Below are 144,179 nucleotides of genomic sequence, written 5' to 3' on the forward strand. Positions count from 1 at the left end.
TTCTGTAGAAAATGCAACTGGACATTTGGAGCGCTAAGAGCGTAGTAGTGGAAAAAGGAATATATTCAAATATAAACTACACAGAAGCATTCTGTGAAACTTCTTTCTGATCTGAGCATTCAGCTAACAGAGTTAAACCATACTTTTGATTGAGCAGTTTTGAAACACTCTGTCTGTAGAAAATGCAACTGGACATTCGTAGCGCTAAGTGGGTAATAGTGGAAAAAAGAATATGTTCAAATATAAACTACACAGACGCATTGTATGAAACTTCTTTCTGTTCTGTGCATTCAACTAACAGAGTTGAACCTTACTTTTGATTGAGCCGTTCTGAAACACTCTTTCTGTAGAAACTGCAATTGGACATTCTGAGCGCTAAGAGGCCTATATTGGGAAAAAGAATGTCTACAAATAAAAACTACACAGAAGAATTGTGTGAAACTTCTTTCTGTTCTGTTTGTTCAACTAAAAGAGTTGAACCTTAGTTTTGATTGAGCCGTTCTGAAACACTCTTTCTGTAGAAAATGCAAGTGGAGATTCGGAGCGCTAAGAGGGTAATAGTGGAAAAAGGAATGTCTCCAAATATAAACTACACAGAATCATTCTGTGAAACTTCTTTCTGATCTGTGCATTCAGCTAACAGAGTTAAACCATACTTTTGATTGAGCAGTTTTGAAACACTCTGTCTGTAGAAAATGCTACTGGACATTCGTAGCGCTAAGTGGGTAATAGTGGAAAAAAGAATATGTTCAAATATAAGCTACACAGAAGCATTGTATGAAACTTCTTTCTGTTCTGTGCATTCAACTAACAGAGTTGAACCTTACTTTTGATTGAGCCTTTCTGAAACACTCTTTCTGTAGAAACTGCAATTGGACATTCTGAGCGCTAAGAGGCCTCTATTGGGAAAAATAATATCTTCAAATAAAAACAACACAGAAGCATTGTGTGAACCTTATTTCTGATATGTTCATTAAGCTAACAGAGTTAAACCATACTTTTGATTGCGCAGTTCTGAACACTCTTTCTGTAGAAAATGCAACTGGACATTCGGAGCGCTAAGAGGGTAATAGTGGAAAAAGGAATATATTCAAATATAAACTACACAGTAGCATTCTGTGAAAATTCTTTCTGTTCTGTGCATTCAACTAACAGAGTTGAACCCTACTTTTGATTGAGCCGTTCTGAAACACTCTTTCTGTAGAAACTGCAATTGGACATGCTAAGCGCTAAGAGGCCTACATTGGGAAAAAGAATATCTTCAAATAAAAACTACACAGATGCATTCTGTGAATCTTATTTCTGATCTGTAAATTCAGTTAACAGAGATAAAACATATTTTTGATTGAGCAGTTATGAAACACTCTTTTTGTAGAAAATGCAAGTGGAGATTCGGAGCGCTAAGAGGGTACTAGTGGAAAAAGGAATGTCTTCAAATATAAACTACACAGAATCATTCGGTGAAACTTCTTTCTGATCTGTGCATTCAGCTAACAGAGTTAAACCATACTTTTGATTGAGCAGATCTGAACACTCTTTCTGTAGAAAATGCAACTGGACATTTGGAGCGCTAAGAGCGTAGTAGTGGAAAAAGGAATATATTCAAATATAAACTACACAGAAGCATTCTGTGAAACTTCTTTCTGATCTGAGCATTCAGCTAACAGAATTAAACCATACTTTTGATTGAGCAGTTTTGAAACACTCTGTCTGTAGAAAATGCAACTGGACATTCGTAGCGCTAAGTGGGTAATAGTGGAAAAAAGAATATGTTCAAATATAAACTACACAGAAGCATTGTATGAAACTTCTTTCTGTTCTGTGCATTCAACTAACAGAGTTGAACCTTACTTTTGATTGAGCCGTTCTGAAACACTCTTTCTGTAGAAACTGCAATTGGACATGCTAAGCGCTAAGAGGCCTACATTGGGAAAAAGAATATCTTCAAATAAAAACTACACAGATGCATTCTGTGAATCTTATTTCTGATCTGTAAATTCAGTTAACACAGATAAAACATATTTTTGATTGAGCAGTTATGAAACACTCTTTTTGTAGAAAATGCAAGTGGAGATTCTGAGCGCTAAGTGGGTAATAGTGGAAAAAAGAATATGTTCAAATATAAACTATACAGAAGCATTGTATGAAACTTCTTTCTGTTCTGTGCATTCAACTAACAGAGTTGAACCTTACTTTTGATTGAGCCGTTCTGAAACACTCTTTCTGTAGAAACTGCAATTGGACATTCTGAGCGCAAAGAGGCCTATATTGGGAAAAAGAATGTCTACAAATAAAAACTACACAGAAGAATTGTGTGAAACTTCTTTCTGTTCTGTTTGTTCAACTAAAAGAGTTGAACCTTAGTTTTGATTGAGCCGTTCTGAAACACTCTTTCTGTAGAAAATGCAAGTGGAGATTCGGACGCTAAGAGGGTAATAGTGGAAAAAGGAATGTCTCCAAATATAACTACACAGAATCATTCTGTGAAACTTATTTCTGATCTGTGCATTCAGCTAACAGAGTTAAACCATACTTTTGATTCAGTAGATCTGAACACTCTTTCTGTAGAAAATGCAACTGGACATTTGGAGCGCAAAGAGAGTAGTAGTGGAAAAAGTAATATATTCAAATATAAACTACACAGAAGCATTCTGTGAAACTTCTTTCTGATCTGAGCATTCAGCTAACAGAGTTAAACCATGCTTTTGATTGAGCAGTTTTGAAACACTCTGTCTGTAGAAAATGCAACTGGACATTCGTAGCGCTAAGTGGGTAATAGTGGAAAAAAGAATATGTTCAAATATGAACTACACAGAAGCACTGTATGAAACTTCTTTCTGTTCTGTGCATTCAACTAACAGAGTTGAACCTTACTTTTGATTGAGCCGTTCTGAAACACTCTTTCTGTAGAAACTGCAATTGGACATTCTGAGCGCTAAGAGGCCTATATTGGGAAAAAGAATGTCTACAAATAAAAACTGCACAGAAGAATTGTGTGAAACTTCTTTCTGTTCTGTTTGTTCAACTAAAAGAGTTGAACCTTAGTTTTGATTGAGCCGTTCTGAAACACTCTTTCTGTAGAAAATGCCAGTGGAGATTCGGAGCGCTAAGAGGGTAATAGTGGAAAAAGGAATGTCTACAAATATAAACTACACAGAATCATTCTGTGAAACTTCTTTCCGATCTGTGCATTCAGGTAACAGAGTTAAACCATAATTTTGATTGAGAAGATCTGAACACTCTTTCTGTAGAAAATGCAACTGGACATTTGGAGCGCTAAGAGAGTAGTAGTGGAAAAAGGAATATATTCAAATATAAACTACACAGAAGCATTCTGTGAAACTTCTTTCTGATCTGAGCATTCAGCTAACAGAGTTAAACCATACTTTTGATTGAGCAGTTTTGAAACACTCTGTCTGTAGAAAATGCAACTGGACATTCGTAGCGCTAAGTGGGTAATAGTGGAAAAAAGAATATGTTCAAATATAAACTACACAGAAGCATTGTATGAAACTTCTTTCTGTTCTGTGCATTCAACTAACAGAGTTGAACCTTACTTTTGATTGAGCCGTTCTGAAACACTCTTTCTGTAGAAACTGCAATTGGACATGCTAAGCGCTAAGAGGCCTACAGTGGGAAAAAGAATATCTTCAAATAAAAACTACACAGATGCATTCTGTGAATCTTATTTCTGATCTGTAAATTCAGTTAACAGAGATAAAACATATTTTTGATTGAGCAGTTATGAAACACTCTTTTTGTAGAAAATGCAAGTGGAGATTCGGAGCGCTAAGAGGGTAATAGCGGAAAAAGGAATGTCTTCAAATATAAACTACACAGAATCATTCGGTGAAACTTCTTTCTGATCTGTGCATTCAGCTAACAGAGTTAAACCATACTTTTGATTGAGCAGATCTGAACACTCTTTCTGTAGAAAATGCAACTGGACATTTGGAGCGCTAAGAGCGTAGTAGTGGAAAAAGGAATATATTCAAATATAAACTACACAGAAGCATTCTGTGAAACTTCTTTCTGATCTGAGCATTCAGCTAACAGAGTTAAACCATACTTTTGATTGAGCAGTTTTGAAACACTCTGTCTGTAGAAAATGCAACTGGACATTCGTAGCGCTAAGTGGGTAATAGTGGAAAAAAGAATATGTTCAAATATAAACTACACAGACGCATTGTATGAAACTTCTTTCTGTTCTGTGCATTCAACTAACAGAGTTGAACCTTACTTTTGATTGAGCCGTTCTGAAACACTCTTTCTGTAGAAACTGCAATTGGACATTCTGAGTGCTAAGAGGCCTATATTGGGAAAAAGAATGTCTACAAATAAAAACTACACAGAAGAATTGTGTGAAACTTCTTTCTGTTCTGTTTGTTCAACTAAAAGAGTTGAACCTTAGTTTTGATTGAGCCGTTCTGAAACACTCTTTCTGTAGAAAATGCAAGTGGAGATTCGGAGCGCTAAGAGGGTAATAGTGGAAAAAGGAATGTCTCCAAATATAAACTACACAGAATCATTCTGTGAAACTTCTTTCTGATCTGTGCATTCAGCTAACAGAGTTAAACCATACTTTTGATTGAGCAGTTTTGAAACACTCTGTCTGTAGAAAATGCTACTGGACATTCGTAGCGCTAAGTGGGTAATAGTGGAAAAAAGAATATGTTCAAATATAAGCTACACAGAAGCATTGTATGAAACTTCTTTCTGTTCTGTGCATTCAACTAACAGAGTTGAACCTTACTTTTGATTGAGCCTTTCTGAAACACTCTTTCTGTAGAAACTGCAATTGGACATTCTGAGCGCTAAGAGGCCTCTATTGGGAAAAATAATATCTTCAAATAAAAACAACACAGAAGCATTGTGTGAACCTTATTTCTGATATGTTCATTAAGCTAACAGAGTTAAACCATACTTTTGATTGCGCAGTTCTGAACACTCTTTCTGTAGAAAATGCAACTGGACATTCGGAGCGCTAAGAGGGTAATAGTGGAAAAAGGAATATATTCAAATATAAACTACACAGTAGCATTCTGTGAAAATTCTTTCTGTTCTGTGCATTCAACTAACAGAGTTGAACCCTACTTTTGATTGAGCCGTTCTGAAACACTCTTTCTGTAGAAACTGCAATTGGACATGCTAAGCGCTAAGAGGCCTACATTGGGAAAAAGAATATCTTCAAATAAAAACTACACAGATGCATTCTGTGAATCTTATTTCTGATCTGTAAATTCAGTTAACAGAGATAAAACATATTTTTGATTGAGCAGTTATGAAACACTCTTTTTGTAGAAAATGCAAGTGGAGATTCGGAGCGCTAAGAGGGTACTAGTGGAAAAAGGAATGTCTTCAAATATAAACTACACAGAATCATTCGGTGAAACTTCTTTCTGATCTGTGCATTCAGCTAACAGAGTTAAACCATACTTTTGATTGAGCAGATCTGAACACTCTTTCTGTAGAAAATGCAACTGGACATTTGGAGCGCTAAGAGCGTAGTAGTGGAAAAAGGAATATATTCAAATATAAACTACACAGAAGCATTCTGTGAAACTTCTTTCTGATCTGAGCATTCAGCTAACAGAATTAAACCATACTTTTGATTGAGCAGTTTTGAAACACTCTGTCTGTAGAAAATGCAACTGGACATTCGTAGCGCTAAGTGGGTAATAGTGGAAAAAAGAATATGTTCAAATATAAACTACACAGAAGCATTGTATGAAACTTCTTTCTGTTCTGTGCATTCAACTAACAGAGTTGAACCTTACTTTTGATTGAGCCGTTCTGAAACACTCTTTCTGTAGAAACTGCAATTGGACATGCTAAGCGCTAAGAGGCCTACATTGGGAAAAAGAATATCTTCAAATAAAAACTACACAGATGCATTCTGTGAATCTTATTTCTGATCTGTAAATTCAGTTAACACAGATAAAACATATTTTTGATTGAGCAGTTATGAAACACTCTTTTTGTAGAAAATGCAAGTGGAGATTCTGAGCGCTAAGTGGGTAATAGTGGAAAAAAGAATATGTTCAAATATAAACTATACAGAAGCATTGTATGAAACTTCTTTCTGTTCTGTGCATTCAACTAACAGAGTTGAACCTTACTTTTGATTGAGCCGTTCTGAAACACTCTTTCTGTAGAAACTGCAATTGGACATTCTGAGCGCAAAGAGGCCTATATTGGGAAAAAGAATGTCTACAAATAAAAACTACACAGAAGAATTGTGTGAAACTTCTTTCTGTTCTGTTTGTTCAACTAAAAGAGTTGAACCTTAGTTTTGATTGAGCCGTTCTGAAACACTCTTTCTGTAGAAAATGCAAGTGGAGATTCGGACGCTAAGAGGGTAATAGTGGAAAAAGGAATGTCTCCAAATATAACTACACAGAATCATTCTGTGAAACTTATTTCTGATCTGTGCATTCAGCTAACAGAGTTAAACCATACTTTTGATTCAGTAGATCTGAACACTCTTTCTGTAGAAAATGCAACTGGACATTTGGAGCGCAAAGAGAGTAGTAGTGGAAAAAGTAATATATTCAAATATAAACTACACAGAAGCATTCTGTGAAACTTCTTTCTGATCTGAGCATTCAGCTAACAGAGTTAAACCATGCTTTTGATTGAGCAGTTTTGAAACACTCTGTCTGTAGAAAATGCAACTGGACATTCGTAGCGCTAAGTGGGTAATAGTGGAAAAAAGAATATGTTCAAATATGAACTACACAGAAGCACTGTATGAAACTTCTTTCTGTTCTGTGCATTCAACTAACAGAGTTGAACCTTACTTTTGATTGAGCCGTTCTGAAACACTCTTTCTGTAGAAACTGCAATTGGACATTCTGAGCGCTAAGAGGCCTATATTGGGAAAAAGAATGTCTACAAATAAAAACTGCACAGAAGAATTGTGTGAAACTTCTTTCTGTTCTGTTTGTTCAACTAAAAGAGTTGAACCTTAGTTTTGATTGAGCCGTTCTGAAACACTCTTTCTGTAGAAAATGCAAGTGGAGATTCGGAGCGCTAAGAGGGTAATAGTGGAAAAAGGAATGTCTACAAATATAAACTACACAGAATCATTCTGTGAAACTTCTTTCCGATCTGTGCATTCAGGTAACAGAGTTAAACCATAATTTTGATTGAGAAGATCTGAACACTCTTTCTGTAGAAAATGCAACTGGACATTTGGAGCGCTAAGAGAGTAGTAGTGGAAAAAGGAATATATTCAAATATAAACTACACAGAAGCATTCTGTGAAACTTCTTTCTGATCTGAGCATTCAGCTAACAGAGTTAAACCATACTTTTGATTGAGCAGTTTTGAAACACTCTGTCTGTAGAAAATGCAACTGGACATTCGTAGCGCTAAGTGGGTAATAGTGGAAAAAAGAATATGTTCAAATATAAACTACACAGAAGCATTGTATGAAACTTCTTTCTGTTCTGTGCATTCAACTAACAGAGTTGAACCTTACTTTTGATTGAGCCGTTCTGAAACACTCTTTCTGTAGAAACTGCAATTGGACATGCTAAGCGCTAAGAGGCCTACAGTGGGAAAAAGAATATCTTCAAATAAAAACTACACAGATGCATTCTGTGAATCTTATTTCTGATCTGTAAATTCAGTTAACAGAGATAAAACATATTTTTGATTGAGCAGTTATGAAACACTCTTTTTGTAGAAAATGCAAGTGGAGATTCGGAGCGCTAAGAGGGTAATAGCGGAAAAAGGAATGTCTTCAAATATAAACTACACAGAATCATTCGGTGAAACTTCTTTCTGATCTGTGCATTCAGCTAACAGAGTTAAACCATACTTTTGATTGAGCAGATCTGAACACTCTTTCTGTAGAAAATGCAACTGGACATTTGGAGCGCTAAGAGCGTAGTAGTGGAAAAAGGAATATATTCAAATATAAACTACACAGAAGCATTCTGTGAAACTTCTTTCTGATCTGAGCATTCAGCTAACAGAGTTAAACCATACTTTTGATTGAGCAGTTTTGAAACACTCTGTCTGTAGAAAATGCAACTGGACATTCGTAGCGCTAAGTGGGTAATAGTGGAAAAAAGAATATGTTCAAATATAAACTACACAGAAGCATTGTATGAAACTTCTTTCTGTTCTGTGCATTCAACTAACAGAGTTGAACCTTACTTTTGATTGAGCCGTTCTGAAACACTCTTTCTGTAGAAACTGCAATTGGACATTCTGAGCGCTAAGAGGCCTATATTGGGAAAAAGAATGTCTACAAATCAAAACTACACAGAAGAATTTTGTGAAACTTCTTTCTGTTCTGTTTGTTCAACTAAAAGAGTTGAACCTTAGTTTTGATTGAGCCGTTCTGAAACACTCTTTCTGTAGAAAATGCAAGTGGAGATTCGGAGCGCTAAGAGGGTAATAGTGGAAAAAGGAATGTCTCCAAATATAAACTACACAGAATCATTCTGTGAAACTTCTTTCTGATCTGTGCATTCAGCTAACAGAGTTAAACCATAATTTTGATTGAGCAGATCTGAACACTCTTTCTGTAGAAAATGCAACTGGACATTTGGAGCGCTAAGAGATTAGTAGTGGAAAAAGGAATATATTCAAATATAAACTACACAGAAGCATTCTGTGAAACTTCTTTCTGATCTGAGCATTCAGCTAACAGAGTTAAACCATACTTTTGATTGAGCAGTTTTGAAACACTCTGTCTGTAGAAAATGCAACTGGACATTCGTAGCGCTAAGTGGGTAATAGTGGAAAAAAGAATATGTTCAAATATAAGCTACACAGAAGCATTGTATGAAACTTCTTTCTGTTCTGTGCATTCAACTAACAGAGTTGAACCTTACTTTTGATTGAGCCTTTCTGAAACACTCTTTCTGTAGAAACTGCAATTGGACATTCTGAGCGCTAAGAGGCCTCTATTGGGAAAAATAATATCTTCAAATAAAAACTACACAGAAGCATTGTGTGAAACTTATTTCTGATATGTTCATTAAGCTAACAGAGTTAAACCATACTTTTGATTGCGCAGTTCTGAACACTCTTTCTGTAGAAAATGCAAGTGGACATTCGGAGCGCTAAGAGGGTAAAAGTGGAAAAAGGAATATATTCAAATATAAACTACACAGTAGCATTCTGTGAAAATTCTTTCTGTTCTGTGCATTCAACTAACAGAGTTGAACCCTACTTTTGATTGAGCCGTTCTGAAACACTCTTTCTGTAGAAACTGCAATTGCACATGCTAAGCGCTAAGAGGCCTACATTGGGAAAAATAATATCTTCAAATAAAAACTACACAGATGCCTTCTGTGAAACTTATTTCTGATCTGTAAATTCAGTTAACAGAGATAAAACATATTTTTGATTGAGCAGTTATGAAACACTCTTTTTGTAGAAAATGCAAGTGGAGATTCGGAGCGCTAAGAGGGTAATAGTGGAAAAAGGAATGTCTTCAAATATAAACTACACAGAATCATTCGGTGAAACTTCTTTCTGATCTGTGCATTCAGCTAACATAGTTAAACCATACTTTTGATTGAGCAGATCTGAACACTCTTTCTGTAGAAAATGCAACTGGACATTTGGAGCGCTAAGAGCGTAGTAGTGGAAAAAGGAATATATTCAAATATAAACTACACAGAAGCATTCTGTGAAACTTCTTTCTGATCTGAGCATTCAGCTAACAGAGTTAAACCATACTTTTGATTGAGCAGTTTTGAAACACTCTGTCTGTAGAAAATGCAACTGGACATTCGTAGCGCTAAGTGGGTAATAGTGGAAAAAAGAATATGTTCAAATATAAACTACACAGAAGCATTGTATGAAACTTCTTTCTGTTCTGTGCATTCAACTAACAGAGTTGAACCTTACTTTTGATTGAGCCGTTCTGAAACACTCTTTCTGTAGAAACTGCAATTGGACATTCTGAGCGCTAAGAGGCATATATTGGGAAAAAGAATGTCTACAAATAAAAACTACACAGAAGAATTGTGTGAAACTTCTTTCTGTTCTGTTTGTTCAACTAAAAGAGTTGAACCTTAGTTTTGATTGAGCCGTTCTGAAACACTCTTTCTGTAGAAAATGCAAGTGGAGATTCGGAGCGCAAAGAGGGTAATAGTGGAAAAATGAATGTCTCCAAATATAAACTACACAGAATCATTCGGTGAAACTTCTTTCTGATCTGTGCATTCAGCTAACAGAGTTAAAACATACTTTTGATTGAGCAGATCTGAACACTCTTTCTGTAGAAAATGCAACTGGACATTTGGAGCGCTAAGAGAGTAGTAGTGGAAAAAGGAATATATTCAAATATAAACTACACAGAAGCATTCTGTCAAACTTCTTTCTGATCTGAGCATTCAGCTAACAGAGTTAAACCATACTTTTGATTGAGCAGTTTTGAAACACTCTGTCTGTAGAAAATGCAACTGGACATTCGTAGCGCTAAGTGGGTAATAGTGGAAAAAAGAATATGTTCAAATATAAGCTACACAGAAGCATTGTATGAAACTTCTTTCTGTTCTGTGCATTCAACTAACAGAGTTGAACGTTACTTTTGATTGAGCCTTTCTGAAACACTCTTTCTGTAGAAACTGCAATTGGACATTCTGAGCGCTAAGAGGCCTCTATTGGGAAAAATAATATCTTCAAATAAAAACTACACAGAAGCATTGTGTGAAACTTATTTCTGATATGTTCATTAAGCTAACAGAGTTAAACCATACTTTTGATTGCGCAGTTCTGAACACTCTTTCTGTAGAAATTGCAAGTGGACATTCGGAGCGCTAAGAGGTTAATAGTGGAAAAAGGAATATATTCAAATATAAACTACACAGTAGCATTCTGTGAAACTTCTTTCTGATCTGAGCATTCAGCTAACAGAGTTAAACCATACTTTTGATTGAGCAGTTTTGAAACACTCTGTCTGTAGAAAATGCAACTGGACATTCGTAGCGCTAAGTGGGTAATAGTGGAAAAAAGAATATGTTCAAATATAAACTACACAGAAGCATTGTATGAAACTTCTTTCTGTTCTGTGCATTCAACTAACAGAGTTGAACCTTACTTTTGATTGAGCCGTTCTGAAACACTCTTTCTGTAGAAACTGCAATTGGACATGCTAAGCGCTAAGAGGCCTACAGTGGGAAAAAGAATATCTTCAAATAAAAACTACACAGATGCATTCTGTGAATCTTATTTCTGATCTGTAAATTCAGTTAACAGAGATAAAACATATTTTTGATTGAGCAGTTATGAAACACTCTTTTTGTAGAAAATGCAAGTGGAGATTCGGAGCGCTAAGAGGGTAATAGCGGAAAAAGGAATGTCTTCAAATATAAACTACACAGAATCATTCGGTGAAACTTCTTTCTGATCTGTGCATTCAGCTAACAGAGTTAAAACATACTTTTGATTGAGCAGATCTGAACACTCTTTCTGTAGAAAATGCAACTGGACATTTGGAGCGCTAAGAGCGTAGTAGTGGAAAAAGGAATATATTCAAATATAAACTACACAGAAGCATTCTGTGAAACTTCTTTCTGATCTGAGCATTCAGCTAACAGAGTTAAACCATACTTTTGATTGAGCAGTTTTGAAACACTCTGTCTGTAGAAAATGCAACTGGACATTCGTAGCGCTAAGTGGGTAATAGTGGAAAAAAGAATATGTTCAAATATAAACTACACAGAAGCATTGTATGAAACTTCTTTCTGTTCTGTGCATTCAACTAACAGAGTTGAACCTTACTTTTGATTGAGCCGTTCTGAAACACTCTTTCTGTAGAAACTGCAATTGGACATTCTGAGCGCTAAGAGGCCTATATTGGGAAAAAGAATGTCTACAAATCAAAACTACACAGAAGAATTTTGTGAAACTTCTTTCTGTTCTGTTTGTTCAACTAAAAGAGTTGAACCTTAGTTTTGATTGAGCCGTTCTGAAACACTCTTTCTGTAGAAAATGCAAGTGGAGATTCGGAGCGCTAAGAGGGTATTAGTGGAAAAAGGAATGTCTCCAAATATAAACTACACAGAATCATTCTGTGAAACTTCTTTCTGATCTGTGCATTCAGCTAACAGAGTTAAACCATAATTTTGATTGAGCAGATCTGAACACTCTTTCTGTAGAAAATGCAACTGGACATTTGGAGCGCTAAGAGATTAGTAGTGGAAAAAGGAATATATTCAAATATAAACTACACAGAAGCATTCTGTGAAACTTCTTTCTGATCTGAGCATTCAGCTAACAGAGTTAAACCATACTTTTGATTGAGCAGTTTTGAAACACTCTGTCTGTAGAAAATGCAACTGGACATTCGTAGCGCTAAGTGGGTAATAGTGGAAAAAAGAATATGTTCAAATATAAGCTACACAGAAGCATTGTATGAAACTTCTTTCTGTTCTGTGCATTCAACTAACAGAGTTGAACCTTACTTTTGATTGAGCCTTTCTGAAACACTCTTTCTGTAGAAACTGCAATTGGACATTCTGAGCGCTAAGAGGCCTCTATTGGGAAAAATAATATCTTCAAATAAAAACTACACAGAAGCATTGTGTGAAACTTATTTCTGATATGTTCATTAAGCTAACAGAGTTAAACCATACTTTTGATTGCGCAGTTCTGAACACTCTTTCTGTAGAAAATGCAAGTGGACATTCGGAGCGCTAAGAGGGTAAAAGTGGAAAAAGGAATATATTCAAATATAAACTACACAGTAGCATTCTGTGAAAATTCTTTCTGTTCTGTGCATTCAACTAACAGAGTTGAACCCTACTTTTGATTGAGCCGTTCTGAAACACTCTTTCTGTAGAAACTGCAATTGCACATGCTAAGCGCTAAGAGGCCTACATTGGGAAAAATAATATCTTCAAATAAAAACTACACAGATGCCTTCTGTGAAACTTATTTCTGATCTGTAAATTCAGTTAACAGAGATAAAACATATTTTTGATTGAGCAGTTATGAAACACTCTTTTTGTAGAAAATGCAAGTGGAGATTCGGAGCGCTAAGAGGGTAATAGTGGAAAAAGGAATGTCTTCAAATATAAACTACACAGAATCATTCGGTGAAACTTCTTTCTGATCTGTGCATTCAGCTAACATAGTTAAACCATACTTTTGATTGAGCAGATCTGAACACTCTTTCTGTAGAAAATGCAACTGGACATTTGGAGCGCTAAGAGCGTAGTAGTGGAAAAAGGAATATATTCAAATATAAACTACACAGAAGCATTCTGTGAAACTTCTTTCTGATCTGAGCATTCAGCTAACAGAGTTAAACCATACTTTTGATTGAGCAGTTTTGAAACACTCTGTCTGTAGAAAATGCAACTGGACATTCGTAGCGCTAAGTGGGTAATAGTGGAAAAAAGAATATGTTCAAATATAAACTACACAGAAGCATTGTATGAAACTTCTTTCTGTTCTGTGCATTCAACTAACAGAGTTGAACCTTACTTTTGATTGAGCCGTTCTGAAACACTCTTTCTGTAGAAACTGCAATTGGACATTCTGAGCGCTAAGAGGCATATATTGGGAAAAAGAATGTCTACAAATAAAAACTACACAGAAGAATTGTGTGAAACTTCTTTCTGTTCTGTTTGTTCAACTAAAAGAGTTGAACCTTAGTTTTGATTGAGCCGTTCTGAAACACTCTTTCTGTAGAAAATGCAAGTGGAGATTCGGAGCGCAAAGAGGGTAATAGTGGAAAAATGAATGTCTCCAAATATAAACTACACAGAATCATTCGGTGAAACTTCTTTCTGATCTGTGCATTCAGCTAACAGAGTTAAAACATACTTTTGATTGAGCAGATCTGAACACTCTTTCTGTAGAAAATGCAACTGGACATTTGGAGCGCTAAGAGAGTAGTAGTGGAAAAAGGAATATATTCAAATATAAACTACACAGAAGCATTCTGTCAAACTTCTTTCTGATCTGAGCATTCAGCTAACAGACTTAAACCATACTTTTGATTGAGCAGTTTTGAAACACTCTGTCTGTAGAAAATGCAACTGGACATTCGTAGCGCTAAGTGGGTAATAGTGGAAAAAAGAATATGTTCAAATATAAGCTACACAGAAGCATTGTATGAAACTTCTTTCTGTTCTGTGCATTCAACTAACAGAGTTGAACGTTACTTTTGATTGAGCCTTTCTGAAACACTCTTTCTGTAGAAACTGCAATTGGACATTCTGAGCGCTAAGAGGCCTCTATTGGGAAAAATAATATCTTCAAATAAAAACTACACAGAAGCATTGTGTGAAACTTATTTCTGATATGTTCATTAAGCTAACGGAGTTAAACCATACTTTTGATTGCGCAGTTCTGAACACTCTTTCTGTAGAAATTGCAAGTGGACATTCGGAGCGCTAAGAGGTTAATAGTGGAAAAAGGAATATATTCAAATATAAACTACACAGTAGCATTCTGTGAAAATACTTTCTGTTCTGTGCATTCACCTAACAGAGTTGAACCCTACTTTTGATTGAGCCGTTCTGAAACACTCTTTCTGTAGAAACTGCAATTGCACATGCTAAGCGCTAAGAGGCCTACATTGGGAAAAAGAATATCTTCAAATAAAAACTACACAGATGCATTCTGTGAAACTTATTTCTGATCTGTAAATTCAGTTAACAGAGATAAAACATATTTTTGATTGAGCAGTTATGAAACACTCTTTTTGTAGAAAATGCAAGTGGAGATTCGGAGCGCTAAGAGGGTAATAGTGGAAAAAGGAATGTCTTCAAATATAAACTACACAGAATCATTCGGTGAAACTTCTTTCTGATCTGTGCATTCAGCTAACAGAGTTAAACCATACTTTTGATTGAGCAGATCTGAACACTCTTTCTGTAGAAAATGCAACTGGACATTTGGAGCGCTAAGAGCGTAGTAGTGGAAAAAGGAATATATTCAAATATAAAGTACACAGAAGCATTCTGTGAAACTTCTTTCTGATCTGAGCATTCAGCTAACAGAGTTAAACCATACTTTTGATTGAGCAGTTTTGAAACACTCTGTCTGTAGAAAATGCAACTGGACATTCGTAGCGCTAAGTGGGTAATAGTGGAAAAAAGAATATGTTCAAATATAAACTACACAGACGCATTGTATGAAACTCCTTTCTGTTCTGTGCATTCAACTAACAGAGTTGAACCTTACTTTTCATTGAGCCGTTCTGAAACCCTCTTTCTGTAGAAACTGCAATTGGACATTCTGAGCGCTAAGAGGCCTATATTGGGAAAAAGAATGTCTACAAATAAAAACTACACAGAAGAATTGTGTGAAACTTCTTTCTGTTCTGTTTGTTCAACTATAAGAGTTGAACCTTAGTTTTGATTGAGCCGTTCTGAAACACTCTTTCTGTAGAAAATGCAAGTGGAGATTCGGAGCGCTAAGAGGGTAATAGTGGAAAAAGGAATGTCTCCAAATATAAACTACACAGAATCAATCTGTGAAACTTCTTTCTGATCTGTGCATTCAGCTAACAGAGTTAAAACATACTTTTGATTGAGCAGATCTGAACACTCTTTCTGTAGAAAATGCAACTGGACATTTGGTGCGCTAAGAGAGTAGTAGTGGAAAAAGGAATACATTCAAATATAAACTACACAGAAGCATTCTGTGAAACTTCTTTCTGATCTGAGCATTCAGCTAACAGAGTTAAACCATACTTTTGATTGAGCAGTTTTGAAACACTCTGTCTGTAGAAAATGCAACTGGTCATTCGTAGCGCTAAGTGGGTAACAGTGGAAAAAAGAATATGTTCAAATATAAGCTACACAGAAGCATTGTATGAAACTTCTTTCTGTTCTGTGCATTCAACTAACAGAGTTGAACCTTACTTTTGATTGAGCCTTTCTGAAACACTCTTTCTGTAGAAACTGCAATTGGACATTCTGAGCGCTAAGAGGCCTCTATTGGGAAAAATAATATCTTCAAATAAAAACTACACAGAAGCATGGTGTGAAACTTATTTCTGATATGTTCATTAAGCTAACAGAGTTAAACCATACTTTTGATTGCGCAGTTCTGAACACTCTTTCTGTAGAAAATGCAAGTGGACATTCGGAGCGCTAAGAGGGTAATAGTGGAAAAAGGAATATACTCAAATATAAACTACACAGTAGCATTCTGTGAAAATTCTTTCTGTTCTGTGCATTCAACTAACAGAGTTGAACCCTACTTTTGATTGAGCCGTTCTGAAACACTCTTTCTGTAGAAACTGCAATTGCACATGCTAAGCGCTAAGAGGCCTACATTGGGAAAAAGAATATCTTCAAATAAAAACTACACAGATGCATTCTGTGAAACTTATTTCTGATCTGTAAATTCTGTTAACAGAGATAAAACATATTTTTGATTGAGCAGTTATGAAACACTCTTTTTGTAGAAAATGCAAGTGGAGATTCGGAGCGCTAAGAGCGTAATAGTGGAAAAAGGAATGTCTTCAAATATAAACTACACAGAATCATTCGGTGAAACTTCTTTCTGATCTGTGCATTCAGCTAACAGAGTTAAACCATACTTTTGATTGAGCAGATCTGAACACTCTTTCTGTAGAAAATGCAACTGGACATTTGGAGCGCTAAGAGCGTAGTAGTGGAAAAAGGAATATATTCAAATATAAACTACACAGAAGCATTCTGTGAAACTTCTTTCTGATCTGAGCATTCAGCTAACAGAGTTAAACCATACTTTTGATTGAGCAGTTTTGAAACACACTGTCTGTAGAAAATGCAACTGGACATTCGTAGCGCTAAGTGTGTAATAGTGGAAAAAAGAATATGTTCAAATATAAACTACACAGAAGCATTGTATGAAACTTCTTTCTGTTCTGTGCATTCAACTAACAGAGTTGAACCTTACTTTTGATTGAGCCGTTCTGAAACACTCTTTCTGTAGAAACTGCAATTGGACATTCTGAGCGCTAAGAGGCCTATATTGGGAAAAAGAATGTCTACAAATAAAAACTACACAGAAGAATTGTGTGAAACTTCTTTCTGTTCTGTTTGTTCAACTATAAGAGTTGAACCTTAGTTTTGATTGAGCCGTTCTGAAACACTCTTTCTGTAGAAAATGCAAGTGGAGATTCGGAGCGCTAAGAGGGTAATAGTGGAAAAAGGAATGTCTCCAAATATAAACTACACAGAATCAATCTGTGAAACTTCTTTCTGATCTGTGCATTCAGCTAACAGAGTTAAAACATACTTTTGATTGAGCAGATCTGAACACTCTTTCTGTGGAAAATGCAACTGGACATTTGGAGCGCTAAGAGAGTAGTAGTGGAAAAAGGAATACATTCAAATATAAACTACACAGAAGCATTCTGTGAAACTTCTTTCTGATCTGAGCATTCAGCTAACAGAGTTAAACCATACTTTTGATTGAGCAGTTTTGAAACACTCTGTCTGTAGAAAATGCAACTGGTCATTCGTAGCGCTAAGTGGGTAACAGTGGAAAAAAGAATATGTTCAAATATAAGCTACACAGAAGCATTGTATGAAACTTCTTTCTGTTCTGTGCATTCAACTAACAGAGTTGAACCTTACTTTTGATTGAGCCTTTCTGAAACACTCTTTCTGTAGAAACTGCAATTGGACATTCTGAGCGCTAAGAGGCCTCTATTGGGAAAAATAATATCTTCAAATAAAAACTACACAGAAGCATTGTGTGAAACTTATTTCTGATATGTTCATTAAGCTAACAGAGTTAAACCATACTTTTGATTGCGCAGTTCTGAACACTCTTTCTGTAGAAAATGCAAGTGGACATTCGGAGCGCTAAGAGGGTAATAGTGGAAAAAGGAATATATTCAAATATAAACTACACAGTAGCATTCTGTGAAAATTCTTTCTGTTCTGTGCATTCAACTAACAGAGTTGAACCCTACTTTTGATTGAGCCGTTCTGAAACACTCTTTCTGTAGAAACTGCAATTGCACATGCTAAGCGCTAAGAGGCCTACATTGGGAAAAAGAATATCTTCAAATAAAAACTACACAGATGCATTCTGTGAAACTTATTTCTGATCTGTAAATTCTGTTAACAGAGATAAAACATATTTTGGATTGAGCAGTTATGAAACACTCTTTTTGTAGAAAATGCAAGTGGAGATTCGGAGCGCTAAGAGCGTAATAGTGGAAAAAGGAATGTCTTCAAATATAAACTACACAGAATCATTCGGTGAAACTTCTTTCTGATCTGTGCATTCAGCTAACAGAGTTAAACCATACTTTTGATTGAGCAGATCTGAACACTCTTTCTGTAGAAAATGCAACTGGACATTTGGAGCGCTAAGAGCGTAGTAGTGGAAAAAGGAATATATTCAAATATAAACTACACAGAAGCATTCTGTGAAACTTCTTTCTGATCTGAGCATTCAGCTAACAGAGTTAAACCATACTTTTGATTGAGCAGTTTTGAAACACACTGTCTGTAGAAAATGCAACTGGACATTCGTAGCGCTAAGTTGGTAATAGTGGAAAAAAGAATATGTTCAAATATAAACTACACAGAAGCATTGTATGAAACTTCTTTCTGTTCTGTGCATTCAACTAACAGAGTTGAACCTTACTTTTGATTGAGCCGTTCTGAAACACTCTTTCTGTAGAAACTGCAATTGGACATTCTGAGCGCTAAGAGGCCTATATTGGGAAAAAGAATGTCTACAAATAAAAACTACACAGAAGAATTGTGTGAAACTTCTTTCTGTTCTGTTTGTTCAACTAAAAGAGTTGAACCTTAGTTTTGATTGAGCCGTTCTGAAACACTCTTTCTGTAGAAAATGCAAGTGGAGATTCGGAGCGCTAAGAGGGTAATAGTGGAAAAAGGAATGTCTCCAAATATAAACTACACAGAATCATTCTGTAAAACTTATTTCTGATCTGTGCATTCAGCTAACAGGGTTAAACCATACTTTTGATTCAGCAGATCTGAACACTCTTTCTGTAGAAAATGCAACTGGACATTTGGAGCGCTAAGAGAGTAGTAGTGGAAAAAGTAATATATTCAAATATAAACTACACAGAAGCATTCTGTGAAACTTCTTTCTGATCTGAGCATTCAGCTAACAGAGTTAAACCATACTTTTGATTGAGCAGTTTTGAAACACTCTGTCTGTAGAAAATGCAACTGGACATTCGTAGTGCTAAGTGGGTAATAGTGGAAAAAAGTATATGTTCAAATATAAGCTACACAGAAGCATTGTATGAAACTTCTTTCTGTTCTGTGCATTCAACTAACAGAGTTGAACCTTACTTTTGATTGAGCCTTTCTGAAACACTCTTTCTGTAGAAACTGCAATTGGATATTCTGAGCGCTAAGAGGCCTCTACTGGGAAAAATAATATCTTCAAATAAAAACTACACAGAAGCATTGTGTGAAACTTATTTCTGATATGTTCATTAAGCTAACAGAGTTAAACCATAATTTTGATTGCGCAGTTCTGAACACTCTTTCTGTAGAAAATGCAAGTGGACATTCGGAGCGCTAAGAGGGTAAAAGTGGATAAAGGAATATATTCAAATATAAACTACACAGTAGCATTCTGTGAAAATTCTTTCTGTTCTGTGCATTCAACTAACAGAGTTGAACCCTACTTTTGATTGAGCCGTTCTGAAACACTCTTTCTGTAGAAACTGCAATTGCACATGCTAAGCGCTAAGAGGCCTACATTGGGAAAAAGAATATCTTCAAATAAAAACTACACAGATGCATTCTGTGAAACTTATTTCTGATCTGTAAATTCAGTTAACAGAGATAAAACATATTTTTGATTGAGCAGTTATGAAACACTCTTTTTGTAGAAAATGCAAGTGGAGATTCGGAGCGCTAAGAGGGTAATAGTGGAAAAAGGAATGTCTTCAAATATAAACTACACAGAATCATTCGGTGAAACTTCTTTCTGATCTGTGCATTCAGCTAACAGAGTTAAACCATACTTTTGATTGAGCAGATCTGAACACTCTTTCTGTAGAAAATGCAACTGGACATTTGGAGCGCTAAGAGCGTAGTAGTGGAAAAAGGAATATATTCAAATATAAACTACACAGAAGCATTCTGTGAAACTTCTTTCTGATCTGAGCATTCAGCTAACAGAGTTAAACCATACTTTTGATTGAGCAGTTTTGAAACACTCTGTCTGTAGAAAATGCAACTGGACATTCGTAGCGCTAAGTGGGTAATAGTGGAAAAAAGAATATGTTCAAATATAAACTACACAGACGCATTGTATGAAACTTCTTTCTGTTCTGTGCATTCAACTAACAGAGTTGAACCTTACTTTTGATTGAGCCGTTCTGAAACACTCTTTCTGTAGAAACTGCAATTGGACATTCTGAGCGCTAAGAGGCCTATATTGGGAAAAAGAATGTCTACAAATAAAAACTACACAGAAGAATTCTGTGAAACTTCTTTCTGTTCTGTTTGTTCAACTAAAAGAGTTGAACCTTACTTTTGATTGAGCCGTTCTGAAACACTCTTTCTGTAGAAACTGCAATTGGACATTCTGAGCGCTAAGAGGCCTATATTGGGAAAAAGAATGTCTACAAATAAAAACTACACAGAAGAATTGTGTGAAACTTCTTTCTGTTCTGTTTGTTCAACTAAAAGAGTTGAACCTTAGTTTTGATTGAGCCGTTCTGAAACACTCTTTCTGTAGAAAATGCAAGTGGAGATTCGGAGCGCTAAGAGGGTAATAGTGGAAAAAGGAATGTCTCAAAATATAAACTACACAGAATCATTCTGTGAAACTTCTTTCTGATCTGTGCATTCAGCTAACAGAGTTAAAACATACTTTTGATTGAGCAGATCTGAACACTCTTTCTGTAGAAAATGCAACTGGACATTTGGAGCGCTAAGAGAGTAGTAGTGGAAAAAGGAATATATTCAAATATAAACTACACAGAAGCATTCTGTGAAACTTCTTTCTGATCTGAGAATTCAGCTAACAGAGTTAAACCATACTTTTGATTGAGCAGTTTTGAAACACTCTGTCTGTAGAAAATGCAACTGGACATTCGTAGCGCTAAGTGGGTAATAGTGGAAAAAAGAATATGTTCAAATATAAGCTACACAGAAGCATTGTATGAAACTTCTTTCTGTTCTGTGCATTCAACTAACAGAGTTGAACCTTACTTTTGATTGAGCCTTTCTGAAACACTCTTTCTGTAGAAACTGCAATTGGACATTCTGAGCGCTAAGAGGCCTCTATTGGGAAAAATAATATCTTCAAATAAAAACTACACAGAAGCATTGTGTGAAACTTATTTCTGATATGTTCATTAAGCTAACAGAGTTAAACCATACTTTTGATTGCGCAGTTCTGAACACTCTTTCTGTAGAAAATGCAAGTGGACATTCGGAGCGCTAAGAGGGTAATAGTGGAAAAAGGAATATATTCAAATATAAACTACACAGTAGCATTCTGTGAAAATTCTTTCTGTTCTGTGCATTCAACTAACAGAGTTGAACCCTACTTTTGATTGAGCCGTTCTGAAACACTCTTTCTGTAGAAACTGCAATTGGACATGCTTAGCGCTAAGAGGCCTACATTGGGAAAAAGAATATCTTCAAATAAAAACTACACAGATGCATTCTGTGAATCTTATTTCTGATCTGTAAATTCAGTTAACAGAGATAAAACATATTTTTGATTGAGCAGTTATGAAACACTCTTTTTGTAGAAAATGCAAGTGGAGATTCGGAGCGCTAAGAGGGTACTAGTGGAAAAAGGAATGTCTTCAAATATAAACTACACAGAATCATTCGGTGAAACTTCTTTCTGATCTGTGCATTCAGCTAACAGAGTTAAACCATACTTTTGATTGAGCAGATCTGAACACTCTTTCTGTAGAAAATGCAACTGGACATTTGGAGCGCTAAGAGCGTAGTAGTGGAAAAAGGAATATATTCAAATATAAACTACACAGAAGCATTCTGTGAAACTTCTTTCTGATCTGAGCATTCAGCTAACAGAATTAAACCATACTTTTGATTGAGCAGTTTTGAAACACTCTGTCTGTAGAAAATGCAACTGGACATTCGTAGCGCTAAGTGGGTAATAGTGGAAAAAAGAATATGTTCAAATATAAACTACACAGAAGCATTGTATGAAACTTCTTTCTGTTCTGTGCATTCAACTAACAGAGTTGAACCTTACTTTTGATTGAGCCGTTCTGAAACACTCTTTCTGTAGAAACTGCAATTGGACATGCTAAGCGCTAAGAGGCCTACATTGGGAAAAAGAATATCTTCAAATAAAAACTACACAGATGCATTCTGTGAATCTTATTTCTGATCTGTAAATTCAGTTAACAGAGATAAAACATATTTTTGATTGAGCAGTTATGAAACACTCTTTTTGTAGAAAATGCAAGTGGAGATTCGGAGCGCTAAGTGGGTAATAGTGGAAAAAAGAATATGTTCAAATATAAACTATACAGAAGCATTGTATGAAACTTCTTTCTGTTCTGTGCATTCAACTAACAGAGTTGAACCTTACTTTTGATTGAGCCGTTCTGAAACACTCTTTCTGTAGAAACTGCAATTGGACATTCTGAGCGCAAAGAGGCCTATATTGGGAAAAAGAATGTCTACAAATAAAAACTACACAGAAGAATTGTGTGAAACTTCTTTCTGTTCTGTTTGTTCAACTAAAAGAGTTGAACCTTAGTTTTGATTGAGCCGTTCTGAAACACTCTTTCTGTAGAAAATGCAAGTGGAGATTCGGACGCTAAGAGGGTAATAGTGGAAAAAGGAATGTCTCCAAATATAAACTACACAGAATCATTCTGTGAAACTTATTTCTGATCTGTGCATTCAGCTAACAGAGTTAAACCATACTTTTGATTCAGTAGATCTGAACACTCTTTCTGTAGAAAATGCAACTGGACATTTGGAGCGCTAAGAGAGTAGTAGTGGAAAAAGTAATATATTCAAATATAAACTACACAGAAGCATTCTGTGAAACTTCTTTCTGATCTGAGCATTCAGCTAACAGAGTTAAACCATGCTTTTGATTGAGCAGTTTTGAAACACTCTGTCTGTAGAAAATGCAACTGGACATTCGTAGCGCTAAGTGGGTAATAGTGGAAAAAAGAATATGTTCAAATATGAACTACACAGAAGCACTGTATGAAACTTCTTTCTGTTCTGTGCATTCAACTAACAGAGTTGAACCTTACTTTTGATTGAGCCGTTCTGAAACACTCTTTCTGTAGAAACTGCAATTGGACATTCTGAGCGCTAAGAGGCCTATATTGGGAAAAAGAATGTCTACAAATAAAAACTACACAGAAGAATTGTGTGAAACTTCTTTCTGTTCTGTTTGTTCAACTAAAAGAGTTGAACCTTAGTTTTGATTGAGCCGTTCTGAAACACTCTTTCTGTAGAAAATGCAAGTGGAGATTCGGAGCGCTAAGAGGGTAATAGTGGAAAAAGGAATGTCTACAAATATAAACTACACAGAATCATTCTGTGAAACTTCTTTCCGATCTGTGCATTCAGGTAACAGAGTTAAACCATAATTTTTATTGAGCAGATCTGAACACTCTTTCTGTAGAAAATGCAACTGGATATTTGGAGCGCTAAGAGAGTAGTAGTGGAAAAAGGAATATATTCAAATATAAACTACACAGAAGCATTCTGTGAAACTTCTTTCTGATCTGAGCACTCAGCTAACAGAGTTAAACCATACTTTTGATTGAGCAGTTTTGAAACACTCTGTCTGTAGAAAATGCAACTAGACATTCGTAGCGCTAAGTGGGTAATAGTGGAAAAAAGAATATGTTCAAATATAAACTACACAGAAGCATTGTATGAAACTTCTTTCTGTTCTGTGCATTCAACTAACAGAGTTGAACCTTACTTTTGATTGAGCCGTTCTGAAACACTCTTTCTGTAGAAACTGCAATTGGACATGCTAAGCGCTAAGAGGCCTACATTGGGAAAAAGAATATCTTCAAATAAAAACTACACAGATGCATTCTGTGAATCTTATTTCTGATCTGTAAATTCAGTTAACAGAGATAAAACATATTTTTGATTGAGCAGTTATGAAACACTCTTTTTGTAGAAAATGCAAGTGGAGATTCGGAGCGCTAAGAGGGTACTAGTGGAAAAAGGAATGTCTTCAAATATAAACTACACAGAATCATTCGGTGAAACTTCTTTCTGATCTGTGCATTCAGCTAACAGAGTTAAACCATACTTTTGATTGAGCAGATCTGAACACTCTTTCTGTAGAAAATGCAACTGGACATTTGGAGCGCTAAGAGCGTAGTAGTGGAAAAAGGAATATATTCAAATATAAACTACACAGAAGCATTCTCTGAAACTTCTTTCTGATCTGAGCATTCAGCTAACAGAGTTAAACCATACTTTTGATTAAGCAGTTTTGAAACACTCTGTCTGTAGAAAATGCAACTGGACATTCGTAGCGCTAAGTGGGTAATAGTGGAAAAAAGAATATGTTCAAATATAAACTACACAGAAGCATTGTATGAAACTTCTTTCTGTTCTGTGCATTCAACTAACAGAGTTGAACCTTACTTTTGATTGAGCCGTTCTGAAACACTCTTTCTGTAGAAACTGCAATTGGACATTCTGAGCGCAAAGAGGCCTATATTGGGAAAAAGAATGTCTACAAATAAAAACTACACAGAAGAATTGTGTGAAACTTCTTTCTGTTCTGTTTGTTCAACTAAAAGAGTTGAACATTAGTTTTGATTGAGCCGTTCTGAAACACTCTTTCTGTAGAAAATGCAAGTGGAGATTCGGACGCTAAGAGGGTAATAGTGGAAAAAGGAATGTCTCCAAATATAAACTACACAGAATCATTCTGTGAAACTTATTTCTGATCTGTGCATTCAGCTAACAGAGTTAAACCATACTTTTGATTCAGTAGATCTGAACACTCTTTCTGTAGAAAATGCAACTGGACATTTGGAGCGCAAAGAGAGTAGTAGTGGAAAAAGGAATATATTCAAATATAAACTACACAGAAGCATTCTGTGAAACTTCTTTCTGATCTGAGCATTCAGCTAACAGAGTTAAACCATACTTTTGATTGAGCAGTTTTGAAACACTCTGTCTGTAGAAAATGCAACTTGACATTCGTAGCGCTAAGTGGGTAATAGTGGAAAAAAGAATATGTTCAAATATAAACTGCACAGAAGCATTGTATGAAACTTCTTTCTGTTCTGTGCATTCAACTAACAGAGTTGAACCTTACTTTTGATTGAGCCTTTCTGAAACACTCTTTCTGTAGAAACTGCAATTGGACATTCTGAGCGCTAAGAGGCCTCTATTGGGAAAAATAATATCTTCAAATAAAAACTACACAGAAGCATTGTGTGAAACTTATTTCTGATATGTTCATTAAGCGAAGAGAGTTAAACCATACTTTTGATTGCGCAGTTCTTAACACTCTTTCTGTAGAAAATGCAAGTGGACATTCGGAGCGCTAAGAGGGTAATAGTGGAAAAAGGAATATATTCAAATATAAACTACACAGTAGCATTCTGTGAAAATTCTTTCTGTTCTGTGCATTCAACTAACAGAGTTGAACCTTACTTTTGATTGAGCCGTTCTGAAAAACTCTTTCTGTAGAAACTGCAATTGGACATGCTAAGCGCTAAGAGGCCTACATTGGGAAAAAGAATATCTTCAAATAAAAACTACACAGATGCATTCTGTGAAACTTATTTCTGATCTGTAAATTCAGTTAACAGAGATTAAACATATTTTTGATTGAGCAGTTATGAAACACTCTTTTTGTAGAAAATGCAAGTGGAGATTCGGAGCGCTAAGAGGGTAATAGTGGAAAAAGGAATGTCTTCAAATATAAACTACACAGAATCATTCGGTGAAACTTCTTTCTGATCTGTGCATTCAGCTAACAGAGTTAAACCATACTTTTGATTGAGCAGATCTGAACACTCTTTCTGTAGAAAATGCAACTGGACATTTGGAGCGCTAAGAGCGTAGTAGTGGAAAAAGGAATATATTCAAATATAAACTACACAGAAGCATTCTGTGAAACTTCTTTCTGATCTGAGCATTCAGCTAACAGAATTAAACCATACTTTTGATTGAGCAGTTTTGAAACACTCTGTCTGTAGAAAATGCAACTGGACATTCGTAGCGCTAAGTGGGTAATAGTGGAAAAAAGAATATGTTCAAATATAAACTACACAGAAGCATTGTATGAAACTTCTTTCTGTTCTGTGCATTCAACTAACAGAGTTGAACCTTACTTTTGATTGAGCCGTTCTGAAACACTCTTTCTGTAGAAACTGCAATTGGACATGCTAAGCGCTAAGAGGCCTACATTGTGAAAAAGAATATCTTCAAATAAAAACTACACAGATGCATTCTGTGAATCTTATTTCTGATCTGTAAATTCAGTTAACAGAGATAAAACATATTTTTGATTGAGCAGTTATGAAACACTCTTTTTGTAGAAAATGCAAGTGGAGATTCGGAGCGCTAAGTGGGTAATAGTGGAAAAAAGAATATGTTCAAATATAAACTATACAGAAGCATTGTATGAAACTTCTTTCTGTTCTGTGCATTCAACTAACAGAGTTGAACCTTACTTTTGATTGAGCCGTTCTGAAACACTCTTTCTGTAGAAACTGCAATTGGACATTCTGAGCGCAAAGAGGCCTATATTGGGAAAAAGAATGTCTACAAATAAAAACTACACAGAAGAATTGTGTGAAACTTCTTTCTGTTCTGATTGTTCAACTAAAAGAGTTGAACCTTAGTTTTGATTGAGCCGTTCTGAAACACTCTTTCTGTAGAAAATGCAAGTGGAGATTCGGACGCTAAGAGGGTAATAGTGGAAAAAGGAATGTCTCCAAATATAAACTACAAAGAATCATTCTGTGAAACTTATTTCTGATCTGTGCATTCAGCTAGCAGAGTTAAACCATACTTTTGATTCAGTAGATCTGAACACTCTTTCTGTAGAAAATGCAACTGGACGTTTGGAGCGCAAAGAGAGTAGTAGTGGAAAAAGGAATATATTCAAATATAAACTACACAGAAGCATTCTGTGAAACTTCTTTCTGTTCTGAGCATTCAGCTAACAGAGTTAAACCATGCTTTTGATTGAGCAGTTTTGAAACACTCTGTCTGTAGAAAATGCAACTGGACATTCGTAGCGCTAAGTGGGTAATAGTGGAAAAAAGAATATGTTCAAATATGAACTACACAGAAGCACTGTATGAAACTTCTTTCTGTTCTGTGCATTCAACTAACAGAGTTGAACCTTACTTTTGATTGAGCCGTTCTGAAACACTCTTTCTGTAGAAACTGCAATTGGACATTCTGAGCGCTAAGAGGCCTATATTGGGAAAAAGAATGTCTACAAATAAAAACTACACAGAAGAATTGTGTGAAACTTCTTTCTGTTCTGTTTGTTCAACTAAAAGAGTTGAACCTTAGTTTTGATTGAGCCGTTCTGAAACACTCTTTCTGTAGAAAATGCAAGTGGAGATTCGGAGCGCTAAGAGGGTAATAGTGGAAAAAGGAATGTCTTCAAATATAAACTACACAGAATCATTCGGTGAAACTTCTTTCTGATCTGTGCATTCAGCTAACAGAGTTAAACCATACTTTTGATTGAGCAGATCTGAACACTCTTTCTGTAGAAAATGCAACTGGACATTTGGAGCGCTAAGAGCGTAGTAGTGGAAAAAGGAATATATTCAAATATAAACTACACAGAAGCATTCTGTGAAACTTCTTTCTGATCTGAGCATTCAGCTAACAGAGTTAAACCATACTTTTGATTGAGCAGTTTTGAAACACTCTGTCTGTAGAAAATGCAACTGGACATTCGTAGCGCTAAGTGGGTAATAGTGGAAAAAAGAATATGTTCAAATATAAACTACACAGACGCATTGTATGAAACTTCTTTCTGTTCTGTGCATTCAACTAACAGAGTTGAACCTTACTTTTGATTGAGCCTTTCTGAAACACTCTTTCTGTAGAAACTGCAATTGGACATTCTGAGCGCTAAGAGGCCTCTATTGGGAAAAATAATATCTTCAAATAAAAACTACACAGAAGCATTGTGTGAAACTTATATCTGATATGTTCATTAAGCTAACAGAGTTAAACCATACTTTTGATTGCGCAGTTCTGAACACTCTTTTTGTAGAAAATGCAAGTGGAGATTCCGAGCGCTAAGAGGGTAATAGTGGAAAAAGGAATGTCTTCAAATATAAACTACACAGAATCATTCGGTGAAACTTCTTTCTGATCTGTGCATTCAGCTAACAGAGTTAAACCATACTTTTGATTGAGCAGATCTGAACACTCTTTCTGTAGAAAATGCAACTGGACATTTGGAGCGCTAAGAGCGTAGTAGTGGAAAATGGAATATATTCAAATATAAACTACACAGAAGCATTCTGTGAAACTTCTTTCTGATCTGAGCATTCAGCTGACAGAGTTAAACCATACTTTTGATTGAGCAGTTTTGAAACACTCTGTCTGTAGAAAATGCAACTGGACATTCGTAGCGCTAAGTGGGTAAGAGTGGAAAAAAGAATATGTTCAAATATAAACTACACAGAAGCATTGTATGAAACTTCTTTCTGTTCTGTGCATTCAACTAACAGAGTTGAACCTTACTTTTGATTGAGCCGTTCTGAAACACTCTTTCTGTAGAAACTGCAATTAGACATTCTGAGCGCTAAGAGGCCTATATTGGGAAAAAGAATGTCTACAAATAAAAACTACACAGAAGAATTGTGTGAAACTTCTTTCTGTTCTGTTTGTTCAACTAAAGGAGTTGAACCTTAGTTTTGATTGAGCCGTTCTGAAACACTCTTTCTGTAGAAAATGCAAGTGGAGATTCGGAGCGCTAAGAGTTTAATAGTGGAAAAAGGAATGTCTCCAAATATAAACTACACAGAATCATTCTGTGAAACTTCTTTCTGATCTGTGCATTCAGCTAACAGAGTTAAACCATACTTTTGATTGAGCAGATCTGAGCACTCTTTCTGTAGAAAATGCAACTGGACATTTGGAGCGCTAAGAGAGTAGTAGTGGAAAAAGGAATATATTCAAATATAAACTACACAGAAGCATTCTGTGAAACTTCTTTCTGATCTGAGCATTCAGCTAACAGAGTTAAACCATACTTTTGATTGAGCAGTTTTGATACACTCTGTCTGTAGAAAATGCAACTGGAAATTCGTAGCGCTAAATGGGTAATAGTGGAAAAAAGAATATGTTCAAATATAAACTACACAGAAGCATTGTATGAAACTTCTTTCTGTTCTGTGCATTCAACTAACAGAGTTGAACCTTACTTTTGATTGAGCCTTTCTGAAACACTCTTTCTGTAGAAACTGCAATTGGACATTCTGAGCGCTAAGAGGCCTCTATTGGGAAAAATAATATCTTCAAATAAAAACTACACAGAAGCATTGTGTGAAACTTATATCTGATATGTTCATTAAGCTAACAGAGTTAAACCATACTTTTGATTGCGCAGTTCTGAACACTCATTCTGTAGAAAATGCAAGTGGACATTCTGAGCGCTAAGAGGGTAATAGTGGAAAAAGGAATATATTCAAATATAAACTACACAGTAGCATTCTGTGAAAATTCTTTCCGTTCTGTGCATTCAACTAACAGAGTTGAACCTTACTTTTGATTGAGCCGTTCTGAAACTCTCTTTCTGTAGAAACTGCAATTGGACATGCTAAGCGCTAAGAGGCCTACATTGGGAAAAAAATATCTTCAAATAAAAACTACACAGATGCATTCTGTGAAACTTATTTCTGATCTGTAAATTCAGTTAACAGAGAAAAAACATATTTTTGATTGAGCAGTTATGAAACACTCTTTTTGTAGAAAATGCAAGTGGAGATTCGGAGCGCTAAGAGGGTAATAGTAGAAAAAGGAATGTCTTCAAATATAAACTACACAGAATCATTCGGTGAAACTTCTTTCTGATCTGTGCATTCAGCTAACAGAGTTAAACCATACTTTTGATTGAGCAGATCTGAACACTCTTTCTGTAGAAAATGCAACTGGACATTTGGAGTGCTAAGAGCGTAGTAGTGGAAAATGGAATATATTCAAATATAAACTACACAGAAGCATTCTGTGAAACTTCTTTCTGATCTGAGCATTCAGCTGACAGAGTTAAACCATACTTTTGATTGAGCAGTTTTGAAACACTCTGTCTGTAGAAAATGCAACTGGACATTCGTAGCGCTAAGTGGGTAATAGTGGAAAAAAGAATATGTTCAAATATAAACTACACAGAAGCATTGTATGAAACTTCTTTCTGTTCTGTGCATTCAACTAACAGAGTTGAACCTTACTTTTGATTGAGCCTTTCTGAAACACTCTTTCTGTAGAAACTGCAATTGGACATTCTGAGCGCTAAGAGGCCTCTATTGGGAAAAATAATATCTTCAAATAAAAACTACACAGAAGCATTGTGTGAAACTTATATCTGATATATTCATTAAGCTAACAGAGTTAAACCATACTATTGATTGCGCAGTTCTGAACACTCTTTCTGTAGAAAATGCAAGTGGACATTCGGAGCGCTAAGAGGGTAATAGTGGAAAAAGGAATATATTCATATATAAACTACACAGTAGCATTCTGTGAAAATTCTTTCCGTTCTGTGCATTCAACTAACAGAGTTGAACCTTACTTTTGATTGAGCCGTTCTGAAAAACTCTTTCTGTAGAAACTGCAATTGGACATGCTAAGCGCTAAGAGGCCTACATTGGGAAAAAAATATCTTCAAATAAAAACTACACAGATGCATTCTGTGAAACTTATTTCTGATCTGTAAATTCAGTTAACAGAGATAAAACATATTTTTGATTGAGCAGTTATGAAACACTCTTTTTGTAGAAAATGCAAGTGGAGATTCGGAGCGCTAAGAGGGTAATAGTGGAAAAAGGAATGTCTTCAAATATAAACTACACAGAATCATTCGGTGAAACTTCTTTCTGATCTGTGCATTCAGCTAACAGAGTTAAACCATACTTTTGATTGAGCAGATCTGAACACTCTTTCTGTAGAAAATGCAACTGGACATTTGGAGCGCTAAGAGCGTAGTAGTGGAAAATGGAATATATTCAAATATAAAGTACACAGAAGCATTCTGTGAAACTTCTTTCTGATCTGAGCATTCAGCTGACAGAGTTAAACCATACTTTTGATTGAGCAGTTTTGAAACACTCTGTCTGTAGAAAATGCAACTGGACATTCGTAGCGCTAAGTGGGTAATAGTGGAAAAAAGAATATGTTCAAATATAAACTACACAGAAGCATTGTATGAAACTTCTTTCTGTTCTGTGCATTCAACTAACAGAGTTGAACCTTACTTTTGATTGAGCCGTTCTGAAACACTCTTTCTGTAGAAACTGCAATTAGAAATTCTGAGCGCTAAGAGGCCTATATTGGGAAAAAGAATGTCTACAAATAAAAACTACACAGAAGAATTGTGTGAAACTTCTTTCTGTTCTGTTTGTTCAACTAAAGGAGTTGAACCTTAGTTTTGATTGAGCCGTTCTGAAACACTCTTTCTGTAGAAAATGCAAGTGGAGATTCGGAGCGCTAAGAGTTTAATAGTGGAAAAAGGAATGTCTCCAAATATAAACTACACAGAATCATTCTGTGAAACTTCTTTCTGATCTGTGCATTCAGCTAACAGAGTTAAACCATACTTTTGATTGAGCAGATCTGAGCACTCTTACTGTAGAAAATGCAACTGGACATTTGGAGCGCTAAGAGAGTAGTAGTGGAAAAAGGAATATATTCAAATATAAACTACACAGAAGCATTCTGTGAAACTTCTTTCTGATCTGAGCATTCAGCTAACAGAGTTAAACCATACTTTTGATTGAGCAGTTTTGAAACACTCTGTAGAAAATGCAACTGGACATTCGTAGCGCTAAGTGGGTAATAGTGGAAAAAAGAATATGTTCAAATATAAACTACACAGAAGCATTGTATGAAACTTCTTTCTGTTCTGTGCATTCAACTAACAGAGTTGAACCTTACTTTTGATTGAGCCGTTCTGAAACACTCTTTCTGTAGAAACTGCAATTAGACATTCTGAGCGCTAAGAGGCCTATATTGGGAAAAAGAATGTCTACAAATAAAAACTACACAGAAGAATTGTGTGAAACTTCTTTCTGTTCTGTTTGTTCAACTAAAGGAGTTGAACCTTAGTTTTGATTGAGCCGTTCTGAAACACTCTTTCTGTAGAAAATGCAAGTGGAGATTCGGAGCGCTAAGAGTTTAATAGTGGAAAAAGGAATGTCTCCAAATATAAACTACACAGAATCATTCTGTGAAACTTCTTTCTGATCTGTGCATTCAGCTAACAGAGTTAAACCATACTTTTGATTGAGCAGATCTGAGCACTCTTTCTGTAGAAAATGCAACTGGACATTTGGAGCGCTAAGAGAGTAGTAGTGGAAAAAGGAATATATTCAAATATAAACTACACAGAAGCATTCTGTGAAACTTCTTTCTGATCTGAGCATTCAGCTAACAGAGTTAAACCATACTTTTGATTGAGCAGTTTTGATACACTCTGTCTGTAGAAAATGCAACTGGAAATTCGTAGCGCTAAATGGGTAATAGTGGAAAAAAGAATATGTTCAAATATAAACTACACAGAAGCATTGTATGAAACTTCTTTCTGTTCTGTGCATTCAACTAACAGAGTTGAACCTTACTTTTGATTGAGCCTTTCTGAAACACTCTTTCTGTAGAAACTGCAATTGGACATTCTGAGCGCTAAGAGGCCTCTATTGGGAAAAATAATATCTTCAAATAAAAACTACACAGAAGCATTGTGTGAAACTTATATCTGATATGTTCATTAAGCTAACAGAGTTAAACCATACTTTTGATTGCGCAGTTCTGAACACTCATTCTGTAGAAAATGCAAGTGGACATTCTGAGCGCTAAGAGGGTAATAGTGGAAAAAGGAATATATTCAAATATAAACTACACAGTAGCATTCTGTGAAAATTCTTTCCGTTCTGTGCATTCAACTAACAGAGTTGAACCTTACTTTTGATTGAGCCGTTCTGAAACTCTCTTTCTGTAGAAACTGTAATTGGACATGCTAAGCGCTAAGAGGCCTACATTGGGAAAAAAATATCTTCAAATAAAAACTACACAGATGCATTCTGTGAAACTTATTTCTGATCTGTAAATTCAGTTAACAGAGATTAAACATATTTTTGATTGAGCAGTTATGAAACACTCTTTTTGTAGAAAATGCAAGTGGAGATTCGGAGCGCTAAGAGGGTAATAGTGGAAAAAGGAATGTCTTCAAATATAAACTACACAGAATCATTCGGTGAAACTTCTTTCTGATCTGTGCATTCAGCTAACAGAGTTAAACCATACTTTTGATTGAGCAGATCTGAACACTCTTTCTGTAGAAAATGCAACTGGACATTTGGAGCGCTAAGAGCGTAGTAGTGGAAAAAGGAATATATTCAAATATAAACTACACAGAAGCATTCTGTGAAACTTCTTTCTGATCTGAGCATTCAGCTAACAGAATTAAACCATACTTTTGATTGAGCAGTTTTGAAACACTCTGTCTGTAGAAAATGCAACTGGACATTCGTAGCGCTAAGTGGGTAATAGTGGAAAAAAGAATATGTTCAAATATAAACTACACAGAAGCATTGTATGAAACTTCTTTCTGTTCTGTGCATTCAACTAACAGAGTTGAACCTTACTTTTGATTGAGCCGTTCTGAAACACTCTTTCTGTAGAAACTGCAATTGGACATGCTAAGCGCTAAGAGGCCTACATTGTGAAAAAGAATATCTTCAAATAAAAACTACACAGATGCATTCTGTGAATCTTATTTCTGATCTGTAAATTCAGTTAACAGAGATAAAACATATTTTTGATTGAGCAGTTATGAAACACTCTTTTTGTAGAAAATGCAAGTGGAGATTCGGAGCGCTAAGTGGGTAATAGTGGAAAAAAGAATATGTTCAAATATAAACTATACAGAAGCATTGTATGAAACTTCTTTCTGTTCTGTGCATTCAACTAACAGAGTTGAACCTTACTTTTGATTGAGCCGTTCTGAAACACTCTTTCTGTAGAAACTGCAATTGGACATTCTGAGCGCAAAGAGGCCTATATTGGGAAAAAGAATGTCTACAAATAAAAACTACACAGAAGAATTGTGTGAAACTTCTTTCTGTTCTGATTGTTCAACTAAAAGAGTTGAACCTTAGTTTTGATTGAGCCGTTCTGAAACACTCTTTCTGTAGAAAATGCAAGTGGAGATTCGGACGCTAAGAGGGTAATAGTGGAAAAAGGAATGTCTCCAAATATAAACTACAAAGAATCATTCTGTGAAACTTATTTCTGATCTGTGCATTCAGCTAGCAGAGTTAAACCATACTTTTGATTCAGTAGATCTGAACACTCTTTCTGTAGAAAATGCAACTGGACGTTTGGAGCGCAAAGAGAGTAGTAGTGGAAAAAGGAATATATTCAAATATAAACTACACAGAAGCATTCTGTGAAACTTCTTTCTGTTCTGAGCATTCAGCTAACAGAGTTAAACCATGCTTTTGATTGAGCAGTTTTGAAACACTCTGTCTGTAGAAAATGCAACTGGACATTCGTAGCGCTAAGTGGGTAATAGTGGAAAAAAGAATATGTTCAAATATGAACTACACAGAAGCACTGTATGAAACTTCTTTCTGTTCTGTGCATTCAACTAACAGAGTTGAACCTTACTTTTGATTGAGCCGTTCTGAAACACTCTTTCTGTAGAAACTGCAATTGGACATTCTGAGCGCTAAGAGGCCTATATTGGGAAAAAGAATGTCTACAAATAAAAACTACACAGAAGAATTGTGTGAAACTTCTTTCTGTTCTGTTTGTTCAACTAAAAGAGTTGAACCTTAGTTTTGATTGAGCCGTTCTGAAACACTCTTTCTGTAGAAAATGCAAGTGGAGATTCGGAGCGCTAAGAGGGTAATAGTGGAAAAAGGAATGTCTTCAAATATAAACTACACAGAATCATTCGGTGAAACTTCTTTCTGATCTGTGCATTCAGCTAACAGAGTTAAACCATACTTTTGATTGAGCAGATCTGAACACTCTTTCTGTAGAAAATGCAACTGGACATTTGGAGCGCTAAGAGCGTAGTAGTGGAAAAAGGAATATATTCAAATATAAACTACACAGAAGCATTCTGTGAAACTTCTTTCTGATCTGAGCATTCAGCTAACAGAGTTAAACCATACTTTTGATTGAGCAGTTTTGAAACACTCTGTCTGTAGAAAATGCAACTGGACATTCGTAGCGCTAAGTGGGTAATAGTGGAAAAAAGAATATGTTCAAATATAAACTACACAGACGCATTGTATGAAACTTCTTTCTGTTCTGTGCATTCAACTAACAGAGTTGAACCTTACTTTTGATTGAGCCTTTCTGAAACACTCTTTCTGTAGAAACTGCAATTGGACATTCTGAGCGCTAAGAGGCCTCTATTGGGAAAAATAATATCTTCAAATAAAAACTACACAGAAGCATTGTGTGAAACTTATATCTGATATGTTCATTAAGCTAACAGAGTTAAACCATACTTTTGATTGCGCAGTTCTGAACACTCTTTTTGTAGAAAATGCAAGTGGAGATTCCGAGCGCTAAGAGGGTAATAGTGGAAAAAGGAATGTCTTCAAATATAAACTACACAGAATCATTCGGTGAAACTTCTTTCTGATCTGTGCATTCAGCTAACAGAGTTAAACCATACTTTTGATTGAGCAGATCTGAACACTCTTTCTGTAGAAAATGCAACTGGACATTTGGAGCGCTAAGAGCGTAGTAGTGGAAAATGGAATATATTCAAATATAAACTACACAGAAGCATTCTGTGAAACTTCTTTCTGATCTGAGCATTCAGCTGACAGAGTTAAACCATACTTTTGATTGAGCAGTTTTGAAACACTCTGTCTGTAGAAAATGCAACTGGACATTCGTAGCGCTAAGTGGGTAAGAGTGGAAAAAAGAATATGTTCAAATATAAACTACACAGAAGCATTGTATGAAACTTCTTTCTGTTCTGTGCATTCAACTAACAGAGTTGAACCTTACTTTTGATTGAGCCGTTCTGAAACACTCTTTCTGTAGAAACTGCAATTAGACATTCTGAGCGCTAAGAGGCCTATATTGGGAAAAAGAATGTCTACAAATAAAAACTACACAGAAGAATTGTGTGAAACTTCTTTCTGTTCTGTTTGTTCAACTAAAGGAGTTGAACCTTAGTTTTGATTGAGCCGTTCTGAAACACTCTTTCTGTAGAAAATGCAAGTGGAGATTCGGAGCGCTAAGAGTTTAATAGTGGAAAAAGGAATGTCTCCAAATATAAACTACACAGAATCATTCTGTGAAACTTCTTTCTGATCTGTGCATTCAGCTAACAGAGTTAAACCATACTTTTGATTGAGCAGATCTGAGCACTCTTTCTGTAGAAAATGCAACTGGACATTTGGAGCGCTAAGAGAGTAGTAGTGGAAAAAGGAATATATTCAAATATAAACTACACAGAAGCATTCTGTGAAACTTCTTTCTGATCTGAGCATTCAGCTAACAGAGTTAAACCATACTTTTGATTGAGCAGTTTTGATACACTCTGTCTGTAGAAAATGCAACTGGAAATTCGTAGCGCTAAATGGGTAATAGTGGAAAAAAGAATATGTTCAAATATAAACTACACAGAAGCATTGTATGAAACTTCTTTCTGTTCTGTGCATTCAACTAACAGAGTTGAACCTTACTTTTGATTGAGCCTTTCTGAAACACTCTTTCTGTAGAAACTGCAATTGGACATTCTGAGCGCTAAGAGGCCTCTATTGGGAAAAATAATATCTTCAAATAAAAACTACACAGAAGCATTGTGTGAAACTTATATCTGATATGTTCATTAAGCTAACAGAGTTAAACCATACTTTTGATTGCGCAGTTCTGAACACTCATTCTGTAGAAAATGCAAGTGGACATTCTGAGCGCTAAGAGGGTAATAGTGGAAAAAGGAATATATTCAAATATAAACTACACAGTAGCATTCTGTGAAAATTCTTTCCGTTCTGTGCATTCAACTAACAGAGTTGAACCTTACTTTTGATTGAGCCGTTCTGAAACTCTCTTTCTGTAGAAACTGCAATTGGACATGCTAAGCGCTAAGAGGCCTACATTGGGAAAAAAATATCTTCAAATAAAAACTACACAGATGCATTCTGTGAAACTTATTTCTGATCTGTAAATTCAGTTAACAGAGAAAAAACATATTTTTGATTGAGCAGTTATGAAACACTCTTTTTGTAGAAAATGCAAGTGGAGATTCGGAGCGCTAAGAGGGTAATAGTAGAAAAAGGAATGTCTTCAAATATAAACTACACAGAATCATTCGGTGAAACTTCTTTCTGATCTGTGCATTCAGCTAACAGAGTTAAACCATACTTTTGATTGAGCAGATCTGAACACTCTTTCTGTAGAAAATGCAACTGGACATTTGGAGTGCTAAGAGCGTAGTAGTGGAAAATGGAATATATTCAAATATAAACTACACAGAAGCATTCTGTGAAACTTCTTTCTGATCTGAGCATTCAGCTGACAGAGTTAAACCATACTTTTGATTGAGCAGTTTTGAAACACTCTGTCTGTAGAAAATGCAACTGGACATTCGTAGCGCTAAGTGGGTAATAGTGGAAAAAAGAATATGTTCAAATATAAACTACACAGAAGCATTGTATGAAACTTCTTTCTGTTCTGTGCATTCAACTAACAGAGTTGAACCTTACTTTTGATTGAGCCTTTCTGAAACACTCTTTCTGTAGAAACTGCAATTGGACATTCTGAGCGCTAAGAGGCCTCTATTGGGAAAAATAATATCTTCAAATAAAAACTACACAGAAGCATTGTGTGAAACTTATATCTGATATATTCATTAAGCTAACAGAGTTAAACCATACTATTGATTGCGCAGTTCTGAACACTCTTTCTGTAGAAAATGCAAGTGGACATTCGGAGCGCTAAGAGGGTAATAGTGGAAAAAGGAATATATTCATATATAAACTACACAGTAGCATTCTGTGAAAATTCTTTCCGTTCTGTGCATTCAACTAACAGAGTTGAACCTTACTTTTGATTGAGCCGTTCTGAAAAACTCTTTCTGTAGAAACTGCAATTGGACATGCTAAGCGCTAAGAGGCCTACATTGGGAAAAAAATATCTTCAAATAAAAACTACACAGATGCATTCTGTGAAACTTATTTCTGATCTGTAAATTCAGTTAACAGAGATAAAACATATTTTTGATTGAGCAGTTATGAAACACTCTTTTTGTAGAAAATGCAAGTGGAGATTCGGAGCGCTAAGAGGGTAATAGTGGAAAAAGGAATGTCTTCAAATATAAACTACACAGAATCATTCGGTGAAACTTCTTTCTGATCTGTGCATTCAGCTAACAGAGTTAAACCATACTTTTGATTGAGCAGATCTGAACACTCTTTCTGTAGAAAATGCAACTGGACATTTGGAGCGCTAAGAGCGTAGTAGTGGAAAATGGAATATATTCAAATATAAAGTACACAGAAGCATTCTGTGAAACTTCTTTCTGATCTGAGCATTCAGCTGACAGAGTTAAACCATACTTTTGATTGAGCAGTTTTGAAACACTCTGTCTGTAGAAAATGCAACTGGACATTCGTAGCGCTAAGTGGGTAATAGTGGAAAAAAGAATATGTTCAAATATAAACTACACAGAAGCATTGTATGAAACTTCTTTCTGTTCTGTGCATTCAACTAACAGAGTTGAACCTTACTTTTGATTGAGCCGTTCTGAAACACTCTTTCTGTAGAAACTGCAATTAGAAATTCTGAGCGCTAAGAGGCCTATATTGGGAAAAAGAATGTCTACAAATAAAAACTACACAGAAGAATTGTGTGAAACTTCTTTCTGTTCTGTTTGTTCAACTAAAGGAGTTGAACCTTAGTTTTGATTGAGCCGTTCTGAAACACTCTTTCTGTAGAAAATGCAAGTGGAGATTCGGAGCGCTAAGAGTTTAATAGTGGAAAAAGGAATGTCTCCAAATATAAACTACACAGAATCATTCTGTGAAACTTCTTTCTGATCTGTGCATTCAGCTAACAGAGTTAAACCATACTTTTGATTGAGCAGATCTGAGCACTCTTTCTGTAGAAAATGCAACTGGACATTTGGAGCGCTAAGAGAGTAGTAGTGGAAAAAGGAATATATTCAAATATAAACTACACAGAAGCATTCTGTGAAACTTCTTTCTGATCTGAGCATTCAGCTAACAGAGTTAAACCATACTTTTGATTGAGCAGTTTTGAAACACTCTGTAGAAAATGCAACTGGACATTCGTAGCGCTAAGTGGGTAATAGTGGAAAAAAGAATATGTTCAAATATAAACTACACAGAAGCATTGTATGAAACTTCTTTCTGTTCTGTGCATTCAACTAACAGAGTTGAACCTTACTTTTGATTGAGCCGTTCTGAAACACTCTTTCTGTAGAAACTGCAATTAGACATTCTGAGCGCTAAGAGGCCTATATTGGGAAAAAGAATGTCTACAAATAAAAACTACACAGAAGAATTGTGTGAAACTTCTTTCTGTTCTGTTTGTTCAACTAAAGGAGTTGAACCTTAGTTTTGATTGAGCCGTTCTGAAACACTCTTTCTGTAGAAAATGCAAGTGGAGATTCGGAGCGCTAAGAGTTTAATAGTGGAAAAAGGAATGTCTCCAAATATAAACTACACAGAATCATTCTGTGAAACTTCTTTCTGATCTGTGCATTCAGCTAACAGAGTTAAACCATACTTTTGATTGAGCAGATCTGAGCACTCTTTCTGTAGAAAATGCAACTGGACATTTGGAGCGCTAAGAGAGTAGTAGTGGAAAAAGGAATATATTCAAATATAAACTACACAGAAGCATTCTGTGAAACTTCTTTCTGATCTGAGCATTCAGCTAACAGAGTTAAACCATACTTTTGATTGAGCAGTTTTGATACACTCTGTCTGTAGAAAATGCAACTGGAAATTCGTAGCGCTAAATGGGTAATAGTGGAAAAAAGAATATGTTCAAATATAAACTACACAGAAGCATTGTATGAAACTTCTTTCTGTTCTGTGCATTCAACTAACAGAGTTGAACCTTACTTTTGATTGAGCCTTTCTGAAACACTCTTTCTGTAGAAACTGCAATTGGACATTCTGAGCGCTAAGAGGCCTCTATTGGGAAAAATAATATCTTCAAATAAAAACTACACAGAAGCATTGTGTGAAACTTATATCTGATATGTTCATTAAGCTAACAGAGTTAAACCATACTTTTGATTGCGCAGTTCTGAACACTCATTCTGTAGAAAATGCAAGTGGACATTCTGAGCGCTAAGAGGGTAATAGTGGAAAAAGGAATATATTCAAATATAAACTACACAGTAGCATTCTGTGAAAATTCTTTCCGTTCTGTGCATTCAACTAACAGAGTTGAACCTTACTTTTGATTGAGCCGTTCTGAAACTCTCTTTCTGTAGAAACTGTAATTGGACATGCTAAGCGCTAAGAGGCCTACATTGGGAAAAAAATATCTTCAAATAAAAACTACACAGATGCATTCTGTGAAACTTATTTCTGATCTGTAAATTCAGTTAACAGAGATAAAACATATTTTTGATTGAGCAGTTATGAAACACTCTTTTTGTAGAAAATGCAAGTGGAGATTCGGAGCGCTAAGAGGGTAATAGTGGAAAAAGGAATGTCTTCAAATATAAACTACACAGAATCACTCGGTGAAACTTCTTTCTGATCTGTGCATTCAGCTAACAGAGTTAAACCATACTTTTGATTGAGCAGATCTGAACACTCTTTCTGTAGAAAATGCAACTGGACATTTGGAGTGCTAAGAGCGTAGTAGTGGAAAATGGAATATATTCAAATATAAACTACACAGAAGCATTCTGTGAAACTTCTTTCTGATCTGAGCATTCAGCTGACAGAGTTAAACCATACTTTTGATTGAGCAGTTTTGAAACACTCTGTCTGTAGAAAATGCAACTGGACATTCGTAGCGCTAAGTGGGTAATAGTGGAAAAAAGAATATGTTCAAATATAAACTACACAGAAGCATTGTATGAAACTTCTTTCTGTTCTGTGCATTCAACTAACAGAGTTGAACCTTACTTTTGATTGAGCCTTTCTGAAACACTCTTTCTGTAGAAACTGCAATTGGACATTCTGAGCGCTAAGAGGCTTCTATTGGGAAAAATAATATCTTCAAATAAAAACTACACAGAAGCATTGTGTGAAACTTATATCTGATATGTTCATTAAGCTAACAGAGTTAAACCATACTTTTGATTGCGCAGTTCTGAACACTCTTTCTGTAGAAAATGCAAGTGGACATTCGGAGCGCTAAGAGGGTAATAGTGGAAAAAGGAATATATTCAAATATAAACTACACAGTAGCATTCTGTGAAAATTCTTTCCGTTCTGTGCATTCAACTAACAGAGTTGAACCTTACTTTTGATTGAGCCGTTCTGAAACTATCTTTCTGTAGAAACTGCAATTGGACATGCTAAGCGCTAAGAGGCCTACATTGGGAAAAAAATATCTTCAAATAAAAACTACACAGATGCATTCTGTGAAACTTATTTCTGATCTGTAAATTCAGTTAACAGAGATAAAACATATTTTTGATTGAGCAGTTATGAAACACTCTTTTTGTAGAAAATGCAAGTGGACATTCGGAGCGCTAAGAGGGTAATAGTGGAAAAAGGAATGTCTTCAAATATAAACTACAAAGAATCATTCGGTGAAACTTCTTTCTGATCTGTGCATTCAGCTAACAGAGTTAAACCATACTTTTGATTGAGCAGATCTGAACACTCTTTCTGTAGAAAATGCAACTGGACATTTGGAGCGCTAAGAGCGTAGTAGTAGAAAATGGAATATATTCAAATATAAACTACACAGAAGCATTGTATGAAACGTCTTTCTGTTCTGTGCATTCAACTAACAGAGTTGAACCTTACTTTTGATTGAGCCGTTCTGAAACACTCTTTCTGTAGAAACTGCAATTAGACATTCTGAGCGCTAAGAGGCCTATATTGGGAAAAAGAATGTCTACAAATAAAAACTACACAGAAGAATTGTGTGAAACTTCTTTCTGTTCTGTTTGTTCAACTAAAAGAGTTGAACCTTAGTTTTGATTGAGCCGTTCTGAAACACTCTTTCTGTAGAAAATGCAAGTGGAGATTCGGAGCGCTAAGAGGGTAATAGTGGAAAAAGGAATGTCTCCAAATATAAACTACACAGAATCATTCTGTGAAACTTCTTTCTGATCTGTGCATTCAGCTAACAGAGTTAAACCATACTTTTGAGTGAGCAGATCTGAGCACTCTTTCTGTAGAAAATGCAACTGGACATTTGGAGCGCTAAGAGAGTAGTAGTGGAAAAAGGAATATATTCAAATATAAACTACACAGAAGCATTCTGTGAAACTTCTTTCTGATCTGAGCATTCAGCTAACAGAGTTAAACCATACTTTTGATTGAGCAGTTTTGATACACTCTGTCTGTAGAAAATGCAACTGGAAATTCGTAGCGCTAAGTGGGTAATAGTGGAAAAAAGAATATGTTCAAATATAAACTACACAGAAGCATTGTATGAAACTTCTTTCTGTTCTGTGCATTCAACTAACAGAGTTGAACCTTACTTTTGATTGAGCCTTTCTGAAACACTCTTTCTGTAGAAACTGCAATTGGACATTCTGAGCGCTAAGAGGCCTCTATTGGGAAAAATAATATCTTCAAATAAAAACTACACAGAAGCATTGTGTGAAACTTATTTCTGATATGTTCATTAAGCTAACAGAGTTAAACCATACTTTTGATTGCGCAGTTCTGAACAGTCTTTCTGTAGAAAATGCAAGTGGACATTCGGAGCGCTAAGAGGGTAATAGTGGAAAAAGGAATATATTCAAATATAAACTACACAGTAGCATTCTGTGAAAATTCTTTCTGTTCTGTGCATTCAACTAACAGAGTTGAACCTTACTTTTGATTGAGCCGTTCTGAAACACTCTTTCTGTAGAAACTGCAATTGGACATGCTAAGCGCTAAGAGGCCTACATTGGGAAAAAGAATATCTTCAAATAAAAACTACACAGATGCATGCTGTGAAACTTATTTCTGATCTGTAAATTCAGTTAACAGAGATAAAACATATTTTTGATTGAGCCGTTCTGAAACACCCTTTCTGTAGAAAATGCAAGTGGAGATTCGGAGCGCTAAGAGGGTAATATTGGAAAAAGGAATGTCTACAAATATAAACTACACAGAATCATTCTGTGAAACTTCTTTCCGATCTGTGCATTCAGCTAACAGAGTTAAACCATAATTTTGATTGAGCAGATCTGAACACTCTTTCTGTAGAAAATGCAACTGGACATTTGGAGCGCTAAGAGAGTAGTAGTGGAAAAAGGAATATATTCAAATATAAACTACACAGAAGCATTCTGTGAAACTTCTTTCTGATCTGAGCATTCAGCTAACAGAGTTAAACCATACTTTTGATTGAGCAGTTTTGAAACACTCTGTCTGTAGAAAATGCAACTGGACATTCGTAGCGCTAAGTGGGTAATAGTGGAAAAAAGAATATGTTCAAATATAAACTACACAGAAGCATTGTATGAAACTTCTTTCTGTTCTGTGCATTCAACTAACAGAGTTGAACCTTACTTTTGATTGAGCCTTTCTGAAACACTCTTTCTGTAGAAACTGCAATTGGACATTCTGAGCGCTAAGAGGCCTCTATTGGGAAAAATAATATCTTCAAATAAAAACTACACAGAAGCATTGTGTGAAACTTATATCTGATATGTTCACTAAGCTAACAGAGTTAAACCATACTTTTGATTGCGCAGTTCTGAACACTCTTTCTGTAGAAAATGCAAGTGGGCATTCGGAGCGCTAAGAGGGTAATAGTGGAAAAAGGAATGTCTCCAAATATAAACTACACAGAATCATTCTGTGAAACTTCTTTCTGATCTGTGCATTCAGCTAACAGAGTTAAACCATACTTTTGATTGAGCAGATCTGAACACTCTTTCTGTAGAAAATGCAACTGGACATTTGGAGCGCTAAGAGCGTAGTAGTGGAAAATGGAATATATTCAAATATAAACTACACAGAAGCATTCTGTGAAACTTCTTTCTGATCTGAGCATTCAACTGACAGAGTTAAACCATACTTTTGATTAAGCAGTTTTGAAACACTCTGTCTGTAGAAAATGCAACTGGACATTCGTAGCGCTAAGTGGGTAATAGTGGAAAAAAGAATATGTTCAAATATAAACTACACAGAAGCATTGTATGAAACTTCTTTCTGTTCTGTGCACTCAACTAACAGAGTTGAACCTTACTTTTGATTGAGCCGTTCTGAAACACTCTTTCTGTAGAAACTGCAATTAGACATTCTGAGCGCTAAGAGGCCTATATTGGGAAAAAGAATGTCTACAAATAAAAACTACACAGAAGAATTGTGTGAAACTTCTTTCTGTTCTGTTTGTTCAACTAAAAGAGTTGAACCTTAGTTTTGATTGAGCCGTTCTGAAACACTCTTTCTGTAGAAAATGCAAGTGGAGATTCGGAGCGCTAAGAGGGTAATAGTGGAAAAAGGAATGTCTCCAAATATAAACTACACAGAATCATTCTGTGAAACTTCTTTCTGATCTGTGCATTCAGCTAACAGAGTTAAACCATACTTTTGATTGAGCAGATCTGAGCACTCTTTCTGTAGAAAATGCAACTGGACATTTGGAGCGCTAAGAGAGTAGTAGTGGAAAAAGGAATATATTCAAATATAAACTACACAGAAGCATTCTGTGAAACTTCTTTCTGATCTGAGCATTCAGCTAACAGAGTTAAACCATACTTTTGATTGAGCAGTTTTGATACACTCTGTCTGTAGAAAATGCAACTGGAAATTCGTAGCGCTAAGTGGGTAATAGTGGAAAAAAGAATATGTTCAAATATAAACTACACAGAAGCATTGTATGAAACTTCTTTCTGTTCTGTGCATTCAACTAACAGAGTTGAACCTTACTTTTGATTGAGCCTTTCTGAAACACTCTTTCTGTAGAAACTGCAATTGGACATTCTGAGCGCTAACAGGCCTCTATTGGGAAAAATAATATCTTCAAATAAAAACTACACAGAAGCATTGTGTGAAACTTATTTCTGATATGTTCATTAAGCTAACAGAGTTAAACCATACTTTTGATTGCGCAGTTCTGAACAGTCTTTCTGTAGAAAATGCAAGTGGACATTCGGAGCGCTAAGAGGGTAATGGTGGAAAAAGGAATATATTCAAATATAAACTACACAGTAGCATTCTGTGAAAATTCTTTCTGTTCTGTGCATTCAACTAACAGAGTTGAACCTTACTTTTGATTGAGCCGTTCTGAAACACTCTTTCTGTAGAAACTGCAATTGGACATGCTAACCGCTAAGAGGCCTACATTGGGAAAAAGAATATCTTCAAATAAAAACTACACAGATGCATTCTGTGAAACTTATTTCTGATCTGTAAATTCAGTTAACAGAGATAAAACATATTTTTGATTGAGCCGTTCTGAAACACTCTTTCTGTAGAAAATGCAAGTGGAGATTCGGAGCGCTAAGAGGGTAATAGTGGAAAAAGGAATGTCTACAAATATAAACTACACAGAATCATTCTGTGAAACTTCTTTCCGATCTGTGCATTCAGCTAACAGTGTTAAACCATAATTTTGATTGAGCAGATCTGAACACTCTTTCTGTAGAAAATGCAACTGGACATTTGGAGCGCTAAGAGAGTAGTAGTGGAAAAAGGAATATATTCAAATATAAACTACACAGAAGCATTCTGTGAAACTTCTTTCTGATCTGAGCATTCAGCTAACAGAGTTAAACCATACTTTTGATTGAGCAGTTTTGAAACACTCTGTCTGTAGAAAATGCAACTGGACATTCGTAGCGCTAAGTGGGTAATAGTGGAAAAAAGAATATGTTCAAATATAAACTACACAGAAGCATTGTATGAAACTTCTTTCTGTTCTGTGCATTCAACTAACAGAGTTGAACCTTACTTTTGATTGAGCCTTTCTGAAACACTCTTTCTGTAGAAACTGCAATTGGACATTCTGAGCGCTAAGAGGCCTCTATTGGGAAAAATAATATCTTCAAATAAAAACTACACAGAAGCATTGTGTGAAACTTATATCTGATATGTTCATTTAGCTAACAGAGTTAAACCATACTTTTGATTGCGCAGTTCTGAACACTCTTTCTGTAGAAAATGCAAGTGGACATTCGGAGCGCTAAGAGGGTAATAGTGGAAAAAGGAATATATTCAAATATAAACTACACAGTAGCATTCTGTGAAAATTCTTTCCGTTCTGTGCATTCAACTAACAGAGTTGAACCTTACTTTTGATTGAGCCGTTCTGAAACTCTCTTTCTGTAGAAACTGCAATTGGACATGCTAAGCGCTAAGAGGCCTACATTGGGAAAAAAATATCTTCAAATAAAAACTACACAGATGCATTCTGTGAAACTTATTTCTGATCTGTAAATTCAGTTAACAGAGATAAAACATATTTTTGATTGAGCAGTTATGAAACACTCTTTTTGTAGAAAATGCAAGTGGAGATTCGGAGTGCTAAGAGGGTAATAGTGGAAAAAGGAATGTCTTCAAATATAAACTACACAGAATCATTCGGTGAAACTTCTTTCTGATCTGTGCATTCAGCTAACAGAGTTAAACCATACTTTTGATTGAGCAGATCTGAACACTCTTTCTGTAGAAAATGCAACTGGACATTTGGAGCGCTAAGAGCGTAGTATTGGAAAAAGGAATATATTCAAATATAAACTACACAGAAGCATTCTGTGAAACTTCTTTCTGATCTGAGCATTCAGCTAACAGAGTTAAACCATACTTTTGAATGAGCAGTTTTGAAACACTCTGTCTGTAGAAAATGCAACTGGACATTCGTAGCGCTAAGTGGGTAATAGTGTAAAAAAGAATATGTTCAAATATAAACTACACAGAAGCATTGTATGAAACTTCTTTCTGTTCTGTGCCTTCAACTAACAGAGTTGAACCTTACTTTTGATTGAGCCTTTCTGAAACACTCTTTCTGTAGAAACTGCAACTGGACATTTGGAGTGCTAAGAGCGTAGTAGTGGAAAATGGAATATATTCAAATATAAACTACACAGAAGCATTCTGTGAAACTTCTTTCTGATCTGAGCATTCAGCTGACAGAGTTAAACCATACTTTTGATTGAGCAGTTTTGAAACACTCTGTCTGTAGAAAATGCAACTGGACATTCGTAGCGCTAATTGGGTAATAGTGGAAAAAAGAATATGTTCAAATATAAACTACACAGAAGCATTGTATGAAACTTCTTTCTGTTCTGTGCATTCAACTAACAGAGTTGAACCTTACTTTTGATTGAGCCTTTCTGAAACACTCTTTCTGTAGAAACTGCAATTGGACATTCTGAGCGCTAAGAGGCCTCTATTGGGAAAAATAATATCTTCAAATAAAAACTACACAGAAGCATTGTGTGAAACTTATATCTGATATGTTCATTAAGCTAACAGAGTTAAACCATACTTTTGATTGCGCAGTTCTGAACACTCTTTCTGTAGAAAATGCAAGTGGACATTCGGAGCGCTAAGAGGGTAATAGTGGAAAAAGGAATATATTCAAATATAAACTACACAGTAGCATTCTGTGAAAATTCTTTCCGTTCTGTGCATTCAACTAACAGAATTGAACCTTACTTTTGATTGAGCCGTTCTGAAACTCTCTTTCTGTAGAAACTGCAATTGGACATGCTAAGCGCTAAGAGGCCTACATTGGGAAAAAAATATCTTCAAATAAAAACTACACAGATGCATTCTGTGAAACTTATTTCTGATCTGTAAATTCAGTTAACTGAGATAAAACATATTTTTGATTGAGCAGTTATGAAACACTCTTTTTGTAGAAAATGCAAGTGGAGATTCGGAGCGCTAAGAGGGTAATAGTGGAAAAAGGAATGTCTTCAAATATAAACTACACAGAATCATTCGGTGAAACTTCTTTCTGATCTGTGCATTCAGCTAACAGAGTTAAACCATACTTTTGATTGAGCAGATCTGAACACTCTTTCTGTAGAAAATGCAACTGGACATTTGGAGCGCTAAGAGCGTAGTAGTGGAAAATGGAATATATTCAAATATAAAGTACACAGAAGCATTCTGTGAAACTTCTTTCTGATCTGAGCATTCAGCTGACAGAGTTAAACCATACTTTTGATTGAGCAGTTTTGAAACACTCTGTCTGTAGAAAATGCAACTGGACATTCGTAGCGCTAAGTGGGTAATAGTGGAAAAAAGAATATGTTCAAATATAAACTACACAGAAGCATTGTATGAAACTTCTTTCTGTTCTGTGCATTCAACTAACAGAGTTGAACCTTACTTTTGATTGAGCCGTTCTGAAACACTCTTTCTGTAGAAACTGCAATTAGACATTCTGAGCGCTAAGAGGCCTATATTGGGAAAAAGAATGTCTACAAATAAAAACTACACAGAAGAATTGTGTGAAACTTCTTTCTGTTCTGTTTGTTCAACTAAAGGAGTTGAACCTTAGTTTTGATTGAGCCGTTCTGAAACACTTTTTCTGTAGAAAATGCAAGTGGAGATTCGGAGCGCTAAGAGTTTAATAGTGGAAAAAGGAATGTCTCCAAATATAAACTACACAGAATCATTCTGTGAAACTTCTTTCTGATCTGTGCATTCAGCTAACAGAGTTAAACCATACTTTTGATTGAGCAGATCTGAGCACTCTTTCTGTAGAAAATGCAACTGGACATTGGGAGCGCTAAGAGAGTAGTAGTTGAAAAAGGAATATATTCAAATATAAACTACACAGAAGCATTCTGTGAAACTTCTTTCTGATCTGAGCATTCAGCTAACAGAGTTAAACCATACTTTTGATTGAGCAGTTTTGATACACTCTGTCTGTAGAAAATGCAACTGGAAATTCGTAGCGCTAAATGGGTAATAGTGGAAAAAAGAATATGTTCAAATATAAACTACACAGAAGCATTGTATGAAACTTCTTTCTGTTCTGTGCATTCAACTAACAGAGTTGAACCTTACTTTTGATTGAGCCTTTCTGAAACACTCTTTCTGTAGAAACTGCAATTGGACATTCTGAGCGCTAAGAGGCCTCTATTGGGAAAAATAATATCTTCAAATAAAAACTACACAGAAGCATTGTGTGAAACTTATATCTGATATGTTCATTAAGCTAACAGAGTTAAACCATACTTTTGATTGCGCAGTTCTGAACACTCTTTCTGTAGAAAATGCAAGTGGACATTCGGAGCGCTAAGAGGGTAATAGTGGAAAAAGGAATATATTCAAATATAAACTACACAGTAGCATTCTGTGAAAATTCTTTCCGTTCTGTGCATTCAACTAACAGAGTTGAACCTTACTTTTGATTGAGCCGTTCTGAAACTCTCTTTCTGTAGAAACTGCAATTGGACATGCTAAGCGCTAAGAGGCCTACATTGGGAAAAAAATATCTTCAAATAAAAACTACACAGATGCATTCTGTGAAACTTATTTCTGATCTGTAAATTCAGTTAACAGAGATAAAACATATTTTTGATTGAGCAGTTATGAAACACTCTTTTTGTAGAAAATGCAAGTGGACATTCGGAGCGCTAAGAGGGTAATAGTGGAAAAAGGAATGTCTTCAAATATAAACTACACAGAATCATTCGGTGAAACTTCTTTCTGATCTGTGCATTCAGCTAACAGAGTTAAACCATACTTTTGATTGAGCAGATCTGAACACTCTTTCTGTAGAAAATGCAACTGGACATTTGGAGCGCTAAGAGCGTAGTAGTAGAAAATGGAATATATACAAATATAAACTACACAGAAGCATTCTGTGAAACTTCTTTCTGATCTGAGCATTCAGCTGACAGAGTTAAACCATACTTTTGATTGAGCAGTTTTGAAACACTCTGTCTGTAAAAAATGCAACTGGACATTCGTAGCGCTAAGTGGGTAATAGTGGAAAAAAGAATATGTTCAAATATAAACTACACAGAAGCATTGTATGAAACTTCTTTCTGTTCTGTGCATTCAACTAACAGAGTTGAACCTTACTTTTGATTGAGCCGTTCTGAAACACTCTTTCTGTAGAAACTGCAATTAGACATTCTGAGCGCTAAGAGGCCTATATTGGGAAAAAGAATGTCTACAAATAAAAACTACACAGAAGAATTGTGTGAAACTTCTTTCTGTTCTGTTTGTTCAACTAAAAGAGTTGAACCTTAGTTTTGATTGAGCCGTTCTGAAACACTCTTTCTGTAGAAAATGCAAGTGGAGATTCGGAGCGCTAAGAGGGTAATAGTGGAAAAAGGAATGTCTCCAAATATAAACTACACAGAATCATTCTGTGAAACTTCTTTCTGATCTGTGCATTCAGCTAACAGAGTTAAACCATACTTTTGATTGAGCAGATCTGAGCACTCTTTCTGTAGAAAATGCAACTGGACATTTGGAGCGCTAAGAGAGTAGTAGTGGAAAAAGGAATATATTCAAATATAAACTACACAGAAGCATTCTGTGAAACTTCTTTCTGATCTGAGCATTCAGCTAACAGAGTTAAACCATACTTTTGATTGAGCAGTTTTGATACACTCTGTCTGTAGAAAATGCAACTGGAAATTCGTAGCGCTAAGTGGGTAATAGTGGAAAAAAGAATATGTTCAAATATAAACTACACAGAAGCATTGTATGAAACTTCTTTCTGTTCTGTGCATTCAACTAACAGAGTTGAACCTTACTTTTGATTGAGCCTTTCTGAAACACTCTTTCTGTAGAAACTGCAATTGGACATTCTGAGCGCTAACAGGCCTCTATTGGGAAAATTAATATCTTCAAATAAAAACTACACAGAAGCATTGTGTGAAACTTATATCTGATATGTTCATTAAGCTAACAGAGTTAAACCATACTTTTGATTGCGCAGTTCTGAACACTCTTTCTGTAGAAAATGCAAGTGGACATTCGGAGCGCTAAGAGGGTAATAGTGGAAAAAGGAATATATTCAAATATAAACTACACAGTAGCATTCTGTGAAAATTCTTTCCGTTCTGTGCATTCAACTAACAGAGTTGAACCTTACTTTTGATTGAGCCGTTCTGAAACTCTCTTTCTGTAGAAACTGCAATTGGACATGCTAAGCGCTAAGAGGCCTACATTGGGAAAAAAATATCTTCAAATAAAAACTACACAGATGCATTCTGTGAAACTTATTTCTGATCTGTAAATTCAGTTAACAGAGATAAAACATATTTTTGATTGAGCAGTTATGAAACACTCTTTTTGTAGAAAATGCAAGTGGAGATTCGGAGCGCTAAGAGGGTAATAGTGGAAAAAGGAATGTCTTCAAATATAAACTACACAGAATCATTCGGTGAAACTTCTTTCTGATCTGTGCATTCAGCTAACAGAGTTAAACCATACTTTTGATTGAGCAGATCTGAACACTCTTTCTGTAGAAAATGCAACTGGACATTTGGAGCGCTAAGAGCGTAGTAGTGGAAAAAGGAATATATTCAAATATAAACTACACAGAAGCATTCTGTGAAACTTCTTTCTGATCTGAGCATTCAGCTAACAGAGTTAAACCATACTTTTGAATGAGCACTTTTGAAACACTCTGTCTGTAGAAAATGCAACTGGACATTCGTAGCGCTAAGTGGGTAATAGTGTAAAAAAGAATATGTTCAAATATAAACTACACAGAAGCATTGTATGAAACTTCTTTCTGTTCTGTGCATTCAACTAACAGAGTTGAACCTTACTTTTGATTGAGCCTTTCTGAAACACTCTTTCTGTAGAAACTGCAACTGGACATTTGGAGTGCTAAGAGCGTAGTAGTGGAAAATGGAATATATTCAAATATAAACTACACAGAAGCATTCTGTGAAACTTCTTTCTGATCTGAGCATTCAGCTGACAGAGTTAAACCATACTTTTGATTGAGCAGTTTTGAAACACTCTGTCTGTAGAAAATGCAACTGGACATTCGTAGCGCTAATTGGGTAATAGTGGAAAAAAGAATATGTTCAAATATAAACTACACAGAAGCATTGTATGAAACTTCTTTCTGTTCTGTGCATTCAACTAACAGAGTTGAACCTTACTTTTGATTGAGCCTTTCTGAAACACTCTTTCTGTAGAAACTGCAATTGGACATTCTGAGCGCTAAGAGGCCTCTATTGGGAAAAATAATATCTTCAAATAAAAACTACACAGAAGCATTGTGTGAAACTTATATCTGATATGTTCATTAAGCTAACAGAGTTAAACCATACTTTTGATTGCGCAGTTCTGAACACTCTTTCTGTAGAAAATGCAAGTGGACATTCGGAGCGCTAAGAGGGTAATAGTGGAAAAAGGAATATATTCAAATATAAACTACACAGTAGCATTCTGTGAAAATTCTTTCCGTTCTGTGCATTCAACTAACAGAATTGAACCTTACTTTTGATTGAGCCGTTCTGAAACTCTCTTTCTGTAGAAACTGCAATTGGACATGCTAAGCGCTAAGAGGCCTACATTGGGAAAAAAATATCTTCAAATAAAAACTACACAGATGCATTCTGTGAAACTTATTTCTGATCTGTAAATTCAGTTAACAGAGATAAAACATATTTTTGATTGAGCAGTTATGAAACACTCTTTTTGTAGAAAATGCAAGTGGAGATTCGGAGCGCTAAGAGGGTAATAGTGGAAAAAGGAATGTCTTCAAATATAAACTACACAGAATCATTCGGTGAAACTTCTTTCTGATCTGTGCATTCAGCTAACAGAGTTAAACCATACTTTTGATTGAGCAGATCTGAACACTCTTTCTGTAGAAAATGCAACTGGACATTTGGAGCGCTAAGAGCGTAGTAGTGGAAAATGGAATATATTCAAATATAAAGTACACAGAAGCATTCTGTGAAACTTCTTTCTGATCTGAGCATTCAGCTGACAGAGTTAAACCATACTTTTGATTGAGCAGTTTTGAAACACTCTGTCTGTAGAAAATGCAACTGGACATTCGTAGCGCTAAGTGGGTAATAGTGGAAAAAAGAATATGTTCAAATATAAACTACACAGAAGCATTGTATGAAACTTCTTTCTGTTCTGTGCATTCAACTAACAGATTTGAACCTTACTTTTGATTGAGCCGTTCTGAAACACTCTTTCTGTAGAAACTGCAATTAGACATTCTGAGCGCTAAGAGGCCTATATTGGGAAAAAGAATGTCTACAAATAAAAACTACACAGAAGAATTGTGTGAAACTTCTTTCTGTTCTGTTTGTTCAACTAAAGGAGTTGAACCTTAGTTTTGATTGAGCCGTTCTGAAACACTTTTTCTGTAGAAAATGCAAGTGGAGATTCGGAGCGCTAAGAGTTTAATAGTGGAAAAAGGAATGTCTCCAAATATAAACTACACAGAATCATTCTGTGAAACTTCTTTCTGATCTGTGCATTCAGCTAACAGAGTTAAACCATACTTTTGATTGAGCAGATCTGAGCACTCTTTCTGTAGAAAATGCAACTGGACATTGGGAGCGCTAAGAGAGTAGTAGTTGAAAAAGGAATATATTCAAATATAAACTACACAGAAGCATTCTGTGAAACTTCTTTCTGATCTGAGCATTCAGCTAACAGAGTTAAACCATACTTTTGATTGAGCAGTTTTGATACACTCTGTCTGTAGAAAATGCAACTGGAAATTCGTAGCGCTAAATGGGTAATAGTGGAAAAAAGAATATGTTCAAATATAAACTACACAGAAGCATTGTATGAAACTTCTTTCTGTTCTGTGCATTCAACTAACAGAGTTGAACCTTACTTTTGATTGAGCCTTTCTGAAACACTCTTTCTGTAGAAACTGCAATTGGACATTCTGAGCGCTAAGAGGCCTCTATTGGGAAAAATAATATCTTCAAATAAAAACTACACAGAAGCATTGTGTGAAACTTATATCTGATATGTTCATTAAGCTAACAGAGTTAAACCATACTTTTGATTGCGCAGTTCTGAACACTCTTTCTGTAGAAAATGCAAGTGGACATTCGGAGCGCTAAGAGGGTAATAGTGGAAAAAGGAATATATTCAAATATAAACTACACAGTAGCATTCTGTGAAAATTCTTTCCGTTCTGTGCATTCAACTAACAGAGTTGAACCTTACTTTTGATTGAGCCGTTCTGAAACTCTCTTTCTGTAGAAACTGCAATTGGACATGCTAAGCGCTAAGAGGCCTACATTGGGAAAAAAATATCTTCAAATAAAAACTACACAGATGCATTCTGTGAAACTTATTTCTGATCTGTAAATTCAGTTAACAGAGATAAAACATATTTTTGATTGAGCAGTTATGAAACACTCTTTTTGTAGAAAATGCAAGTGGACATTCGGAGCGCTAAGAGGGTAATAGTGGAAAAAGGAATGTCTTCAAATATAAACTACACAGAATCATTCGGTGAAACTTCTTTCTGATCTGTGCATTCAGCTAACAGAGTTAAACCATACTTTTGATTGAGCAGATCTGAACACTCTTTCTGTAGAAAATGCAACTGGACATTCGGAGCGCTAAGAGCGTAGTAGTAGAAAATGGAATATATTCAAATATAAACTACACAGAAGCATTCTGTGAAACTTCTTTCTGATCTGAGCATTCAGCTGACAGAGTTAAACCATACTTTTGATTGAGCAGTTTTGAAACACTCTGTCTGTAAAAAATGCAACTGGACATTCGTAGCGCTAAGTGGGTAATAGTGGAAAAAAGAATATGTTCAAATATAAACTACACAGAAGCATTGTATGAAACTTCTTTCTGTTCTGTGCATTCAACTAACAGAGTTGAACCTTACTTTTGATTGAGCCGTTCTGAAACACTCTTTCTGTAGAAAATGCAAGTGGAGATTCGGAGCGCTAAGAGGGTAATAGTGGAAAAAGGAATGTCTCCAAATATAAACTACACAGAATCATTCTGTGAAACTTCTTTCTGATCTGTGCATTCAGCTAACAGAGTTAAACCATACTTTTGATTGAGCAGATCTGAGCACTCTTTCTGTAGAAAATGCAACTGGACATTTGGAGCGCTAAGAGAGTAGTAGTGGAAAAAGGAATATATTCAAATATAAACTACACAGAAGCATTCTGTGAAACTTCTTTCTGATCTGAGCATTCAGCTAACAGAGTTAAACCATACTTTTGATTGAGCAGTTTTGATACACTCTGTCTGTAGAAAATGCAACTGGAAATTCGTAGCGCTAAGTGGGTAATAGTGGAAAAAAGAATATGTTCAAATATAAACTACACAGAAGCATTGTATGAAACTTCTTTCTGTTCTGTGCATTCAACTAACAGAGTTGAACCTTACTTTTGATTGAGCCTTTCTGAAACACTCTTTCTGTAGAAACTGCAATTCGACATTCTGAGCGCTAACAGGCCTCTATTGGGAAAAATAATATCTTCAAATAAAAACTACACAGAAGCATTGTGTGAAACTTATTTCTGATATGTTCATTAAGCTAACAGAGTTAAACCATACTTTTGATTGCGCAGTTCTGAACAGTCTTTCTGTAGAAAATGCAAGTGGACATTCGGAGCGCTAAGAGGGTAATAGTGGAAAAAGGAATATATTCAAATATAAACTACACAGTAGCATTCTGTGAAAATTCTTTCTGTTCTGTGCATTCAACTAACAGAGTTGAACCTTACTTTTGATGGAGCTGTTCTGAAACACTCATTCTGTAGAAACTGCAATTGGACATGCTAAGCGCTAAGAGGCCTACATTGGGAAAAAGAATATCTTCAAATAAAAACTACACAGATGCATGCTGTGAAACTTATTTCTGATCTGAAATTCAGTTAACAGAGATAAAACATATTTTTGATTGAGCCGTTCTGAAACACCCTTTCTGTAGAAAATGCAAGTGGAGATTCGGAGCGCTAAGAGGGTAATAGTGGAAAAAGGAATGTCTACAAATATAAACTACACAGAATCATTCTGTGAAACTTCTTTCCGATCTGTGCATTCAGCTAACAGAGTTAAACCATAATTTTGATTGAGCAGATCTGAACACTCTTTCTGTAGAAAATGCAACTGGACATTTGGAGCGCTAAGAGAGTAGTAGTGGAAAAAGGAATATATTCAAATATAAACTACACAGAAGCATTCTGTGAAACTTCTTTCTGATCTGAGCATTCAGCTAACAGAGTTAAACCATACTTTTGATTGAGCAGTTTTGACACACTCTGTCTGTAGAAAATGCAACTGGACATTCGTAGCGCTAAGTGGGTAATAGTGGAAAAAAGAATATGTTCAAATATAAACTACACAGAAGCATTGTATGAAACTTCTTTCTGTTCTGTGCATTCAACTAACAGAGTTGAACCTTACTTTTGATTGAGCCTTTCTGAAACACTCTTTCTGTAGAAACTGCAATTGGACATTCTGAGCGCTAAGAGGCCTCTATTGGGAAAAATAATATCTTCAAATAAAAACTACACAGAAGCATTGTGTGAAACTTATATCTGATATGTTCACTAAGCTAACAGAGTTAAACCATACTTTTGATTGCGCAGTTCTGAACACTCTTTCTGTAGAAAATGCAAGTGGACATTCGGAGCGCTAAGAGGGTAATAGTGGAAAAAGGAATATATTCAAATATAAACTACACAGTAGCATTCTGTGAAAATTCTTTCCGTTCTGTGCATTCAACTAACAGAGTTGAACCTTACTTTTGATTGAGCCGTTCTGAAACTCTCTTTCTGTAGAAACTGCAATTGGACATGCTAAGCGCTAAGAGGCCTACATTGGGAAAAAAATATCTTCAAATAAAAACTACACAGATGCATTCTGTGAAACTTATTTCTGATCTGTAAATTCAGTTAACAGAGATAAAACATATTTTTGATTGAGCAGTTATGAAACACTCTTTTTGTAGAAAATGCAAGTGGAGATTCGGAGCGCTAAGAGGGTAATAGTGGAAAAAGGAATGTCTTCAAATATAAACTACACAGAATCATTCGGTGAAACTTCTTTCTGATCTGTGCATTCAGCTAACAGAGTTAAACCATACTTTTGATTGAGCAGATCTGAACACTCTTTCTGTAGAAAATGCAACTGGACATTTGGAGCGCTAAGAGCGTAGTAGTAGAAAATGGAATATATTCAAATATAAACTACACAGAAGCATTCTGTGAAACTTCTTTCTGATCTGAGCATTCAGCTGACAGAGTTAAACCATACTTTTGATTGAGCAGTTTTGAAACACTCTGTCTGTAAAAAATGCAACTGGACATTCGTAGCGCTAAGTGGGTAATAGTGGAAAAAAGAATATGTTCAAATATAAACTACACAGAAGCATTGTATGAAACTTCTTTCTGTTCTGTGCATTCAACTAACAGAGTTGAACCTTACTTTTGATTGAGCCGTTCTGAAACACTCTTTCTGTAGAAACTGCAATTAGACATTCTGAGCGCTAAGAGGCCTATATTGGGAAAAAGAATGTCTACAAATAAAAACTACACAGAAGAATTGTGTGAAACTTCTTTCTGTTCTGTTTGTTCAACTAAAAGAGTTGAACCTTAGTTTTGATTGAGCCGTTCTGAAACACTCTTTCTGTAGAAAATGCAAGTGGAGATTCGGAGCGCTAAGAGGGTAATAGTGGAAAAAGGAATGTCTCCAAATATAAACTACACAGAATCATTCTGTGAAACTTCTTTCTGATCTGTGCATTCAGCTAACATAGTTAAACCATACTTTTGATTGAGCAGATCTGAGCACTCTTTCTGTAGAAAATGCAACTGGACATTTGGAGCGCTAAGAGAGTAGTAGTGGAAAAAGGAATATATTCAAATATAAACTACACAGAAGCATTCTGTGAAACTTCTTTCTGATCTGAGCATTCAGCTAACAGAGTTAAACCATACTTTTGATTGAGCAGTTTTGATACACTCTGTCTGTAGAAAATGCAACTGGAAATTCGTAGCGCTAAGTGGGTAATAGTGGAAAAAAGAATATGTTCAAATATAAACTACACAGAAGCATTGTATGAAACTTCTTTCTGTTCTGTGCATTCAACTAACAGAGTTGAACCTTACTTTTGATTGAGCCTTTCTGAAACACTCTTTCTGTAGAAACTGCAATTGGACATTCTGAGCGCTAAGAGGCCTCTATTGGGAAAAATAATATCTTCAAATAAAAACTACACAGAAGCATTGTGTGAAACTTATTTCTGATATGTTCATTAAGCTAACAGAGTTAAACCATACTTTTGATTGCGCAGTTCTGAACAGTCTTTCTGTAGAAAATGCAAGTGGACATTCGGAGCGCTAAGAGGGTAATAGTGGAAAAAGGAATATATTCAAATATAAACTACACAGTAGCATTCTGTGAAAATTCTTTCTGTTCTGTGCATTCAACTAACAGAGTTGAACCTTACTTTTGATTGAGCCGTTCTGAAACACTCTTTCTGTAGAAACTGCAATTGGACATGCTAAGCGCTAAGAGGCCTACATTGGGAAAAAGAATATCTTCAAATAAAAACTACACAGATGCATGCTGTGAAACTTATTTCTGATCTGAAATTCAGTTAACAGAGATAAAACATATTTTTGATTGAGCCGTTCTGAAACACCCTTTCTGTAGAAAATGCAAGTGGAGATTCGGAGCGCTAAGAGGGTAATAGTGGAAAAATTAATGTCTACAAATATAAACTACACAGAATCATTCTGTGAAACTTCTTTCCGATCTGTGCATTCAGCTAACAGAGTTAAACCATAATTTTGATTGAGCAGATCTGAACACTCTTTCTGTAGAAAATGCAACTGGACATTTGGAGCGCTAAGAGAGTAGTAGTGGAAAAAGGAATATATTCAAATATAAACTACACAGAAGCATTCTGTGAAACTTCTTTCTGATCTGAGCATTCAGCTAACAGAGTTAAACCATACTTTTGATTGAGCAGTTTTGACACACTCTGTCTGTAGAAAATGCAACTGGACATTCGTAGCGCTAAGTGGGTAATAGTGGAAAAAAGAATATGTTCAAATATAAACTACACAGAAGCATTGTATGAAACTTCTTTCTGTTCTGTGCATTCAACTAACAGAGTTGAACCTTACTTTTGATTGAGCCTTTCTGAAACACTCTTTCTGTAGAAACTGCAATTGGACATTCTGAGCGCTAAGAGGCCTCTATTGGGAAAAATAATATCTTCAAATAAAAACTACACAGAAGCATTGTGTGAAACTTATATCTGATATGTTCACTAAGCTAACAGAGTTAAACCATACTTTTGATTGCGCAGTTCTGAACACTCTTTCTGTAGAAAATGCAAGTGGACATTCGGAGCGCTAAGAGGGTAATAGTGGAAAAAGGAATATATTCAAATATAAACTACACAGTAGCATTCTGTGAAAATTCTTTCCGTTCTGTGCATTCAACTAACAGAGTTGAACCTTACTTTTGATTGAGCCGTTCTGAAACTCTCTTTCTGTAGAAACTGCAATTGGACATGCTAAGCGCTAAGAGGCCTACATTGGGAAAAAAATATCTTCAAATAAAAACTACACAGATGCATTTTGTGAAACTTATTTCTGATCTGTAAATTCAGTTAACAGAGATAAAACATATTTTTGATTGAGCAGTTATGAAACACTCTTTTTGTAGAAAATGCAAGTGGAGATTCGGAGCGCTAAGAGGGTAATAGTGGAAAAAGGAATGTCTTCAAATATAAACTACACAGAATCATTCGGTGAAACTTCTTTCTGATCTGTGCATTCAGCTAACAGAGTTAAACCATACTTTTGATTGAGCAGATCTGAACACTCTTTCTGTAGAAAATGCAACTGGACATTTGGAGCGCTAAGAGCGTAGTAGTGGAAAATGGAATATATTCAAATATAAACTACACAGAAGCATTCTGTGAAACTTCTTTCTGATCTGAGCATTCAACTGACAGAGTTAAACCATACTTTTGATTGAGCAGTTTTGAAACACTCTGTCTGTAGAAAATGCAACTGGACATTCGTAGCGCTAAGTGGGTAATAGTGGAAAAAAGAATATGTTCAAATATAAACTACACAGAAGCATTGTATGAAACTTCTTTCTGTTCTGTGCACTCAACTAACAGAGTTGAACCTTACTTTTGATTGAGCCGTTCTGAAACACTCTTTCTGTAGAAACTGCAATTAGACATTCTGAGCGCTAAGAGGCCTATATTGGGAAAAAGAATGTCTACAAATAAAAACTACACAGAAGAATTGTGTGAAACTTCTTTCTGTTCTGTTTGTTCAACTAAAAGAGTTGAACCTTAGTTTTGATTGAGCCGTTCTGAAACACTCTTTCTGTAGAAAATGCAAGTGGAGATTCGGAGCGCTAAGAGGGTAATAGTGGAAAAAGGAATGTCTCCAAATATAAACTACACAGAATCATTCTGTGAAACTTCTTTCTGATCTGTGCATTCAGCTAACAGAGTTAAACCATACTTTTGATTGAGCAGATCTGAGCACTCTTTCTGTAGAAAATGCAACTGGACATTTGGAGCGCTAAGAGAGTAGTAGTGGAAAAAGGAATATATTCAAATATAAACTACACAGAAGCATTCTGTGAAACTTCTTTCTGATCTGAGCATTCAGCTAACAGAGTTAAACCATACTTTTGATTGAGCAGTTTTGATACACTCTGTCTGTAGAAAATGCAACTGGAAATTCGTAGCGCTAAGTGGGTAATAGTGGAAAAAAGAATATGTTCAAATATAAACTACACAGAAGCATTGTATGAAACTTCTTTCTGTTCTGTGCATTCAACTAACAGAGTTGAACCTTACTTTTGATTGAGCCTTTCTGAAACAGTCTTTCTGTAGAAACTGCAATTGGACATTCTGAGCGCTAACAGGCCTCTATTGGGAAAAATAATATCTTCAAATAAAAACTACACAGAAGCATTGTGTGAAACTTATTTCTGATATGTTCATTAAGCTAACAGAGTTAAACCATACTTTTGATTGCGCAGTTCTGAACAGTCTTTCTGTAGAAAATGCAAGTGGACATTCGGAGCGCTAAGAGGGTAATGGTGGAAAAAGGAATATATTCAAATATAAACTACACAGTAGCATTCTGTGAAAATTCTTTCTGTTCTGTGCATTCAACTAACAGAGTTGAACCTTACTTTTGATTGAGCCGTTCTGAAACACTCTTTCTGTAGAAACTGCAATTGGACATGCTAACCGCTAAGAGGCCTACATTGGGAAAAAGAATATCTTCAAATAAAAACTACACAGATGCATTCTGTGAAACTTATTTCTGATCTGTAAATTCAGTTAACAGAGATAAAACATATTTTTGATTGAGCAGTTATGAAACACTCTTTCTGTAGAAAATGCAAGTGGAGATTCGGAGCGCTAAGAGGGTAATAGTGGAAAAAGGAATGTCTACAAATATAAACTACACAGAATCATTCTGTGAAACTTCTTTCCGATCTGTGCATTCAGCTAACAGTGTTAAACCATAATTTTGATTGAGCAGATCTGAACACTCTTTCTGTAGAAAATGCAACTGGACATTTGGAGCGCTAAGAGAGTAGTAGTGGAAAAAGGAATATATTCAAATATAAACTACACAGAAGCATTCTGTGAAACTTCTTTCTGATCTGAGCATTCAGCTAACAGAGTTAAACCATACTTTTGATTGAGCAGTTTTGAAACACTCTGTCTGTAGAAAATGCAACTGGACATTCGTAGCGCTAAGTGGGTAATAGTGGAAAAAAGAATATGTTCAAATATAAACTACACAGAAGCATTGTATGAAACTTCTTTCTGTTCTGTGCATTCAACTAACAGAGTTGAACCTTACTTTTGATTGAGCCTTTCTGAAACACTCTTTCTGTAGAAACTGCAATTGGACATTCTGAGCGCTAAGAGGCCTCTATTGGGAAAAATAATATCTTCAAATAAAAACTACACAGAAGCATTGTGTGAAACTTATATCTGATATGTTCATTAAGCTAACAGAGTTAAACCATACTTTTGATTGCGCAGTTCTGAACACTCTTTCTGTAGAAAATGCAAGTGGACATTCGGAGCGCTAAGAGGGTAATAGTGGAAAAAGGAATATATTCAAATATAAACTACACAGTAGCATTCTGTGAAAATTCTTTCCGTTCTGTGCATTCAACTAACAGAGTTGAACCTTACTTTTGATTGAGCCGTTCTGAAACTCTCTTTCTGTAGAAACTGCAATTGGACATGCTAAGCGCTAAGAGGCCTACATTGGGAAAAAAATATCTTCAAATAAAAACTACACAGATGCATTCTGTGAAACTTATTTCTGATCTGTAAATTCAGTTAACAGAGATAAAACATATTTTTGATTGAGCAGTTATGAAACACTCTTTTTGTAGAAAATGCAAGTGGAGATTCGGAGCGCTAAGAGGGAAATAGTGGAAAAAGGAATGTCTTCAAATATAAACTACACAGAATCATTCGGTGAAACTTCTTTCTGATCTGTGCATTCAGCTAACAGAGTTAAACCATACTTTTGATTGAGCAGATCTGAACACTCTTTCTGTAGAAAATGCAACTGGACATTTGGAGCGCTAAGAGCGTAGTAGTGGAAAATTGAATATATTCAAATATAAACTACACAGAAGCATTCTGTGAAACTTCTTTCTGATCTGAGCATTCAGCTGACAGAGTTAAACCATACTTTTGATTGAGCAGTTTTGAAACACTCTGTCTGTAGAAAATGCAACTGGACATTCGTAGCGCTAAGTGGGTAATAGTGGAAAAAAGAATATGTTCAAATATAAACTACACAGAAGCATTGTATGAAACTTCTTTCTGTTCTGTGCATTCAACTAACAGAGTTGAACCTTACTTTTGATTGAGCCGTTCTGAAACACTCTTTCTGTAGAAACTGCAATTAGACATTCTGAGCGCTAAGAGGCCTCTATTGGGAAAAATAATATCTTCAAATAAAAACTACACAGAAGCATTGTGTGAAACTTATTTCTGATATGTTCATTAAGCTAACAGAATTAATCCATAGTTTTGATTGCGCAGTTCTGAACACTCATTCTGTAGAAAATGCAAGTGGACATTCGGAGCGCTAAGAGGGTAATGGTGGAAAAAGGAATATATTCAAATATAAACTACACAGTAGCATTCTGTGAAAATTCTTTCTGTTCTATGCATTCAACTAACAGAGTTGAACCTTACTTTTGATTGAGCCGTTCTGAAACACTCTTTCTGTAGAAACTGCAATTGGACATGCTAAGAGCTAAGAGGCCTACATTGGGAAAAAGAATATCTTCAAATAAAAACTACACAGATGCATTCTGTGAAACTTATTTCTGATCTTTAAATTCAGTTAACAGAGATAAAACATATTTTTGATTGAGCAGTTATGAAACACTCTTTTTGTAGAAAATGCAAGTGGAGATTCGGAGCGCTAAGAGGGTAATAGCGGAAAAGGGAATGTCTTCAAATATAAACTACACAGAATCATTCGGTGAAACTTCTTTCTGATCTGTGCATTCAGCTAACAGAGTTAAACCATACTTTTGATTGAGCAGATCTGAACACTCTTTCTGTAGAAAATGCAACTGGACATTTGGAGCGCTAAGAGCGTAGTAGTGGAAAAAGGAATATATTCAAATATAAACTACACAGAAGCATTCTGTGAAACTTCTTTCTGATCTGAGCATTCAGCTAACAGAGTTAAACCATACTTTTGATTGAGCAGTTTTGAAACACTCTGTCTGTAGAAAATGCAACTGGACATTCGTAGCGCTAAGTGGGTAATAGTGGAAAAAAGAATATGTTCAAATATAAACTACACAGAAACATTGTATGAAACTTCTTTCTGTTCTGTGCATTCAACTAACAGAGTTGAACCTTACTTTTGATTGAGCCGTTCTGAAACACTCTTTCTGTAGAAACTGCAATTGGACATTCTCAGCGCTAAGAGGCCTATATTGGGAAAAAGAATGTCTACAAATAAAAACTACACAGAAGAATTTTGTGAAACTTCTTTCTGTTCTGTTTGTTCAACTAAAAGAGTTGAACCTTAGTTTTGATTGATCCGTTCTGAAACACTCTTTCTGTAGAAAATGCAAGTGGAGATTCGGAGCGCTAAGAGGGTAATAGTGGAAAAAGGAATGTCTCCAAATATAAACTACACAGAATCATTCTGTGAAACTTCTTTCTGATCTGTGCATTCAGCTAACAGAGTTAAACCATAATTTTGATTGAGCAGATCTGAACACTCTTTCTGTAGAAAATGCAACTGGACATTTGGAGCGCTAAGAGAGTAGTAGTGGAAAAAGGAATATGTTCAAATATAAACTACACAGAAGCATTCTGTGAAACTTCTTTCTGATCTGAGCATTCAGCTAACAGAGTTAAACCATACTTTTGATTGAGCAGTTTTGAAACACTCTGTCTGTAGGAAATGCAACTGGACATTCGTAGCGCTAAGTGGGTAATAGTGGAAAAAAGAATATGTTCAAATATAAGCTACACAGAAGCATTATATGAAACTTCTTTCTGTTCTGTGCATTCAACTAACAGAGTTGAACCTTACTTTTGATTGAGCCTTTCTGAAACACTCTTTCTGTAGAAACTGCAATTGGACATTCTGAGCGCTAAGAGGCCTCTATTGGGAAAAATAATATCTTCAAATAAAAACTACACAGAAGCATTGTGTGAAACTTATTTCTGATATGTTCATTAAGCTAACAGAGTTAAACCATACTTTTGATTGCGCAGTTCTGAACACTCTTTCTGTAGAAAATGCAAGTGGACATTCGGAGCGCTAAGAGGGTAAAAGTGGAAAAAGGAATATATACAAATATAAACTACACAGTAGCATTCTGTGAAAATTCTTTCTGTTCTGTGCATTCAACTAACAGAGTTGAACCCTACTTTTGATTGAGCCGTTCTGAAACACTCTTTCTGTAGAAACTGCAATTGGACATGCTAAGCGCTAAGAGGCCTACATTGGGAAAAAGAATATCTTCAAATAAAAACTACACAGATGCATTCTGTGAAACTTATTTCTGATCTGTAAATTCAGTTAACAGAGATAAAACATATTTTTGATTGAGCAGTTATGAAACACTCTTTTTGTAGAAAATGCAAGTGGAGATTCGGAGCGCTAAGAGGGTAATAGTGGAAAAAGGAATGTCTTCAAATATAAACTACACAGAATCATTCGGTGAATCTTCTTTCTGATCTGTGCATTCAGCTAACATAGTTAAACCATACTTTTGATTGAGCAGATCTGAACACTCTTTCTGTAGAAAATGCAACTGGACATTTGGAGCGCTAAGAGCGTAGTAGTGGAAAAAGGAATATATTCAAATATAAACTACACAGAAGCATTCTGTGAAACTTCTTTCTGATCTGAGCATTCAGCTAACAGAGTTAAACCATACTTTTGATTGAGCAGTTTTGAAACACTCTGTCTGTAGAAAATGCAACTGGACATTCGTAGCGCTAAGTGGGTAATAGTGGAAAAAAGAATATGTTCAAATATAAACTACACAGAAGCATTGTATGAAACTTCTTTCTGTTCTGTGCATTCAACTAACAGAGTTGAACCTTACTTTTGATTGAGCCGTTCTGAAACACTCTTTCTGTAGAAACTGCAATTGGACATTCTGAGCGCTAAGAGGCCTATATTGGGAAAAAGAATGTCTACAAATAAAAACTACACAGAAGAATTGTGTGAAACTTCTTTCTGTTCTGTTTGTTCAACTAAAAGAGTTGAACCTTAGTTTTGATTGAGCCGTTCTGAAACACTCTTTCTGTAGAAAATGCAAGTGGAGATTCGGAGCGCTAAGAGGGTAATAGTGGAAAAAGGAATGTCTCCAAATATAAACTACACAGAATCATTCTGTGAAACTTCTTTCTGATCTGTGCATTCAGCTAACAGAGTTAAAACATACTTTTGATTGAGCAGATCTGAACACTCTTTCTGTAGAAAATGCAACTGGACATTTGGAGCGCTAAGAGAGTAGTAGTGGAAAAAGGAATATATTCAAATATAAACTACACAGAAGCATTCTGTGAAACTTCTTTCTGATCTGAGCATTCAGCTAACAGAGTTAAACCATACTTTTGATTGAGCAGTTTTGAAACACTCTGTCTGTAGAAAATGCAACTGGACATTCGTAGCGCTAAGTGGGTAATAGTGGAAAAAAGAATATGTTCAAATATAAGCTACACAGAAGCATTGTATGAAACTTCTTTCTGTTCTGTGCATTCAACTAACAGAGTTGAACCTTACTTTTGATTGAGCCTTTCTGAAACACTCTTTCTGTAGAAACTGCAATTGGACATTCTGAGCGCTAAGAGGCCTCTATTGGGAAAAATAATATCTTCAAATAAAAACTACACAGAAGCATTGTGTGAAACTTATTTCTGATATGTTCATTAAGCCAACAGAGTTAAACCATACTTTTGATTGCGCAGTTCTGAACACTCTTTCTGTAGAAATTCCAAGTGGACATTCGGAGCGCTAAGAGGGTAATAGTGGAAAAAGGAATATATTCAAATATAAACTACACAGTAGCATTCTGTAAAAATTCTTTCTGTTCTGTGGATTCAACTAACCGAGTTGAACCCTACTTTTGATTGAGCCGTTCTGAAACACTCTTTCTGTAGATACTGCAATTGCACATGCTAAGCGCTAAGAGGCCTACATTGGGAAAAAGAATATCTTCAAATAAAAACTACACAGATGCATTCTGTGAAACTTATTTCTGATCTGTAAATTCAGTTAACAGAGATAAAACATATTTTTGATTGAGCAGTTATGAAACACTCTTTTTGTAGAAAATGCAAGTGGAGATTCGGAGCGCTAAGAGGGTAATAGTGGAAAAAGGAATGTCTTCAAATATAAACTACACAGAATCATTCGGTGAAACTTCTTTCTGATCTGTGCATTCAGCTAACAGAGTTAAACCATACTTTTGATTGAGCAGATCTGAACACTCTTTCTGTAGAAAATGCAACTGGACATTTGGAGCGCTAAGAGCGTAGTAGTGGAAAAAGGAATATATTCAAATATAAACTACACAGAAGCATTCTGTGAAACTTCTTTCTGATCTGAGCATTCAGCTAACAGAGTTAAACCATACTTTTGATTGAGCAGTTTTGAAACACTCTGTCTGTAGAAAATGCAACTGGACATTCGTAGCGCTAAGTGGGTAATAGTGGAAAAAAGAATATGCTCAAATATAAACTACACAGACGCATTGTATGAAACTTCTTTCTGTTCTGTGCATTCAACTAACAGAGTTGAACCTTACTTTTGATTGAGCCGTTCTGAAACACTCTTTCTGTAGAAACTGCAATTGGACATTCTGAGCGCTAAGAGGCCTATATTGGGAAAAAGAATGTCTACAAATAAAAACTACACAGAAGAATTGCGTGAAACTTCTTTCTGTTCTGTTTGTTCAACTAAAAGAGTTGAACCTTAGTTTTGATTGAGCCGTTCTGAAACACTCTTTCTGTAGAAAATGCAAGTGGAGATTCGGAGCGCTAAGAGGATAATAGTGGAAAAAGGAATGTCTCCAAATATAAACTACACAGAATCATTCTGTGAAACTTCTTTCTGATCTGTGCATTCAGCTAACAGAGTTAAACCATACTTTTGATTCAGCAGATCTGAACACTCTTTCTGTAGAAAATGCAACTGGACAATTGGAGCGCTAAGAGAGTAGTAGTGGAAATAGTAATATATTCTAATATAAACTACACAGAAGCATTCTGTGAAACTTCTTTCTGATCTGAGCATTCAGCTAACAGAGTTAAACCATGCTTTTGATTGAGCAGTTTTGAAACACTCTGTCTGTAGAAAATGCAACTGGACATTCGTAGCGCTAAGTGGGTAATAGTGGAAAAAAGAATATGTTCAAATATGAACTACACAGAAGCACTGTATGAAACTTCTTTCTGTTCTGTGCATTCAACTAACAGACTTGAACCTTACTTTTGATTGAGCCGTTCTGAAACACTCTTTCTGTAGAAACTGCAATTGGACATTCTGAGCGCTAAGAGGACTATATTGGGAAAAAGAATGTCTACAAAAAAAAACTACACAGAAGAATTGTGTGAAACTTCTTTCTGTTCTGTTTGTTCAACTAAAAGAGTTGAACCTTAGTTTTGATTGAGCCGTTCTGAAACACTCTTTCTGTAGAAAATGCAAGTGGAGATTCGGAGCGCTAAGAGGGTAATAGTGGAAAAAGGAATGTCTACAAATATAAACTACACAGAATCATTCTGGGAAACTTCTTTCCGATCTGTGCATTCAGCTAACAGAGTTAAACCATAATTTTGATTGAGCAGATCTGAACACTCTTTCTGTAGAAAATGCAACTGGACATTTGGAGCGCTAAGAGAGTAGTAGTGGAAAAAGGAATATATTCAAATATAAACTACACAGAAGCATTCTGTGAAACTTCTTTCTGATCTGAGCATTCAGCTAACAGAGTTAAACCATACTTTTGATTGAGCAGTTTTGAAACACTCTGTCTGTAGAAAATGCAACTGGACATTCGAAGCGCTAAGTGGGTAATAGTGGAAAAAAGAATATGTTCAAATATAAACTACACAGAAGCATTGTATGAAACTTCTTTCTGTTCTGTGCATTCAACTAACAGAGTTGAACCTTACTTTGATTGAGCCTTTCTGAAACACTCTTTCTGTAGAAACTGCAATTGGACATTCTGAGTGCTAAGAGGCCTCTATTGGGAAAAATAATATCTTCAAATAAAAACTACACAGAAGCATTGTGTGAAACTTATATCTGATATGTTCATTAAGCTAACAGAGTTAAACCATACTTTTGATTGCGCAGTTCTGAACACTCTTTCTGTACAAAATGCAAGTGGACATTCGGAGCGCTAAGAGGGTAATAGTGGAAAAAGGAATATATTCAAATATAAACTACACAGTAGCATTCTGTGAAAATTCTTTCCGTTCTGTGCATTCAACTAACAGAGTTGAACCTTACTTTTGATTGAGCCGTTCTGAAACACTCTTTCTGTAGAAACTGCAATTGGACATGCTAAGCGCTAAGAGGCCTACATTGGGAAAAAGAATATCTTCAAATAAAAACTACACAGATGCATTCTGTGAAACTTATTTCTGATCTTTAAATTCAGTTAACAGAGATAAAACATATTTTTGATTGAGCAGTTATGAAACACTCTTTTTGTAGAAAATGCAAGTGGAGATTCGGAGCGCTAAGAGGGTAATAGCGGAAAAGGGAATGTCTTCAAATATAAACTACACAGAATCATTCGGTGAAACTTCTTTCTGATCTGTGCATTCAGCTAACAGAGTTAAACCATACTTTTGATTGAGCAGATCTGAACACTCTTTCTGTAGAAAATGCAACTGGACATTTGGAGCGCTAAGAGCGTAGTAGTGGAAAAAGGAATATATTCAAATATAAACTACACAGAAGCATTCTGTGAAACTTCTTTCTGATCTGAGCATTCAGCTAACAGAGTTAAACCATACTTTTGATTGAGCAGTTTTGAAACACTCTGTCTGTAGAAAATGCAACTGGACATTCGTAGCGCTAAGTGGGTAATAGTGGAAAAAATAATATGTTCAAATATAAACTACACAGAAACATTGTATGAAACTTCTTTCTGTTCTGTGCATTCAACTAACAGAGTTGAACCTTACTTTTGATTGAGCCGTTCTGAAACACTCTTTCTGTAGAAACTGCAATTGGACATTCTCAGCGCTAAGAGGCCTATATTGGGAAAAAGAATGTCTACAAATAAAAACTACACAGAAGAATTTTGTGAAACTTCTTTCTGTTCTGTTTGTTCAACTAAAAGAGTTGAACCTTAGTTTTGATTGAGCCGTTCTGAAACACTCTTTCTGTAGAAAATGCAAGTGGAGATTCGGAGCGCTAAGAGGGTAATAGTGGAAAAAGGAATGTCTCCAAATATAAACTACACAGAATCATTCTGTGAAACTTCTTTCTGATCTGTGCATTCAGCTAACAGAGTTAAACCATAATTTTGATTGAGCAGATCTGAACACTCTTTCTGTAGATAATGCAACTGGACATTTGGAGCGCTAAGAGAGTAGTAGTGGAAAAAGGAATATATTCAAATATAAACTACACAGAAGCATTCTGTGAAACTTCTTTCTGATCTGAGCATTCAGCTAACAGAGTTAAACCATACTTTTGATTGAGCAGTTTTGAAACACTCTGTCTGTAGGAAATGCAACTGGACATTCGTAGCGCTAAGTGGGTAATAGTGGAAAAAAGAATATGTTCAAATATAAGCTACACAGAAGCATTATATGAAACTTCTTTCTGTTCTGTGCATTCAACTAACAGAGTTGAACCTTACTTTTGATTGAGCCTTTCTGAAACACTCTTTCTGTAGAAACTGCAATTGGACATTCTGAGCGCTAAGAGGCCTATATTGGGAAAAATAATATCTTCAAATAAAAACTACACAGAAGCATTGTGTGAAACTTATTTCTGATATGTTCATTAAGCTAACAGAGTTAAACCATACTTTTGATTGCGCAGTTCTGAACACTCTTTCTGTAGAAAATGCAAGTGGACATTCGGAGCGCTAAGAGGGTAAAAGTCGAAAAAGGAATATATACAAATATAAACTACACAGTAGCATTCTGTGAAAATTCTTTCTGTTCTGTGCATTCAACTAACAGAGTTGAACCCTACTTTTGATTGAGCCGTTCTGAAACACTCTTTCTGTAGAAAATGCAATTGGACATGCTAAGCGCTAAGAGGCCTACATTGGGAAAAAGAATATCTTCAAATAATAACTACACAGATGCATTCTGTGAAACTTATTTCTGATCTGTAAATTCAGTTAACAGAGATAAAACATATTTTTGATTGAGCAGTTATGAAACACTCTTTTTGTAGAAAATGCAAGTGGAGATTCGGAGCGCTAAGAGGGTAATAGTGGAAAAAGGAATGTCTTCAAATATAAACTACACAGAATCATTCGGTGAATCTTCTTTCTGATCTGTGCATTCAGCTAACATAGTTAAACCATACTTTTGATTGAGCAGATCTGAACACTCTTTCTGTAGAAAATGCAAGTGGACATTTGGAGCGCTAAGAGCGTAGTAGTGGAAAAAGGAATATATTCAAATATAAACTACACAGAAGCATTCTGTGAAACTTCTTTCTGATCTGAGCATTCAGCTAACAGAGTTAAACCATACTTTTGATTGAGCAGTTTTGAAACACTCTGTCTGTAGAAAATGCAACTGGACATTCGTAGCGCTAAGTGGGTAATAGTGGAAAAAAGAATATGTTCAAATATAAACTACACAGAAGCATTGTATGAAACTTCTTTCTGTTCTGTGCATTCAACTAACAGAGTTGAACCTTACTTTTGATTGAGCCGTTCTGAAACACTCTTTCTGTAGAAACTGCAATTGGACATTCTGAGCGCTAAGAGGCCTATATTGGGAAAAAGAATGTCTACAAATAAAAACTACACAGAAGAATTGTGTGAAACTTCTTTCTGTTCTGTTTGTTCAACTAAAAGAGTTGAACCTTAGTTTTGATTGAGCCGTTCTGAAACACTCTTTCTGTAGAAAATGCAAGTGGAGATTCGGAGCGCTAAGAGGGTAATAGTGGAAAAAGGAATGTCTCCAAATATAAACTACACAGAATCATTCTGTGAAACTTCTTTCTGATCTGTGCATTCAGCTAACAGAGTTAAAACATACTTTTGATTGAGCAGATCTGAACACTCTTTCTGTAGAAAATGCAACTGGACATTTGGAGCGCTAAGAGAGTAGTAGTGGAAAAAGGAATATATTCAAATATAAACTACACAGAAGCATTCTGTGAAACTTCTTTCTGATCTGAGCATTCAGCTAACAGAGTTAAACCATACATTTGATTGAGCAGTTTTGAAACACTCTGTCTGTAGAAAATGCAACTGGACATTCGTAGCGCTAAGTGGGTAATAGTGGAAAAAAGAATATGTTCAAATATAAGCTACACAGAAGCATTGTATGAAACTTCTTTCTGTTCTGTGCATTCAACTAACAGAGTTGAACCTTACTTTTGATTGAGCCTTTCTGAAACACTCTTTCTGTAGAAACTGCAATTGGACATTCTGAGCGCTAAGAGGCCTCTATTGGGAAAAATAATATCTTCAAATAAAAACTACACAGAAGCATTGTGTGAAACTTATTTCTGATATGTTCATTAAGCCAACAGAGTTAAACCATACTTTTGATTGCGCAGTTCTGAACACTCTTTCTGTAGAAATTCCAAGTGGACATTCGGAGCGCTAAGAGGGTAATAGTGGAAAAAGGAATATATTCAAATATAAACTACACAGTAGCATTCTGTGAAAATTCTTTCTCTTCTGTGGATTCAACTAACCGAGTTGAACCCTACTTTTGATTGAGCCGTTCTGAAACACTCTTTCTGTAGATACTGCAATTGCACATGCTAAGCGCTAAGAGGCCTACATTGGGAAAAAGAATATCTTCAAATAAAAACTACACAGATGCATTCTGTGAAACTTATTTCTGATCTGTAAATTCAGTTAACAGAGATAAAACATATTTTTGATTGAGCAGTTATGAAACACTCTTTTTGTAGAAAATGCAAGTGGAGATTCGGAGCGCTAAGAGGGTAATAGTGGAAAAAGGAATGTCTTCAAATATAAACTACACAGAATCATTCGGTGAAATTTCTTTCTGATCTGTGCATTCAGCTAACAGAGTTAAACCATACTTTTGATTGAGCAGATCTGAACACTCTTTCTGTAGAAAATGCAACTGGACATTTGGAGCGCTAAGAGCGTAGTAGTGGAAAAAGGAATATATTCAAATATAAACTACACAGAAGCATTCTGTGAAACTTCTTTCTGATCTGAGCATTCAGCTAACAGAGTTAAACCATACTTTTGATTGAGCAGTTTTGAAACACTCTGTCTGTAGAAAATGCAACTGGACATTCGTAGCGCTAAGTGGGTAATAGTGGAAAAAAGAATATGCTCAAATATAAACTACACAGACGCATTGTATGAAACTTCTTTCTGTTCTGTGCATTCAACTAACAGAGTTGAACCTTACTTTTGATTGAGCCGTTCTGAAACACTCTTTCTGTAGAAACTGCAATTGGACATTCTGAGCGCTAAGAGGCCTATATTGGGAAAAAGAATGTCTACAAATAAAAAGTACACAGAAGAATTGCGTGAAACTTCTTTCTGTTCTGTTTGTTCAACTAAAAGAGTTGAACCTTAGTTTTGATTGAGCCGTTCTGAAACACTCTTTCTGTAGAAAATGCAAGTGGAGATTCGGAGCGCTAAGAGGGTAATAGTGGAAAAAGGAATGTCTCCAAATATAAACTACACAGAATCATTCTGTGAAACTTCTTTCTGATCTGTGCATTCAGCTAACAGAGTTAAACCATACTTTTGATTCAGCAGATCTGAACACTCTTTCTGTAGAAAATGCAACTGGACAATTGGAGCGCTAAGAGAGTAGTAGTGGAAAAAGTAATATATTCTAATATAAACTACACAGAAGCATTCTGTGAAACTTCTTTCTGATCTGAGCATTCAGCTAACAGAGTTAAACCATGCTTTTGATTGAGCAGTTTTGAAACACTCTGTCTGTAGAAAATGCAACTGGACATTCGTAGCGCTAAGTGGGTAATAGTGGAAAAAAGAATATGTTCAAATATGAACTACACAGAAGCACTGTATGAAACTTCTTTCTGTTCTGTGCATTCAACTAACAGACTTGAACCTTACTTTTGATTGAGCCGTTCTGAAACACTCTTTCTGTAGAAACTGCAATTGGACATTCTGAGCGCTAAGAGGACTATATTGGGAAAAAGAATGTCTACAAAAAAAAACTACACAGAAGAATTGTGTGAAACATCTTTCTGTTCTGTTTGTTCAACTAAAAGAGTTGAACTTAGTTTTGATTGAGCCGTTCTGAAACACTCTTTCTGTAGAAAATGCAAGTGGAGATTCGGAGCGCTAAGAGGGTAATAGTGGAAAAAGGAATGTCTACAAATATAAACTACACAGAATCATTCTGGGAAACTTCTTTCCGATCTGTGCATTCAGCTAACAGAGTTAAACCATAATTTTGATTGAGCAGATCTGAACACTCTTTCTGTAGAAAATGCAACTGGACATTTGGAGCGCTAAGAGAGTAGTAGTGGAAAAAGGAATATATTCAAATATAAACTACACAGAAGCATTCTGTGAAACTTCTTTCTGATCTGAGCATTCAGCTAACAGAGTTAAACCATACTTTTGATTGAGCAGTTTTGAAACACTCTGTCTGTAGAAAATGCAACTGGACATTCGTAGCGCTAAGTGGGTAATAGTGGAAAAAAGAATATGTTCAAATATAAACTACACAGAAGCATTGTATGAAACTTCTTTCTGTTCTGTGCATTCAACTAACAGAGTTGAACCTTACTTTGATTGAGCCTTTCTGAAACACTCTTTCTGTAGAAACTGCAATTGGACATTCTGAGCGCTAAGAGGCCTCTATTGGGAAAAATAATATCTTCAAATAAAAACTACACAGAAGCATTGTGTGAAACTTATATCTGATATGTTCATTAAGCTAACAGAGTTAAACCATACTTTTGATTGCGCAGTTCTGAACACTCTTTCTGTACAAAATGCAAGTGGACATTCGGAGCGCTAAGAGGGTAATAGTGGAAAAAGGAATATATTCAAATATAAACTACACAGTAGCATTCTGTGAAAATTCTTTCCGTTCTGTGCATTCAACTAACAGAGTTGAACCTTACTTTTGATTGAGCCGTTCTGAAACTCTCTTTCTGTAGAAACTGCAATTGGACATGCTAAGCGCTAAGAGGCCTACATTGGGAAAAAGATATCTTCAAATAAAAACTACACAGATGCATTCTGTGAAACTTATTTCTGATCTGTAAATTCAGTTAACAGAGATAAAATATATTTTTGATTGAGCAGTTAGGAAACACTCTTTTTGTAGAAAATGCAAGTGGAGATTTGGAGCGCTAAGTGGGTAATAGTGGAAAAAGGAATGTCTTCAAATATAAACTACACAGAATCATTCGGTGAAACTTCTTTCTGATCTGTGCATTCAGCTAACAGAGTTAAACCATACTTTTGATTGAGCAGATCTGAACACTCTTTCTGTAGAAAATGCAACTGGACATTTGGAGCGCTAAGAGCGTAGTAGTGGAAAATGGAACATATTCAAATATAAACTACACAGAAGCATTCTGTGAAACTTCTTTCTGATCTGAGCATTCAGCTGACAGAGTTAAACCATACTTTTGATTGAGCAGTTTTGAAACACTCTGTCTGTAGAAAATGCAACTGGACATTCGTAGCGCTAAGTGGGTAATAGTGGAAAAAAGAATATGTTCAAATATAAACTACACAGAAGCATTGTATGAAACTTCTTTCTGTTCTGTGCATTCAACTAACAGAGTTGAACCTTACTTTTGATTGAGCCGTTCTGAAACACTCTTTCTGTAGAAACTGCAATTAGACATTCTGAGCGCTAAGAGGCCTATATTGGGAAAAAGAATGTCTACAAATAAAAACTACACAGAAGAATTGTGTGAAACTTCTTTCTGTTCTGTTTGTTCAACTAAAAGAGTTGAACCTTAGTTTTGATTGAGCCGTTCTGAAACACTCTTTCTGTAGAAAATGCAAGTGGAGATTCGGAGCGCTAAGAGTTTAATAGTGGAAAAAGGAATGTCTCCAAATATAAACTACACAGAATCATTCTGTGAAACTTCTTTCTGATCTGTGCATTCAGCTAACAGAGTTAAACCATACTTTTGATTGAGCAGATCTGAGCACTCTTTCTGTAGAAAATGCAACTGGACATTTGGAGCGCTAAGAGAGTAGTAGTGGAAAAAGGAATATATTCCAATATAAACTACACAGAAGCATTCTGTGAAACTTCTTTCTGATCTGAGCATTCAGCTAACAGAGTTAAACCATACTTTTGATTGAGCAGTTTTGATACACTCGGTCTGTAGAAAATGCAACTGGAAATTCGTAGCACTAAGTGGGTAATAGTGGAAAAAAGAATATGTTCAAATATAAAGTACACAGAAGCATTGTATGAAACTTCTTTCTGTTCTGTGCATTCAACTAACAGAGTTGAACCTTACTTTTGATTGAGCCTTTCTGAAACACTCTTTCTGTAGAAACTGCAATTGGACATTCTGAGCGCTAAGAGGCCTCTATTGGGAAAAATAATATCTTCAAATAAAAACTACACAGAAGCATTGTGTGAAACTTATTTCTGATATGTATATTAAGCTAACAGAGTTAAACCATACTTTTGATTGCGCAGTTCTGAACAGTCTTTCTGTAGAAAATGCAAGTGGACATTCGGAGCGCTAAGAGGGTAATAGTGGAAAAAGGAATATATTCAATTATAAACTACACAGTAGCATTCTGTGAAAATTCTTTCTGTTCTGTGCATTCAACTAACAGAGTTGAACCTTACTTTTGATTGAGCCGTTCTGAAACACTCTTTCTGTAGAAAGTGCAATTGGACATGCTAAGCGCTCAGAGGCCTACATTGGGAAAAAGAATATCTTCAAATAAAAACTACACAGATGCATTCTGTGAAACATATTTCTGATCTGTAAATTCAGTTAACAGAGATAAAACATATTTTTGATTGAGCCGTTCTGAAACACTCTTTCTGTAGAAAATGCAAGTGGAGATTCTGAGCGCTAAGAGGGTAATAGTGGAAAAAGTAATGTCTACAAATATAAACTACACAGAATCATTCTGTGAAACTTCTTTCCGATCTGTGCATTCAGCTAACAGAGTTAAACCATAATTTTGATTGAGCAGATCTGAACACTCTTTCTGTAGAAAATGCAACTGGACATTTGGAGCGCTAAGAGAGTAGTAGTGGAAAAAGGAATATATTCAAATATAAACTACACAGAAGCATTCTGTGAAACTTCTTTCTGATCTGAGCATTCAGCTAACAGAGTTAAACCATACTTTTGATTGAGCAGTTTTGAAACACTCTGTCTGTAGAAAATGCAACTGGACATTCGTAGCGCTAAGTGGGTAATAGTGGAAAAAAGAATATGTTCAAATATAAACTACACAGAAGCATTGTATGAAACTTCTTTCTGTTCTGTGCATTCAACTAACAGAGTTGAACCTTACTTTTGATTGAGCCTTTCTGAAACACTCTTTCTGTAGAAACTGCAATTGGACATTCTGAGCGCTAAGAGGCCTCTATTGGGAAAAATAATATCTTCAAATAAAAACTACACAGAAGCATTGTGTGAAACTTATATCTGATATGTTCATTAAGCTAACAGAGTTAAACCATACTTTTGATTGCGCAGTTCTGAACACTCTTTCTGTACAAAATGCAAGTGGACATTCGGAGCGCTAAGAGGGTAATAGTGGAAAAAGGAATATATTCAAATATAAACTACACAGTAGCATTCTGTGAAAATTCTTTCCGTTCTGTGCATTCAACTAACAGAGTTGAACCTTACTTTTGATTGAGCCGTTCTGAAACTCTCTTTCTGTAGAAACTGCAATTGGACATGCTAAGCGCTAAGAGGCCTACATTGGGAAAAAGATATCTTCAAATAAAAACTACACAGATGCATTCTGTGAAACTTATTTCTGATCTGTAAATTCAGTTAACAGAGATAAAATATATTTTTGATTGAGCAGTTATGAAACACTCTTTTTGTAGAAAATGCAAGTGGAGATTTGGAGCGCTAAGTGGGTAATAGTGGAAAAAGGAATGTCTTCAAATATAAACTACACAGAATCATTCGGTGAAACTTCTTTCTGATCTGTGCATTCAGCTAACAGAGTTAAACCATACTTTTGATTGAGCAGATCTGAACACTCTTTCTGTAGAAAATGCAACTGGACATTTGGAGCGCTAAGAGCGTAGTAGTGGAAAATGGAATATATTCAAATATAAACTACACAGAAGCATTCTGTGAAACTTCTTTCTGATCTGAGCATTCAGCTGACAGAGTTAAACCATACTTTTGATTGAGCAGTTTTGAAACACTCTGTCTGTAGAAAATGCAACTGGACATTCGTAGCGCTAAGTGGGTAATAGTGGAAAAAAGAATATGTTCAAATATAAACTACACAGAAGCATTGTATGAAACTTCTTTCTGTTCTGTGCATTCAACTAACAGAGTTGAACCTTACTTTTGATTGAGCCGTTCTGAAACACTCTTTCTGTAGAAACTGCAATTAGACATTCTGAGCGCTAAGAGGCCTATATTGGGAAAAAGAATGTCTACAAATAAAAACTACACAGAAGAATTGTGTGAAACTTCTTTCTGTTCTGTTTGTTCAACTAAAAGAGTTGAACCTTAGTTTTGATTGAGCCGTTCTGAAACACTCTTTCTGTAGAAAATGCAAGTGGAGATTCGGAGCGCTAAGAGTTTAATAGTGGAAAAAGGAATGTCTCCAAATATAAACTACACAGAATCATTCTGTGAAACTTCTTTCTGATCTGTGCATTCAGCTAACAGAGTTAAACCATACTTTTGATTGAGCAGATCTGAGCACTCTTTCTGTAGAAAATGCAACTGGACATTTGGAGCGCTAAGAGTGTAGTAGTGGAAAAAGGAATATATTCCAATATAAACTACACAGAAGCATTCTGTGAAACTTCTTTCTGATCTGAGCATTCAGCTAACAGAGTTAAACCATACTTTTGATTGAGCAGTTTTGATACACTCTGTCTGTAGAAAATGCAACTGGAAATTCGTAGCACTAAGTGGGTAATAGTGGAAATAAGAATATGTTCAAATATAAAGTACACAGAAGCATTGTATGAAACTTCTTTCTGTTCTGTGCATTCAACTAACAGAGTTGAACCTTACTTTTGATTGAGCCTTTCTGAAACACTCTTTCTGTAGAAACTGCAATTGGACATTCTGAGCGCTAAGAGGCCTCTATTATGAAAAATAATATCTTCAAATAAAAACTACACAGAAGCATTGTGTGAAACTTATTTCTGATATGTATATTAAGCTAACAGAGTTAAACCATACTTTTGATTGCGCAGTTCTGAACAGTCTTTCTGTAGAAAATGCAAGTGGACATTCGGAGCGCTAAGAGGGTAATAGTGGAAAAAGGAATATATTCAATTATAAACTACACAGTAGCATTCTGTGAAAATTCTTTCTGTTCTGTGCATTCAACTAACAGAGTTGAACCTTACTTTTGATTGAGCCATTCTGAAACACTCTTTCTGTAGAAAGTGCAATTGGACATGCTAAGCGCTAAGAGGCCTACATTGGGAAAAAGAATATCTTCAAATAAAAACTACACAGATGCATTCTGTGAAACTTATTTCTGATCTGTAAATTCAGTTAACAGAGATAAAACATATTTTTGATTGAGCCGTTCTGAAACACTCTTTCTGTAGAAAATGCAAGTGGAGATTCTGAGCGCTAAGAGGGTAATAGTGGAAAAAGTAATGTCTACAAATATAAACTACACAGAATCATTCTGTGAAACTTCTTTCCGATCTGTGCATTCAGCTAACAGAGTTAAACCATAATTTTGATTGAGCAGATCTGAACACTCTTTCTGTAGAAAATGCAACTGGACATTTGGAGCGCTAAGAGAGTAGTAGTGGAAAAAGGAATATATTCAAATATAAACTACACAGAAGCATTCTGTGAAACTTCTTTCTGATCTGAGCATTCAGCTAACAGAGTTAAACCATACTTTTGATTGAGCAGTTTTGAAACACTCTGTCTGTAGAAAATGCAACTGGACATTCGTAGCGCTAAGTGGGTAATAGTGGAAAAAAGAATATGTTCAAATATAAACTACACAGAAGCATTGTATGAAACTTCTTTCTGTTCTGTGCATTCAACTAACAGAGTTGAACCTTACTTTTGATTGAGCCTTTCTGAAACACTCTTTCTGTAGAAACTGCAATTGGACATTCTGAGCGCTAAGAGGCCTCTATTGGGAAAAATAATATCTTCAAATAAAAACTACACAGAAGCATTGTGTGAAACTTATATCTGATATGTTCATTAAGCTAACAGAGTTAAACCATACTTTTGATTGCGCAGTTCTGAACACTCTTTCTGTAGAAAATGCAAGTGGACATTCGGAGCGCTAAGAGGGTAATAGTGGAAAAAGGAATATATTCAAATATAAACTACACAGTAGCATTCTGTGAAAATACTTTCCGTTCTGTGCATTCAACTAACAGAGTTGAACCTTACTTTTGATTGAGCCGTTCTGAAACTCTCTTTCTGTAGAAACTGCAATTGGACATGCTAAGCGCTAAGAGGCCTACATTGGGAAAAAAATATCTTCAAATAAAAAGTACACAGATGCATTCTGTGAAACTTATTTCTGATCTGTAAATTCAGTTAACAGAGATAAAACATATTTTTGATTGAGCAGTTATGAAACACTCTTTCTGTAGAAAATGCAAGTGGAGATTCGGAGCGCTAAGAGGGTAATAGTGGAAAAAGGAATGTCTCCAAATATAAACTACACAGAATCATTCTGTGAAACTTCTTTCTGATCTCTGCATTCAGCTAACAGAGTTAAACCATACTTTTGATTGAGCAGATCTGAGCACTCTTTCTGTAGAAAATGCAACTGGACATTTGGAGCGCTAAGAGAGTAGTAGTGGAAAAAGGAATATATTCAAATATAAACTACACAGAAGCATTCTGTGAAACTTCTTTCTGATCTGAGCATTCAGCTAACAGAGTTAAACCATACTTTTGATTGAGCAGTTTTGATACACTCTGTCTGTAGAAAATGCAACTGGAAATTCGTAGCGCTAAGTGGGTAATAGTGGAAAAAAGAATATGTTCAAATATAAACTACACAGAAGCATTGTATGAAACTTCTTTCTGTTCTGTGCATTCAACTAACAGAGTTGAACCTTACTTTTGATTGAGCCTTTCTGAAACACTCTTTCTGTAGAAACTGCAATTGGACATTCTGAGCGCTAAGAGGCCTCTATTGGGAAAAATAATATCTTCAAATAAAAACTACACAGAAGCATTGTGTGAAACTTATTTCTGATATGTTCATTAAGCTAACAGAGTTAAACCATACTTTTGATTGCGCAGTTCTGAACAGTCTTTCTGTAGAAAATGCAAGTGGACATTCGGAGCGCTAAGAGGGTAATAGTGGAAAAAGGAATATATTCAAATATAAACTACACAGTAGCATTCTGTGAAAATTCTTTCTGTTCTGTGCATTCAACTAACAGAGTTGAACCTTACTTTTGATTGAGCCGTTCTGAAACACTCTTTCTGTAGAAACTGCAATTGGACATGCTAAGCGCTAAGAGGCCTACATTGGGAAAAATAATATCTTCAAATAAAAACTACACAGATGCATTCTGTGAAACTTATTTCTGATCTGTAAATTCAGTTAACAGAGATAAAACATATTTTTGATTGAGCCGTTCTGAAACACTCTTTCTGTAGAAAATGCAAGTGGAGATTCGGAGCGCTAAGAGGGTAATAGTGGAAAAAGGAATGTCTACAAATATAAACTACACAGAATCATTCTGTGAAACTTCTTTCTGATCTGTGCATTCAGCTAACAGAGTTAAACCATAATTTTGATTAGCAGATCTGAACACTCTTTCTGTAGAAAATGCAACTGGACATTTGGAGCGCTAAGAGCGTAGTAGTGGAAAAAGGAATATATTCAAATATAAACTACACAGAAGCATTCTGTGAAACTTATTTCTGATCTGTAAATTCAGTTAACAGAGATAAAACATATTTTTGATTGAGCCGTTCTGAAACACTCTTTCTGTAGAAAATGCAAGTGGAGATTCGGAGCGCTAAGAGGGTAATAGTGGAAAAAGGAATGTCTACAAATATAAACTACACAGAATCATTCTGTGAAACTTCTTTCCGATCTGTGCATTCAGCTAACAGAGTTAAACCATAATTTTGATTAGCAGATCTGAACACTCTTTCTGTAGAAAATGCAACTGGACATTTGGAGCGCTAAGAGCGTAGTAGTGGAAAAAGGAATATATTCAAATATAAACTACACAGAAGCATTCTGTGAAACTTCTTTCTGATCTGAGCATTCAGCTGACAGAGTTAAACCATACTTTTGATTGAGCAGTTTTGAAACACTCTGTCTGTAGAAAATGCAACTGGACATTAGTAGCGCTAAGTGGGTAATAGTGGAAAAAAGAATATGTTCAAATATAACCTACACAGAAGCATTGTATGAAACTTCTTTCTGTTCTGTGCATTCAACTAACAGAGTTGAACGTTACTTTTGATTGAGCCGTTCTGAAACACTCTTTCTGTAGAAACTGCAATTAGACATTCTGAGCGCTAAGAGGCCTATATTGGGAAAAAGAATGTCTACAAATAAAAACTACACAGAAGAATTGTGTGAAACTTCTTTCTGTTCTGTTTGTTCAACTAAAAGAGTTGAACCTTAGTTTTGATTGAGCCGTTCTGAAACACTCTTTCTGTAGAAAATGCAAGTGGAGATTCGGAGCGCTAAGAGGGTAATAGTGGAAAAAGGAATGTCTCCAAATATAAACTACACAGAATCATTCTGTGAAACTTCTTTCTGATCTGTGCATTCAGCTAACAGAGTTAAACCATACTTTTGATTGAGCAGATCTGAGCACTCTTTCTGTAGAAAATGCAACTGGACATTTGGAGCGCTAAGAGTGTAGTAGTGGAAAAAGGAATATATTCCAATATAAACTACACAGAAGCATTCTGTGAAACTTCTTTCTGATCTGAGCATTCAGCTAACAGAGTTAAACCATACTTTTGATTGAGCAGTTTTGATACACTCTGTCTGTAGAAAATGCAACTGGAAATTCGTAGCACTAAGTGGGTAATAGTGGAAATAAGAATATGTTCAAATATAAAGTACACAGAAGCATTGTATGAAACTTCTTTCTGTTCTGTGCATTCAACTAACAGAGTTGAACCTTACTTTTGATTGAGCCTTTCTGAAACACTCTTTCTGTAGAAACTGCAATTGGACATTCTGAGCGCTAAGAGGCCTCTATTATGAAAAATAATATCTTCAAATAAAAACTACACAGAAGCATTGTGTGAAACTTATTTCTGATATGTATATTAAGCTAACAGAGTTAAACCATACTTTTGATTGCGCAGTTCTGAACAGTCTTTCTGTAGAAAATGCAAGTGGACATTCGGAGCGCTAAGAGGGTAATAGTGGAAAAAGGAATATATTCAATTATAAACTACACAGTAGCATTCTGTGAAAATTCTTTCTGTTCTGTGCATTCAACTAACAGAGTTGAACCTTACTTTTGATTGAGCCATTCTGAAACACTCTTTCTGTAGAAAGTGCAATTGGACATGCTAAGCGCTAAGAGGCCTACATTGGGAAAAAGAATATCTTCAAATAAAAACTACACAGATGCATTCTGTGAAACTTATTTCTGATCTGTAAATTCAGTTAACAGAGATAAAACATATTTTTGATTGAGCCGTTCTGAAACACTCTTTCTGTAGAAAATGCAAGTGGAGATTCTGAGCGCTAAGAGGGTAATAGTGGAAAAAGTAATGTCTACAAATATAAACTACACAGAATCATTCTGTGAAACTTCTTTCCGATCTGTGCATTCAGCTAACAAAGTTAAACCATAATTTTGATTGAGCAGATCTGAACACTCTTTCTGTAGAAAATGCAACTGGACATTTGGAGCGCTAAGAGAGTAGTAGTGGAAAAAGGAATATATTCAAATATAAACTACACAGAAGCATTCTGTGAAACTTCTTTCTGATCTGAGCATTCAGCTAACAGAGTTAAACCATACTTTTGATTGAGCAGTTTTGAAACACTCTGTCTGTAGAAAATGCAACTGGACATTCGTAGCGCTAAGTGGGTAATAGTGGAAAAAAGAATATGTTCAAATATAAACTACACAGAAGCATTGTATGAAACTTCTTTCTGTTCTGTGCATTCAACTAACAGAGTTGAACCTTACTTTTGATTGAGCCTTTCTGAAACACTCTTTCTGTAGAAACTGCAATTGGACATTCTGAGCGCTAAGAGGCCTCTATTGGGAAAAATAATATCTTCAAATAAAAACTACACAGAAGCATTGTGTGAAACTTATATCTGATATGTTCATTAAGCTAACAGAGTTAAACCATACTTTTGATTGCGCAGTTCTGAACACTCTTTCTGTAGAAAATGCAAGTGGACATTCGGAGCGCTAAGAGGGTAATAGTGGAAAAAGGAATATATTCAAATATAAACTACACAGTAGCATTCTGTGAAAATACTTTCCGTTCTGTGCATTCAACTAACAGAGTTGAACCTTACTTTTGATTGAGCCGTTCTGAAACTCTCTTTCTGTAGAAACTGCAATTGGACATGCTAAGCGCTAAGAGGCCTACATTGGGAAAAAAATATCTTCAAATAAAAAGTACACAGATGCATTCTGTGAAACTTATTTCTGATCTGTAAATTCAGTTAACAGAGATAAAACATATTTTTGATTGAGCAGTTATGAAACACTCTTTCTGTAGAAAATGCAAGTGGAGATTCGGAGCGCTAAGAGGGTAATAGTGGAAAAAGGAATGTCTCCAAATATAAACTACACAGAATCATTCTGTGAAACTTCTTTCTGATCTCTGCATTCAGCTAACAGAGTTAAACCATACTTTTGATTGAGCAGATCTGAGCACTCTTTCTGTAGAAAATGCAACTGGACATTTGGAGCGCTAAGAGAGTAGTAGTGGAAAAAGGAATATATTCAAATATAAACTACACAGAAGCATTCTGTGAAACTTCTTTCTGATCTGAGCATTCAGCTAACAGAGTTAAACCATACTTTTGATTGAGCAGTTTTGATACACTCTGTCTGTAGAAAATGCAACTGGAAATTCGTAGCGCTAAGTGGGTAATAGTGGAAAAAAGAATATGTTCAAATATAAACTACACAGAAGCATTGTATGAAACTTCTTTCTGTTCTGTGCATTCAACTAACAGAGTTGAACCTTACTTTTGATTGAGCCTTTCTGAAACACTCTTTCTGTAGAAACTGCAATTGGACATTCTGAGCGCTAAGAGGCCTCTATTGGGAAAAATAATATCTTCAAATAAAAACTACACAGAAGCATTGTGTGAAACTTATTTCTGATATGTTCATTAAGCTAACAGAGTTAAACCATACTTTTGATTGCGCAGTTCTGAACAGTCTTTCTGTAGAAAATGCAAGTGGACATTCGGAGCGCTAAGAGGGTAATAGTGGAAAAAGGAATATATTCAAATATAAACTACACAGTAGCATTCTGTGAAAATTCTTTCTGTTCTGTGCATTCAACTAACAGAGTTGAACCTTACTTTTGATTGAGCCGTTCTGAAACACTCTTTCTGTAGAAACTGCAATTGGACATGCTAAGCGCTAAGAGGCCTACATTGGGAAAAATAATATCTTCAAATAAAAACTACACAGATGCATTCTGTGAAACTTATTTCTGATCTGTAAATTCAGTTAACAGAGATAAAACATATTTTTGATTGAGCCGTTCTGAAACACTCTTTCTGTAGAAAATGCAAGTGGAGATTCGGAGCGCTAAGAGGGTAATAGTGGAAAAAGGAATGTCTACAAATATAAACTACACAGAATCATTCTGTGAAACTTCTTTCTGATCTGTGCATTCAGCTAACAGAGTTAAACCATAATTTTGATTAGCAGATCTGAACACTCTTTCTGTAGAAAATGCAACTGGACATTTGGAGCGCTAAGAGCGTAGTAGTGGAAAAAGGAATATATTCAAATATAAACTACACAGAAGCATTCTGTGAAACTTATTTCTGATCTGTAAATTCAGTTAACAGAGATAAAACATATTTTTGATTGAGCCGTTCTGAAACACTCTTTCTGTAGAAAATGCAAGTGGAGATTCGGAGCGCTAAGAGGGTAATAGTGGAAAAAGGAATGTCTACAAATATAAACTACACAGAATCATTCTGTGAAACTTCTTTCCGATCTGTGCATTCAGCTAACAGAGTTAAACCATAATTTTGATTAGCAGATCTGAACACTCTTTCTGTAGAAAATGCAACTGGACATTTGGAGCGCTAAGAGCGTAGTAGTGGAAAAAGGAATATATTCAAATATAAACTACACAGAAGCATTCTGTGAAACTTCTTTCTGATCTGAGCATTCAGCTGACAGAGTTAAACCATACTTTTGATTGAGCAGTTTTGAAACACTCTGTCTGTAGAAAATGCAACTGGACATTAGTAGCGCTAAGTGGGTAATAGTGGAAAAAAGAATATGTTCAAATATAACCTACACAGAAGCATTGTATGAAACTTCTTTCTGTTCTGTGCATTCAACTAACAGAGTTGAACGTTACTTTTGATTGAGCCGTTCTGAAACACTCTTTCTGTAGAAACTGCAATTAGACATTCTGAGCGCTAAGAGGCCTATATTGGGAAAAAGAATGTCTACAAATAAAAACTACACAGAAGAATTGTGTGAAACTTCTTTCTGTTCTGTTTGTTCAACTAAAAGAGTTGAACCTTAGTTTTGATTGAGCCGTTCTGAAACACTCTTTCTATAGAAAATGCAAGTGGAGATTCGGAGCGCTAAGAGGGTAATAGTGGAAAAAGGAATGTCTCCAAATATAAACTACACAGAATCATTCTGTGAAACTTCTTTCTGATCTGTGCATTCAGCTAACAGAGTTAAACCATACTTTTGATTGAGCAGATCTGAGCACTCTTTCTGTAGAAAATGCAACTGGACATTTGGAGCGCTAAGAGAGTAGTAGTGGAAAAAGGAATATATTCAAATATAAACTACACAGAAGCATTCTGTGAAACTTATTTCTGATCTGAGCATTCAGCTAACAGAGTTAAACCATACTTTTGATTGAGCAGTTTTGATACACTCTGTCTGTAGAAAATGCAACTGGAAATTCGTAGCGCTAAGTGGGTAATAGTGGAAAAAAGAATATGTTCAAATATAAACTACACAGAAGCATTGTATGAAACTCCTTTCTGTTCTGTGCATTCAACTAACAGAGTTGAACCTTACTTTTGATTGAGCCTTTCTGAAACACTCTTTCTGTAGAAACTGCAATTGGACATTCTGAGCGCTAAGAGGCCTCTATTGGGAAAAATAATATCTTCAAATAAAAACTACACAGAAGCATTGTGTGAAACTTATTTCTGATATGTTCATTAAGCTAACAGAGTTAAACGATACTTTTGATTGCGCAGTTCTGAACAGTCTTTCTGTAGAAAATGCAAGTGGACATTCGGAGCGCTAAGAGGGTAATAGTGGAAAAAGGAATATATTCAAATATAAACTACAGAGTAGCATTCTGTGAAAATTCTTTCTGTTCTGTGCATTCAACTAACAGAGTTGAACCTTACCTTTGATTGAGCCGTTCTGAAACACTCTTTCTGTAGAAACTGCAATTGGACATGCTAAGCGCTAAGAGGCCTATATTGGGAAAAAGAATATCTTCAAATAAAAACTACACAGATGGATTCTGTGAAACTTATTTCTGATCTGTAAATTCAGTTAACAGAGATAAAACATATTTTTGATTGAGCAGTTATGAAACACTCTTTCTGTAGAAAATGCAAGTGGAGATTCGGAGCGCTAAGAGGGTAATAGTGGAAAAAGGAATGTCTACAAATATAAACTACACAGAATCATTCTGTGAAACTTCTTTCCGATCTGTGCATTCAGCTAACAGAGTTAAACCATAATTTTGATTGAGCAGATCTGAGCACTCTTTCTGTAGAAAATGCAACTGGACATTTGGAGCGCTAAGAGAGTAGTAGTGGAAAAAGGAATATATTCAAATATAAACTACACAGAAGCATTCTGTGAAACATCTTTCTGATCTGAGCATTCAGCTAACAGAGTTAAACCATACTTTTGATTGAGCAGTTTTGATACACACTGTCTGTAGAAAATGCAACTGGACATTCGTAGCGCTAAGTGGGTAATAGTGGAAAAAAGAATATGTTCAAATATAAACTACACAGAAGCATTGTATGAAACTTCTTTCTGTTCTGTGCATTCAACTAACAGAGTTGAACCTTACTTTTGATTGAGCCTTTCTGAAACACTCTTTCTGTAGAAACTGCAATTGGACATTCTGAGCGCTAAGAGGCCTCTATTGGGAAAAATAATATCTTCAAATAAAAACTACACAGAAGCATTGTGTGAAACTTATTTCTGATATGTTCATTAAGCTAACAGAGTTAAACCATACTTTTGATTGCGCAGTTCTGAACAGTCTTTCTGTAGAAAATGCAAGTGGACATTCGGAGCGCTAAGAGGGTAATAGTGGAAAAAGGAATATATTCAAATATAAACTACACAGTAGCATTCTGTGAAAATTCTTTCTGTTCTGTGCATTCAACTAACAGAGTTGAACCTTACTTTTGATTGAGCCGTTCTGAAACACTCTTTCTGTAGAAACTGCAATTGGACATGCTAAGCGCTAAGAGGCCTACATTGGGAAAAAGAATATCTTCAAATAAAAACTACACAGATGCATTCTGTGAAACTTATTTCTGATCTGTAAATTCAGTTAACAGAGATAAAACATATTTTTGATTGAGCCGTTCTGAAACACTCTTTCTGTAGAAAATGCAAGTGGAGATTCGGAGCGCTAAGAGGGTAATAGTGGAAAAAGGAATGTCTACAAATATAAACTACACAGAATCATTCTGTGAAACTTCTTTCCGATCTGTGCATTCAGCTAACAGAGTTAAACCATAATTTTGATTGAGCAGATCTGAACACTCTTTCTGTAGAAAATGCAACTGGACATTTGGAGCGCTAAGAGAGTAGTAGTGGAAAAAGGAATATATTCAAATATAAACTACACAGAAGCATTCTGTGAAACTTCTTTCTGATCTGAGCATTCAGCTAACAGAGTTAAACCATACTTTTGATTGAGCAGTTTTGAAACACTCTGTCTGTAGAAAATGCAACTGGACATTCGTAGCGCTAAGTGGGTAATAGTGGAAAAAAGAATATGTTCAAATATAAACTACACAGAAGCATTGTATGAAACTTCTTTCTGTTCTGTGCATTCAACTAACAGAGTTGAACCTTACTTTTGATAGAGGCTTTCTGAAACACTCTTTCTGTAGAAACTGCAATTGGACACTCTGAGCGCTAAGAGGCCTCTATTGGGAAAAATAATATCTTCAAATAAAAACTACACAGAAGCATTGTGTGAAACTTATATCTGATATGTTCATTAAGCTAACAGAGTTAAACCATACTTTTGATTGCGCAGTTCTGAACACTCTTTCTGTAGAAAATGCAAGTGGACAATCGGAGCGCTAAGAGGGTAATAGTGGAAAAAGGAATATATTCAAATATAAACTACACAGTAGCATTCTGTGAAAATTCTTTCCGTTCTGTGCATTCAACTAACAGAGTTGAACCTTACTTTTGATTGAGCCGTTCTGAAACTCTCTTTCTGTAGAAACTGCAATTGGACATGCTAAGCGCTAAGAGGCCTACATTGGGAAAAAAATATCTTCAAATAAAAACTACACAGATGCATTCTGTGAAACTTATTTCTGATCTGTAAATTCAGTTAACAGAGATGAAACATATTTTTGATTGAGCAGTTATGAAACACTCTTTTTGTAGAAAATGCAAGTGGAGATTCGGAGCGCTAAGAGGGTAATAGTGGAAAAAGGAATGTCTTCAAATATAAACTACACAGAATCATTCGGTGAAACTTCTTTCTGATCTGTGCATTCAGCTAACAGAGTTAAACCATACTTTTGATTGAGCAGATCTGAACATTCTTTCTGTAGAAAATGCAACTGGACATTTGGAGCGCTAAGAGCGTAGTAGTGGAAAATGGAATATATTCAAATATAAACTACACAGAAGCATTCTGTGAAACTTCTTTCTGATCTGAGCATTCAGCTGAGAGAGTTAAACCATACTTTTGATTGAGCAGTTTTGAAACACTCTGTCTGTAGAAAATGCAACTGGACATTCGTAGCGCTAAGTGGGTAATAGTGGAAAAAAGAATATGTTCAAATATAAACTACACAGAAGCATTGTATGAAACTTCTTTCTGTTCTGTGCATTCAACTAACAGAGTTGAACCTTACTTTTGATTGAGCCGTTCTGAAACACTCTTTCTGTAGAAACTGCAATTAGACATTCTGAGCGCTAAGAGGCCTATATTGGGAAAAACAATGTCTACAAATAAAAACTACACAGAAGAATTGTGTGAAACTTCTTTCTGTTCTGTTTGTTCAACTAAAAGAGTTGAACCTTAGTTTTGATTGAGCCGTTCTGAAACACTCTTTCTGTAGAAAATGCAAGTGGATATTCGGAGCGCTAAGAGGGTAATAGTGGAAAAAGGAATGTCTCCAAATATAAACTACACAGAATCATTCTGTGAAACTTCTTTCTGATCTGTGCATTCAGCTAACAGAGTTAAACCATACTTTTGATTGAGCAGATCTGAGCACTCTTTCTGTAGAAAATGCAACTGGACATTTGGAGCGCTAAGAGATTAGTAGTGGAAAAAGGAATATATACAAATATAAACTACACAGAAGCATTCTGTGAAACTTCTTTCTGATCTGAGCATTCAGCTAACAGAATTAAACCATACTTTTGATTGAGCAGTTTTGATACACTCTGTCTGTAGAAAATGCAACTGGAAATTCGTAGCGCTAAGTGGGTAATAGTGGAAAAAAGAATATGTTCAAATATAAACTACACAGAAGCATTGTATGAAACTTCTTTCTGTTCTGTGCATTCAACCAACAGAGTTGAACCTTACTTTTCATTGAGCCTTTCTGAAACACTCTTTCTGTAGAAACTGCAATTGGACATTCTGAGCGCTAAGAGGCCTCTATTGGGAAAAATAATATCTTCAAATAAAAACTACACAGAAGCATTGTGTGAAACTTATTTCTGATATGTTCATTAAGCTAACAGAGTTAAACCATACTTTTGATTGCGCAGTTCTGAACAGTCTTTCTGTAGAAAATGCAAGTGGACATTCGGAGCGCTAAGAGGGTAATAGTGGAAAAAGGAATATATTCAAATATAAACTACACAGTAGCATTCTGTGAAAATTCTTTCTGTTCTGTGCATTCAACTAACAGAGTTGAACCTTACTTTTGATTGAGCCTTTCTGAAACACTCTTTCTGTAGAAACTGCAATTGGACATTCTGAGCGCTAAGAGGCCTCTATTGGGAAAAATAATATCTTCAAATAAAAACTACACAGAAGCATTGTGTGAAACTTATTTCTGATATGTTCATTAAGCTAACAGAGTTAAACCATACTTTTGATTGCGCAGTTCTGAACAGTCTTTCTGTAGAAAATGCAAGTGGACATTCGGAGCGCTAAGAGGGTAATAGTGGAAAAAGGAATATATTCAAATATAAACTACACAGTAGCATTCTGTGAAAATTCTTTCTGTTCTGTGCATTCAACTAACAGAGTTGAACCTTACTTTTGATTGAGCCGTTCTGAAACACTCTTTCTGTAGAAACTGCAATTGGACATGCTAAGCGCTAAGAGGCCTACATTGGGAAAAAGAATATCTTCAAATAAAAACTACACAGATGCATTCTGTGAAACTTATTTCTGATCTGTAAATTCAGTTAACAGAGATAAAACATATTTTTGATTGAGCCGTTCTGAAACACTCTTTCTGTAGAAAATGCAAGTGGAGATTCGGAGCGCTAAGAGGGTAATAGTGGAAAAAGGAATGTCTACAAATATAAACTACACAGAATCATTCTGTGAAACTTCTTTCCGATCTGTGCATTCAGCTAACAGAGTTAAACCATAATTTTGATTGAGCAGATCTGAACACTCTTTCTGTAGAAAATGCAACTGGACATTTGGAGCGCTAAGAGAGTAGTAGTGGAAAAAGTAATATATTCAAATATAAACTACACAGAAGCATTCTGTGAAACTTCTTTCTGATCTGAGCCTTCAGCTAACAGAGTTAAACCATACTTTTGATTGAGCAGTTTTGAAACACTCTGTCTGCAGAAAATGCAACTGGACATTCGTAGCGCTAAGTGGGTAATAGTGGAAAAAAGAATATGTTCAAATATAAACTACACAGAAGCATTGTATGAAACTTCTTTCTGTTCTGTGCATTCAACTAACAGAGTTGAACCTTACTTTTGATTGAGCCTTTCTGAAACACTCTTTCTGTAGAAACTGCAATTGGACATTCTGAGCACTAAGAGGCCTCTATTGGGAAAAATAATATCTTCAAATAAAAACTACACAGAAGCATTGTGTGAAACTTATATCTGATATGTTCATTAAGCTAACAGAGTTAAACCATACTTTTGATTGCGCAGTTCTGAACACTCTTTCTGTAGAAAATGCAAGTGGACATTCGGAGCGCTAAGAGGGTAATAGTGGAAAAAGGAATATATTCAAATATAAACTACACAGTAGCATTCTGTGAAAATTCTTTCCGTTCTGTGCATTCAACTAACAGAGTTGAACCTTACTTTTGATTGAGCCGTTCTGAAACTCTCTTTCTGTAGAAACTGCAATTGGACATGCTAAGCGCTAAGAGGCCTACATTGGGAAAAAAATATCTTCAAATAAAAACTACACAGATGCATTCTGTGAAACTTATTTCTGATCTGTAAATTCAGTTAACAGAGATAAAACATATTTTTGATTGAGCAGTTATGAAACACTCTTTTTGTAGAAAATGCAAGTGGAGATTCGGAGCGCTAAGAGGGTAATAGTGGAAAAAGGAATATCTTCAAATATAAACTACACAGAATCATTCGGTGAAACTTCTTTCTGATCTGTGCATTCAGCTAACAGAGTTAAACCATACTTTTGATTGAGCAGATCTGAACACTCTTTCTGTAGAAAATGCAACTGGACATTTGGAGCGCTAAGAGCGTAGTAGTGGAAAATGGAATATATTCAAATATAAACTACACAGAAGCAGTCTGTGAAACTGCTTTCTGATCTGAGCATTCAGCTGACAGAGTTAAATCATACTTTTGATTGAGCAGTTTTGAAACACTCTGTCTGTAGAAAATGCAACTGGACATTCGTAGCGCTAAGTGGGTAATAGTGGAAAAAAGAATATGTTCAAATATAAACTACACAGAAGCATTGTATGAAACTTCTTTCTGTTCTGTGCATTCAAATAACAGAGTTGAACCTTACTTTTGATTGAGCCGTTCTGAAACACTCTTTCTGTAGAAACTGCAATTAGACATTCTGAGCGCTAAGAGGCCTATATTGGGAAAAAGAATGTCTACAAATAAAAACTACACAGAAGAATTGTGTGAAACTTCTTTCTGTTCTGTTTGTTCAACTAAAAGAGTTGAACATTAGTTTTGATTGAGCCGTTCTGAAACACTCTTTCTGTAGAAAATGCAAGTGGAGATTCGGAGCGCTAAGAGGGTAATAGTGGAAAAAGGAATGTCTCCAAATATAAACTACACAGAATCATTCTGTGAAACTTCTTTCTGATCTGTGCATTCAGCTAACAGAGTTAAACCATACTTTTGATTGAGCAGATCTGAGCACTCTTTCTGTAGAAAATGCAACTGGACATTTGGAGCGCTAAGAGAGTAGTAGTGGAAAAAGGAATATATTCAAATATAAACTACACAGAAGCATTCTGTGAAACTTCTTTCTGATCTGAGCATTCAGCTAACAGAGTTAAACCATACTTTTGATTGAGCAGTTTTGATACACTCTGTCTGTAGAAAATGCAACTGGAAATTCGTAGCGCTAAGTGGGTAATAGTGGAAAAAAGAATATGTTCAAATATAAACTACACAGAAGCATTGTATGAAACTTCTTTCTGTTCTGTGCATTCAACTAACAGAGTTGAAACTTACTTTTGATTGAGCCTTTCTGAAACACTCTTTCTGTAGAAACTGCAATTGGACATTCTGAGCGCTAAGAGGCCTCTATTGGGAAAAATAATATCTTCATATAAAAACTACACAGAAGCATTGTGTGAAACTTATTTCTGATATGTTCATTAAGCTAACAGAGTTAAACCATACTTTTGATTGCGCAGTTCTGAACAGTCTTTCTGTAGAAAATGCAAGTGGACATTCGGAGCGCTAAGAGGGTAATAGTGGAAAAAGGAATATATTCAAATATAAACTACACAGTAGCATTCTGTGAAAATTCTTTCTGTTCTGTGCATTCAACTAACAGAGTTGAACCTTACTTTTGATTCAGCCGTTCTGAAACACTCTTTCTGTAGAAACTGCAATTGGACATGCTAAGCGCTAAGAGGCCTACATTGGGAAAAAGAATATCTTCAAATAAAAACTACACAGATGCATTCTGTGAAACTTATTTCTGATCTGTAAATTCAGTTAACAGAGATAAAACATATTTTTGATTGAGCCGTTCTGAAACACTCTTTCTGTAGAAAATGCAAGTGGAGATTCGGAGCGCTAAGAGGGTAATAGTGGAAAAAGGAATGTCTACAAATATAAACTACACAGAATCATTCTGTGAAACTTCTTTCTGATCTGTGCATTCAGCTAACAGAGTTAAACCATAATTTTGATTGACCAGATCTGAACACTCTTTCTGTAGAAAATGCAACTGGACATTTGGAGCGCTAAGAGAGTAGTAGTGGAAAAAGGAATATATTCAAATATAAACTACACAGAAGCATTCTGTGAAACTTCTTTCTGATCTGAGCATTCAGCTAACAGAGTTAAACCATACTTTTGATTGAGCAGTTTTGAAACACTCTGTCTGTAGGAAATGCAACTGGACATTCGTAGCGCTAAGTGGGTAATAGTGGAAAAAAGAATATGTTCAAATATAAACTACACAGAAGCATTGTATGAAACTTCTTTCTTTTCTGTGCATTCAACTAACAGAGTTGAACCTTACTTTTGATTGAGCCGTTCTGAAACACTCTTTCTGTAGAAACTGCAATTGGACATTCTGAGCGCTAAGAGGCCTATATTGGGAAAAAGAATGTCTACAAATAAAAACTACACAGAAGAATTGTGTGAAACTTCTTTCTGTTCTGTTTGTTCAACTAAAAGAGTTGAACCTTAGTTTTGATTGAGCCGTTCTGAAACACTCTTTCTGTAGAAAATGCAAGTGGAGATTCGGAGCGCTAAGAGGGTAGTAGTGGAAAAAGGAATATATTCAAATATAAACTACACAGAAGCATTCTGTGAAACTTCTTTCTGATCTGAGCATTCAGCTAACAGAGTTTAACCATACTTTTGATTGAGCAGTTTTGAAACACTCTGTCTGTAGAAAATGCAACTGGACATTCGTAGCACTAAGTGGGTAATAGTGGAAAAAAAATATGTTCAAATATAAACTACACAGAAGCATTGTATGAAACTTCTTTCTGTTCTGTGCATTCAACTAACAGAGTTGAACCTTACTTTTGATTGAGCCGTTCTGAAACACTCTTTCTGTAGAAACTGCAATTGGACATGCTAAGCGCTAAGAGGCCTACATTGGGAAAAAGTATATCTTCAAATAAAAACTACACAGATGCATTCTGTGAAACTTATTTCTGATCTGTAAATTCAGTTAACAGAGATAAAACATATTTTTGATTGAGCCGTTCTGAAACACTCTTTCTGTAGAAAATGCAAGTGGAGATTCGGACCGCTAAGAGGGTAATAGTGGAAAAAGGAATGTCTACAAATATAAACTACACAGAATCATTCTGTGAAACTTCTTTCCGATCTGTGCATTCAGCTAACAGAGTTAAACCATAATTTTGATTGAGCAGATCTGAACACTCTTTCTGTAGAAAATGCAACTGGACATTTGGAGCGCTAAGAGAGTAGTAGTGGAAAAAGGAATATATTCAAATATAAACTACACAGAAGCATTCTGTGAAACTTCTTTCTGATCTGAGCATTCAGCTAACAGAGTTAAACCATACTTTTGATTGAGCAGTTTTGAAACACTCTGTCTGTAGAAAATGCAACTGGACATTCGTAGCACTAAGTGGGTAATAGTGGAAAAAAGAATATGTTCAAATATAAACTACACAGAAGCATTGTATGAAACTTCTTTCTGTTCCGTGCATTCAACTAACAGAGTTGAACCTTACTTTTGATTGAGCCTTTCTGAAACACTCTTTCTGTAGAAACTGCAATTGGACATTCTGAGCGCTAAGAGGCCTCTATTGGGAAAAATAATATCTTCAAATAAAAACTACACAAAAGCATTGTGTGAAACTTATATCTGATATGTTCATTAAGCTAACAGAGTTAAACCATACTTTTGATTGCGCAGTTCTGAACACTCTTTCTGTAGAAAATGCAAGTGGACATTCGGAGCGCTAAGAGGGTAATAGTGGAAAAAGGAATATATTCAAATATAAACTACACAGTAGCATTCTGTGAAAATTCTTTCCGTTCTGTGCATTCAACTAACAGAGTTGAACCTTACTTTTGATTGAGCCGTTCTGAAACTCTCTTTCTGTAGAAACTGCAATTGGACATGCTAAGCGCTAAGAGGCCTACATTGGGAAAAAAATATCTTCAAATAAAAACTACACAGATGCATTCTGTGAAACTTATTTCTGATCTGTAAATTCAGTTAACAGAGATAAAACATATTTTTGATTGAGCAGTTATGAAACACTCTTTTTGTAGAAAATGCAAGTGGAGATTCGGAGCGCTAAGAGGGTAATAGTGGAAAAAGGAATATCTTCAAATATAAACTACACAGAATCATTCGGTGAAACTTCTTTCTGATCTGTGCATTCAGCTAACAGAGTTAAACCATACTTTTGATTGAGCAGATCTGAACACTCTTTCTGTAGAAAATGCAACTGGACATTTGGAGCGCTAAGAGCGTAGTAGTGGAAAATGGAATATATTCAAATATAAACTACACAGAAGCATTCTGTGGAACTTCTTTCTGATCTGAGCATTCAGCTGACAGAGTTAAACCATACTTTTGATTGAGCAGTTTTGAAACACTCTGTCTGTAGAAAATGCAACTGGACATTCGTAGCGCTAAGTGGGTAATAGTGGAAAAAAGAATATGTTCAAATATAAACTACACAGAAGCATTGTATGAAACTTCTTTCTGTTCTGTGCATTCAACTAACAGAGTTGAACCTTACTTTTGATTGAGCCGTTCTGAAACACTCTTTCTGTAGAAACTGCAATTAGACATTTTGAGCGCTAAGAGGCCTATATTGGGAAAAAGTATGTCTACAAATAAAAACTACACAGAAGAATTGTGTGAAACTTCTTTCTGTTCTGTTTGTTCAACTAAAAGAGTTGAACCTTAGTTTTGATTGAGCCGTTCTGAAACACTCTTTCTGTAGAAAATGCAAGTGGAGATTCGGAGCGCTAAGAGGGTAATAGTGGAAAAAGGAATGTCTCCAAATATAAACTACACAGAATCATTCTGTGAAACTTCTTTCTGATCTGTGCATTCAGCTAACAGAGTTAAACCATACTTTTGATTGAGCAGATCTGAGCACTCTTTCTGTAGAAAATGCAACTGGACATTTGGAGCGCTAAGACAGTAGTAGTGGAAAAAGGAATATATTCAAATATAAACTACACAGAAGCATTCTGTGAAACTTCTTTCTGATCTGAGCATTCAGCTAACAGAGTTAAACCATACTTTTGATTGAGCAGTTTTGATACACTCTGTCTGTAGAAAATGCAACTGGAAATTCGTAGCGCTAAGTGGGTAATAGTGGAAAAAAGGATATGTTCAAATATAAACTACACAGAAGCATTGTATGAAACTTCTTTCTGTTCTGTGCATTCAACTAACAGAGTTGAACCTTACTTTTGATTGAGCCTTTCTGAAACACTCTTTCTGTAGAAACTGCAATTGGACATTCTGAGCGCTAAGAGGCCTCTATTGGGAAAATAATATCTTCATATAAAAACTACACAGAAGCATTGTGTGAAACTTATTTCTGATATGTTCATTAAGCTAACAGAGTTAAACCATACTTTTGATTGCGCAGTTCTGAACAGTCTTTCTGTAGAAAATGCAAGTGGACATTCGGAGCGCTAAGAGGGTAATAGTGGAAAAAGGAATATATTCAAATATAAACTAAACAGTAGCATTCTGTGAAAATTCTTTCTGTTCTGTGCATTCAACTAACAGAGTTGAACCTTACTTTTGATTCAGCCGTTCTGAAACACTCTTTCTGTAGAAACTGCAATTGGACATGCTAAGCGCTAAGAGGCCTACATTGGGAAAAAGAATATCTTCAAATAAAAACTACACAGATGCATTCTGTGAAACTTATTTCTGATCTGTAAATTCAGTTAACAGAGATAAAACATATTTTTGATTGAGCCGTTCTGAAATACTCTTTCTGTAGAAAATGCAAGTGGAGATTCGGAGCGCTAAGAGGGTAATAGTGGAAAAAGGAATGTCTACAAATATAAACTACACAGAATCATTCTGTGAAACTTCTTTCTGATCTGTGCATTCAGCTAACAGAGTTAAACCATAATTTTGATTGACCAGATCTGAACACTCTTTCTGTAGAAAATGCAACTGGACATTTGGAGCGCTAAGAGAGTAGTAGTGGAAAAAGGAATATATTCAAATATAAACTACACAGAAGCATTCTGTGAAACTTCTTTCTGATCTGAGCATTCAGCTAACAGAGTTAAACCATACTTTTGATTGAGCAGTTTTGAAACACTCTGTCTGTAGGAAATGCAACTGGACATTCGTAGCGCTAAGTGGGTAATAGTGGAAAAAAGAATATGTTCAAATATAAACTACACAGAAGCATTGTATGAAACTTCTTTCTGTTCTGTGCATTCAACTAACAGAGTTGAACCTTACTTTTGATTGAGCCTTTCTGAAACACTCTTTCTGTAGAAACTGCAATTGGACATTCTGAGCGCAAAGAGGCCTCTATTGGGAAAAATAATATCTTCAAATAAAAACTACACAGAAGCATTGTGTGAAACTTATATCTGATATGTTCATTAAGCTAACAGAGTTAAACCATACTTTTGATTGCGCAGTTCTGAACACTCTTTCTGTAGAAAATGCAAGTGGACATTCGGAGCGCTAAGAGGGTAATAGTGGAAAAAGGAATATATTCAAATATGAACTACACAGTAGCATTCTGTGAAAATTCTTTCCGTTCTGTGCATTCAACTAACAGAGTTGAACCTTAATTTTGATTGAGCCGTTCTGAAACTCTCTTTCTGTAGAAACTGCAATTGGACATGCTAAGTGCTAAGAGGCCTACATTGGGAAAAAAATATCTTCAAATAAAAACTACACAGATGCATTCTGTGAAACTTATTTCTGATCTGTAAATTCAGTTAACAGAGATAAAACATATTTTTGATTGAGCAGTTATGAAACACTCTTTTTGTAGAAAATGCAAGTGGAGATTCGGAGCGCTAAGAGGGTAATAGTGGAAAAAGGAATGTCTTCAAATATAAACTACACAGAATCATTCGGTGAAACTTCTTTCTGATCTGTGCATTCAGCTAACAGAGTTAAACCATACTTTTGATTGAGCAGATCTGAACACTCTTTCTGTAGAAAATGCAACTGGACATTTGGAGCGCTAAGAGCGTAGTAGTGGAAAATGGAATATATTCAAATATAAACTACACAGAAGCATTCTGTGAAACTTCTTTCTGATCTGAGCATTCAGCTGACAGAGTTAAACCATACTTTTGATTGAGCAGTTTTGAAACACCCTGTCTGTAGAAAATGCAACTGGACATTCGTAGCGCTAAGTGGGTAATAGTGGAAAAAAGAATATGTTCAAATATAAACTACACAGAAGCATTGTATGAAACTTCTTTCTGTTCTGTGCATTCAACTAACAGAGTTGAACCTTACTTTTGATTGAGCCTTTCTGAAACACTCTTTCTGTAGAAACTGCAATTGGACATTCTGAGCGCTAAGAGGCCTCTATTGGGAAAAATAATATCTTCAAATAAAAACTACACAGAAGCATTGTGTGAAACTGATATCTGATATGTTCATTAAGCTAACAGAGTTAAACCATACTTTTGATTGCGCAGTTCTGAACACTCTTTCTGTAGAAAATGCAAGTGGACATTCGGAGCGCTAAGAGGGTAATAGTGGAAAAAGGAATATATTCAAATATAAACTACACAGTAGCATTCTGTGAAAATTCTTTCCGTTCTGTGCATTCAACTAACAGAGTTGAACCTTACTTTTGATTGAGCCGTTCTGAAACTCTCTTTCTGTAGAAACTGCAATTGGACATGCTAAGCGCTAAGAGGCATACATTGGGAAAAAAATATCTTCAAATAAAAACTACACAGATGCATTCTGTGAAACTTATTTCTGATCTGTAAATTCAGTTAACAGAGATAAAACATATTTTTGATTGAGCAGTTATGAAACACTCTTTTTGTAGAAAATGCAAGTGGAGATTCGGAGCGCTAAGAGGGTAATAGTGGAAAAAGGAATGTCTTCAAATATAAACTACACAGAATCATTCGGTGAAACTTCTTTCTGATCTGTGCATTCAGCTAACAGAGTTAAACCATACTTTTGATTGAGCAGATCTGAACACTCTTTCTGTAGAAAATGCAACTGGACATTTGGAGCGCTAAGAGCGTAGTAGTGGAAAATGGAATATATTCAAATATAAACTACACAGAAGCATTCTGTGAAACTTCTTTCTGATCTGAGCATTCAGCTGACAGAGTTAAACCATACTTTTGATTGAGCAGTTTTGAAACACTCTGTCTGTAGAAAATGCAACTGGACATTCGTAGCGCTAAGTGGGTAATAGTGGAAAAAAGAATATGTTCAAATATAAACTACACAGAAGCATTGTATGAAACTTCTTTCTGTTCTGTGCATTCAACTAACAGAGTTGAACCTTAATTTTGATTGAGCCGTTCTGAAACACTCTTTCTGTAGAAACTGCAATTAGACATTCTGAGCGCTAAGAGGCCTATATTATGAAAAAGAATGTCTACAAATAAAAACTACACAGAAGAATTGTGTGAAACTTCTTTCTGTTCTGTTTGTTCAACTAAAAGAGTTGAACCTTAGTTTTGATTGAGCCGTTCTGAAACACTCTTTCTGTAGAAAATGCAAGTGGAGATTCGGAGCGCTAAGAGGGTAATAGTGGAAAAAGGAATGTCTCCAAATATAAACTACACAGAATCATTCTGTGAAACTTCTTTCTGATCTGTGCATTCAGCTAACAGAGTTAAACCATACTTTTGATTGAGCAGATCTGAGCACTCTTTCTGTAGAAAATGCAACTGGACATTTGGAGCGCTAAGAGATTAGTAGTGGAAAAAGGAATATATTCAAATATAAACTACACAGAAGCATTCTGTGAAACTTCTTTCTGATCTGAGCATTCAGCTAACAGAATTAAACCATACTTTTGATTGAGCAGTTTTGATACACTCTGTCTGTAGAAAATGCAACTGGAAATTCGTAGCGCTAAGAGGGTAATAGTGGAAAAAAGAATATGTTCAAATATAAACTACACAGAAGCATTGTATGAAACTACTTTCTGTTCTGTGCATTCAACTAACAGAGTTGAACCTTACTTTTGATTGAGCCTTTCTGAAACACTCTTTCTGTAGAAACTGCAATTGGACATTCTGAGCGCTAAGAGGCCTCTATTGGGAAAAATAATATCTTCAAATAAAAACTACACAGAAGCATTGTGTGAAACTTATTTCTGATATGTTCATTAAGCTAACAGAGTTAAATCATACTTTTGATTGCGCAGTTCTGAACACTCTTTCTGTAGAAAATGCAAGTGGACATTCGGAGCGCTAAGAGGGTAATAGTGGAAAAAGGAATATATTCACATATAAACTACACAGTAGCATTCTGTGAAAATTCTTTCTGTTCTGTGCATTCAACTAACAGAGTTGAACCTTACTTTTGATTGAGCCGTTCTGAAACACTCTTTCTGTAGAAACTGTAATTGGACATGCTAAGCGCTAAGAGGCCTACATTGGGAAAAAGAATATCTTCAAATAAAAACTACACAGATGCATTCTGTGAAACTTATTTCTGATCTGTAAATTCAGTTAACAGAGATAAAACATATTTTTATTGAGCCGTTCTGAAACACTCTTTCTGTAGAAAATGCAAGTGGAGATTCGGAGCGCTAAGAGGGTAATAGTGGAAAAAGGAATGTCTACAAATATAAACTACACAGAATCATTCTGTGAAAATTCTTTCCGATCTGTGCATTCAGCTAACAGAGTTAAACCATAATTTTGATTGAGCAGATCTGAACACTCTTTCTGTAGAAAATGCAACTGGACATTTGGAGCGCTAAGAGCGTAGTAGTGGAAAATGGAATATATTCAAATATAAACTACACAGAAGCATTCTGTGAAACTTCTTTCTGATCTGAGCATTCAGCTGACAGAGTTAAACCATACTTTTGATTGAGCAGTTTTGAAACACTCTGTCTGTAGAAAATGCAACTGGACATTCGTAGCGCTAAGTGGGTAATAGTGGAAAAAAGAATATGTTCAAATATAAACTACACAGAAGCATTGTATGAAACTTCTTTCTGTTCTGTGCATTCAACTAACAGAGTTGAACCTTACTTTTGATTGAGCCGTTCTGAAACACTCTTTCTGTAGAAACTGCAATTAGACATTCTGAGCGCTAAGAGGCCTATATTGGGAAAAAGAATGTCTACAAATAAAAACTACACAGAAGAATTGTGTGAAACTTCTTTCTGTTCTGTTTGTTCAACTAAAATAGTTGAACCTTAGTTTTGATTGAGCCGTTCTGAAACACTCTTTCTGTAGAAAATGCAAGTGGAGATTCGGAGCGCTAAGAGGGTAATAGTGGAAAAAGGAATGTCTCCAAATATAAACTACACAGAATCATTCTGTGAAACTTCTTTCTGATCTGTGCATTCAGCTAACAGAGTTAAACCATACTTTTGATTGAGCAGATCTGAGCACTCTTTCTGTAGAAAATGCAACTGGACATTTGGAGCGCTAAGAGATTAGTAGTGGAAAAAGGAATATATTCAAATATAAACTACACAGAAGCATTCTGTGAAACTTCTTTCTGATCTGAGCATTCAGCTAACAGAGTTAAACCATAATTTTGATTGAGCAGTTTTGATACACTCTGTCTGTAGAAAATGCAACTGGAAATTCGTAGCGCTAAGTGGGTAATAGTGGAAAAAAGAATATGTTCAAATATAAACTACACAGAAGCATTGTATGAAACTTCTTTCTGTTCTGTGCATTCAACTAACAGAGTTGAACCTTACTTTTGATTGAGCCTTTCTGAAACACTCTTTCTGTAGAAACTGCAATTGGACATTCTGAGCGCTAAGAGGCCTCTATTGGGAAAAATAATATCTTCAAATAAAAACTACACAGAAGCATTGTGTGAAACTTATTTCTGATATGTTCATTAAGCTAACAGAGTTAAACCATACTTTTGATTGCGCAGTTCTGAACAGTCTTTCTGTAGAAAATGCAAGTGGACATTCGGAGCGCTAAGAGGGTAATAGTGGAAAAAGGAATATATTCACATATAAACTACACAGTAGCATTCTGTGAAAATTCTTTCTGTTCTGTGCATTCAACTAACAGAGTTGAACCTTACTTTTGATTGAGCCGTTCTGAAACACTCTTTCTGTAGAAACTGCAATTGGACATGCTAAGCGCTAAGAGGCCTACATTGGGAAAAAGAATATCTTCAAATAAAAACTACACAGATGCATTCTGTGAAACTTATTTCTGATCTGTAAATTCAGTTAACAGAGATAAAACATATTTTTATTGAGCCGTTCTCAAACACTCTTTCTGTAGAAAATGCAAGTGGAGATTCGGAGCGCTAAGAGCGTAATAGTGGAAAAAGGAATGTCTACAAATATAAACTACACAGAATCATTCTGTGAAACTTCTTTCCGATCTGTGCATTCAGCTAACAGAGTTAAACCATAATTTTGATTGAGCAGATCTGAACACTCTTTCTGTAGAAAATGCAACTGGACATTTGGAGCGCTAAGAGCGTAGTAGTGGAAAATGGAATATATTCAAATATAAACTACACAGAAGCATTCTGTGAAACTTCTTTCTGATCTGAGCATTCAGCTGACAGAGTTAAACCATACTTTTGATTGAGCAGTTTTGAAACACTCTGTCTGTAGAAAATGCAACTTGACATTCGTAGCGCTAAGTGGGTAATAGTGGAAAAAAGAATATGTTCAAATATAAACTACACAGAAGCATTGTATGAAACTTCTTTCTGTTCTGTGCATTCAACTAACAGACTTGAACCTTACTTTTGATTGAGCCGTTCTGAAACACTCTTTCTGTAGAAACTGCAATTAGACATTCTGAGCGCTAAGAGGCCTATATTGGGAAAAAGAATGTCTACAAATAAAAACTACACAGAAGAATTGTGTGAAACTTCTTTCTGTTCTGTTTGTTCAACAAAAAGTGTTGAACCTTAGTTTTGATTGAGCCGTTCTGAAACACTCTTTCTGTAGAAAATGCAAGTGGAGATTCGGAGCGCTAAGAGGGTAATAGTGGAAAAAGGAATGTCTCCAAATATAAACTACACAGAATCATTCTGTGAAACTTCTTTCTGATCTGTGAATTCAGCTAACAGAGTTAAACCATACTTTTGATTGAGCAGATCTGAGCACTCTTTCTGTAGAAAATGCAACTGGACATTTGGAGCGCTAAGAGATTAGTAGTGGAAAAAGGAATATATTCAAATATAAACTACACAGAAGCATTCTGTGAAACTTCTTTCTGATCTGAGCATTCAGCTAACAGAGTTAAACCATACTTTTGATTGAGCAGTTTTGATACACTCTGTCTGTAGAAAATGCAACTGGAAATTCGTAGCGCTAAGTGGGTAATAGTGGAAAAAAGAATATGTTCAAATATAAACTACACAGAAGCATTGTATGAAACTTCTTTCTGTTCTGTGCATTCAACTAACAGAGTTGAACCTTACTTTTGATTGAGCCTTTCTGAAACACTCTTTCTGTAGAAACTGCAATTGGACATTCTGAGCGCTAAGAGGCCTCTATTGGGAAAAATAATATCTTCAAATAAAAACTGCACAGAAGCATTGTGTGAAACTTATTTCTGATATGTTCATTAAGCTAACAGAGTTAAACCATACTTTTGATTGCGCAGTTCTGAACAGTCTTTCTGTAGAAAATGCAAGTGGACATTCGGAGCGCTAAGAGGGTAATAGTGGAAAAAGGAATATATTCACATATAAACTACACAGTAGCATTCTGTGAAAATTCTTTCTGTTCTGTGCATTCAACTAACAGAGTTGAACCTTACTTTTGATTGAGCCGTTCTGAAACACTCTTTCTGTAGAAACTGCAATTGGACATGCTAAGCGCTAAGAGGCCTACATTGGGAAAAAGAATATCTTCAAATAAAAACTACACAGATGCATTCTGTGAAACTTATTTCTGATCTGTAAATTCAGTTAACAGAGATAAAACATATTTTTATTGAGCCGTTCTGAAACACTCTTTCTGTAGAAAATGCAAGTGGAGATTCGGAGCGCTAAGAGGGTAATAGTGGAAAAAGGAATGTCTACAAATATAAACTACACAGAATCATTCTGTGAAACTTCTTTCCGATCTGTGCATTCAGCTAACAGAGTTAAACCATAATTTTGATTGAGCAGATCTGAACACTCTTTCTGTAGAAAATGCAACTGGACATTTGGAGCGCTAAGAGAGTAGTAGTGGAAAAAGGAATATATTCAAATATAAACTACACAGAAGCATTCTGTGAAACTTCTTTCTGATCTGAGCATTCAGCTAACAGAGTTAAACCATACTTTTGATTGAGCAGTTTTGAAACACTCTGTCTGTAGAAAATGCAACTGGACATTCGTAGCGCTAAGTGGGTAATAGTGGAAAAAAGAATATGTTCAAATATAAACTACACAGAAGCATTGTATGAAACTTCTTTCTGTTCTGTGCATTCAACTAACAGAGTTGAACCCTACTTTTGATTGAGCCTTTCTGAAACACTGTTTCTGTAGAAACTGCAATTGGACATTCTGAGCGCTAAGAGGCCTCTATTGGGAAAAATAATATCTTCAAATAAAAACCACACAGAAGCATTGTGTGAAACTTATATCTGATATGTTCATTAAGCTAACAGAGTTAAACCATACTTTTGATTGCGCAGTTCTGAACACTCTTTCTGTAGAAAATGCAAGTGGACATTCGGAGCGCTAAGAGGGTAATAGTGGAAAAAGGAATATATTCAAATATAAACTACACAGTAGCATTCTGTGAAAATTCTTTCCGTTCTGTGCATTCAACTAACAGAGTTGAACCTTACTTTTGATTGAGCCCTTCTGAAACTCTCTTTCTGTAGAAACCGCAATTGGACATGCTAAGCGCTAAGAGGCCTACATTGGGAAAAAAATATCTTCAAATAAAAACTACACAGATGCATTCTGTGAAACTTATTTCTGATCTGTAAATTCAGTTAACAGAGATAAAACATATTTTTGATTGAGCCGTTATGAAACACTCTTTTTGTAGAAAATGCAAGTGGAGATTCGGAGCGCTAAGTGGGTAAGAGTGGAAAAAGGAATGTCTTCAAATATAAACTACACAGAATCATTCGGTGAAACTTCTTTCTGATCTGTGCATTCAGCTAACAGAGTTAAACCATACTTTTGATTGAGCAGATCTGAACACTCTTTCTGTAGAAAATGCAACTGGACATTTGGAGCGCTAAGAGAGTAGTAGTGGAAAAAGGAATATATTCAAATATAAACTACACAGAAGCATTCTGTGAAACTTCTTTCTGATCTGAGCATTCAGCTAACAGAGTTAAACCATACTTTTGATTGAGCAGTTTTGAAACACTCTGTCTGTAGAAAATGCAACTGGACATTCGTAGCGCTAAGTGGGTAATAGTGGAAAAAAGAATATGTACAAATATAAGCTACTCAGAAGCATTGTATGAAACTTCCTTCTGTTCTGTGCATTCAACTAACAGAGTTGAACCTTACTTTTGATTGAGCCTTTCTGAAACACTCTTTCTGTAGAAACTGCTATTGGACATTCTGAGCGCGAAGAGGCCTCTATTGGGAAAAATAATGTCTTCAAATAAAAACTACACAGAAGCATTGTGTGAAACTTATTTCTGATATGTTCATGAAGCTAACAGAGTTAAACCATACTTTTGATGGCGCAGTTCTGAACACTCTTTCTGTAGAAAATGCAACTGGACATTTGGAGCGCTAAGAGAGTAGTAGTGGAAAAAGGAATATATTCAAATATAAACTACACAGAAGCATTCTGTGAAACTTCTTTCTGATCTGAGCATTCAGCTAACAGAGTTAAACCATTCTTTTGATTGAGCAGTTTTGAAACACTCTGTCTGTAGAAAATGCAACTGGACATTCGTAGCGCTAATTGGGTAATAGTGGAAAAAAGAATATGTTCAAATATAAACTACACAGAAGCATTGTATGAAACTTCTTTCTGTTCTGTGCATTCAACTAACAGAGATGAACCTTACTTTTGATTGAGCCTTTCTGAAACACTCTTTCTGTAGAAACTGCAATTGGACATTCTGAGCGCGAAGAGGCCTCTATTGGGAAAAATAATATATTCAAATAAAAACTACACAGAAGCATTGTGTGAAACTTATTTCTGATATGTTCATTAAGCTAACAGAGTTAAACCATACTTTTGATTGCGCAGTTCTGAACACTCCTTCTGTAGAAAATGCAAGTGGACATTTGGAGCGCTAAGAGGGTAATAGTGGAAAAAGGAATATATTCAAATATAAACTACACAGTAGCATTCTGTGAAAATTCTTTCTGTTCTGTGCATTCAACTAACAGAGTAGAACCTTACTTTTGATTGAGCCGTTCTGAAACACTCTTTCTGTAGAAACTGCAATTGGACATGCTAAGCGCTAAGAGGCCTACATAGGGAAAAAGAATATCTTCAAATAAAAACTACACAGATGCATTCTGTGAAACTTATTTCTGATCTGTAAATTCAGTTAAGAGATAAAACATATTTTTGATTGAGCAGTTATGAAACACTCTTTTTGTAGAAAATGCAAGTGGAGATTCGGAGCGCTAAGTGGGTAAGAGTGGAAAAAGGAATGTCTTCAAATATAAACTACACAGAATCATTCGGTGAAACTTCTTTCTGATCTGTGCATTCAGCTAACAGAGTTAAACCATACTTTTGATTGAGCAGATCTGAACACTCTTTCTGTAGAAAATGCAACTGGACATTTGGAGCGCTAAGAGAGTAGTAGTGGAAAAAGGAATATATTCAAATATAAACTACACAGAAGCATTCTGTGAAACTTCTTTCTGATCTGAGCATTCAGCTAACAGAGTTAAACCATACTTTTGATTGAGCAGTTTTGAAACACTCTGTCTGTAGAAAATGCAACTGGACATTCGTAGCGCTAAGTGGGTAATAGTGGAAAAAAGAATATGTACAAATATAAGCTACTCAGAAGCATTGTATGAAACTTCCTTCTGTTCTGTGCATTCAACTAACAGAGTTGAACCTTACTTTTGATTGAGCCTTTCTGAATCACTCTTTCTGTAGAAACTGCTATTGGACATTCTGAGCGCGAAGAGGCCTCTATTGGGAAAAATAATATCTTCAAATAAAAACTACACAGAAGCATTGTGTGAAACTTATTTCTGATATGTTCATTAAGCTAACAGAGTTAAACCATACTTTTGATGGCGCAGTTCTGAACACTCTTTCTGTAGAAAATGCAAGTGGACATTCGGAGCGCTAAGAGGGTAATAGTGGAAAAAGGAATATATTCAAATATAAACTACACAGTAGCATTCTGTGAAAATTCTTTCTGTTCTGTGCATTCAACTAACAGAGTTGAACCCTACTTTTGATGGAGCCATTCTGAAACACTCTTTCTGAAGAAACTGCAATTGGACATGCTAAGCACTAAGAGGCCTGCATTGGGAAAAAGAATATCTTCAAATAAAAACTACACAGATGCATTTTGTGAAACTTATTTCTGATCTGTAAATTCAGTTAACAGAGATAAAACATATTTTTGATTGAGCAGTTATGAAACACTCTTTTTGTAGAAAATGCAAGTGGAGATTCGGAGCGCTAAGAGGGTAATAGTGGAAAAAGGACAGTCTTCAAATATAAACTACACAGAATCATTTGGTGAAACTTCTTTCTGATCTGTCCATTCAGCTAACATAGTTAAACCATAGTTTTGATTGAGCAGATCTGAACACTCTTTCTGTAGAAAATGCAACTGGACATTTGGAGCGCTAAGAGCGTAGTAGTGGAAAAAGGAATATATTCAAATATAAACTACACAGAAGCATTCTGTGAAACTTCTTTCTGATCTGAGCATTCAGCTAACAGAGTTAAACCATACTTTTGATTGAGCAGTTTTGAAACACTCTGTCTGTAGAAAATGCAACTGGACATTCGTAGCGCTAAGTGGGTAATAGTGGAAAAAAAATATGTTCAAATATAAACTACACAGAAGCATTGTATGAAACTTCTTTCTGTTCTGTGCATTCAACTAACAGAGTTGAACCTTACTTTTGATTGAGCCGTTCTGAAACACTCTTTCTGTAGAAACTGTAATTGGACATTCTGAGCGCTAAGAGGCCTATATTGGGAAAAAGAATATCTACAAATAAAAACTACACAGAAGAATTGTGTGAAACTTCTTTCTGTTCTGTTTGTTCAACTAAAAGAGTTGAACCTTAGTTTTGATTGAGCCGTTCTGAAACACTCTTTCTGTAGAAAATGCAAGTGGAGATTCGGAGCGCTAAGAGGGTAATAGTGGAAAAAGGAATGTCTCCAAATATAAACTACACAGAATCATTCTGTGAAACTTCTTTCTGATCTGTGCATTCAGCTAACAGAGGTAAACCATACTTTTGATTGAGCAGATCTGAACACTCTTTCTGTAGAAAATGCAACTGGACATTTGGAGCGCTAAGAGAGTAGTAGTGGAAAAAGGAATATATTCAAATATAAACTACACAGAAGCATTCTGTGAAACTTCTTTCTGATCTGAGCATTCAGCTAACAGAGTTAAACCATACTTTTGATTGAGCAGTTTTGAAACACTCTGTCTGTAGAAAATGCAACTGGACATTCGTAGCGCTAAGTGGGTAATAGTGGAAAAAAGAATATGTACAAATATAAGCTACAAAGAAGCATTGTATGAAACTTCCTTCTGTTCTGTGCATTCAACTAACAGAGTTGAACCTTACTTTTGATTGAGCCTTTCTGAAACACTCTTTCTGTAGAAACTGCAATTGGACATTCTGAGCGCGAAGAGGCCTCTATTGGGAAAAATAATATCTTCAAATAAAAACTACACAGAAGCATTGTGTGAAACTTATTTCTGATATGTTCATTAAGCTAACAGAGTTAAACCATACTTTTGATGGCGCAGTTCTGAACACTCTTTCTGTAGAAAATGCAAGTGGACATTCGGAGCGCTAAGAGGGTAATAGTGGAAAAAGGAATATATTCAAATATAAACTACACAGTAGCATTCTGTGAAAATTCTTTCTGTTCTGTGCATTCAACTAACAGAGTTGAACCCTACTTTTGATGGAGCCATTCTGAAACACTCTTTCTGAAGAAACTGCAATTGGACATGTTAAGCGCTAAGAGGCCTACATTGGGAAAAAGAATATCTTCAAATAAAAACTACACAGATGCATTCTGTGAAACTTATTTCTGATCTGTAAATTCAGTTAACAGAGATAAAACATATTTTTGATTGAGCAGTTATGAAACACTCTTTTTGTAGAAAATGCAAGTGGAGATTCGGAGCGCTAAGAGGGTAATAGTGGAAAAAGGACTGTCTTCAAATATAAACTACACAGAATCATTCGGTGAAACTTCTTTCTGATCTGTGCATTCAGCTAACAGAGTTAAACCATACTTTTGATTGAGCAGATCTGAACACTCTTTCTGTAGAAAATGCAACTGGACATTTGGAGCGCTAAGAGAGTAGTAGTGGAAAAAGGAATATATTCAAATATAAACTACACAGAAGCATTCTGTGAAACTTCTTTCTGATCTGAGCATTCAGCTAACAGAGTTAAACCATACTTTTGATTGAGCAGTTTTGAAACACTCTGTCTGTAGAAAATGCAACTGGACATTCGTAGCGCTAAGTGGGTAATAGTGGAAAAAAGAATATGTACAAATATATGCTACTCAGAAGCATTGTATGAAACTTCCTTCTGTTCTGTGCATTCAACTAACAGAGTTGAACCTTACTTTTGATTGAGCCTTTCTGAAACACTCTTTCTGTAGAAACTGCAATTGGACATTCTGAGCGCGAAGAGGCCTCTATTGGGAAAAATAATATCTTCAAATAAAAACTACACAGAAGCATTGTGTGAAACTTATTTCTGATATGTTCATTAAGCTAACAGAGTTAAACCATACTTTTGATGGCGCATTTCTGAACACTCTTTCTGTAGAAAATGCAAGTGGACATTCGGAGCGCTAAGAGGGTAATAGTGGAAAAAGGAATATATTCAAATATAAACTACACAGTAGCATTCTGTGAAAATTCTTTCTGTTCTGTGCATTCAACTAACAGAGTTGAACCCTACTTTTGATGGAGCCATTCTGAAACACTCTTTCTGAAGAAACTGCAATTGGACATGCTAAGCGCTAAGAGGCCTACATTGGGAAAAAGAATATCTTCAAATAAAAACTACACAGATGCATTCTGTGAAACTTATTTCTGATCTGTAAATTCAGTTAACAGAGATAAAACATATTTTTGATTGAGCAGTTATGAAACACTCTTTTTGTAGAAAATGCAAGTGGAGATTCGGAGCGCTAAGAGGGTAATAGTGGAAAAAGGACTGTCTTCAAATATAAACTACACAGAATCATTTGGTGAAACTTCTTTCTGATCTGTCCATTCAGCTAACATAGTTAAACCATAGTTTTGATTGAGCAGATCTGAACACTCTTTCTGTAGAAAATGCAACTGGACATTTGGAGCGCTAAGAGCGTAGTAGTGGAAAAAGGAATATATTCAAATATAAACTACACAGAAGCATTCTGTGAAACTTCTTTCTGATCTGAGCATTCAGCTAACAGAGTTAAACCATACTTTTGATTGAGCAGTTTTGAAACACTCTGTCTGTAGAAAATGCAACTGGACATTCGTAGCGCTAAGTGGGTAATAGTGGAAAAAAAATATGTTCAAATATAAACTACACAGAAGCATTGTATGAAACTTCTTTCTGTTCTGTGCATTCAACTAACAGAGTTGAACCTTACTTATGATTGAGCCGTTCTGAAACACTCTTTCTGTAGAAACTGCAATTGGACATTCTGAGCGCTAAGAGGCCTATATTGGGAAAAAGAATATCTACAAATAAAAACTACACAGAAGAATTGTGTGAAACTTCTTTCTGTTCTGTTTGTTCAACTAAAAGAGTTGAACCTTAGTTTTGATTGAGCCGTTCTGAAACACTCTTTCTGTAGAAAATGCAAGTGGAGATTCGGAGCGCTAAGAGGGTAATAGTGGAAAAAGGAATGTCTCCAAATATAAACTACACAGAATCATTCTGTGAAACTTCTTTCTGATCTGTGCATTCAGCTAACAGAGGTAAACCATACTTTTGATTGAGCAGATCTGAACACTCTTTCTGTAGAAAATGCAACTGGACATTTGGAGCGCTAAGAGAGTAGTAGTGGAAAAAGGAATATATTCAAATAAAAACTACACAGAAGCATTCTGTGAAACTTCTTTCTGATCTGAGCATTCAGCTAACAGAGTTAAACCATACTTTTGATTGAGCAGTTTTGAAACACTCTGTCTGTAGAAAATGCAACTGGACATTCGTAGCACTAAGTGGGTAATAGTGGAAAAAAGTATATGTTCAAATATAAACTACACCGAAGCATTGTATGAAACTTCTTTCTCTTCTGTGCATTCAACTAACAGAGTTGAACCTTACTTTTGATTGAGCCTTTCTGAAACACTCTTTCTGTAGAAACTGCAATTGGACATTCTGAGCGCTAAGAGGCCTCTATTGGGAAAAATAATATCTTCAAATAAAAACTACACAGAAGCATTGTGTGAAACTTATTTCTGATATGTTCATTAAGCTAACAGAGTTAAACCATACTTTTGATTGCGCAGTTCTGAACACTCTTTCTGTAGAAAATGCAAGTGGACATTCGGAGCGCTAAGAGGGTAATAGTGGAGAAAGGAATATATTCAAATATAAACTACACAGTAGCATTCTGTGAAAATTCTTTCTGTTCTGTGCATTCAACTAACAGAGTTGAACCCTACTTTTGATTGAGCCGTTCTGAAACACTCTTTCTCTAGAAACTGCAATTGGACATGCTAAGCGCTAAGAGGCCTACATTGGGAAAAAGAATATCTTCAAATAAAAACTACACAGATGCATTCTGTGAAACTTATTTCTGATCTGTAAATTCAGTTAACAGAGATAAAACATATTTTTGATTGAGCAGTTAAGAAACACTCTTTTTGTAGAAAATGCAAGTGGAGATTCGGAGCGCTAAGAGGGTAATAGTGGAAAAAGGAATGTCTTCAAATATAAACTACACAGAATCATTCGGTGAAACTTCTTTCTGATCTGTGCATTCAGCTAACATAGTTAAACCATAGTATTGATTGAGCAGATCTGAACACTCTTTCTGTAGAAAATGCAACTGGACATTTGGAGCGCTAAGAGCGTAGTAGTGGAAAAAGGGATATATTCAAATATAAACTACACAGAAGCATTCTGTGAAACTTCTTTCTGATCTGAGCATTCAGCTAACAGAGTTAAACCATACTTTTGATTGAGCAGTTTTGAAACACTCTGTCTGTAGAAAATGCAACTGGACATTCGTAGCGCTAAGAGGGTAATAGTGGAAAAAAGAATATGTTCAAATATAAACTACACAGAAGCATTGTATGAAACTTCTTTCTGTTCTGTGCATTCAACTAACACAGTTGAACCTTACTTTTTATTGAGCCGTTCTGAAACACTCTTTCTCTAGAAACTGCAATTGGACATTCTGAGCGCTAAGAGGCCTATATTTTGAAAAAGAATGTCTACAAATAAAAACTACACAGAAGAATTGTGTGAAACTTCTTTCTGTTCTGTTTGTTCAACTAAAAGAGTTGAACCTTATATTTGATTGAGCCGTTCTGTAACAGTCTTTCTGTAGAAAATGCAAGTGGAGATTCGGAGCGCTGAGAGGGTAATAGTGGAAATAGGAATGTCTCCAAATATAAACTACACAGAATCATTCTGTGAAACTTCTTTCTGATCTGTGCATTCAGCTAACAGAGTTAAACCATACTTTTGATTGAGCAGATCTGAACACTCTTTCTGTAGAAAATGCAACTGGACATTTTGAGCGCTAAGAGAGTAGTAGTGGAAAAAGGAATATATTCAAATATAAACTACACAGAAGCATTCTGTGAAACTTCTTTCTGATCTGAGCATTCAGCTAACAGAGTTAAACCATACTTTTGATTGAGCAGTTTTGAAACACTCTGTCTGTAGAAAATGCAACTGGACATTCGTAGCGCTAATTGGGTAATAGTGGAAAAAAGAATATGTTCAAATATAAACTACACAGAAGCATTGTATGAAACTTCTTTCTGTTCTGTGCATTCAACTAACAGAGTTGAACCTTACTTTTGATTGAGCCTTTCTGAAACACTCTTTCTGTAGAAACTGCAATTGGACATTCTGAGCGCTAAGAGGCCTCTATTGGGAAAAAAAAATATCTTCAAATAAAAACTACACAGAAGCATTGTGTGAAACTTATTTCTGATATGTTCATTAAGCTAACAGAGTTAAACCATACTTTTGATTGCGCTGTTCTGAACACTCTTTCTGTAGAAAATGCAAGTGGACATTCGGAGCGCTCAGAGGGTAATAGTGGAAAAAGGAATATATTCAAATATAAACTACACAGTAGCATTCTGTGAAAATTCTTTCTGTTCTGTGCATTCAATTAACAGAGTTGAACCTTACTTTTGATTGAGCCGTTCTGAAACACTCTTTCTGTAGAAACTGCAATTGGACATGCTAAGCGCTAAGAGGCCTATATTGGGAAAAAGAATATCTTCAAATAAAAACTACACAGATGCACTCTGTGAAACTTATTTCTGATCTGTAAATTCAGTTAACAGAGATAAAACATAATTTTGATTGAGCAGTTATGAAACACTCTTTTTGTAGAAAATGCAAGTGGAGATTCGGAGCGCTAAGAGGGTAATAGTGGAAAAAGGAATGTCTTCAAATATAAACTACACAGAATCATTCGGTGAAACTTCTTTCTGATCTGTGCATTCAGCTAACAGAGTTAAACCATACTTTTGATTGAGCAGATCTGAACACTCTTTCTGTTGAAAATGCAACTGGACATTTGGAGCGCTAAGAGCGTAGTAGTGGAAAAAGGAATATATTCAAATATAAACTACACAGAAGCATTCTGTGAAACTTCTTTCTGATCTGAGCATTCAGCTAACAGAGTTAAACCATACTTTTGATTGAGCAGTTTTGAAACACTCTGTCTGTAGAAAAGGCAACTGGACATTCGGAGGGCTAAGTGGGTAATAGTGGAAAAAAGAATATGTTCAAATATAAACTACACAGAAGCATTGTATGAAACTTCTTTCTGTTCTGTGCATTCAACTAACAGCGTTGAACCTTACTTTTGATTGAGCCGTTCTGAAACACTCTTTCTGTAGAAACTGCAATTGGACATTCTGAGCGCTAAGAGGCCTATATTGGGAAAAAGAATGTCTACAAATAAAAACTACACAGAAGAATTGTGTGAAACTTCTTTCTGTTCTGTTTGTTCAACTAAAAGAGTTGAACCTTAGTTTTGATTGAGCCGTTCTGAAACACTCTTTCTGTAGAAAATGCAAGTGGAGATTCGGAGCGCTAAGAGGGTAATAGTGGAAAAAGGAATGTCTCCAAATATAAACTACACAGAATCATTCTGTGAAACTTCTTTCTGATCTGTGCATTCAGCTAACAGAGTTAAACCATACTTTTGATTGAGCAGTTTTGAAACACTCTGTCCGTAGAAAATGCAACTGGACATTCGTAGCGCTAAGTGGGTAATAGTGGAAAAAAGAATATGTTCAAATATAAACTACACAGAAGCATTCTGTGAAACTTCTTTCTGTTCTGTGCATTCAACTAACAGAGTTGAACCTTACTTTTGATTGAGCCGTTCTGAAACACTCTTTCTGTAGAAACTGCAATTGGACATTCTGAGCGCTAAGAGGCCTATATTGGGAAAAAGAATGTCTACAAATAAAAACTACACAGAAGAATTGTGTGAAACTTTTTCTGTTCTGTTTGTTCAACTAAAAGAGTTGAACCTTAGTTTTGATTGAGCCGTTCTGAAACACTCTTTCTGTAGAAAATGCAAGTGGAAATTCAGAGCGCTAAGAGGGTAATAGTGGAAAAAGGAATGTCTCCAAATATAAACTACACAGAATCATTTTGTGAAACTTCTTTCTGAACTGTGCATTCAGCTAACAGAGTTAAACCATACTTTTGATTGAGCAGATCTGAACACTCTTTCTGTAGAAAATGCAACTGGACATTTGGAGCGCTAAGAGAGTAGTAGTGGAAAAAGGAATATATTCAAATATAAACTACACAGAAGCATTCTGTGAAACTTCTTTCTGATCTGAGCATTCAGCTAACAGAGTTAAACCATACTTTTGATTGAGCAGTTTTGAAACACTCTGTCTGTAGAAAATGCAACTGGACATTCGTAGCGCTAAGTGGGTAATAGTGGAAAAAAGAATATGTTCAAATATAAACTACACAGAAGCATTGTATGAAACTTCTTTCTGTTCTGTGCATTCAACTAACAGAGTTGAACCTTACTTTTGATTGAGCCTTTCTGAAACACTCTTTCTGTAGAAACTGCAATTGGACATTCTGAGCGCTAAGAGGCCTCTATTGGGAAAAATAATATCTTCAAATAAAAACTACACAGAAGCATTGTGTGAAACTTATTTCTGATATGTTCATTAAGCTAACAGAGTTAAACCATACTTTTGATTGCGCAGTTCTGAACACTCATTCTGTAGAAAATGCAAGTGGACATTCGGAGCGCTAAGAGGGTAATAGTGGAAAAAGGAATATATTCAAATATAAACTACACAGTGGCATTCTGTGAAAATTCTTTCTGTTCTGTGCATTCAACTAACAGAGTTGAACCTTACTTTTGATTGAGCCGTTCTGAAACACTCTTTCTGTAAAAACTGCAATTGGACATGCTAAGCGCTAAGAGGCCTACATTGGGAAAAAGAATATCTTCAAATAAAAACTACACAGATGCATTCTGTGAAACTTATTTCTGATCTGTAAATTCAGTTAACAGAGATAAAACATATTTTTGATTGAGCAGTTATGAAACACTCTTTTTGTAGAAAATGCAAGTGAAGATTCGGAGCGCTAAGAGGGTAATAGTGGAAAAAGGAATGTCTTCAAATATAAACTACACAGAATCATTCGGTGAAACTTCTTTCTGATCTGTGCATTCAGCTAACAGAGTTAAACCATACTTTTGATTGAGCAGATCTGAACACTCTTTCTGTTGAAAATGCAACTGGACATTTGGAGCGCTAAGAGCGTAGTAGTGGAAAAAGTAATATATTCAAATATAAACTACACAGAAGCATTCTGTGAAACTTCTTTCTGATCTGAGCATTCAGCTAACAGAGTTAAACCATACTTTTGATTGAGCAGTTTTGAAACACTCTGTCTGTAGAAAATGCAACTGGACATTCGTAGCGCTAAGTGGGTAATAGTGGAAAAAAGAATATGTTCAAATATAAACTACACAGAAGCATTGTATGAAACTTCTTTCTGTTCTGTGCATTCAACTAACAGCGTTGAACCTTAGTTTTGATTGAGCCGTTCTGAAACACTCTTTCTGTAGAAACTGCAATTGGACATTCTGAGCGCTAAGAGGCCTATATTGGGAAAAAGAATGTCTACAAATAAAAACTACACAGAAGAATTGTGTGAAACTTCTTTCTGTTCTGTTTGTTCAACTAAAAGAGTTGAACCTTAGTTTTGATTGAGCCGTTCTGAAACACTCTTTCTGTAGAAAATGCAAGTGGAGATTCGGAGCGCTAAGAGGGTAATAGTGGAAAAAGGAATGTCTCCAAATATAAACTACACAGAATCATTCTGTGAAACTTCTTTCTGATCTGTGCATTCAGCTAACAGAGTTAAACCATACTTTTGATTGAGCAGATCTGAACACTCTTTCTGTAGAAAATGCAACTGGACATTTGGAGCGCTAAGAGAATAGTAGTGGAAAAAGGAATATATTCAAATATAAACTACACAGAAGCATTCTGTGAAACTTCTTTCTGATCTGAGCATTCAGCTAACAGAGTTAAACCATACTTTTCATTGAGCAGTTTTGAAACACTCTGTCTGTAGAAAATGCAACTGGACATTCGTAGCGCTAAGTGGGTAATAGTGGAAAAAAGTATATGTTCAAATATAAACTACACCGAAGCATTGTATGAAACTCCTTTCTGTTCTGTGCATTCAACTAACAGAGTTGAACCTTACTTTTGATTGAGCCTTTCTGAAACACTCTTTCTGTAGAAACTGCAATTGGACATTCTGAGCGCTAAGAGGCCTCTATTGGGAAAAATAATATCTTCAAATAAAAACTACACAGAAGCATTGTGTGAAACTTATTTCTGATATGTTCATTAAGCTAACAGAGTTAAACCATACTTTTGATTGCGCAGTTCTGAACACTCTTTCTGTAGAAAATGCAAGTGGACATTCGGAGCGCTAAGAGGGTAATAGTGGAAAAAGGAATATATTCAAATATAAACTACACAGTAGCATTCTGTGAAAATTCTTTCTGTTCTGTGCATTCAACTAACAGAGTTGAACCTTACTTTTGATTGAGCCGTTCTGAAACTCTCTTTCTGTAGAAACTGCAATTGGACATGCTAAGCGCTAAGAGGCCTACATTGGGAAAAAGAATATCTTCAAATAAAAACTACACAGATGCATTCTGTGAAACTTATTTCTGATCTGTAAATTCAGTTAACAGAGATAAAACATATTTTTGATTGAGCAGTTATGAAACACTCTTTTTGTAGAAAATGCAAGTGGAGATTCGGAGCGCTAAGAGGGTAATAGTGGAAAAAGGAATGTCTTCAAATATAAACTGCACAGAATCATTCGGTGAAACTTCTTTCTGATCTGTGCATTCAGCTAACAGAGTTAAACCATACTTTTGATTGAGCAGATCTGAACACTCTTTCTGTTGAAAATGCAACTGGACATTTGGAGCGCTAAGAGCATAGTAGTGGAAAAAGGAATATATTCAAATATAAACTACACAGAAGCATTCTGTGAAACTTCTTTCTGATCTGAGCATTCAGCTAACAGAGTTAAACCATACTTTTGATTGAGCAGTTTTGAAACACTCTGTCTGTAGAAAATGCAACTGGACATTCGTAGCGCTAAGTGGGTAATAGTGGAAAAAAGAATATGTTCAAATATAAACTACACAGAAGCATTGTATGAAACTTGTTTCTATTCTGTGCATTCAACTAACAGAGTTGAACCTTACATTTGATTGAGCCGTTCTGAAACACTCTTTCTGTAGAAACTGCAATTGGACATTCTGAGCGCTAAGAGGCCTATATTGGGAAAAAGAATGTCTACAAATAAAAACTACACAGAAGAATTGTGTGAAACTTCTTTCTGTTCTGTTTGTTCAACTAAAAGATTTGAACCTTAGTTTTGATTGAGCCGTTCTGTAACAGTCTTTCTGTAGAAAATGCAAGTGGAGATTCGGAGCGCTAAGAGGGTAATAGTGGAAAAAGGAATGTCTCCAAAAATAAACTACACAGAATCATTCTGTGAAACTTCTTTCTGATCTGTGCATTCAGCTAACAGAGTTAAACCATACTTTTGATTGAGCAGATCTGAACACTCTTTCTGTAGAAAATGCAACTGGACATTTGGAGCGCTAAGAGCGTAGTAGTGGAAAAAGGAATATATTCAAATATAAACTACACAGAAGCATTCTGTGAAACTTCTTTCTGATCTGAGCATTCAGCTAACAGAGTTAAACCATACTTTTGATTGAGCAGTTTTGAAACACTCTGTCTGTAGAAAATGCAACTGGACATTCGTAGCGCTAAGTGGGTAATAGTGGAAAAAAGAATATGTTCAAATATAAACTACACAGAAGCATTGTATGAAACTTCTTTCTGTTCTGTGCATTCAACTAACAGAGTTGAACCTTACTTTTGATTGAGCCTTTCTGAAACACTCTTTCTGTAGAAACTGCAATTGGACATTCTGAGCGCTAAGAGGCCTCTATTGGGAAAAATAATATCTTCAAATAAAAACTACACAGAAGCATTGTGTGAAACTTATTTCTGATATGTTCATTAAGCTAACAGAGTTAAACCATACTTTTGATTGCGCAGTTCTGAACACTCATTCTGTAGAAAATGCAAGTGGACATTCGGAGCGCTAAGAGGGTAATAGTGGAAAAAGGAATATATTCAAATATAAACTACACAGTGGCATTCTGTGAAAATTCTTTCTGTTCTGTGCATTCAACTAACAGAGTTGAACCTTACTTTTGATTGAGCCGTTCTGAAACACTCTTTCTGTAAAAACTGCAATTGGACATGCTAAGCGCTAAGAGGCCTACATTGGGAAAAAGAATATCTTCAAATAAAAACTACACAGATGCATTCTGTGAAACTTATTTCTGATCTGTAAATTCAGTTAACAGAGATAAAACATATTTTTGATTGAGCAGTTATGAAACACTCTTTTTGTAGAAAATGCAAGTGAAGATTCGGAGCGCTAAGAGGGTAATAGTGGAAAAAGGAATGTCTTCAAATATAAACTACACAGAATCATTCGGTGAAACTTCTTTCTGATCTGTGCATTCAGCTAACAGAGTTAAACCATACTTTTGATTGAGCAGATCTGAACACTCTTTCTGTTGAAAATGCAACTGGACATTTGGAGCGCTAAGAGCGTAGTAGTGGAAAAAGGAATATATTCAAATATAAAATACACAGAAGCATTCTGTGAAACTTCTTTCTGATCTGAGCATTCAGCTAACAGAGTTAAACCATACTTTTGATTGAGCAGTTTTGAAACACTCTGTCTGTAGAAAATGCAACTGGACATTCGTAGCGCTAAGTGGGTAATAGTGGAAAAAAGAATATGTTCAAATATAAACTACACAGAAGCATTGTATGAAACTTCTTTCTGTTCTGTGCATTCAACTAACAGCGTTGAACCTTAGTTTTGATTGAGCCGTTCTGAAACACTCTTTCTGTAGAAACTGCAATTGGACATTCTGAGCGCTAAGAGGCCTATATTGGGAAAAAGAATGTCTACAAATAAAAACTACACAGAAGAATTGTGTGAAACTTCTTTCTGTTCTGTTTGTTCAACTAAAAGAGTTGAACCTTAGTTTTGATTGAGCCGTTCTGAAACACTCTTTCTGTAGAAAATGCAAGTGGAGATTCGGAGCGCTAAGAGGGTAATAGTGGAAAAAGGAATGTCTCCAAATATAAACTACACAGAATCATTCTGTGAAACTTCTTTCTGATCTGTGCATTCAGCTAACAGAGTTAAACCATACTTTTGATTGAGCAGATCTGAACACTCTTTCTGTAGAAAATGCAACTGGACATTTGGAGCGCTAAGAGAATAGTAGTGGAAAAAGGAATATATTCAAATATAAACTACACAGAAGCATTCTGTGAAACTTCTTTCTGATCTGAGCATTCAGCTAACAGAGTTAAACCATACTTTTCATTGAGCAGTTTTGAAACACTCTGTCTGTAGAAAATGCAACTGGACATTCGTAGCGCTAAGTGGGTAATAGTGGAAAAAAGTATATGTTCAAATATAAACTACACCGAAGCATTGTATGAAACTCCTTTCTGTTCTGTGCATTCAACTAACAGAGTTGAACCTTACTTTTGATTGAGCCTTTCTGAAACACTCTTTCTGTAGAAACTGCAATTGGACATTCTGAGCGCTAAGAGGCCTCTATTGGGAAAAATAATATCTTCAAATAAAAACTACACAGAAGCATTGTGTGAAACTTATTTCTGATATGTTCATTAAGCTAACAGAGTTAAACCATACTTTTGATTGCGCAGTTCTGAACACTCTTTCTGTAGAAAATGCAAGTGGACATTCGGAGCGCTAAGAGGGTAATAGTGGAAAAAGGAATATATTCAAATATAAACTACACAGTAGCATTCTGTGAAAATTCTTTCTGTTCTGTGCATTCAACTAACAGAGTTGAACCTTACTTTTGATTGAGCCGTTCTGAAACTCTCTTTCTGTAGAAACTGCAATTGGACATGCTAAGCGCTAAGAGGCCTACATTGGGAAAAAGAATATCTTCAAATAAAAACTACACAGATGCATTCTGTGAAACTTATTTCTGATCTGTAAATTCAGTTAACAGAGATAAAACATATTTTTGATTGAGCAGTTATGAAACACTCTTTTTGTAGAAAATGCAAGTGGAGATTCGGAGCGCTAAGAGGGTAATAGTGGAAAAAGGAATGTCTTCAAATATAAACTGCACAGAATCATTCGGTGAAACTTCTTTCTGATCTGTGCATTCAGCTAACAGAGTTAAACCATACTTTTGATTGAGCAGATCTGAACACTCTTTCTGTTGAAAATGCAACTGGACATTTGGAGCGCTAAGAGCATAGTAGTGGAAAAAGGAATATATTCAAATATAAACTACACAGAAGCATTCTGTGAAACTTCTTTCTGATCTGAGCATTCAGCTAACAGAGTTAAACCATACTTTTGATTGAGCAGTTTTGAAACACTCTGTCTGTAGAAAATGCAACTGGACATTCGTAGCGCTAAGTGGGTAATAGTGGAAAAAAGAATATGTTCAAATATAAACTACACAGAAGCATTGTATGAAACTTGTTTCTATTCTGTGCATTCAACTAACAGAGTTGAACCTTACATTTGATTGAGCCGTTCTGAAACACTCTTCCTGTAGAAACTGCAATTGGACATTCTGAGCGCTAAGAGGCCTATATTGGGAAAAAGAATGTCTACAAATAAAAACTACACAGAAGAATTGTGTGAAACTTCTTTCTGTTCTGTTTGTTCAACTAAAAGATTTGAACCTTAGTTTTGATTGAGCCGTTCTGTAACAGTCTTTCTGTAGAAAATGCAAGTGGAGATTCGGAGCGCTAAGAGGGTAATAGTGGAAAAAGGAATGTCTCCAAAAATAAACTACACAGAATCATTCTGTGAAACTTCTTTCTGATCTGTGCATTCAGCTAACAGAGTTAAACCATACTTTTGATTGAGCAGATCTGAACACTCTTTCTGTAGAAAATGCAACTGGACATTTGGAGCGCTAAGAGCGTAGTAGTGGAAAAAGGAATATATTCAAATATAAACTACACAGAAGCATTCTGTGAAACTTCTTTCTGATCTGAGCATTCAGCTAACAGAGTTAAACCATACTTTTGATTGAGCAGTTTTGAAACACTCTGTCTGTAGAAAATGCAACTGGACATTCGTAGCGCTAAGTGGGTTATAGTGGAAAAAAGAATATGTTCAAATATAAACTACACAGAATCATTGTATGAAACTTCTTTCTGTTCTGTGCATTCAACTAACAGAGTTGAACCTTACTTTTGATTGAGCCTTTCTGAAACACTCTTTCTGTAGAAACTGCAATTGGACATTCTGAGCGCTAAGAGGCCTCTATTGGGAAAAATAATATCTTCAAATAAAAACTACACAGAAGCATTGTGTGAAACTTATTTCTGATATGTTCATTAAGCTAACAGAGTTAAACCATACTTTTGATTGCGCAGTTCTGAACACTCTTTCTGTAGAAAATGCAAGTGGACATTCGGAGCGCTAAGAGGGTAATAGTGGAAAAAGGAATATATTCAAATATAAACTACACAGTAGCATTCTGTGAAAATTCTTTCTGTTCTGTGCATTCAACTAACAGAGTTGAACCTTACTTTTGATTGAGCCGTTCTGAAACACTCTTTCTGTAGAAACTGCAATTGGACATGCTAAGCGCTAAGAGGCCTACATTGGGAAAAAGAATATCTTCAAATAAAAACTACACAGATGCATTCCGTGAAACTTATTTCTGATCTGTAAATTCAGTTAACAGATATAAAACATATTTTTGATTGAGCAGTTATGAAACACTCTTTTTGTAGAAAATGCAAGTGGAGATTCGGAGCGCTAAGAGGGTAATAGTGGAAAAAGGAATGTCTTCAAATATAAACTACACAGAATCATTCGGTGAAACTTCTTTCTGATCTGTGCATTCAGCTAACAGACTTAAACCATACTTTTGATTGAGCAGATCTGAACACTCTTTCTGTAGAAAATGCAACTGGACATTTGGAGCGCTAAGAGCGTAGTAGTGGAAAAAGGAATATATTCAAATATAAACTACACAGAAGCATTCTGTGAAACTTCTTTCTGATCTGAGCATTCAGCTAACAGAGTTAAACCATACTTTTGATTGAGCAGTTTTGAAACACTCTGTCTGTAGAAAATGCAACTGGACATTCGTAGCGCTAAGTGGGTAATAGTGGAAAAAAGAATATGTTCAAATATAAACTACACAGAATCATTGTATGAAACTCCTTTCTGTTCTGTGCATTCAACTAACAGAGTTGAATCTTACTTTTGATTGAGCCGTTCTAAAACACTCTTTCTGTAGAAACTGCAATTGGACATTCTGAGCGTTAAGAGGCCTACATTGGGAAAAAGAATGTCTACAAATAAAAACTACACAGAAGAATTGTGTGAAACTCCTTTCTGTTCTGTTTGTTCAACTAAAAGAGTTGAACCTTAGTTTTGATTGAGCCGTTCTGAAACACTCTTTCTGTAGAAAATGCAAGTGGAGATTCGGAGCGCTAAGAGGGTAATAGTGGAAAAAGGAATGTCTCCAAATATAAACTACACAGAATCATTCTGTGAAACTTCTTTCTGATCTGTGCATTCAGCTAACAGAGTTAAACCATACTTTTGATTGAGCAGATCTGAACACTCTTTCTGTAGAAAATGCAACTGGACATTTGGAGCGCTAAGAGAGTAGTAGTGGAAAAAGGAATATATTCAAATATAAACTACACAGAAGCATTCTGTGAAACTTCTTTCTGATCTGAGCATTCAGCTAACAGAGTTAAACCATACTTTGATTGAGCAGTTTTGAAACACTCTGTCTGTAGAAAATGCAACTGGACATTCGTAGCGCTAAGTGGGTAATAGTGGAAAAAAGAATATGTTCAAATATAAACTACACAGAAGCATTGTATGAAACTTCTTTCTGTTCTGTGCATTCAACTAACAGAGTTGAACCTTACTTTTGATTGAGCCTTTCTGAAACACTCTTTCTGTAGAAACTGCAATTATACATTCTGAGCGCTAAGAGGCCTATATTGGGAAAAATAATATCTTCAAATAAAAACTACACAGAAGCATTGTGTGAAACTTATTTCTGATATGTTCATTAAGCTAACAGAGTTAAACCATAGTTTTGATTGCGCAGTTCTGAACACTCTTTCTGTAGAAAATGCAAGTGGACATTCGGAGCGCTAAGAGGGTAATAGTGGAAAAAGGAATATATTCAAATATAAACTACACAGTAGCATTCTGTGAAAATTCTTTCTGTTCTGTGCATTCAACTAACAGAGTTGAACCTTACTTTTGATTGAGCCGTTCTGAAACACTCTTTCTGTAGAAACTGCAATTGGACATGCTAAGCGCTAAGAGGCCTACATTGGGAAAAAGAATATCTTCAAATAAAAACTACACAGATGCATTCTGTGAAACTTATTTCTGATCTGTAAATTCAGTTAACAGAGATAAAACATATTTTTGATTGAGCAGTTATGAAACACTCTTTTTGTAGAAAATGCAAGTGGAGATTCGGAGCGCTAAGTGGGTAATAGTGGAAAAAGGAATGTCTTCAAATATAAACTACACAGAATCATTCGGTGAAACTTCTTTCTGATCTGTGCATTCAGCTAACAGAGTTAAACCATACATTTGATTGAGCAGATCTGAACACTCTTTCTGTAGAAAATGCAACTGGACATTTGGAGCGCTAAGAGCGTAGTAGTGGAAAAAGGAATATATTCAAATATAAACTACACAGAAGCATTCTGTGAAACTTCTTTCTTATCTGAGCATTCAGCTAACAGAGTTAAACCATACTTTTGATTGAGCAGTTTTGAAACACTCTGTCTGTAGAAAATGCAACTGGACATTCGTAGCGCTAAGTGGGTAATAGTGGAAAAAAGAATATGTTCAAATATAAACTACACAGAATCATTGTATGAAACTCCTTTCTGTTCTGTGCATTCAACTAACAGAGTTGAACCTTACTTTTGATTGAGCCGTTCTAAAACACTCTTTCTGTAGAAACTGCAATTGGACATTCTGAGCGTTAAGAGGCCTACATTGGGAAAAAGAATGTCTACAAATAAAAACTACACAGAAGAATTGTGTGAAACTTCTTTCTGTTCTGTTTGTTCAACTAAAAGAGTTGAACCTTAGTTTTGATTGAGCCGTTCTGAAACACTCTTTCTGTAGAAAATGCAAGTGGAGATTCGGAGCGCTAAGAGGGTAATAGTGGAAAAAGGAATGTCTCCAAATATAAACTACACAGAATCATTCTGTGAAACTTCTTTCTGATCTGTGCATTCAGCTAACAGAGTTAAACCATACTTTTGATTGAGCAGATCTGAACACTCTTTCTGTAGAAAATGCAACTGGACATTTGGAGCGCTACGAGAGTAGTAGTGGAAAAAGGTATATATTCAAATATAAACTACACAGAAGCATTCTGTGAAACTTCTTTCTGATCTGAGCATTCAGCTAACAGAGTTAAACCATACTTTTGATTGAGCAGTTTTGAAACACTCTGTCTGTAGAAAATGTAACTGGACATTCGTAGCGCTAATTGGGTAATAGTGGAAAAAAGAATATGTTCAAATATAAACTACACAGAAGCATTGTATGAAACTTCTTTCTGTTCTGTGCATTCAAATAACAGAGTTGAACCTTACTTTTGATTGAGCCTTTCTGAAACACTCTTTCTGTAGAAACTGCAATTGGACATTCTGAGCGCTAAGAGGCCTCTATTGGGGAAAATAATATCTTCAAATAAAAACTACACAGAAGCATTGTGTGAAACTTATTTCTGATATGTTCATTAAGCTAACAGAGTTAAACCATACTTTTGATTGCGCAGTTCTGAACACTCTTTCTGTAGAAAATGCAAGTGGACATTCGGAGCGCTAAGAGGGTAATAGTGGAAAAAGGAAAATATTCAAATATAAACTACACAGTAGCATTCTGTGAAAATACCTTCTGTTCTGTGCATTCAACTAACAGAGTTGAACCTTACTTTTGATTGAGCCGTTCTGAAACACTCTTTCTGTAGAAACTGCAATTGGACATACTAAGCGATAAGAGGCCTACATTGGGAAAAAGAATATCTTCAAATAAAAACTACACAGATGCATTCCGTGAAACTTATTTGTGATCTGTAAATTCAGTTAACAGAGATAAAACATATTTTTGATTGAGCAGTTATGAAACACTCTTTTTGTAGAAAATGCAAGTGGAGATTCGGAGCGCTAAGAGGGTAATAGTGGAAAAAGGAATGTCTTCAAATATAAACTACACAGAAACATTCGGTGAAACTTCTTTCTGATCTGTGCATTCAGCTAACAGAGTTAAACCATACTTTTGATTGAGCAGATCTGAACACTCTTTCTGTAGAAAATGCAACTGGACATTTGGAGCGCTAAGAGCGTAGTAGTGGAAAAAGGAATATATTCAAATATAAACTACACAGAAGCATTCTGTGAAACTTCTTTCTGATCTGAGCATTCAGCTAACAGAGTTAAACCATACTTTTGATTGAGCAGTTTTGAAACACTCTGTCTGTAGAAAATGCAACTGGACATTCGTAGCGCTAAGTGGGTAATAGTGGAAAAAAGAATATGTTCAAATATAAACTACACAGAAGCATTGTATGAAACTTCTTTCTGTTCTGTGCATTCAACTAACAGAGTTGAACCTTACTTTTGATTGAGCCGTTCTGAAACACTCTTTCTGTAGAAACTGCAATTGGACATTCTGAGCGCTAAGAGGCCTACATTGGGAAAAAGAATGTCTACAAATAAAAACTACACAGAAGAATTGTGTGAAACTTCTTTCTGTTCTGTTTGTTCAACTAAAAGAGTTGAAACTTAGATTTGATTGAGCCGTTCTGAAATACTCTTTCTGTAGAAAATGCAAGTGGAGATTCGGAGCGCTAAGAGGTTAATAGTGGAAAAAGGAATGTCCCCAAATATAAACTACACAGAATCATTCTGTGAAACTTCTTTCTGATCTGTGCATTCAGCTAACAGAGTTAAACCATACTTTTGATTGAGCAGATCTGAACACTCTTTCTGTAGAAAATGCAACTGGACATTTGGAGCGCTAAGAGAGTAGTAGTGGAAAAAGGAATATATTCAAATATAAACTACATAGAAGCATTCTGTGAAACTTCTTTCTGATCTGAGCATTCAGCTAACAGAGTTAAACCATACTTTTGATTGAGCAGTTTTGAAACACTCTGTCTGTAGAAAATGCAACTGGACATTCGTAGCGCTAAGTGGGTAATAGTGGAAAAAGAATATGTTCAAATATAAACTACACAGAAGCATTGTATGAAACTTCTTTCTGTTCTGTGCATTCAACTAACAGAGTTGAACCTTACTTTTGATTGAGCCGTTCTGAAACACTCTTTCTGTAGAAAGTGCAATTGGACATTCTGAGCGCTAAGAGGCCTATATTGGGAAAAAGAATATCTACAAATAAAAACTGCACAGAATAATTGTGTGAAACTTCTTTCTGTTCTGTTTGTTCAACTAAAAGAGTTGAACCTTAGTTTTGATTGAGTCATTCTGAAACACTCTTTCTGTAGAAAATGCAAGTGGAGATTCGGAGCGCTAAGAGGGTAATAGTGGAAAAAGGAATGTCTCCAAATAAAAACTACACAGAATCATTCTGTGAAACTTCTTTCTGATCTGTGCATTCAGCTAACAGAGTTAAACCATACTTTTGATTGAGCAGATCTGAACACTCTTTCTGTAGAAAATGCAACTGGACATTTGGAGCGCTAAGAGTGTAGTAGTGGAAAAAGGAATATATTCAAATATAAACTACACAGAAGCATTCTGTGAAACTTCTTTCTGATCTGAACATTCAGCTAACAGAGTTAAACCATACTTTTGATTGAGCAGTTTTGAAACACTCTGTCTGTAGAAAATGCAACTGGACATTCGTAGCGCTAAGTGGGTAATAGTGGAAAAAAGAATATGTTCAAATATAAACTACACAGAAGCATTGTATGAAACTTCTTTCTGTTCTGTGCATTCAACTAACAGAGTTGAACCTTACTTTTGATTGAGCCTTTCTGAAACACTCTTTCTGTAGAAACTGCAATTATACATTCTGAGCGCTAAGAGGCCTATATTGGGAAAAATAATAACTTCAAATAAAAACTACACAGAAGCATTGTGTGAAACTTATTTCTGATATGTTCATTAAGCAAACAGAGTTAAACCATACTTTTGATTGCGCAGTTCTGAACACTCTTTCTGTAGAAAATGCAAGTGGACATTCGGAGCGCTAAGAGGGTAATAGTGGAAAAAGGAATATATTCAAATATAAACTACACAGTAGCATTCTGTGAAAATTCTTTCTGTTCTGTGCATTCAACTAACAGAGTTGAACCTTACTTTTGATTGAGCCGTTCTGAAACACTCTTTCTGTAGAAACTGCAATTGGACATGCTAAGCGCTAAGAGGCCTACATTGGGAAAAAAAATATCTTCAAATAAAAACTACACAGATGCATTCTGTGAAACTTATTTCTGATCTGTAAATTCAGTTAACAGAGATAAAATATATTTTTGATTGAGCAGTTATGAAACACTCTTTTTGTAGAAAATGCAAGTGGAGATTCGGAGCGCTAAGGGGGTAATAGTGGAAAAAGGAATGTCTTCAAATATAAACTACACAGAAACATTCGGTGAAACTTCTTTCTGATCTGTGAATTCAGCTAATAGAGTTAAACCATACTTTTGATTGAGCGGATCTGAACACTCTTTCTGTTGAAAATGCAACTGGACATTTGGAGCGCTAAGTGCGTAGTAGTGGAAAAAGGAATATATTCAAATATAAACTACACAGAAGCATTCTGTGAAAATTCTTTCTGATCTGAGCATTCAGCTAACAGAATTAAACCATACTTTTGATTGAGCAGTTTTGAAACACTCTGTCTGTAGAAAATGCAACTGGACATTCGTAGCGCTAAGTGGGTAATAGTGGAAAAAAGAATATGTTCAAATATAAACTACACAGAAGCATTGTATGAAACTTCTTTCTGTTCTGTGCATTCAACTAACAGAGTTGAACCTTACTTTTGATTGAGCCGTTCTGAAACACTCTTTCTGTAGAAACTGCAATTGGACATTCTGAGCGCTAAGAGGCCTATATTGGGAGAAAGAATATCTACAAATAAAAACTACACAGAAGAATTGTGTGAAACTTCTTTCTGTTCTGTTTGTTCAACTAAAAGAGTTGAACCTTAGTTTTGATTGAGCCGTTCTGAAACACTCTTTCTGTAGAAAATGCAAGTGGAGATTCGGAGCGCTAAGAGGGTAATAGTGGAAAAAGGAATGTCTCCAAATAAAAACTACACAGAATCATTCTGTGAAACTTCTTTCTGATCTGTGCATTCAGCTAACAGAGTTAAACCATACTTTTGATTGAGCAGATCTGAACACTCTTTCTGTAGAAAATGCAACTGGACATTTGGAGCGCTAAGAGTGTAGTAGTGGAAAAAGGAATATATTCAAATATAAACTACACAGAAGCATTCTGTGAAACTTCTTTCTGATCTGAGCATTCAGCTAACAGAGTTAAACCATACTTTTGATTGAGCAGTTTTGAAACACTCTGTCTGTAGAAAATGCAACTGGACATTCGTAGCGCTAAGTGGGTAACAGTGGAAAAAAGAATATGTTCAAATATAAACTACACAGAAGCATTGTATGAAACTTCTTTCTGTTCTGTGCATTCAACTAACAGAGTTGAACCTTACTTTTGATTGAGCCTTTCTGAAACACTCTTTCTGTAGAAACTGCAATTATACATTCTGAGCGCTAAGAGGCCTATATTGGGAAAAATAATAACTTCAAATAAAAACTACACAGAAGCATTGTGTGAAACTTATTTCTGATATGTTCATTAAGCAAACAGAGTTAAACCATACTTTTGATTGCGCAGTTCTGAACACTCTTTCTGTAGAAAATGCAAGTGGACATTCGGAGCGCTAAGAGGGTAATAGTGGAAAAAGGAATATATTCAAATATAAACTACACAGTAGCATTCTGTGAAAATTCTTTCTGTTCTGTGCATTCAACTAACAGAGTTGAACCTTACTTTTGATTGAGCCGTTCTGAAACACTCTTTCTGTAGAAACTGCAATTGGACATGCTAAGCGCTAAGAGGCCTACATTGGGAAAAAAAATATCTTCAAATAAAAACTACACAGATGCATTCTGTGAAACTTATTTCTGATCTGTAAATTCAGTTAACAGAGATAAAATATATTTTTGATTGAGCAGTTATGAAACACTCTTTTTGTAGAAAATGCAAGTGGAGATTCGGAGCGCTAAGAGGGTAATAGTGGAAAAAGGAATGTCTTCAAATATAAACTACACAGAATCATTCGGTGAAACTTCTTTCTGATCTGTGAATTCAGCTAATAGAGTTAAACCATACTTTTGATTGAGCGGATCTGAACACTCTTTCTGTTGAAAATGCAACTGGACATTTGGAGCGCTAAGTGCGTAGTAGTGGAAAAAGGAATATATTCAAATATAAACTACACAGAAGAATTCTGTGAAAATTCTTTCTGATCTGAGCATTCAGCTAACAGCGTTAAACCATACTTTTGATTGAGCAGTTTTGAAACACTCTGTCTGTAGAAAATGCAACTGGACATTCGTAGCGCTAAGTGGGTAATAGTGGAAAAAAGAATATGTTCAAATATAAACTACACAGAAGCATTGTATGAAACTTCTTTCTGTTCTGTGCATTCAACTAACAGAGTTGAACCTTACTTTTGATTGAGCCGTTCTGAAACACTCTTTCTGTAGAAACTGCAATTGGACATTCTGAGCGCTAAGAGGCCTATATTGGGAAAAAGAATATCTACAAATAAAAACTACACAGAAGAATTGTGTGAAACTTCTTTCTGTTCTGTTTGTTCAACTAAAAGAGTTGAACCTTAGTTTTGATTGAGCCGTTCTGAAACACTCTTTCTGTAGAAAATGCAAGTGGAGATTCGGAGCGCTAAGAGGGTAATAGTGGAAAAAGGAATGTCTCCAAATATAAACTACACAGAATCATTCTGTGAAACTTCTTTCTGATCTGTGCATTCAGCTAACAGAGTTAAACCATACTTTTGATTGAGCAGATCTGAACACTCTTTCTGTAGAAAATGCAAGTGGACATTTGGAGCGCTAAGAGAGTAGTAGTGGAAAAAGGAATATATTCAAATATAAACTACACAGAAGCATTCTGTGAAACTTCTTTCTGATCTGAGCATTCAGCTAACAGAGTTAAACCATACTTTTGATTGAGCAGTTTTGAAACACTCTGTCTGTAGAAAATGCAACTGGACATTCGTAGCGCTAAGTGGGTAATAGTGGAAAAAAGAATATGTTCAAATATAAACTACACAGAAGCATTGTATGAAACTTCTTTCTGTTCTGTGCATTCAACTAACAGAGTTGAACCTTACTTTTGATTGAGCCTTTCTGAAACACTCTTTCTGTAGAAACTGCAATTATACATTCTGAGCGCTAAGAGGCCTATATTGGGAAAAATAATAACTTCAAATAAAAACTACACAGAAGCATTGTGTGAAACTTATTTCTGATATGTTCATTAAGCAAACAGAGTTAAACCATACTTTTGATTGCGCAGTTCTGAACACTCTTTCTGTAGAAAATGCAAGTGGACATTCGGAGCGCTAAGAGGGTAATAGTGGAAAAAGGAATATATTCAAATATAAACTACACAGTAGCATTCTGTGAAAATTCTTTCTGTTCTGTGCATTCAACTAACAGAGTTGAACCTTACTTTTGATTGAGCCGTTCTGAAACACTCTTTCTGTAGAAACTGCAATTGGACATGCTAAGCGCTAAGAGGCCTACATTGGGAAAAAAAATATCTTCAAATAAAAACTACACAGATGCATTCTGTGAAACTTATTTCTGATCTGTAAATTCAGTTAACAGAGATAAAATATATTTTTGATTGAGCAGTTATGAAACACTCTTTTTGTAGAAAATGCAAGTGGAGATTCGGAGCGCTAAGAGGGTAATAGTGGAAAAAGGAATGTCTTCAAATATAAACTACACAGAATCATTCGGTGAAACTTCTTTCTGATCTGTGAATTCAGCTAATAGAGTTAAACCATACTTTTGATTGAGCGGATCTGAACACTCTTTCTGTTGAAAATGCAACTGGACATTTGGAGCGCTAAGTGCGTAGTAGTGGAAAAAGGAATATATTCAAATATAAACTACACAGAAGAATTCTGTGAAAATTCTTTCTGATCTGAGCATTCAGCTAACAGCGTTAAACCATACTTTTGATTGAGCAGTTTTGAAACACTCTGTCTGTAGAAAATGCAACTGGACATTCGTAGCGCTAAGTGGGTAATAGTGGAAAAAAGAATATGTTCAAATATAAACTACACAGAAGCATTGTATGAAACTTCTTTCTGTTCTGTGCATTCAACTAACAGAGTTGAACCTTACTTTTGATTGAGCCGTTCTGAAACACTCTTTCTGTATAAACTGCAATTGGACATTCTGAGCGCTAAGAGGCCTATATTGGGAAAAAGAATATCTACAAATAAAAACTACACAGAAGAATTGTGTGAAACTTCTTTCTGTTCTGTTTGTTCAACTAAAAGAGTTGAACCTTAGTTTTGATTGAGCCGTTCTGAAACACTCTTTCTGTAGAAAATGCAAGTGGAGATTCGGAGCGCTAAGAGGGTAATAGTGGAAAAAGGAATGTCTCCAAATATAAACTACACAGAATCATTCTGTGAAACTTCTTTCTGATCTGTGCATTCAGCTAACAGAGTTAAACCATACTTTTGATTGAGCAGATCTGAACACTCTTTCTGTAGAAAATGCAAGTGGACATTTGGAGCGCTAAGAGAGTAGTAGTGGAAAAAGGAATATATTCAAATATAAACTACACAGAAGCATTCTGTGAAACTTCTTTCTGATCTGAGCATTCAGCTAACAGAGTTAAACCATACTTTTGATTGAGCAGTTTTGAAACACTCTGTCTGTAGAAAATGCAACTGGACATTCGTAGCGCTAAGTGGGTAATAGTGGAAAAAAGAATATGTTCAAATATAAACTACACAGAAGCATTGTATGAAACTTCTTTCTGTTCTGTGCATTCAACTAACAGAGTTGAACCTTACTTTTGATTGAGCCTTTCTGGAACACTCTTTCTGTAGAAACTGCAATTATACATTCTGAGCGCTAAGAGGCCTATATTGGGAAAAATAATAACTTCAAATAAAAACTACACAGAAGCATTGTGTGAAACTTATTTCTGATATGTTCATTAAGCAAACAGAGTTAAACCATACTTTTGATTGCGCAGTTCTGAACACTCTTTCTGTAGAAAATGCAAGTGGACATTCGGAGCGCTAAGAGGGTAATAGTGGAAAAAGGAATATATTCAAATATAAACTACACAGTAGCATTCTGTGAAAATTCTTTCTGTTCTGTGCATTCAACTAACAGAGTTGAACCTTACTTTTGATTGAGCCGTTCTGAAACACTCTTTCTGTAGAAACTGCAATTGGACATGCTAAGCGCTAAGAGGCCTACATTGGGAAAAAAAATATCTTCAAATAAAAACTACACAGATGCATTCTGTGAAACTTATTTCTGATCTGTAAATTCAGTTAACAGAGATAAAATATATTTTTGATTGAGCAGTTATGAAACACTCTTTTTGTAGAAAATGCAAGTGGAGATTCGGAGCGCTAAGATGGTAATAGTGGAAAAAGGAATGTCTTCAAATATAAACTACACAGAAACATTCGGTGAAACTTCTTTCTGATCTGTGAATTCAGCTAATAGAGTTAAACCATACTTTTGATTGAGCGGATCTGAACACTCTTTCTGTTGAAAATGCAACTGGACATTTGGAGCGCTAAGTGCGTAGTAGTGGAAAAAGGAATATATTCAAATATAAACTACACAGAAGCATTCTGTGAAAATTCTTTCTGATCTGAGCATTCAGCTAACAGAATTAAACCATACTTTTGATTGAGCAGTTTTGAAACACTCTGTCTGTAGAAAATGCAACTGGACATTCGTAGCGCTAAGTGGGTAATAGTGGAAAAAAGAATATGTTCAAATATAAACTACACAGAAGCATTGTATGAAACTTCTTTCTGTTCTGTGCATTCAACTAACAGAGTTGAACCTTACTTTTGATTGAGCCGTTCTGAAACACTCTTTCTGTAGAAACTGCAATTGGACATTCTGAGCGCTAAGAGGCCTATATTGGGAAAAAGAATATCTACAAATAAAAACTACACAGAAGAATTGTGTGAAACTTCTTTCTGTTCTGTTTGTTCAACTAAAAGAGTTGAACCTTAGTTTTGATTGAGCCGTTCTGAAACACTCTTTCTGTAGAAAATGCAAGTGGAGATTCGGAGCGCTAAGAGGGTAATAGTGGAAAAAGGAATGTCTCCAAATAAAAACTACACAGAATCATTCTGTGAAACTTCTTTCTGATCTGTGCATTCAGCTAACAGAGTTAAACCATACTTTTGATTGAGCAGATCTGAACACTCTTTCTGTAGAAAATGCAACTGGACATTTGGAGCGCTAAGAGTGTAGTAGTGGAAAAAGGAATATATTCAAATATAAACTACACAGAAGCATTCTGTGAAACTTCTTTCTGATCTGAGCATTCAGCTAACAGAGTTAAACCATACTTTTGATTGAGCAGTTTTGAAACACTCTGTCTGTAGAAAATGCAACTGGACATTCGTAGCGCTAAGTGGGTAATAGTGGAAAAAAGAATATGTTCAAATATAAACTACACAGAAGCATTGTATGAAACTTCTTTCTGTTCTGTGCATTCAACTAACAGAGTTGAACCTTACTTTTGATTGAGCCGTTCTGAAACACTCTTTCTGTAGAAAGTGCAATTGGACATTCTGAGCGCTAAGAGGCCTATATTGGGAAAAAGAATATCTACAAATAAAAACTGCACAGAATAATTGTGTGAAACTTCTTTCTGTTCTGTTTGTTCAACTAAAAGAGTTGAACCTTAGTTTTGATTGAGTCATTCTGAAACACTCTTTCTGTAGAAAATGCAAGTGGAGATTCGGAGCGCTAAGAGGGTAATAGTGGAAAAAGGAATGTCTCCAAATAAAAACTACACAGAATCATTCTGTGAAACTTCTTTCTGATCTGTGCATTCAGCTAACAGAGTTAAACCATACTTTTGATTGAGCAGATCTGAACACTCTTTCTGTAGAAAATGCAACTGGACATTTGGAGCGCTAAGAGTGTAGTAGTGGAAAAAGGAATATATTCAAATATAAACTACACAGAAGCATTCTGTGAAACTTCTTTCTGATCTGAACATTCAGCTAACAGAGTTAAACCATACTTTTGATTGAGCAGTTTTGAAACACTCTGTCTGTAGAAAATGCAACTGGACATTCGTAGCGCTAAGTGGGTAATAGTGGAAAAAAGAATATGTTCAAATATAAACTACACAGAAGCATTGTATGAAACTTCTTTCTGTTCTGTGCATTCAACTAACAGAGTTGAACCTTACTTTTGATTGAGCCTTTCTGAAACACTCTTTCTGTAGAAACTGCAATTATACATTCTGAGCGCTAAGAGGCCTATATTGGGAAAAATAATAACTTCAAATAAAAACTACACAGAAGCATTGTGTGAAACTTATTTCTGATATGTTCATTAAGCAAACAGAGTTAAACCATACTTTTGATTGCGCAGTTCTGAACACTCTTTCTGTAGAAAATGCAAGTGGACATTCGGAGCGCTAAGAGGGTAATAGTGGAAAAAGGAATATATTCAAATATAAACTACACAGTAGCATTCTGTGAAAATTCTTTCTGTTCTGTGCATTCAACTAACAGAGTTGAACCTTACTTTTGATTGAGCCGTTCTGAAACACTCTTTCTGTAGAAACTGCAATTGGACATGCTAAGCGCTAAGAGGCCTACATTGGGAAAAAAAATATCTTCAAATAAAAACTACACAGATGCATTCTGTGAAACTTATTTCTGATCTGTAAATTCAGTTAACAGAGATAAAATATATTTTTGATTGAGCAGTTATGAAACACTCTTTTTGTAGAAAATGCAAGTGGAGATTCGGAGCGCTAAGAGGGTAATAGTGGAAAAAGGAATGTCTTCAAATATAAACTACACAGAAACATTCGGTGAAACTTCTTTCTGATCTGTGAATTCAGCTAATAGAGTTAAACCATACTTTTGATTGAGTGGATCTGAACACTCTTTCTGTTGAAAATGCAACTGGACATTTGGAGCGCTAAGTGCGTAGTAGTGGAAAAAGGAATATATTCAAATATAAACTACACAGAAGCATTCTGTGAAAATTCTTTCTGATCTGAGCATTCAGCTAACAGAATTAAACCATACTTTTGATTGAGCAGTTTTGAAACACTCTGTCTGTAGAAAATGCAACTGGACATTCGTAGCGCTAAGTGGGTAATAGTGGAAAAAAGAATATGCTCAAATATAAACTACACAGAAGCATTGTATGAAACTTCTTTCTGTTCTGTGCATTCAACTAACAGAGTTGAACCTTACTTTTGATTGAGCCGTTCTGAAACACTCTTTCTGTAGAAACTGCAATTGGACATTCTGAGCGCTAAGAGGCCTATATTGGGAAAAAGAATATCTACAAATAAAAACTACACAGAAGAATTGTGTGAAACTTCTTTCTGTTCTGTTTGTTCAACTAAAAGAGTTGAACCTTAGTTTTGATTGAGCCGTTCTGAAACACTCTTTCTGTAGAAAATGCAAGTGGAGATTCGGAGCGCTAAGAGGGTAATAGTGGAAAAAGGAATGTCTCCAAATAAAAACTACACAGAATCATTCTGTGAAACTTCTTTCTGATCTGTGCATTCAGCTAACAGAGTTAAACCATACTTTTGATTGAGCAGATCTGAACACTCTTTCTGTAGAAAATGCAACTGGACATTTGGAGCGCTAAGAGTGTAGTAGTGGAAAAAGGAATATATTCAAATATAAACTACACAGAAGCATTCTGTGAAACTTCTTTCTGATCTGAGCATTCAGCTAACAGAGTTAAACCATACTTTTGATTGAGCAGTTTTGAAACACTCTGTCTGTAGAAAATGCAACTGGACATTCGTAGCGCTAAGTGGGTAATAGTGGAAAAAAGAATATGTTCAAATATAAACTACACAGAAGCATTGTATGAAACTTCTTTCTGTTCTGTGCATTCAACTAACAGAGTTGAACCTTACTTTTGATTGAGCCTTTCTGAAACACTCTTTCTGTAGAAACTGCAATTATACATTCTGAGCGCTAAGAGGCCTATATTGGGAAAAATAATAACTTCAAATAAAAACTACACAGAAGCATTGTGTGAAACTTATTTCTGATATGTTCATTAAGCAAACAGAGTTAAACCATACTTTTGATTGCGCAGTTCTGAACACTCTTTCTGTAGAAAATGCAAGTGGACATTCGGAGCGCTAAGAGGGTAATAGTGGAAAAAGGAATATATTCAAATATAAACTACACAGTAGCATTCTGTGAAAATTCTTTCTGTTCTGTGCATTCAACTAACAGAGTTGAACCTTACTTTTGATTGAGCCGTTCTGAAACACTCTTTCTGTAGAAACTGCAATTGGACATGCTAAGCGCTAAGAGGCCTACATTGGGAAAAAAAATATCTTCAAATAAAAACTACACAGATGCATTCTGTGAAACTTATTTCTGATCTGTAAATTCAGTTAACAGAGATAAAATATATTTTTGATTGAGCAGTTATGAAACACTCTTTTTGTAGAAAATGCAAGTGGAGATTCGGAGCGCTAAGTGGGTAATAGTGGAAAAAGGAATGTCTTCAAATATAAACTACACAGAATCATTCGGTGAAACTTCTTTCTGATCTGTGAATTCAGCTAATAGAGTTAAACCATACTTTTGATTGAGCGGATCTGAACACTCTTTCTGTTGAAAATGCAACTGGACATTTGGAGCGCTAAGTGCGTAGTAGTGGAAAAAGGAATATATTCAAATATAAACTACACAGAAGAATTCTGTGAAAATTCTTTCTGATCTGAGCATTCAGCTAACAGCGTTAAACCATACTTTTGATTGAGCAGTTTTGAAACACTCTGTCTGTAGAAAATGCAACTGGACATTCGTAGCGCTAAGTGGGTAATAGTGGAAAAAAGAATATGTTCAAATATAAACTACACAGAAGCATTGTATGAAACTTCTTTCTGTTCTGTGCATTCAACTAACAGAGTTGAACCTTACTTTTGATTGAGCCGTTCTGAAACACTCTTTCTGTAGAAACTGCAATTGGACATTCTGAGCGCTAAGAGGCCTATATTGGGAAAAAGAATATCTACAAATAAAAACTACACAGAAGAATTGTGTGAAACTTCTTTCTGTTCTGTTTGTTCAACTAAAAGAGTTGAACCTTAGTTTTGATTGAGCCGTTCTGAAACACTCTTTCTGTAGAAAATGCAAGTGGAGATTCGGAGCGCTAAGAGGGTAATAGTGGAAAAAGGAATGTCTCCAAATATAAACTACACAGAATCATTCTGTGAAACTTCTTTCTGATCTGTGCATTCAGCTAACAGAGTTAAACCATACTTTTGATTGAGCAGATCTGAACACTCTTTCTGTAGAAAATGCAAGTGGACATTTGGAGCGCTAAGAGAGTAGTAGTGGAAAAAGGAATATATTCAAATATAAACTACACAGAAGCATTCTGTGAAACTTCTTTCTGATCTGAGCATTCAGCTAACAGAGTTAAACCATACTTTTGATTGAGCAGTTTTGAAACACTCTGTCTGTAGAAAATGCAACTGGACATTCGTAGCGCTAAGTGGGTAATAGTGGAAAAAAGAATATGTTCAAATATAAACTACACAGAAGCATTGTATGAAACTTCTTTCTGTTCTGTGCATTCAACTAACAGAGTTGAACCTTACTTTTGATTGAGCCTTTCTGGAACACTCTTTCTGTAGAAACTGCAATTATACATTCTGAGCGCTAAGAGGCCTATATTGGGAAAAATAATAACTTCAAATAAAAACTACACAGAAGCATTGTGTGAAACTTATTTCTGATATGTTCATTAAGCAAACAGAGTTAAACCATACTTTTGATTGCGCAGTTCTGAACACTCTTTCTGTAGAAAATGCAAGTGGACATTCGGAGCGCTAAGAGGGTAATAGTGGAAAAAGGAATATATTCAAATATAAACTACACAGTAGCATTCTGTGAAAATTCTTTCTGTTCTGTGCATTCAACTAACAGAGTTGAACCTTACTTTTGATTGAGCCGTTCTGAAACACTCTTTCTGTAGAAACTGCAATTGGACATGCTAAGCGCTAAGAGGCCTACATTGGGAAAAAAAATATCTTCAAATAAAAACTACACAGATGCATTCTGTGAAACTTATTTCTGATCTGTAAATTCAGTTAACAGAGATAAAATATATTTTTGATTGAGCAGTTATGAAACACTCTTTTTGTAGAAAATGCAAGTGGAGATTCGGAGCGCTAAGAGGGTAATAGTGGAAAAAGGAATGTCTTCAAATATAAACTACACAGAAACATTCGGTGAAACTTCTTTCTGATCTGTGAATTCAGCTAATAGAGTTAAACCATACTTTTGATTGAGCGGATCTGAACACTCTTTCTGTTGAAAATGCAACTGGACATTTGGAGCGCTAAGTGCGTAGTAGTGGAAAAAGGAATATATTCAAATATAAACTACACAGAAGAATTCTGTGAAAATTCTTTCTGATCTGAGCATTCAGCTAACAGAATTAAACCATACTTTTGATTGAGCAGTTTTGAAACACTCTGTCTGTAGAAAATGCAACTGGACATTCGTAGCGCTAAGTGGGTAATAGTGGAAAAAAGAATATGTTCAAATATAAACTACACAGAAGCATTGTATGAAACTTCTTTCTGTTCTGTGCATTCAACTAACAGAGTTGAACCTTACTTTTGATTGAGCCGTTCTGAAACACTCTTTCTGTAGAAACTGCAATTGGACATTCTGAGCGCTAAGAGGCCTATATTGGGAAAAAGAATATCTACAAATAAAAACTACACAGAAGAATTGTGTGAAACTTCTTTCTGTTCTGTTTGTTCAACTAAAAGAGTTGAACCTTAGTTTTGATTGAGCCGTTCTGAAACACTCTTTCTGTAGAAAATGCAAGTGGAGATTCGGAGCGCTAAGAGGGTAATAGTGGAAAAAGGAATGTCTCCAAATAAAAACTACACAGAATCATTCTGTGAAACTTCTTTCTGATCTGTGCATTCAGCTAACAGAGTTAAACCATACTTTTGATTGAGCAGATCTGAACACTCTTTCTGTAGAAAATGCAACTGGACATTTGGAGCGCTAAGAGTGTAGTAGTGGAAAAAGGAATATATTCAAATATAAACTACACAGAAGCATTCTGTGAAACTTCTTTCTGATCTGAGCATTCAGCTAACAGATTTAAACCATACTTTTGATTGAGCAGTTTTGAAACACTCTGTCTGTAGAAAATGCAACTGGACATTCGTAGCGCTAAGTGGGTAATAGTGGAAAAAAGAATATGTTCAAATATAAACTACACAGAAGCATTGTATGAAACTTCTTTCTGTTCTGTGCATTCAACTAACAGAGTTGAACCTTACTTTTGATTGAGCCTTTCTGAAACACTCTTTCTGTAGAAAGTGCAATTGGACATTCTGAGCGCTAAGAGGCCTATATTGGGAAAAAGAATATCTACAAATAAAAACTGCACAGAATAATTGTGTGAAACTTCTTTCTGTTCTGTTTGTTCAACTAAAAGAGTTGAACCTTAGTTTTGATTGAGTCATTCTGAAACACTCTTTCTGTAGAAAATGCAAGTGGAGATTCGGAGCGCTAAGAGGGTAATAGTGGAAAAAGGAATGTCTCCAAATAAAAACTACACAGAATCATTCTGTGAAACTTCTTTCTGATCTGTGCATTCAGCTAACAGAGTTAAACCATACTTTTGATTGAGCAGATCTGAACACTCTTTCTGTAGAAAATGCAACTGGACATTTGGAGCGCTAAGAGTGTAGTAGTGGAAAAAGGAATATATTCAAATATAAACTACACAGAAGCATTCTGTGAAACTTCTTTCTGATCTGAACATTCAGCTAACAGAGTTAAACCATACTTTTGATTGAGCAGTTTTGAAACACTCTGTCTGTAGAAAATGCAACTGGACATTCGTAGCGCTAAGTGGGTAATAGTGGAAAAAAGAATATGTTCAAATATAAACTACACAGAAGCATTGTATGAAACTTCTTTCTGTTCTGTGCATTCAACTAACAGAGTTGAACCTTACTTTTGATTGAGCCTTTCTGAAACACTCTTTCTGTAGAAACTGCAATTATACATTCTGAGCGCTAAGAGGCCTATATTGGGAAAAATAATAACTTCAAATAAAAACTACACAGAAGCATTGTGTGAAACTTATTTCTGATATGTTCATTAAGCAAACAGAGTTAAACCATACTTTTGATTGCGCAGTTCTGAACACTCTTTCTGTAGAAAATGCAAGTGGACATTCGGAGCGCTAAGAGGGTAATAGTGGAAAAAGGAATATATTCAAATATAAACTACACAGTAGCATTCTGTGAAAATTCTTTCTGTTCTGTGCATTCAACTAACAGTGTTGAACCTTACTTTTGATTGAGCCGTTCTGAAACACTCTTTCTGTAGAAACTGCAATTGTACATGCTAAGCGCTAAGAGGCCTACATTGGGAAAAAAAATATCTTCAAATAAAAACTACACAGATGCATTCTGTGAAACTTATTTCTGATCTGTAAATTCAGTTAACAGAGATAAAATATATTTTTGATTGAGCAGTTATGAAACACTCTTTTTGTAGAAAATGCAAGTGGAGATTCGGAGCGCTAAGAGGGTAATAGTGGAAAAAGGAATGTCTTCAAATATAAACTACACAGAAACATTCGGTGAAACTTCTTTCTGATCTGTGAATTCAGCTAATAGAGTTAAACCATACTTTTGATTGAGCGGATCTGAACACTCTTTCTGTTGAAAATGCAACTGGACATTTGGAGCGCTAAGTGCGTAGTAGTGGAAAAAGGAATATATTCAAATATAAACTACACAGAAGCATTCTGTGAAAATTCTTTCTGATCTGAGCATTCAGCTAACAGAATTAAACCATACTTTTGATTGAGCAGTTTTGAAACACTCTGTCTGTAGAAAATGCAACTGGACATTCGTAGCGCTAAGTGGGTAATAGTGGAAAAAAGAATATGTTCAAATATAAACTACACAGAAGCATTGTATGAAACTTCTTTCTGTTCTGTGCATTCAACTAACAGAGTTGAACCTTACTTTTGATTGAGCCGTTCTGAAACA

This window comes from Symphalangus syndactylus, chromosome 3 (genome assembly GCF_028878055.3).
Source record: "Symphalangus syndactylus isolate Jambi chromosome 3, NHGRI_mSymSyn1-v2.1_pri, whole genome shotgun sequence".
Lineage (NCBI taxonomy): Eukaryota > Metazoa > Chordata > Mammalia > Primates > Hylobatidae > Symphalangus > Symphalangus syndactylus.